This window comes from Aegilops tauschii, chromosome 3 (assembly GCF_002575655.3).
Source record: "Aegilops tauschii subsp. strangulata cultivar AL8/78 chromosome 3, Aet v6.0, whole genome shotgun sequence".
Lineage (NCBI taxonomy): Eukaryota > Viridiplantae > Streptophyta > Magnoliopsida > Poales > Poaceae > Aegilops > Aegilops tauschii.
The window spans coordinates 23,554,340-23,698,518 of NC_053037.3; the positions used below are offsets into that span (position 1 = coordinate 23,554,340).

General features: G+C 45.7%; 3 protein-coding genes and 1 long non-coding RNA gene across 6 annotated transcripts; 2 read left to right on the top strand and 2 right to left on the bottom strand.

Annotated features, from left to right (window-relative positions):
• Positions 1–54,008: 54,008 nt before the first annotated feature.
• On the bottom strand, positions 54,009–60,370 carry LOC109782756 (uncharacterized). Of its 2 annotated transcripts, XM_020341375.4 has the most exons (4): positions 57,231–60,370; positions 56,182–56,310; positions 54,915–55,068; positions 54,009–54,237 (listed from the first exon to the last, which is right to left on the bottom strand). In XM_020341375.4, the coding sequence occupies exons 1-4, from the start codon at positions 57,723–57,725 to the stop codon at positions 54,149–54,151; spliced, it is 867 nt and encodes a 288-aa protein (XP_020196964.2). In that variant the 5' UTR covers positions 57,726–60,370; the 3' UTR covers positions 54,009–54,148. The 2 variants fall into 2 exon arrangements, with proteins under 2 accessions (XP_020196964.2, XP_073365975.1); XM_073509874.1 differs by having other exon boundaries at positions 54,915–56,310; positions 57,231–59,353.
• Positions 60,371–80,410: 20,040 nt separating this feature from the next.
• LOC109787333 (AP2/ERF and B3 domain-containing protein Os01g0141000) lies at positions 80,411–82,001 on the top strand. The gene has a single exon (XM_020345544.4). It carries the CDS (start codon positions 80,637–80,639, stop codon positions 81,705–81,707), a length of 1,071 nt encoding a protein of 356 aa, XP_020201133.1. The 5' UTR covers positions 80,411–80,636; the 3' UTR covers positions 81,708–82,001.
• A 6,346-nt stretch (positions 82,002–88,347) lies between these two features.
• LOC123497490 (uncharacterized) lies at positions 88,348–91,397 on the top strand. Its single transcript, XM_073511486.1, has 8 exons — positions 88,348–88,379; positions 88,780–88,849; positions 88,940–89,560; positions 89,647–90,014; positions 90,278–90,515; positions 90,672–90,773; positions 90,849–91,013; positions 91,104–91,397. The coding sequence occupies exons 2-8, from the start codon at positions 88,781–88,783 to the stop codon at positions 91,395–91,397; spliced, it is 1,857 nt and encodes a 618-aa protein (XP_073367587.1). The 5' UTR covers positions 88,348–88,379; position 88,780.
• Positions 91,398–102,300: 10,903 nt separating this feature from the next.
• LOC123497797 (uncharacterized) lies at positions 102,301–114,596 on the bottom strand. 2 transcript variants are annotated; one of them, XR_006671633.2, is made up of 5 exons: positions 114,305–114,596; positions 103,326–103,400; positions 103,109–103,247; positions 102,795–102,922; positions 102,301–102,719 (listed from the first exon to the last, which is right to left on the bottom strand). It is a non-coding gene; the product is annotated as an uncharacterized lncRNA (long non-coding RNA). The 2 variants fall into 2 exon arrangements; XR_006671632.2 differs by having other exon boundaries at positions 114,132–114,596.
• Between the last annotated feature and the right edge of the window lie 29,583 nt (positions 114,597–144,179).

Below are 144,179 nucleotides of genomic sequence, written 5' to 3' on the forward strand. Positions count from 1 at the left end.
ACCCCGACGCCACCCTGCCGCACGACTGGCACTTGAATCCGGAGAGGATCCCAGTGCCGGCGGCCCCGCGGTAGGCCAGGGTGCACGCGGAGGAGGTGCGGCGCCAGCGGGCGCTCCTGACGCCGGAGCAGCGCCGCGGCGCCGCCTACACCTCCGACTCGCCCTACTGGGCGTGCTAGTTCGCCTTCGAGCACGAGGAGGCGAGGCGATGCGGCGTCCGCGAAGTCGACCGCACCGTGCCACCGCCCTCACTCGTCGTCCGCGAGGGGGACCAGGCGACGGAGGCCGCCTACCAGGCTGCCCTTGCGGCAGTCTATCGGGAGAGCGAGGAGGACGAGCGGTGCAGGGTGACGGTGGCCATGGCGCAGGCCATAGCCCTCTCCGCGGCGGGCGACTGCGTCCTGCTGCCGATGGCCACGCCGTCCCCTGTGAAAGCCGAGCCGGAGCCGGAGTTGGAGCCGTCATCCATCGAGCGCTACTCCTGGACGGGAGTAGTGCGCGAGTGGGTCAGCGCGCCGCCGGTCTGGATGGGGGCAACGCCGGCGCAGGAGGCGGCGTACCTCGAGCACTGGCGCCAGATCCGGCTGGCCGAGGAGCGCCGCGACGGCGAGTACCACGAGATGCTCGAGCGCGACGCCGAGGACGAGCAGCACGACGCCTAGGAGGAGGCGTGCCAGGCCACGACGGCCCAGGCGGTGGCACAGCCCTTGGCGGCACTTCCCGCGCGAGCACAACCCGCGCCCGACATGAACGCGCTCTGGAACACGGCGTTCCCCTGGGCCGGCCGGGCGCCGATGCTCATTGACCTCACAGACCCTGAGGACGACGACGACGATGCCTAGGGCAGCGCTCCGCCTCGTAGTTTAGTTTGTTTTTATTTTTCGTAAATGCAAATGTGGACGCGTGGACTCCCACGGCCTTCGTGGTCGGCTTTAGTGTTTAATTAATGTTTTTTTAATATGCTTGCATTCCTTTTTTTTCTAGCACTGTCAAAATGGGTCGCGCCAGCGTTGGACGCACGCGCCGACCCAAACGCAGAAGCGGACGTTCGTGTCCGGCTGGCCGACCCAAACAAACAAAAAACGGACAAAATCGCCGTTTATTTGAGTCGGCCCGTTAAAGTTCCTCTTGGATGCTGCGGACACATCCGCGAACGTATAGGAGCCCCAATAGATGACCGCTGGTGTACATGCTCTAAGACCGAAGTAAACGACAAAAAGAATCGTATAGCGGGAGAGGATAGCATTTCATTGGCTGCTCTGTCCCTGGACCAGATTTTCTCATTGGCCGGGCGTCGCGTCGGTAGGCCCGGCCCAAATATACGTGCTTTAATGTTAGTGCTTCCAATGGCAATGGTGGTGGGCAGACATGCATGCATGCATGCATGCTTCGTCCGAACGTTTCAGCAGCTTTGTCCATGCGAGTAGCACACTTACTGACCAGTGTGGTAAATGCTTTGCTGCAGCTTTGTACGAGCCGAGCGCTCTGGCCGTCGATCAAACGGATTCATCCTTTATCAGGAGCAGCAAATGTTTCTTGTCGTATACTCTGGACTTGAGCGAAGAAAGATGGCTCCGTCTGAACCACCTCTGGCGTTGCACCTGCACATGCTTTTGCCCGGCCCACTGTTGAAATGTCAATGGGTTTTTCCTCTGCAAATACTATAAGTAGTATGCCTGTATGGGCCTGTATCTAGGGTATGATGTGATGCACCAACCAAATTAGTTGGTGTTTTCTCCCGAATACCGAAAGTAGTATGAAAATTGATAGTATGGTCCTACATGGATGATACAGCCAACTATCCTTATCTTTGGCCAGCTAATTTTTTTTTTGCTAGAGTGAATGGAGTTTTATTCCATTTTTGTCGAGTTATAGTCAAGAGGCAAAAGTTCCTCCATACAGGAGGCCCTTGGTGCAACCACACATCTACAGCTATAATTTGCCAGAAAATCGGTTACTCTATTTTGATTTCTACTAAGCTTATGTGAAATAAACTGCTTTGATCTTAGCGGCAAGCTGGCCATAGGCCGAGCGGCCTAAACCACTACCTGACAGGATACATGGAGCCTCTATGGAATCTAACGCACATTGTGGCTAAATTTTTTAAATATACAAATACTGTACATGACAAAAACGTTCTCAATGACTAGCCGCCGTTGATTGGCTGCATGCATGCATCGTAGAAAGTTCCGGAAATAATATAAGCACAAAAAAAGGCTGGCGTTTGGGAACGCCTTGACTTCAACACGAGCGTCACGTAAAGCATGGAATTTTTGACAGGACCGGAAAACAACGAATACTCATGCATGTTAATCCAAGAAAGGGAAGCGCGATGCATGCAGATGCATGCATCTTGTGTAGGAATTTAACTTGCAGCGAGTTGTTAATTGTACTACCTCCGTCCGGGGTTTATTAGGCCCCCTTTATTTTGTGCCAGATTTTGACTATCTATATTATTAAAAAAATATAAATTATATGATACAAAAATTACACCATTGGATTTGTGTTTGAAAGAGCTTTCCAACAATATAATTTTTGTGACATATAATTTACATTTTATTAGTTAAATTTGCAAGTCAAACTTTAGCACAAAATAGAATGGGGCCTAATAAACCCGGACGGAGGGAGTACGTAGCTTCTCATAAAAATCTAAGAGAATGCTTGAGATGGCCATAAATTAAACGTACTTCCTCCGTTCCTAAATATAAATCTTTGTAAACATCCCACTATGAGCCACATACGGATGTATATATATATATATATATATATATATATATATATATATATATATATATATATATATGCATTTTAAGTGTATATTCATTCATTTTGTTTCGTATGTAGTCCATCTACTGGAATCTTTACAAAGACTTGTATTTAAAAACGGAGGGAGTACAATATAGTACTGCACATGCAAAAGAATCTGTGGATACTATTATGTAAGCTTATCGTCCATCTTCCATGCCACGCGAATATATATAAAAACAGAATGCATTCAAGTGAATGAGTCATCGTTCTTTTTCCAGATTTATCGTCCATTTCCACTTGTTATATTATGCATGATTATCCAAGCGTTTTAGCACGTGGTATTAAACTTTTTTAAGCCAGCTAGGATTGGTACGTCACGGAATTGATTCCAAGCAAAAAATTTCAAGTACCATACATGTGTATGTATATATAAATTAACGGAAGAAAATCCTTTTTTTTGCCTTGGAATTTTTTCCGAAGAGTCCATTTAATCCAAAAACTTTGAAATGGTTTTAGATTGAACTCTAAAGTGGCGGCTGATTTCAGCGCGGTTTTCTCTTGGATTTACTTCTATCATGCGATTATAAACTGACATGAAATTGAAGTAATTTCCCCTTCCAAAAATGTAATATGTTTTCAATATTTTGTTGAAACCCCATGAAAGACTGAGCAAGTGTTTTCAAAGTAAGATTCATCATAGGCTGGAGGTACAACAATTCTGCTAGCCACCCAACATATAATAGATTCTAAAAATGTACTCTCATTTAGCACTGAAATATGTTAGATACATCGATTTGAGCGACAAATAATATGGATCGAATGAAGTAGTATTTTCTAATACATTAAACAAGTGTTTCAGGCAATAGAAAAGAGAAAGACAGCCGACACTTTTGTCAGAACGCACAAGTTGCAAGCGGCGCCTACGTCTACGGAAAGAAACTAAAAGGAACTTAATTTCTATTTTAGGCCTCTCACTTGTGCTCCAGCCTCCAGAGGCAGCAACAAACGAAAGGGACAACGCTCGTGTGTGTGTGCTATGAATTCGTCGCCTCGATAAATACGTTGGACCATGTGTAATATATGGTGCACTGTACATGGTTATCTACCGGCGGCGGTCGCCGTGGTTTTCTCCACTTGTTCTTGTCACCTAGCTCGTGCATGGTTATCTCTACCGGCGGCCGGCTGGGTGGTATGTTCGCTAGACTCGATCGTTACCTACGTGTGTGCTGATCTGATCGTCTTGCTCAATGTAGACCCTCTGCATAAGTAATGATTTCTTTAGTTTTGTTTGCATGTGGAAGGAAGACCCCAGTATCTAGAGCATCTACAGAAAGGCATACCAAATCAGACGTCTGCAAACAGTGACCGTTCAATTCTCAAAACGCAGCGGGCCGTGTACGTCATATTAGGTACCCTAAATCTATACTACGCATTTAGCATGAAATAAACTATGTAAATCATCAACGAAACAAACAAACATTTAACAAACGGACATAGAAATTTTTCTGTTGAGCAAAAATGGTGGCAATTTCATTAAGTTTAGTAAGATGTGCAACATCTATTTCAGATTCATAACCATGAAAAGGACTGGATTCTACCAAAGTTAGAAGTTCATGATCAACAAAGAATTCATAATCCTTATCAATAATAAAAATAGGAGAAGTTGCAAATTTAGGATCATATTTCGTCCTTTGGTTCAAAGGCTTTTCTTATAGTCATAAAACCTTCTATGCCATTACGAGTATCATAAGCCATAAGTTCTCTAGTTAACTCCTCGGGAAAAGTATAACTTTTAGGTATACCTTCTAATAGGAGTACAAGGTGTTAGCACGTGATTCATAGTTTTCATCAATTTCAGAATTTTTAGCTTTATTAATACGAGCATCAAGTAATTCATCTAGTGGCACCGTTTCGTCAAGAAAACTAGAAGCATCATCATGAGTATCATCAATAACAGAAGCAGACTCTGTTACACGTGACATATTAGATTGAATAGCAGGTGGTGATTTCACAAGTTGACTTAAAACAATAGGTGAATCAAGTCTAGACCAAGTTGATAGTTCTTTACCTCCCCTCGTCTTAGAGGGTCCGATCTTGGTCTTATAGTCTCTTAGATTCTTCATAGTGAATATAAATTGCAACAGATATTTCACTCCCAAGTGAACTTAATAAATAGAGCTATTCTCCCCGGCAACTGCACCAGAAAATAGTCTTTATGACCCATAAGTATAGGGGATCGCAACAGTCATCGGGGGTAGTATTTCACCCAAATTTATGGGTTCGACACAAAGGGAGCCAAAGATTATTTATACGCCTAGGCAGTTGAGTAGTTAATTAAACCACACGTGAGAAGTTATTGCCTCGCAGCAAAATTTTAGTAGCACAGTAATATGATAGTTTCGATAGCAGTGGTAACAATAGCAATAGTAATAGTAAAGGTAGCAGTACAAGTTTTGTCGTAATTGGAACAATATCAACAGTAATGACTCAAGCAAATACAATGTTGTGAGAAAGCTTAGGCATGGAGTAGCGATGGATATTTGGATAACATTCATGATATAACACTCATAACCTACAGCGATACACAATAGCTCAAATTCTGTATATAGTCATAGTGCTTGCAATAAGAACATGCATGGCATGTTTTCTCCTACCCCCCCACCCCCACCCCCACCCCCCGATGGTAGCGGGGTCCTAATGGAAATCCAAGGGTAATGAAGGTGCTCCTTTTAATAGAGAATTGAAACAAAGCATTAACACATAGTAAATACATGTAATACTCAAATTACAGTTATCCCCGGAGAGTATCCCATTTATTGTCACCTTGGGGTCTACAGTTCAGAACAATAACAGGTGCATATAATTTCCAAATAGGATCAAGAACTAAAATATATTCATGAAAACATAATAGGTTTAGATCTAAAATCATGGCACTCGGGCCCTAGTGACAAGAATTAAGCATGGCAAAGGCATAGCAACATCAACCTCAGAACATTGTGGATACTAGTGATCAAGCCCTAACAAATTGACTCAATTACATGATGAATCTCATCCATCTCCATCTACCTCCAGTCTGCCTACAATGAAATTCCTCACTCCCTGTGGTGAGCATCATGAGGTTGTTGGTGAAGAAGGGTTGTTGATGACGACGATGAATTGCCACCTCCGGAGCACCGAACGGGCTCCCGAACAGGTCTCCTAATGAAGAACAAGGGGTGGTGACAGCTCTGTATCGTAAAACATGATGAAACTTTCTCTCTTATTTTTTCTATCGGGAAGACGGAATATATGGAGTTGGAATTACGTCAGACGAAGGTCGGAGGGCCCCACAAGGCACTTGGGCGTGACCTGGGGGTAGGCGCGCCCCTTCCTTGTGGGAAGGTGATGGCCCCCTCTTGTAGATATTTGCACCAGTATTTTTTATATATTCAATAAAAAATCTCCGCCAAGTTTCGTGCAATTTCGAGAACTGTTATTTCTGCGCAAAGAAACAACAACAAGGTAGTTTTCTAAAGACATTGTTAGTCCGGGTTAGTTCCATTCAAATTATGTAAATAAGAGTCCAAAACAAGAGCAAAAGTGTTTGGAAAAGTGGATATGTTGGAGACGTACCAAATATCTAGACTACATGACCACTTTACAATTGAGAAGGAGATACAACCACTTGCGAAGGAACTTCGGCATTTCAAATTGCGTGTTACCAAAAAAATCATTGCTGTAGGCATCATTGCTAAGCTTCCTCCTTCATGGAAGAACTTCTTCACTTCTCTGGGACACAAGAGACAGGAGTTTTCAGTTATCAATAACATTAGCACTCTTGAAGTGGAAGCGAAGGCAAGGGAGAAAGACACACATGTTTGTCTCCATTAGGGGAATTCTCGTGCCAACTAGGTGCACAAGAAGAATTTCTAGTCCCACAAATTAAAGAACAAGAACAACTCTAAGGGCAAAGGGAAGTTTGAAGGCCAGAACAAGGGCTCACAGTTTGTCTACTTCAGAGACAAGCAAAAGGAGACATTTAAGAAGAAAGAAAAAATGTCATGTATGTGGTAAAGAAGGTGACTCCTAATTGTGTGGGCCACTTTGACAGATGTCACAAGGCAACAAACACCCAAGTATCACATAAGATGAATTATGATCATGTAGAGCAGCTCATATGAACTTTGTGTTGAGGAAAAGGGAGATAGATTGCCATCTAGATATTCTTATAGACACATAGTCCATTGAGGAATACTCACACATGGTCATGATAGCAAAAAGGGTGAAGAAGACTCAGGCAGAGTATTAGAACATGTCTCTATATTGGATTTTTGTGTAACGGGAAGTGGTGGCGGCAAAAAATATTTGATAACGTTTTTCAGGGTTTCGGGGCAATATAAAAATAGGGGGCACTCAGAGGCGGTAGAAGTGACCGCCATGGGGCCCATGAGGCTAGGCCGTGTGGTGGTTGTGCCCACATGGCTTATCTATGTTCTCTCTGGCTTGATCCTGATAAGAAAGTTCGTGAAATATTTTTTCTTATCCCCAAAAGTGGTGATTTCTATAAGGTCCAAAAACTAAAAAATAGAAAGTGACACTAGGCACCAGATTAATATGTTAGTCAAATAAATTGAGAAAAATTGATGCAGAATCTATGCAATTATGATATGAATGTAGCATGAAACAAGCAAAAATTACCAATATGTTTGAGACTATCAAACACCTAGTTCCGGAGTCCTACCTCTCGTGTATATAGTGCAGAACACCATTTGGAATAGGGTTTGGGGCACACACCTCAAAATGGACCATGGTCCCCTTACGAAAGTTCTTCAATTTGTCCCACATGTCCATAGCCTCCAGGTAAGAGCGCCAGTATGAGACCATGCACTTATACTAGTACTCAGCTACGCATATGGAGTGGTTGCTAATGACCAACTTTATATGGAAATGGTCCTCTCATGATGTATATCTTGATTATGTTCTCACTTCCACTAGTGGCAAGTTTAAGTAAGAATCAAAGAAACTTCACGAGAATACCAAGTTCAAACATAGGGAAATATGAGTGTAAAACCCGTTCATCACAGTCCAAATCTTGCCCACCATATGATTAGCACCTGGTTCATGCGAGCGATAACCATCACATTTTGCAATGTAACAATGAAAACCCACTACCATATTGGCCCTATTGAGCAAGCTACTAGCCATGGAGGTCGTTTTCCTCCCTTTAATCTCGGCCTTGTCGCCTCCCGGGCGAAAAGCTCCTTCAGTGAAACCACTGGGTGACAAACAAAGAGGTATGCATGGCTTTGTGATGGAGGACCATCATGAATGTAACTCGTCATCATCACTTTCAGAGAAATAGATCTTATAACCTCCACAAACTGTGGTGAACCCCTTGCGATATGCCTACACGGAGAGCAAGGGGGGCAGATATATTGAGCTACGCCAATGTGATTTATCATTGAACAAAGATAAACTTAGGTGCCTGATACGTCTCTAACGTATCTATATTTTTTTCTTGTTTCATGCTATTATATTATCAATCTTCGATACTATATACGCCTTTTTTGATAATTTATATCAGTTTTTGGGACTAAGCTATTAACCCAATGCCTAGTGCCAGTTGTTGTTTTATTCTTGTTTTTGGTTTTCTAGAAAATCAGTACCAAACGGAGTCCAAACTCTATGAAACTTTTTGATGATTTTTTCCTAGACAAGAGAGACCCTAGAAGCTGAGGAGGAGACCAGACGGCAACCGAGGAGATGGCATGGCAAAAGGGCGTGCCCTGGGGGTGTCATGTTGCCTTGTGGGCCCCTTGAGGCTCCGTCTAACCTAATTTCACTTCTATAATTTTTCAAATATTGGGAAACCCACCAGAGAGCCACCTGAAATACTTTTTCCGTTGACACAAGTTTATGTTTTTCCGCGATCCCATTTGGAGGCCTTGTCCAGTTCCTTGCTAGAGGGAATTGACCACGGAGGGTTTCTACATCAGCCTTGCTTCCTTCCCATGATGCTTGAGTAGTTCACCACGGACCTATGGGTCCATAGCTAGTATCTAGATGGCTACTTCTCTCTCTTTGGTCTTCAACACAATGTTCTCCTCGATGTTCATGGAATTCTATTCGATGTAATCTTCTTTTGTAGTGTGTTGTTGGGTCCGATGAATTGTGGGTTTATGATCTGAATATTTATCATAAGTAATGAAGTCTTTTCTGAACTTTATTATGCATGATTTTTATAGCTTTGTATTTCTCTCCGATCTATCCATTTGGTTTGACGAACTATATTGATTTATTTTTAGTGAGAGAGGTGCTTTGTAATGGGATCAATCTTGCGGTGCTCTATATCGTAGTTATTAAGGGTAAAAAGACACGGTTTATTCATATTGATTGGGTTTACTTTGTCTACCTCATGTCATCTTGCATAAACTATTACTCCGTTTTTCATGAACTTAATACCATGATGCATGCTGGATAGCGGTCGATTGATGGAGTAATAGTTGTAGATGCAGGCAGGAGTCGGTCTACTTGTCTCGGACGTGATGCCTATACATGAAAATGGCCTTGAATATCGTCATAACTATGCGCTTTTCTATCAATTGCCGAATAGTAATTTGTTCACCCACCGTATGTTATGTGCTCGAGAGAGAAGCTTCTAGTGAAAACTATGGCCCCGGGTCTACTTTAATCATATATATAATCAAAAATACCATGCTGCAATTTTATTTATTTTATTTAGTTTTGCAAAGTTTTCTATCTACCACTATTAGAATTAATCCTTGCAAGTAACGAGTTCAAGGGGATTGACAACTCTCTTGCCCGCGTTGGGTGTAAGTATTAGCTTTTGTGTGTGTAGGTGTTGTTCACGAGGCTTTGTGTGATTCTCCTACTGGATTGATACCTTGGTTCTCACTGAGGGAAATACTTATCTCTACTACGATGCATCTCCTCTCCTCTTCTTGGAAAATCCCAACGCAGCTAACAAGTAGTAGTGCCCGAGCTGCCACACGATGATCATAGATCTTCTGAAAGTGAGAAACGAGAATGGGAGGAGACAAAGTGATTGAAACACTAGCCAAGGAGATAGTGTGTAAGTGCATCTAGTGCCAACCCTAGTTGGTTTTGGAGTATTGACGACAAAACTGGTTGAGGGACTAATGTGTTTGTGAGAATTGCAGGATAACACAGGAAGTAGTCCCTCATTGATTCGGTTTACCTATCGGAGATGATCCCTAAAAATGTATGAAGACATTGAAGATAATGGTGGTATGTGAAGATATTCACATTGAAGACTATGACATGAGAAGACATCGCGTGAAGAATATGGAGCGCGAAGACTTAGTTGTTTCGTTGTTTCCTTTTCTTCTTTGTTGAGTCATAGGAACCACCGTACTGTTAAGTGGGGTCCCAGTGAACAAAGTCAGAGTGACTGAAGTGATGCTCAACCAGATCCTATGTCTTCGAGCGAAGACAATGAGAGAAAATCTTATCCAGAGCTGGATGAGTCAGCTTTACTTGTAGCCCAAGTCAAGTTGTCGCGTGTGTTTGAAATCTGAACGTTGGAACACGTGTTAGTTCCTTAGTGACCCAGGGTCATTTTGGACGAATCAGGTCGGGTTGCCTAGTGGCTATAAATAGCCCACCCCCTACACCATAAATTGGTGTCTGCTCAGAGTTAGTGCACGGCTTTTGTCGTTTGAGAGCAACCCACCTCCGAAGCTTTTCAGAGAGAGAAATCCTTGCGAGGACAAAGACCAAACACCCAGAGCCAAAGAGTGTTAGGCATCACTGGAGTCTTTCTGTCCGCGTGACCTGAAGACTTGTTACACTTGAGGACAGTGAATCCTCCAGCCGGTTAGGCGTCGCGTTCTGAGCATCCAAGAGTCATTGTGGATCGCCGTCGAACGAAGTCTGTGAAGGTTTGGAAGTCTACCTTGAAGACTTACTAGAGTGATTGGGCGAGGACTGGGTGTCCTTAGCTCAAGGGGAATAAGGTGAAGACGTGGTCTTCTGAGTTGAATCTCAGCCTGCCTAACCAGACGTACAGTTTTCACAGCAACTGGAACTGGTCCAACAAATCCTGTGTCCTCACCAAGTGACTGGTTCTATCCTCTCCCTCTCTTTACTTACAGTTTGTCTTCGTGAAGTCATTGCCTGCTTGCACTACCTGTTTGACTTCAGTGTGTGACTACTATCATTGTTTGGCTTCATACTATCTTCCATCCTGATCTTTACTACCTAGCTACTATTAGTCTTCGTGCTTTCACTTCATTGCATAATTGACTATGGCTTGCTTAGTGTAGTCTACCTTCCGCTGCATATCAATAGGTTCATTTCTATTGTTTGTCTTTGAAACTCTCATGTTTTGAAGACTTTCATAAAAATCGCCTATTCACCCCCTCTAGTCGATAACTAGCACTTTCAATTGGTATCAGAGCAAGGTACTCCCTTGTTCTGTTTGATTAGGTTTAACCACCTGGAGTTTTAGCTATATCGACTGTAGGGATATTCAAAGTCTCCGCTGCTTGCCCCGTCTTCGATGGAACTGAATATCCCTACTGGAAGAATAAGATGCGCATGCATCTTGAAGCCATTGATGTCGACCTCTGGTATGTCGTCAAGAATGGTGTTCCCAAGACTGGTGAAGGTGTCACCCCTGCTGATGTCAAGAAGTTCATTCAACTGGATTCTACTGCCAAGAACATCATCTGTGGTCATCTGACCAAAGGACAGTATGGCCGTGTGAGTGCTATGGAAAGGTCGAAGCTAGTCTGGGACTGGCTCTCCAAGGTCAACAAAGGCGTCTCAACCCAGAGAGATCAAAGGATCAGTGTTCTTCGCAACCTCTTCAACCGCTTCAAGAGAAACGACAATGAGAATGTCCAGCTCACGTTTGATCGCCTCACTGACATCACAAATGAGCTTCGTGCTCTCGGCGCCACTGAGATCACCAAGCATGAAATCATCAAGACACTGCTGAGATCACTTGACAGCTCGTTCGACACCCTTGCCCTGATGATACAAGAACGCCCTGACTTCAAGACACTCGATCCGTCTGACATACTTGAGAGGCTCAACACACATGAGTTCCAGCTATCTGAGAAAAGAGATATCTATGGTCCCAACTATGGCCGAACTCGCGCTTTGAAGGCAAAAGTTGTTTCCTCATCTGAAGAAGAATCTAACTGCAGTTCTGGAGATCCTGAAGACATTGGAAAGGAGCTTGCTATGATTGTGAAGAAGTTCCAGAAATTCACTAAGAAGAAGGGCTTCAGAAAGTCTTCACGATCCAGCTCAAGAAATGATGAAGCTTCCACTCATGATTACAAGAAGAGAACATGTCACAAGTGCAAGAAGCCTGGACACTACATCTCTGAGTGTCCACAGTGGGACAATGAGAACAACAAGAAGAAGAAGAGCAAGGAATATGATTCTGATGACAACAAGAAGAAGAAATCCTCAAAGTCTTCTTCCAAGTCTTTGTCCAAGTCTTCATCACATAAGAAGAGCTCATCTGGCAAGGCTCATGCTTTTGTTGGCAAGGAGATGGATTTAGAGGAGGAGTCTACTTCTGAGGAGGCGGAGGGGGAGTCTGAGGAGGAGTCTGACCCTGGCGTTGCAAGTCTGGCTCTAGCTACAACCTACGTTGCCAAGTCTATCTTCAACACTGAAGACAATGGCCCCGTCTCCAACGCTGATGCTAATGACAAGGACGACTCTGCTCCCACCTACTGCTTCATGGCACGTGCCAAGGTAAAATCACGCGATGCTTACTTTCAAACATCAAGTGAAGATGACTCTGATTGTGAATCCAAACCCAGCTACAAAACACTTGCTAAAATTGCAACTGAACAACATAAAGCTATGGAACATACTCAAAAACTGTTAGACAAAAGCGATGACATGTTGGACGCGGAAATGACCCGATCTCAATCCTTAATTGAAGACATAAAAAAAATTCATGTTAAGTACCAGGAACTTGAAAGTCGTCATGAAACGCTCTCAACCACTCATGAAAAGCTTTCCTATGATTATCTTCAAAGGAAGCAAGAGCTTGAGAAATTGAGAGCGGCTCATGAAGATCTTCAAAAAGAGAATGAGTCACTTCGCGCTCAACAGATCAGTCCCGCTCAGGAAGGATTTGAACCACCATGTCTGAAATGCCTTGAGCGTGATAACGCTACTTCTGTTGCTGAATGTTCTACTGCTGCTACTGTTGCAATATCTTCAACTGTTGATGTGGTAACTAACCCCTCTGCTGAGGATGCCACCACTATTGCTGATGAAAATGCTAGGTTGAAGACATTGTTTGAAACAAGGATGTACAAAAGTCTCAAAGGGCATCAGACATTGTGCGATGTCCTCAAAAAGCAGATTCTGAACCGAAACCCTAGGAAAGAGGGTGTTGGGTTCGAGAGGAAAATGAATGTTTATGGCTCCTACTGGAAGCCTGAGCAGTATCCCAAAACCACATGGGTTGCTGCAAAGGGACCTTCAGTGGATCCATCCACCTTATCTAGCTTCACTTGTGCTAACCCTATTATCATTGATGAATCCTTTGATGCAAACTATAAACTGTTCAAGAATCAGAATGGTGAAGTGTTTGCTAGGTATATTGGTACTAACTACAGGAATGGGCCACCTATGAAGAAGATCTGGTTCCCAAAAGTTGTCTTTAGAATCTTCCTGTGAATGTCATCATGACACCGCCTCGGAAGAAGACAAATCTCAGACCAAAGGCTTCATACAGACAGAGGACTCACCTGAGTCACCCTAACGACAATGTTTTGCAGGGAAATCATACTCAGACTTATGAATATGAGCGTGTTTCGTCAAACCGCTATGTTCATAAAAGTAAGAACTTTTATCCTTATTCCTATGAGTACTATTCACCTCCTGCAAGGCTATTTGCTAGGGCTTCAAAGCCGAAGTTCTCAGATGCTGCACTTAGACTCATTGCTTCTAAGCCACCCCTGAAGATGTGGGTGGTTAAGAAGAATTAACTTTCTTTTGCAGGGAAAGGTCTCCAGCCGAAAATCAAAGGCGTCTGATGCTAATGCTGGGGACCTAAAACATCTTGTAGGGCTCAAGATCAAATGCCCAAATGGTCTTACTATGTATTTTGTTCCTGAATCGCTTGCCAATCATCCTATCAGTCCTAATCTTGATCTGAGCTTCGATAATCCTCTTGTCCGTCAAAAGTTTATGCTTCACAATACTCTTGGTGAAGCCTATCCCCCTAACTGTACTGTAGGGTATGACACCTCATGCTTCAGAATGGATTATGGACAGCGGATGTACTAATCATATGACCGATGATCGAAGTCTTCTCATGGACTCAACCTTACGTCCATCTGACAAGAGTCACATCACATTTGCTGACACTGGTAAAAGCAAGGTATTGAGTCTAGGTAGAGTTGCAATCTCAAAGGATCAACACATGGATAAAGTGATGCTTGTTGAATCCCTTGTGGTTTCAACTTAATGTCTGTCCCAATGCTTTGCGACTTGAACATGATTGTGATATTTGGAAAATATCGTTGCCTTGTACTAATGGAATCTGACAAATCTCTAGTCTTTGAAGGGTACCGGAAAGATGATCTGTACATGGTAGATTTCTCAGCAGGACCACAGGTTGCCGTATGTCTTCTAGCAAAAGCTTCAGAGTGCTGGCTTTGGCATCGAAGCCTAGGGCATGCTGGCATGAGGAACTTGCACACTCTCGCAAAGAAGAAGCATGTCATAGGCATTGAGGGCGTCAAGTTCAAGAAGGATCACTTGTGCGGTGCCTGCTAAGCTGGAAAGATGACAAGGGGCAAGCATCCCTAGAAGACAATCATGACGACATCTCAACCCTTCGAGCTGCTACACATGGACTTATTTGGCCCTACTCAGTACTCTACTCTCACTACTACTGCTTGTCTCTATGGCTTCGTCATTGTTGATGATTATTCAAGATATACGTGGGTGCACATAATTCTCTACAAGACTGAAGTGCAGGATGTCTTCAGACGCTTTGCCAACCGTGCCATGAACAACTATGGTGTCAAGATCAAGCATATCAGAAGTGACAACGGCACAGAGTTCAAGAACACCGGCCTCAACCTTTACCTGGATACATTAGGCATCACTCATGAGTTCTCAGCTCTGTACACACCTCAGTAGAATGGCATCGTGGAGCGCAAGAACAGAACACTCATTGAGATGGCTCGGACAATGCTTGATGAATACAAGACTCCAAGAAAGTTCTGGCCTGAAGCTATTGATACTGCATGCCATGTCATCAACCGTGTTTATGTTCACAAGCTTCTGAAGAAAACATCCTATAACTCCTCACTGGTAAGAAGCCAAATGTCAGTTACTTCAGAGTATTTGGTGCTAGGTGCTGGATCAAGGATCCACATCATACTTCAAAATTTGCACCGAAAGCACATGAAGGTTTTATGCTTGGATACGGAAAGGATTCACACTCCTACAGAGTCTTCAACCTCTTTCACTATAAAGTGGTTCAAACTGTGGATGTGCGGTTCGATGAGACTAACGGCTCGCAAAGAGATCACCTGCGAAATGTGCTAGATGAAGTTCCACCTAGTGAATCCATCAACTCATGGGAACTGGAGAAATCATACCAAATGAAGCACAATGTGAAGAGGAACTTATCATTTCTGCACCTAATCAACCTGAAGACAGTGCTCAGCCCGAAGACAATCCTCCTATCAATGACAATGATCAGCAAGAGCAAAATCTTCGTCCGGTTCATCCTCGTGTTGCAAATGAAGTACAGATTGAGAAGATAATTGATAGCATCAATGCGCCTGGTCCACTCACTCGTTCAAGAGCAACACAGCTAGCAAATTTCTGTGGGCACTTTGCATTTGTCTCAATATCTGAACCCAAGAAAGTTGTTGAAGCCTTCATGGAACCTGAATGGATTCAAGCTATGCAAGAAGAGCTTCAACAGTTCAAGCTGAACAGTGTCTGGGAACTTGTCAAGTGTCCTGACCCCTCCAAGCACAACATAATAGGCACAAAATGTATATATCGCAACAAGCAAGATGAGCATGGTCAAGTTGTCAGAAACAAGGCGCGTCTTGTTGCTCAAGGATACACTCAAGTTGAAGGGATTGACTTCGATGAAACCTTTGCTCCTGTGGCTAGGCTTGAAGCTATTCGCATATAGCTAGCCTATGCAAACCATCACAACATCCTACTGTATCAAATGGATGTGAAGAGTGCATTTCTCAACGGCAAGATTGAAGAAGAAGTGTATGTTGCACAACCTCCTAGCTTTGAAGATCCAAAACATCCTAATATGGTGTACAAGCTAAACAAGGCACTGTATGGCCTCAAACAAGCCCCTCGCGCTTGGTATGACACACTCAAAGACTTCCTGAAGAGTAAAGGCTTCAAACCTGGTTCCCTGGATCCCACACTCTTCACAAAGACATACGATGGTGAACTGTTTGTGTGCCAAATCTATGTGGATGACATTATCTTCGGCTGCACTGACAAGAGATACAGTGATGAGTTTGGACACACAATGCAAGAGCAATATCAGATGTCCATGATGGGTAGCTGAAGTTCTTTCTTGGTCTTCAAATTCGTCAGCAAAGCAATGGCATCTTCATACCTCAAGAGAAATATCTCAAAGATTGCCTAAAGAAGTTTGGAATGCAAGACTGCAAAGGTTATACGACGCCAATGCCAACCAAGAGTCATCTGGGTCCTGACGCCAATAGTAAAGAGTTCGATCAAAAGGTATGCCGCTCCATGATTGGTTCTTTACATTATTTATGTGCATCTAGGCCAGATATCATGCTTAGTGTTTGCATGTGTGCTCGATTTCAAGCGGCACCAAAGGAATCGCATCACTTAGCTGTGAAGCGAATTCTTCGATATTTGGCTTACACCCCAACACTAAGATTATGCTATCCAAAGGGCTCAGAGTTTGATCTAGTTGGATTCTCGGATGCTGATTATGCTGGTGACAAGGTGGATCGCAAGTCTACATCAGGCACATGTCACTTTCTGGGACGATCACTTGTCTTTTGGTCTTCAAAGAAGCAGAACTGTGTATCACTCTCCACTGCTGAATCTGAATACATTGCTGCTGGATCTTGCTGCACTCAGGTTCTATGGATGAAGCAAACACTCAAGGACTATGGCATCCATCTGAAACAAGTTCCACTCTACTGTGACAATGAAAGCGCCATCAAGATTGCCAACAACCCAGTTCAGCACTCGAAGACAAAGCACATTGAAATTCGTCATCACTTTCTCACAGATCATGTCATGAAGAAAGATATTGATATCATACACGTCAACACTGAAGAGCAATTGGCAGATATGTTCACAAAGCCCTTGGATGAGAAAAGGTTTTGCAAGTTGCGGTGTGAGCTAAATATCTTGGAATCCTTGAATGTCCTATGATCAGGCACACATCCTAACACTTATGCATGTTGATGACTTAGATGTGCAACACACGAAGTAATGTATGTCTTCAATCAATGAAGACTTACACTCTGAGTGTGAATACATTAATGCGGAATTCGACTTCGGAGCGCCACGATAATTGTGCGCCGTGTCTGGGTCTAATACTTCCTATACGGTGTGTCGGGGATATACCCCGTGGCGTAACCCGGCCGGAAGTATAAACCGGCCAGACTTGGCGATTCACCGGCGACCCGCACAGACCAGACGGTTTACAAGCAACCGGACTGAACATTATGATTCACTGGTAACCCGGCGGGCGGGATAGACGGTGACAAGGCCCAAGGCCTAGAAGGCCGGCTCATGTTATGGTGGGCCGGTTTAAGAGGAAAGGCGTGAGGAATATTTGTCTTACAAGGAGTTAAGACCTGGACTTGTATCCGGTTTGTATTAGAGATAGACTAGTCTTAATCCTAATAGGAATCCACATGTAACCCGCCCCTTCAACATATATAAGGAGGGGCAGAGCTCCCCAAAGAGGGGGAAGGCAAGAAGAAACAATCTCTAGGGCTAGACACAAAGAGCCGGTTTACCAGCGACTCCCTCATGATGATAATGAGACCTAGCCACAAACAGCATGTAGGGTTATTACCGGATGATGTTTTCCGGACCCCGAAGCTGTCTAAATCCTTGTCTTGTGTTGCGTCTCTCGATTCCGCTCAACCCCTCTCAAGCTACTACATAGATGCGTTGGCCTCACGACTAAGCCTGACACTAAGGACATCTGCCGTGACAAAACCACGACACGGTGGGTAACGCCACCACCAAACCTTATTTGAAGTGTTTCCCCTGGCGTTACATTTGCTAATTCTTCGCATTTGGTTTGTCTTCAATATTAACATGCCTTCATGTTTATCTTCACTATGTTGATTTGGTTTTATTCTGATATATAAATATATTAGTGTTCTGTCCTCTACAGCATTCACATATAGCTATGTCTTCTCGTTTGAATCTTTTGAACTAAGTGAATGTATCGGACCCTAACCTCTCTATGCTTCCTATCTCAAACTCTATCTATCCAAATCATATGCATTATGTTGAAACTGTCGAATGTCTTCTCTGCGTCCTTATCAGCAGAAGATACAGAGACGAACATTAAATCTGTTTTAAATGCTCAATTCTTATTGCCTGGAACCCGGAGAAGCCGGAACGACCACCCGACAGTCTAGGCGTGCGTGGGGACATGGGACAACTCCCAATGTGTTGCATGTTCGCCACGTGTCCCTCAGATGTGAACCGCCAGGGGCACCTGCGTAATTGCGCTGTGTCGTCCCTTTCCCTATAAATGCACATCCAATCGCGGTCAAAATATTTCTTCCACCTCTCCACCTCAACAAACCCTAGCGCCACCACTAGCTCTCGACGACGCCGGCGACGAAGCGCTTAGCTGCCGCAACCTCTCCGACGCCGTCTTCATGCCGACCGCGGACATCGTCTTCTCCGCCGCCTCCATAGGTGTCCTCCGTCGCCAAGTTAGGGCACAGAAGATTGAACTACTCGGCCTCATCTTCTACTCCGTCTAGCAGTTCATCATGTGGTAAATTAAAACTCTCTTTTTACCGTATTTTTTATCCGAAAGATTCATCCTTTCTACCAAAAGTAGTTTCTGCCTCCACAAATTTGGATCTATCCTGCTCTGCATCTCATATGAAGCCTAGTATATTCACTTATGGTTCACACGTAGTTAGATTCCTCACTTGTACCTATTCTTGGATTCATACAAATCTGGAACCAACTCTCAACATATAAGTGAATGTCTTCGCGCTATGAGGTCAATGTCTTCTAAACTGATTTATCTTCAAAATCTTCTGAGAATGCATATGACCTCTTCCCCTTCCCTTGCATCTCTAATGCTGTCACAGGTACATGTCCATGGGAGAATCCATTGGTTCTCATAGTCTGCATTCATTTGCAGAATTCTTACAGCATCATATCAACTCTCCTGAAGCAAGTTCCTGTCTGTCCAGCAGACGGAAGCCTTTGACAGTTTTCAAGCCATTCAGTCTGAACTTCATGGAAACAGATAAGTCAGCAAGGGAGGGTGGCAGACAACACCGTGGGGATACATCGAAGGATTTGCCACCAGAGCTCTATGAGCTGTACAAGACAGATCCAGAGGAGGACTACAATCAGCGCAAGACATGAATCCAATGGATTCGAAGATATTGGGCAGAACAATGGTACAAGTACAGGTTCGTGACCCAGGAATATGCTGAAAAGAATGACATCAAGCGGCCCTGGGGAGACATCTTGTACAAAAATCTTCCACCCAGGTCCAGAGCTGAAGCCATTGAGCAAGGCTTCTACCCTTGCATGGTCCGTGGACCACAGCCTGCTGATGCCGACCCATCTTCATTGTTATGGTGTCGTGACGACAATCTGTTCAAGCGCAACTTTTAGTTTGCCAAGAACTTGGCCAAAGAGAACAAGAAGTCACGGGGATTAGACTTCAACCCCGGTCCCTCTGCTCCAATTGCCGATGGCACACGCGAAGCTGAACCCAATCTTGTTGGGCCCTTCTACAACCTAGAAGGTCTCATCACTCATATTATGGTTCAAGGGATAGTCGTGGATCAACCTGCAGATGACGCTGATTCTGACGAAGCGCCTGCACCATCGAATCCAAAGAAGCTGAAGAAACCCAAGGCTTCGAAGCCTTCCACTTCACCAAGAGCTTCGCGAGCGAAGCCTCTGGCCACTGCTCCTCCTGCACCGAGTGTGCAGTCTGAAGATCTCTCACGCATCTCCAAGTCTGAGAAGAAGAAGAAGAAGAAGAAGAAGCCCGTGCACACCACTGGTCAAGCACTAACTCCTGCTGCTATTCTAAGAAATGAGAACGACGCCATTGATATGTCGAGTGACGACGATCTTCCTGATGATGCTCTAGAACTACTAATAAAGAGCAAGCAGGAGGCGGAAATCTTTAATGATTTACCTCTCTTTGATGTGCAAGTGCTGAACAATTTCATCGATGAGTGGTTTGACACCCCCAATCTCAGCTTTGATGATCTGCAACTCCCCGTAGGCCTCAACGTCTCCTTCCATGTTGCCATTGCTCCTGAGCTGGCTCTTGCTCAGAAAATCGTTGAACTGAAGCACAAGATCGACTATGAAAAGGCTCAGTTCAAGAAGCATGTGGCCAAGCTCAGCGTGACAGACGTCCAAAACTTCAAGACAATGATGCATGAGCTCAAGGAAGCATTTCACAAGAAACGTGATGAAGCCAAAGGTTCTCGAGAGCGAATGAAGCTTCTGGCTGCAAAGTGTGTTCAAGCTTACAATGAAGCTGAGAAGCGCAAGGCACTTGGGCGCCCTGGCATCGACCCCAAGATGGCTGCCAAGCAGAAGAAGCCAACTGTGGACCAAGATGAACCATCCAGGCTGGAAGAACCTCGCATTGTCTTCCCCGCTAGTATGACACGCGTGAAGCCTAAGGTCCCCACAGTGGCTTCAGAGCTTCAGAAAACCAGGGCAGCTGAAGCCAAAGCCAGAAAGCGCAAGACCAAGAACACCACTGACGATGCTCCACCCACCAAGAAGCGCAAGACCAAGAAGAAAGATCGGGCTGCTCCCATAGAGCCCCTTGTCGTCAAGCCAATTTCTGTTGCTCGTCCTGCATCTGCACAACAAGAGCGCCGTTTGATAGTTCATGAACCTGCTTCCCCAGAGGCTCCTGAAGCTGAAGACATTCCAGCTGTTGACCCCACCGCAGCTGAAGACATTGGTCATCAAGACAATGTTGAAGATGATGAAGTCCTTCCTCAGATCGAGCACAATATGGTATCATCGCCTGTTCTCACGAACAACGAACTCATCAGCATTGGTCGTACTTTGACGCCAATTGCTCAGGATGACTCATGGGCTGATCACCCTCAAGAATCCCCCCGTGAAGAAGAAACACCAGTTACTCCCCCAACTCAAGTCACCACTCTGGTACTTGAAGATGAAGACTTTGTGGCCCAACCTACTCCATCTCCACAAGCGTCGCCAGCTTTCTGCGGGCTTCGTAAAGGACCAAGGCCACAAGTCACTCTTTCGAGTGTTCCAGAAGGAGAAGAGCGCCAATCAGTATCAGGCCAAATATTTCCTGAAGCCTTTCCTTCTGCGAACGTCCCCGAGTCTGAAGCCAAGGCGGCTAAAGATATTCCGGCTGCATCAGCCGATGACCAAAAAGAACCAAGAGTTGAAGAAGAACATGTTGCTACACCCCCAACCAACCCTGAAGTTGTTCTCGAGGAGAACGTGTCCGACCCTCCAGCTACTCGAGTGGAGGTTAACGACATTGAGGCGACCACCAACACCAACACTGAAGCCAATAACATTGTCATGGCTGACGCTAATGTCGCTCCTGAAGTTAATGTGGTGCCTGAAGTGATTGCTCCTGAAGCCAATGCTGCACCTGATGCAAATCTGCAGCCTGAAGTCAATGCCACTGCTCCTGTACCGCCTCCAAGGCCACACACAATCGAGCAAGCATATGATCATGGTCAGCTGGTCACTGTTAGATGGCCCATTCTGGTTCCTCCGCCTGCTGCTGGTCGTCAATTTGACTACCATGTCGAGCACAGGCCTCATGTCCAGAAGCCTAAGCCAAGCTTGCCCAGGTATCCATGTACTGCCACTTCACCAGGGTCCTTCAATGCAAATGGCTTCATTGTGCACAACACTTTCTTTGATAGCGCTAAGAACCCCTACTCCCAGCCAAGAATATCATCTGATCGGTTCTGGAGCTATCAGCAGCGCAGTTACTATTCCTGTGTTCTCTATGATCAAGGTCGCATCTTCCCTCATATGCGTCTTGACTGTGAAGCCATTGCTGGATTGCCATGCCTTGAAGAAGCCCTTGACTGCTTCCGTGATGCTGGATTGCTGAACTTTGTGACTGATAAGGAGCATTGGAATGAAAAGCTTCTACTGCAATTCTATGCCACCCTCCACATTCGTGGCTACAACAGGGATTCGAAGACATGGGTCCTTGAGTGGATGACAGGAAACGTACTCCATGAAGCTAAAGCTCTTGACATTATTGAGCTCACTGGTCTGCCCACTCCAGGTGAACTATATGAACCTGGTTGTTAGCTTCACCGTAATGCATTGGAGAGCATCTTTCAGAAGCCAGAGCTCAACACGAGCCAAATGCTGAGCATGATGAAGCCTCTGCCACGCGATGCTGAATACCCAAGAGAGTTCTTTGTTGAAGACCTAGAGTATCTGCCCCGCGCTATCTATCATATCATCAGGCGAACTCTATGGTCTGTCAAAGGACATTCTTCTGCAGCGAAGCTTGAAGGAGCAATGAAGACATTGGTCTTTTATATCTTCAATGGCATCAGCTTCAATACTCAAGACTTCTTTATCAGGCAATTGGCTGCATCAGGCTCTGATCTCTTTGCACTGAAATTCTACGCTCCATGGGTTATGCGCCTTATCAAGCTTCATTCTGCTGTCAACTATCAGCCTTCTGCTCACAACCATCTGATATTTTTCCCAGAGGTTGATATGTCAGTTGAAGCCATATACCCAGAGCCTGCCAAGGAGCCTGTTTGTCTTCACAATGCTGATCACCAAAGCTTTACACAGCCCATTGAAGGAGTCCAGACCGTCACTCGTGTTTATCCTTTGGCTGGCAATACACGCTTACCTCACCGTGCTCAAACTGAAGCCACTGAGAGCACTATTGCTCAAAGGCCTCGGAAGCGATCTCGTGTTCTCAATGACCGAGAGCTTCTCGTTGCCCTGCATTAGAAACAGGATAAGCATCACTACTGGCTGAAGCGGCAGATGCAAAGCCTCTTGGTGGACGTCAATCGGATTCGCAATCTTGCCACCAAGAATGCCTTTGTCACTCATGAAACCTGTCGGAGGTCATGGAAGAGTTTGACATTGCTGAGTGCTGAAGCTGATCTTCAAGATGATGGCTTCACTAAAAGATTCAAGTTTGACTCCACTCCTCCAAGGAATGTTGTCTTGCGTCGAACTCCCTCTCTTGAAGACTCTGATTATTCCTCCTCAGCTGCAACGGTGAATGCCAGAGTCATAGATGACCAAGATGATGCTACCTCACCACCTCCTACTTCGGCGCGTATCGACACTGCACCAAGTTCTTCTGCACCGCCAAACCCCGACGCCGACCCTGCATCTTCTCCTACTCCTTCTGGGAACGAGTAGAGGCTCTATGTCTTCAAACCTTTTTGGTCCTTACTGACAAAAGCGGGAGAAGCATATGAGTTGATAGTCTTCAAGCGGGTCCATATGGGCGGTTGCTTTATATTTTGCCTAGTGTTTACAACTCTCGCTTTTGTTACATTTGGTTTTTTGAGTTGTAACACTTAAACTTGATGGTCGTCTTCTATGTTTTCTACTATTCTGTGATGCGAAGATAAATTCCACATGTGCGATTATAAATCCCGCACTTAGTCATATTGCAGACGTCCATTTCTCATTATGCATGTCATTATCTTTGATATATCAAATCATGCATGATGAATTGTCTTCATGAGTTGAAGAGGATCTCCATAAGTACAACCTGCCATGTGCATTTGCATTCCAAAAGCAAATTACTTATATGCACATCTTCGGGGGGAGCCTTTTGCTACTTATGAAGACAATACCTTAATCCTTTACAATTTCACATACTTTCATCCCCGTTGAAAACTTCACCAGTTTGTCATCAATCACCAAAAAGGGGGAGATTGTAAGTGCATCTAGTGCCACCCCTAGTTGGTTTTGGAGTATTGACGACAAACCTGGTTGAGGGACTAATGTGTTTGTGAGAATTGCACGATAACACATGAAGTAGTTCCTCATTGATTCGGTTTACCTATCGGAGATGACCCCTAAAAATGTATGAAGACATTGAAGATAATGGTGGTATGTAAATATATTCACATTGAAGACTATGACATGAGAAGACATCGCGTGAAGACTATGGAGCGCGAAGACTTGGTTGTTTCGTTGTTTCCTTTTCTTCTTTGTTGAGTCATAGGAACCATCGTACTGTTAAGTGGGGTCCCGGTGCACAAAGTTAGAGTGACTGAAGTGATGCTCAACCAGATCCTATGTCTTCGAGCGAAGACAATGAGAGCAAATCTTATCCAGAGCTGGATGAGTCAGCTTCACTTGTAGCCCAAGTCAAGTTGCTGCGTGTGTTTGAAATCTGACCGTTGGAACACGTGTCAGTTCCTTAGTGACCTAGGGTCATTTCGGACAAATCAAGTCGGGTTGCCTAGTGGCTATAAATAGCCCACCCCCTACACCATAAATTGGTGGCTGCTCAGAGTTAGTGCACGGCTTTTGTCGTTTGAGAGCAACCCACCTCCGAAGCTTTTGAGAGAGAGAAATCCTTGCGAGGACAAAGCCCAAACACCCAGAGCGAAAGAGTGTTAGGCATCACTGAAGTCTTTCTGTCCGTGTGACCTGAAGACTTGTTACACTTGAGGACTGTGAATCCTCCAGCCGGTTAGGCGTCGCGTTCTGAGCATCCAAGAGTCATTGTGGATCGCCGGTGAACGAAGTCTATGAAGGTTTGGAAGTCTACCTTGAAGACTTACCAGAGTGATTGGGCGAGGACTGGGTGTCCTTAGCTCAAGGGGAATAAGGTGAAGACATGGTCTTCTGAGTTGAATCTCAGCCTCCCTAACCAGACGTACAGTTGTCACAGCAACTGGAACTGGTCCAACAAATCGTGTGTCCTCACCAAGTGACTGGTTCTATCCTCTCCCTCTCTTTACTTACAGTTTGTCTTCGTGAAGTCATTGCCTGCTTGCACTACCTGTTTGACTTCACTGTCTGACTACTATCATTGTTTGGCTTCATACTATCTTCCATCCCGATCTTTACTACCTAGCTACTATTAGTCTTCGTGCTTTCACTTCATTGCATACTTGACTATGTCTTGCTTAGTGTAGTCTACCTTCCACTGCATATCAATAGGTTCATTTCTATTGTTTGTCTTCAAAACCATGTTTTGAAGACATTCATAAAAATCGCCTATTCACCCCCACCCTCTAGTGGATAACTAGCACTTTCATAGTGGGATTGAGCTTCCATGTGGGAAGGCTTGCTCCTCCTTAAGGTTGCATCAATTGTGTGCTAGATGGGTCAATGGGTTCGCCTAGCCCAACAATTGAAATAAATGTGTCCCCGTGCCCATGACGCCATGTGCTACTCAACTAAGTACAGATTACCAACCACCATGAGAGTTGTGGTGGAAATAGCTCTCTAGGACCAAGCACACAACGCTGCATTGAAGGAGAGCGGCTTTGGTGCACAATATCAGCAAACCGCTGGAACACATGACACTTTATTGCATAATAGCACAAGGGAGAACACCTAATCATCGAGGGCAACATCCTCCCTATTGGGGATAGGTTGATTTTCCGCTTCTATTCCTTCGCTATCATGTGACACCACACGACGGGTCTCATGAAGGAGGAAGACACTAGGGCGCCACTGCAGGTTGAAGGAAGACTAGTAGGAAACCACCTAATGACTATGGCAAGGAGGGGGGCGAAGGATCGGTGTAGGAATGGGACCAATAATGATGCAACCCATTCCTAGGGCAGCCTTGAAATGTGTAGAGCCTTTGATACACCATTATTAGTTAAAATTTAATTTTATCTTTAATTTTTATTTCTTACAAAACGTTCACCTTCCCCACTTTTCATTTTCTCCCAGTGGATTCGAGCCAACACCTTTACATTTGCTTTAATTGCTTGCTGATGTCATTACTAGAAGTTCGTGGAGAACCATATACATGCTACAACTTATTAAGCATGGACAACAAAAATCATTTTTTCGAAGGGGGCTTAAAAGCTCCGAAAGGTGGTCTTAAATCAAGATAAGTGTTACAACACTACAAGAAGGACCTAAAAGGAAAGAGAAAATACATCCCATCTTACAAACAACACTCCAAAGATTAAGCATAAAAGGCAATAAGGTCATATAGCAGAGGATAACCTTGTGGAGATGCTCATGCCATCGTATCTTACCATGATAAGAGGGCCTACCCGTGGAGGTTGAAAGTAGCTAACCGGAAATAACTAGTTTGTTGGACTACAACTAGGACGATGAAGGCCGATGAAGTGGAAGAAGACAAACTTTGCATCTCCAATCCAGCTTCTTCACCCCAAGAACAACATATTTGGGAAGGCCAAGAATGAATTCCCTTCCCTCTCTGCCGCCTACACCACCAATGTCTAAGAAAGAGGGGAAACAAACTCTCTGAGCCATATCCAGTGACCCATCGAGCATATTTTACAAACAATGTCGAATCTACCTCCATCATCATCCATCATAGAAAAAGGACATAAGGGAAGACCATCAACTCTCTAGCGCCGGTCATGAGTATGAGAGGAATCTCCATCTCGACATAATTCCATACGCCCTAGCTGCACACACAACTATATGCCTAATCCTATTGTATGTCCATGCCACCCGTGCTCTTCTCCCAATTCTGCTCGGTCTAGTGACGCCAGTGGAGAGGAAGAGGGCGTGTCGGACCTTCGATGGTTTTGACTCTCAATGGGGGAGAAGGAGATAAGAGGGGAAGGGGAAAGACATACTTTGTAGTTTAATGTATTGATACTCCACATGAAAATAATTTTAAAAATCAAGACACATATTGTACATGGATCTAAGAGAATCTACAGGTGGGCACCTCAAATGCCTCCTATGTGTTCAGGTGGACAGCTCAGTGAGTGACTGCTAACAAAACCACGACCCACTCGGGCTCCTCAAACCGGCCCTATCTGTCCGGGCTAAACGACATGAGGAGGCCCAGACGTGTTGGCCATGTCAGATTGACGGGTGGGACCCATGCGGACACACATTAAAACCCATCGGTTTGGTGAGGATGCATACATGTCACCACGCCGACATTGCCGCCTGAGGGCTAAATATGGCTATTTATGCCAGACGATGAGGCTCAACCATAGCCAGTCCAATTTCCGCCCTCTCCCTCATGTTTGCACCACCATGCCCAGTCCGCTCAGAGCTCTCTGTCCGTCGGTAGCGGTCCTCCAGTAGATCACCTCCTACAAGATGCTTACTTCACAAAGCTGAGCGGAGATGGAGGCATGGTGCGCTGCTCACATCATAGTTGTCTTGCCTCTAGACTCGTTGGAGCAGGATGAGGCAGAGTAGAAGGCATCAGAGCACGAGGAGGTGGAGCAAGAGGCACGAGATCTCGAGCGCTAGACGCGGAGTAGGAGGAGGAGGAGGAAGGCCGAGGCGGATCAAGTGCCTCCTACTACCAGATTATCCATGGACGACGTGCTGGCTGAGTTTGAGGTTGCCCAAGCAGAGGAGGTGGAGGAGCAACAACCCATCCAGATAAAGCTTGACGAAATTTTCACGGACGTGGAGTCCAACGAGGAGCTAGTCCTGCAGGCCATGGCAAACGTCTAGGGGGCTGGTTTGTCCGGCACTTTCGGCATGCAGGTCGTCAACATCTCTCGCAATTAGTAGAACTATGGTAGTTTCTTCAATGTATGGTAGTATGTATCTTAATTTTACGTCACATTGCATGGTGTAGTACGGAAATAGGATATCTGATTTGAGGTGTTTGGTCGATGTGACGAATAAATGAGGGGCGAGCGGGCCCAATCAACAGACACATTCAGACACGTCCACAGACATATGAGGATCACTTTTGAGGTATGCAAATGTAAATGCTCTAAGGAATCTCCAACACGGACCACTAAATGGAAACATTATCCGTCCCCGGATAGTGATACGGGAGCATGCCATACAACGCTGGCCTTAAACCTCCTCCCATAATTCAAACCAACACAGACATAATTCATGCTAACACGGCAGATTTCATTCAAATGGACATATGTTCCGACATAAATTACATAAACCAAACGATATTTTGTTCCGTTTAACTAAAACTAGAAAAAAACCAATTTGCTCCAGGCGGTGACCTCGTATGCCTGGTCGGGGTGCCCGGCGGCACCTCTATTGTCGTTGTTGAAGTGATCCTTCCAGCGGCGGAAGGGCGTGGAGGCATGGCAGCCCTGCCCAGCCGCAGTCTGTCGCTCATGGAAGAGCCACTTCGCTTCCTCCTGCATCGTGCGGAGGGCCGCTGCAGGCAACATCGACGCCCGCCGCGGAACCTGTCCCTTCCCACTGCCACCAGCGAGCGACCACTCCTTGCCAATCTTCGAAGCTGATAACCCACAAGTATAGGGGATCGCAACAGTTTTCGAGGGTAGAGTATTCAACCCAAATTTATAAATTCGACAAGGGGAGCCAAAGAATATTTGAAGGTATTAGCAGCTGAGTTGTCAATTCAACCACACCTGGAGATTAATTATCTGCAGCAAAATGATCAGTAGCAAAGTAGTTTGATAGTTTTGATAGTAGTGACAGTAGCAACGATAACAGTAACAGTGATAGCAGTAATTTGTAGCAAGTGTAGCAGTGATGATAGCAATAGTAACGCAGCAAGATCAATATAAATAAATTCGTAGGCATTGGATCAGTGACTTGTTGGATGATATTCATCATGTGACAGTTATAACCTAGGGCGATACGGCACTAGCTCCAGTTCATCGATATAATGTAGGCATGTATTCTCTATATAGTCATACATGCTTTATTCAAAGAACTTGCATGACATCTTTTGTCCTACCCTCCCGTGGCAGCGGGGTCCATATTGGAAACTAAAGGATATTAAGGCCTCCTTTTAATAGAGAACCGGAACAAAGCATTGACACATAGTGAATACATGAACTCCTCAAACTACGATCATCACCGAGAGTGGGTCCGGTTGTTGTCACTCCGGGGTTGTCGGATCATAACACGTAGTAGGTAACTATAACTTGCAAGATTGGATCTAAAACATGGATATAATGATGAATTCGTAAACGGTTCAGATCTGAGTTCACGGCACCCGGGCCCAAACTGACAAGCATTAAGCATAGCAAAGTCATTGCAACATCAATCTAAGAACATAGTGGATACTAGGGATCGGGCCCTAACAAAACTAATTCGATTACATGATGAATCTCATCTAACTCCTCACCGACCAGCGAGCCTACGAAGGAATTACTCACTCCTGGTGGGGAGCATCATGGAATTGGTGATGGAGATGGGTTGGTGATGACGAAGAACGAAGACCCCCCTCTCCGGAGCCCCAGACGGACTCCAGATCTGCCCTCCTGAGGAAGAACAGGGCTTGGCGGCGACTCCGTCTCGTGGATCGTGATAATTTGTTCTCCTTGATTTTTTTTCTGGAATAATGTGATTTTATAGTATCAGGGGGTCGTCAGCGGGGCCACTAGGTGGGTACAACCCACCTGGGCGCGCCCTGGTGGGTTGTATCCACCCAGGGACCCCTCCCTGGTGGGTCTTGGCTCCAAAAATTCTTATATTGATATAAAAAATCCTCGCAAAGTTTCGTTCCATTCCAATAACTTTTATTTCTGCACAAAAACAACAACATGGTAGTTGTGCTGAAAACAACGTCAGTCCGGGGTTAGTTTCATCCAAATCATGCAAATTAGAGTCCAAAACAAGACGAAAAGCGTGAGAAAAAGTAGATACGTTGGAGACGTATCAACTCCCCCAAGCTTAAACCTTTGCTTGTCCTCAAGCAATTCAGTTGATAAACTGATAGTGAGAAAGAAAAACTTTTACGAACACTTTTGCTCTTGTTTGCATAAATAACCTTAAACAACACCCAGGTTTTCAGCCATCATTATAAGGAACCATGTCAACAATAACTCTTAAAGATTATAATGATTCATATCAATGACATAATCAGCTAGTGTTGGGGATATTACCACTGGGCGTAAACCGGCCAGGAGAGGCCGATTTAACCCCATCAGTAGTTCATTATATCTGAAGCCCATGAAGACAGACGGTGACGCTTTATGAAGGCCCAGGGCCCAAAACCGGTTTAAGGCCTGTAGACATAAACCGGTATTGATATGTAAACTTGTGATGTAAGATAGAAAGAGCGGAGACCGAGCCGGACACATTTATGAGCCGGCCTCGGGATTCTGTAAACCGACGGGCGTCAACCCATGTATATAAGGGGACGACCCGGCGGCGGTTCAAGGACAACAGACAACAACTCGAGACTCAGGCAAAGCGTATTCGCTCCCTAGTCATCGAAACCCAAGCAATCCCACAACAACTGGATCATAGGCTTTTACCTTCACCGTAAGGGGCCGAACTAGTATAAACTCTCTTGCATCCCTTGTCCGCTTTAACCCCTTTAAGTTAACCCGTAGCGATGGCTCCACGACTAAGTCCTTTCTCTAGGACATCTGTCGTGACAAAACCACGACAGTTGGCACCCACCGTGGGGCTATCGCACGATGGTTTCGAATTCTTAGAGGGCAGCTTCGAAGGACCCAAGGGTTACGCTGTGGGCCGGATGACCAAGAGTCATCGCGGCAAGCTCTACATCGACGATGCAGGCTGGGGCCCCGAGGCCGGCTCGATCGAAATGGGTACCGGGTCCCCTTTGGTGGCATACATGTTTTCATTGGCAAGATCGGCGAACCGGGCCCTGAGCCGGACATCTGCACCGACCTCGTCGAGACGGCTCAGCTGCGAGATCTGCCCGGGTCAAGCCAGTCATGAAGCATGCCTTTGTGGGAGTCATCCACGGAGGGGAATCTGAGGATAGATCGGTATCTGGTGGCGAAACCGTCATTTATTCCAGCGACGAGTCATCGACCGGAGAGACCGAGTCGTTATATCAGTTGCAAGATGGCCGGATTGGGGGCTGCTCCAACGGCGACAGTATTCCGGACCCCTTTGATCTGCCAAACCGGGTTGCGATCTTCATGGCTGGTACGCAGCCAGCGCTCCACTCTTCGACCGCAGCGGCGATGATTTCCGGATCGGCAGCAGCGACAGCGGCCGGGGCAGGAGGCCCCGTGCGACCGCCAGCTCAGGTTCTATCTGATTTGTTTGACGCGTTGGCAACGCTAATGGCGGAGGTTAACCCGGCGGATCAGGATGCACACAATGCGGAAATCGCGAAGGTGAAAGATCAGATCACCCAGGCAAAAGCCGACTTGGCAGCTGAGGGTACCAGGATGGCCGCGGAGCGGGCCGCTTTGGATGCACAGGCTTACCGGATTATGCTGCATCAGAGTGCGTTGAACGAAGTCCTGAAGAGGAGGTACCGATCTCGCCTGCCGCCGGTTTATGACGCTAGAAACCTCTTTAACACCCCAGGAGCAGGGACCAGTAATCCGCCAGTGGTAAACCGGGCGGAGGCACCTGGAGCGGGGGCGCCGGTTCAGCCACGTTTGGTGGATCCGCCTCGTCAGAACAACATTGTAACACCGCATGTCCCAACGCCGCCGGGTCATTACTCTAACCCGATGGGCAACATTGTCGCTGCCGCTTCACGGCTAGCGGCCATCCCGATCAAAGGCGAGTCTCTGGCGGCGGTTGAGACGCGTCGAGTTAGGGAACTTCTTCAGACAGCTTTGGTTCAGCAGGAGGCTTATTCATATAGTCGCGATCGGATCCATTCCACTCCCCGCCCAAGCCGGAGTTACAGCAGGCGTATGGATGAGCCGGCAGTGTCAAGCAACACGCGGAACCGTGATCCGCCCCGTGGCAATAACCCGGCAGGTGGTGCTGGTGATGCCCAGGAGGTGGTGGACCGGGCTCGGGCACGTAGAGAGGCCGAGTTAGCGGCGCAGCATGAAGCCCGTCAGCTTACTCCGGTTCGTCCAACCACATCGGTGGAACCAAGAGTTACTTCTCGTTCTTTGGGAGTACCGTGTCTCGTCCCAGCGTTGCGCAATGTGCGCCTGCCCAAGGATTTCAAAGGCCCGCGCAAGGTGCCAAATTACACCGCCGATTTATCCCTTGAGACATGGGTCGAAAGCTATGAGATGGCCATGGAGATGGTGGATGTGGATGATGCGGCGTGTGCGAAATAATTCACCATGATGCTAGAGGGGACGACCCGCACTTGGCTGAAGAGCTTACCGGCTAATTCTATCAGGTCATGGGCCGAGTTGAGAGCCCGGTTTATCCAGAATTTCAAGGATACATGCAAGCAGCCCATGTCAATTGTGGACCTAGCTGCCTGTGTCCAGGAGGAAGGAGAGTCAACAACCCGTTGGGTGCGCCGGGTTTCAGAGATTTTGCATTCATCGGACCGCATCAACACTGATACCTCAATTTTAACATTGGAAGGCAATTGCCGGTTTGAACCCCTGAAGTTGAAGTTGGGATGCCTCAAACGTCATTGTAATGACATGGGAACTCTCATGGCCGCTCTGGTGAAGTACGCCGACTCTGTTAGTACCAAGGATCCCGAGTCTGACGAGGATAAGATAGGGAAGGGAAAAAGGAGCGGCAACGCCAAGGGGCAGCACCACAACCCGGTGGGTCATGGAAACGGCGGCAAGCGCAAGGCGGACCACAGTTTAGACTTTGTGGCTAATACCAATACAGATGACAAAGGCCAGCGGCATAAGGGTAAACCGCCCCAGCGCGGCGGAGGGCCAAGTCCTAACCCGGATCGCCTGTCTTATCTGTTGAACCAGCCTTGCCCGAAGCACGGGACAAAGGAGAACCCGTCCACACATCTCTGGAAGGATTGTTACATCATGCAAGAGTTCAAAAATTCTAATTCTTTCCGGTATGAACATGGACCGGGTGGCGGTTCAGGCCCCGGATCTCATGGGCCGGGTTATGGCGGAGCAAATTCCGGTTCAGGCTTCCACGGTAATCAGGGTGGACATAACAATCAAAGAAATCAGGGCAACCAAGGTGGTTATAACAATCAGGGGAATCAGCCACAGCAGCAGCAGCAGTCGGGTTACCAGAGCAACCCGAAGCAGTTGAATAGCGGGCAGTATCATGTCTTCACCACTAGCCTGGACAAGCGCGATCAGAAGCTTCATAAAAGGGCAGTGAATTCCGTTGAACCGGCGGTCCCCCGATACTTACGCTGGTCTGAACAGCCTATTGTGTGGAGTCGAGAGGATCATCCGCCCCGGGTTGATAATCCGAGTCATCTGGCGTTGGTGGTGGCACCTCAGGTGGGAGGTTATAAGTTCACCAAGGTACTCATGGACGGAGGGAGTAGTATCAATATCCTTTATTATGAAACTTTCCATCGCATGGGGTTAACCGATAAAAATCTTAAACCGTCCAATACGGTGTTCCATGGCGTGGTGCCTGGTAAATCGGCATAACCTGTTGGTAAAATAGCTCTGGAGGTGGCTTTTGGAGATGAGCATAATTCGAGATCAGAAACTTTGACCTTTGAAGTGGTGAAAATCAAGCCCGTATCATGCCCTGTTTGGACGGCCAGCTTATGCTAAGTTTATGGCACGGCCTTGTTATGTCTATCTGCAGCTCAAGATGCCGGGTCACAAGGGAACTATAACAGTGCATGGGAGCCGCAATATCGCTCTGGAGTGTGAAGAAGGTGATGCGGCTTATGCTGAGTCGGTTTCTGCAACCGAAGAGTTGAAGTTTTACAAAGACAATGTTGATCCGGCAGATTTACCAGAGGATGAAAGTTTGGCCAGGCAGATAATCCGGCGGCTCTTCATGTTATCCCGGATTGGACGGTTCCATATCTGGCGTATATGAACCGGGGCGAGTTACCAGAGGATGAAACTTTGGCCAGGCAGATAATCCGGCGTTCCAAGTCCATGACTATTATCAATGGAGAGTTACATCATTGCAGTGTGACAGGGGCGTTTCAACGCTGTGTGTCTCCTGAAGAAGGCCGTGAAATTTTGCGTGAGTTCCACGAAGGAGATTGTGGTCACCACGCCGGTTCAAAGTCTTTGGTGGCTAAGGCGTTTCGTCACGGTTTCTATTGGTTGACAGCTCATGCTGATGCCGAGGACTTGGTCAAAAGATGTGATGGCTGCCAGAAATTCTCAAGGTGCGCTCGTGTACCGGCTCAAGAATTGAGGATGATTCCAATCACCTGGTCGTTTGCAACTTGGGGCTGGATATGGTTGGGCCTTTCAAGAGATCCAAGGACAAGAAGACCCACCTCTTGGTGGCGGTTGATAAGTTCACGAAGTGGGTGGAGGCAGAGCCAGTTAGTAAGTGTGATGCAGCTACGACGGTTCAATTCATCAAAAAGGTGATCTTCCGGTTTGGCTTTCCACACAGCATTATAACAGACAATGGTACCAATCTGTCAAAGGGTGCCATGAAGGAGTTCTGTCAACGTGAGCACATCCGGCTTGACGTGTCATCTGTGGCTCACCCCCAGTCCAATGGTCAAGCGGAGAGGGCCAATCAAGAGAAGTTGAGAGGCATCAAACCCCGGCTTATGGTTCCTTTGCAACGGACGCCGGGTTGTTAGGTTGAGGAGTTACCTTCTGTGTTATGGTGCATCAATACCACACCCAACAGATCGACAAGATACACACCGTTCTTCATGGTTTATGGAGCAGAAGCGGTTCTTCCTAGAAACATACGTCATGACTCACCTCGTGTAGCGGCATATGGTGAAGCTGACAACGAGAAGGCATGGCAGGAAGCTCTTGACCTGTTAGATGAGGAGCGTGACATGGCGGCAGCCGGTTCGGCGATTTATCAGCAAGATTTACGTCATTATCATAGCCGCCGGGTTAGAACCAGAACCTTTCAAGAAGGAGATTTGGTGCTTCGACTCATCCAGGATCAGACGGATATGCACAAGTTATCCCCTCCTTGGGAAGGACCCTTTGTGGTCAGCAAGAATCTACGCAACGGGTCATACTACCTCATAGATGTTCGAGAGCGCAAAGACTCGCGTAAATCGGAGGAGGAGACCCACCGGCCGTGGAATATCGCTCATCTTCGGCCCTACTATACTTGAGCCATAGGCTCTGCTTATGTACATATTATGACAATGCATATATTATGATCAATATAATAAACTGGAACCTCAGCTAAAGCGGGGTATCTGTTGTTTTTCTTACATCATGTGTGGTTACATGGAGCTTCTGTTTATAAAGCGGCATCTGGTTTACCCCTTGATTTAACTTCTCAAAGCTTTATATTACATCACTTGGGGGCTTGGTCGTATCCGAACCATAGCTACACCTCTTGATCGGCGCAATGCCACAACATCACTTGGGGGCTTGGTCGTATCCGAACCATAGTCACACCTCTTGATTGGCTCAAAGCCAAATCAATCCGGGGCCAAAGAGAGTGTTGTAAAACAACAAGTCAAGCATAGGCACCCACTGAGCACAGCTCAAAATGTTACTTGGGGATTCTTTGCTGTCGAAATGAACTAAGAATGTACACTTGTAATAGGCTATCAAGCCATGGCTTGGAAGCCTGGTGTATACACCTAAAACCCCGGGTTAACCTGCCTATTTAAGTAAGTCACTCCACCCAGGTAAACCTGGTATGACCCTTCGAACTTTGACAAGTTACTCTAAAATAAAGACCCTGAACTTGTCAAGTTAAAACGATGATTGGTTAAGGATTAAGGACCATCTTAAAAGGCTTTGCAAAAATGGTTTAACTCAGTGGCCTGGCAGCCCATGAAAAGCCTCGAATTTGGGGCCTGACAGCCCATGAAAAGCCTCGACTACAATGGTTTTTATTTGCCTTTTGCTAACTTTTTCTTTGTTTTGATAAGATTTGTGGTGTTTTCAAACCGGGGTTTATCAACCCGGTTAGGCTATCAACTACAAGTTGTCAGTACACGATCAAATTATAATCCGGAGACTATCAGTCCGGTCTGGTTTTGACTCAAAGTCACCAGTATGGAATAAACTGGTGTTTATCACAACCCGGAACGGTTTTATTATAAACCGGCATCATATAACATGAGTTACTTATCCTCCAGAGTAGGGTTATGACCCTCGCTACAAAGTTGGTCAGCCAACATTATGCATAAAGGTCACAGGTATTATATATATTTGGGTATCATGACCCGCCCGGTGGTAAACTGCCAGGGCGCTTTAAGCTTCTTATCGGCAGGAACAACTTGAATAAATGGCTATGGATTATGAACATCATATCTTAAGCATGTCGGATTAAGCAAGCATCAGTCGCAGATAAATATGCACGAAGGCATACCAGACCAAGTATTTTAACTAGCCTATTACAAGGCGTTTCAGTGCCCAAAAGGATAATTGTTTTCTCAAATACATGTTGCAGCATGTAGAAGACTAAAAGCCTCCGGTTCATGATTGGTCACCAGCTTGGCCTGACGGCTGCAGATTATCTCGCACCGGTTCAACTCCCTCCTCTCTACCAGTGGCTGGAAGTCAACAGTTGCCCAGTCGATCCCAGTTAGGGCTTGGAATACAGCTTCATCGCTTATAAGCATGGACAGTTCAATGTCAGGGGCATAAGTGTGCTTACGGATTGGTGGGATAAGATTTTGCGCTTCTGGAATTGGTGCAGCAACCCGTCTGTTCTTATCATCATAACTCACCTGATAGTACGAGAGATCCGCTTCTTCAACCAGTTGACAAGCCAATGGGCGTACTTCCCGGTTTATGATTTGGAGATCATCATTGCCAAATTCTGTTCCGTCTTCCTTCAAACTGGGATAGCCTTGGGCCGCTTCCACTGGATCAAAGTCAGGTACCCATGCTTTTGCCCGGGTTAGTGCGGTCAAAGCGCCCGTTCTTGCGGCAGACTTTTTTAGCTCGTCTACCCGGGCAGGAAGCATAGATAACCTTTCTAAGGTATCCTTGATCAAAGTGGGAGGAGGATTATTGTGTGAAGCAGTATAAATGATCCACTGCGCGCCGGTGTACAACTGTTCTATTAGAGCGTACGCAGCCTTTAGTTTCTTCAGTACATCAGAACCCAGGTGGCTAATACGAGTTCCTGCACCATTGTCCACATCAGTAAACCGACAACACATGAGAAGATATGTTGAAAGTATTAAGGAAAAGATGTTTACCGAACACAACAGCAGTCATGGCATGAATCTGCCGCTTTACACCGGTCAGTTCATCGACAACCGGTTTAAGAGCTGCTTCTGTGTTCTCGGCTCTTTTTATCAAAGCGGATTTTTCAGTCTCCCAATCCGCCCGCTCCTTGTTGAAGCCCTCTTTCAGTTTTTCCATAGCGCCAAGAGCATTGGTCAACTCCTCCCTGGCTTTGGAGGTTTCGGCTTGCTGGGATTTGAGGTTCTCTTGCAGATCAGCGGTTTGGCTTTCTTTCTTGCTCAGTTCAGCCTATAAAGAGACAGATATATAATGAGTTGACAGTACATATTTGAAGTAGCAAGCACATAACAAGTTATGCCCTTGGTACTTGGGGGCTAATGCATATTTGCTTCTTATCAGAAATTTCTACAAGTCCCAAGCACAATACAAGTATTAAACTTGGCACTTGGGGGCTAATGTGTGTTTGCTCATAATTGCTAATCTGGGAATTCTTCTACGAAGTCCCGGTTCATCTTTATAAAGTTAAACCGGCCCTTGGGGGCTACATCAGTGAAGTTAAAATGCATTGTTGCAAATATGAATTTGTTACTAAGTCCCGGTTTAGATTGGTATCTTAAACCGTCACGTGGGGGCTACTGGAGTTGATAAGCTACAATTGAATGTACGAGACAAACACTTATGTAGTTACCTCATATCGCTCCTTCATCAAATTTACCAAACCGGCTTCATAGTCACGGCTGGTGTACAAACAGTTCAAGAAGCCGGAGTGAAGGTCTTGAGCATTCAGATGGGCATAATTTGACAAATCGGCGTTCCATTTGCCTTCGCCAATTGCAGAGAGCTCGTCTTTGGCAGTATGCTTGGACAAAGCGATAGGATTGCTAGGAGTGGTATGGCCAGTGCCAGTAATCATAATCTCATCATCTTTGTCATCAGCAGTCGTTACTGGGGTTGGCGGTTTGTCAGTATTTTTAACTGGACTTGCCGGTTTGTCATCAGTTCGGACAGGGCTGGCAGGCTGGTCAGCATGGCTTGTGGTGTCAACTTCTACCTGCTCAGCAACAAAGTCATGTTCTTGAGGCGGTGGGTCATTCAATATGGCATCAACGTTAGTCTCTTCGGGATCTGGAGTATTTTCCGTTTCAACATCCGCGTTATCATCAGTCGGTTTATTCAACCGAGCCTTCTTGCTGGGTTTGGGCTTGGCACTGAGGAAAATAAACATGAGGATCAGTACAGTATATAAAAATAACAGATCAAGGATAAAAACAAGTATATAGCTCACCCAAGAACTGTTTTGAGGGGTGGAAGTTTTTTGGCCGACGACTCGCCAGAAGATGAGTGATAAGTGCCCTGATAATTTGAATCAGACGGGTTAAGAGGCTGGCGAAACAACCTGTTTGGGGCATGAAGTGTCAAGGGGATAAGAGATCTTTGATCGACGTTTCCGAATCGGGCTGTTCGGTAAACCGGCGGAGGTAACTACCTGGCCGCTGTGCCGGGTTGTGCGGCGAGCCTCGTGCTGCTGTGTCTTCAAAAGAAAGTTTGGGTCCAAGTAAGCAAGGGGTGAGAAAATTTTACTTTCCGGTTTGCTCGACGGATTTTTGATGTTGGCAGAGGATCTGAATCGGAGGAAAGAATGGTTACCTCTACATCATCAGCATGACTGCCTTCAGCGTCGTCCTGATAATAATCATTGTCAATGAGGTGTACGAAAAATGAACCAAGAGAGTCAAGTTCTACCTCTGATTCCGGGTTACCCACATCGTCATCAGCTGGTAGCTCGGAGGATGCAGTGGTCCTTTTCTTGCCAGGTTTCTTAACAACCTTGGTCTTTGGGTGAAGTGGCTTGGTCGTTTGTCTTGCGGTTTTGCCGGTTTTTCTTGTGGTTTCTTGTTCTAGAACGGATTATTAACCTGTCAGAAGATAATCACAATTTCAAAAAATATTTGGGCAGAAGCAACTTCAGATAAAAAGATTATATGATTCTTACAGTTGGCGGTTTGTGGAAGGTGCAGAAAGGGAGCAGTCCGGTTTGGGCACAGACAGCCTCCGGTTCATTCAGCATCTTCTTTACAATCTCAGTAACTTCCGCATCTGTAAGCTGAATGTCAATGTGTCGTTGAGCATCCTTCAAACTCCCCGTGTACTCACACATCAAACCGGAGCGCCGGCTTAAGGGCAGAATACTCCAGCTTATCCAACAACGAGCACGATCAACTCCTGTCAAACCGTTCGCCATGAAGGCTCTAAGCTTTGATAGTTGAGGAGCATAGTTGGCCCTTACTTTTGCAGTCAACCTCTGAGGAAAAGGATGTGTATTGCTAAGGCGTTCAGGGCGGTAACCCGGTAGGGGGTTTTCATCAGGTGGAGATGTATCTTTTCAAATAACCAGGTCTGGTTCCACTCTTTGGGGTGACTGTGGAGCTTAGGATGAGGGAAGGTGACTTCCTTCCTTTTATGAACCGCCATTCCGCCCAATTCAGTATTGGGTCCATCCGTGAATTCTATGCGACGGTTTAAGTGAAAGAAATCCCTAAACAGTTTGACTGTAGGTTCTTCTTGTAGGTAAGCCTCATAGAAGACTTGCAAGTGGCAGATGTTGGTCACAGAATTTGGACCGATGTCTTGAGGGCGCAGTTGAAAACTCGCCAATACATCCCGGAAATTTTTTGAACCGGGAGGGCTAAAACCTCGATTCAGGTGATCAGCAAACACAACTAACTCTCCTTTCTTGGCTAAAGCGCCCGTTTTAACACAATTGTTTAATTGATGTTCGGTTACTCGAGAAGGAGCCCAATTGCATTTATAGACTTGCTTGGCCATGGTAATGAAGATCTGAAACATGATTATTGCCGGTTTAAGATTTATAGTGGACAACTATACAGCGGTATAAGGATGCAAGCATCTTGTTAAACCGGATTTGGTTATTCGTAAACCGGAGTCTGACAATGGAAACAGTACAATGATGAATGCATTGGCGGTTCAACAGGGGACTAATGGTATCTACTGGGTCATCATTTTTTCTGTGAAGTTAAACCGCCTAATCTGGTATTAAAGGTATAAGTATAAATATGTATAAGTGAAGGAAAAAACAAGTTTCACAATTTGGTATGGGAATTTCAGATCTGCCGTGCGTTGGATAATCAAAATATATTCTGGTCTAATATCAAGCGCTCAAAAAGTTCAGTAAGTTCAGATGAGTTGGATATCAAGCAGATGCCTTAACAAGAAGAAAGGAGTTTAAACTACAAAAGGCGCTGAAAACAGTCAGATCTAACCGGCCATTGGTATTACCGAAGGAAGAACAGCTTCAAGCTATGAAGAACACCGAACGCTAATGGCGGATCTAGGGCAAGGAGAAGAGGAACTTACTGGTGCAGGAGGAAGCAGCGGAGGATCACTGGTTTTCTCTGATACGATCAGGTTGATGCAGCGGCCTTTGTCGAAGCAGAGGCGAAGGACGACGGCAGAGGCAGAGCTCGAGGGTCGGCGCGAGGAAGACGACGACGCGAAGAGGCACGAGGGGGAAAAGTGAAAGTGACCCCTCGGCCCTATTTATAAGATGAATGGATAAAAGGCAGGCGCGAGAATCGAGGAGCCCGAAAAATGGGGTGTGTGACAGCTCTGTTGCCTCGATCCTCGGAGGCCCATTAGTGAAGATGGGTTATACACAGTTTTAAATAACAGATGACATCATAGCGGTTTACCATGGTCCTGGAAGGTGACATCACGGCGGTTTACAAGATTATGTGAAGATGTTGAAGAAGAAATTTTCTTAAGTATTGAGGATTGACATGAATCAGTTCAAATCAATCTGGGGCCTAATGTTGGGGATATTACCACTGGGCGTAAACCGGCCAGGAGAGGCCGGGTTAACCCCATCAGTAGTTCATTATATCCGAAGCCCATGAAGACAGACGGTGACGCTTTATGAAGGCCCAGGGCACAAAACCAGTTTAAGGCATGTAGACATAAACCGGTATTGATATGTAAACTTGTGCTGTAAGATAGAAAGAGAGGAGACCGAGCCGGACACGTTTATGAGTCGGCCTCGGGATTCTGTAAACCGACGGGCGTCAACCCATGTATATAAGGGGACGACCCGGCGGCGGTTCAAGGACAACGGACAACAACTCGAGACTCAGGCAAAGCGTATTCGCTCCCTGGTCATCGAAACCCAAGCAATCCCACAACAACTGGATCGTAGGCTTTTACCTTCACCGTAAGGGGCCGAACCAGTATAAACTCTCTTGCGTCCCTTGTCCGCTTTAACCCCTTTAAGTTAACCCGTAGCGATGGCTCCACGACTAAGTCCTTTCTCTAGGACACCTGCCGTGACAAAACCACGACAGCTAGCGAGCAATAATAAGATATCTCAAACAGCAACATGTTGTCAAAACAACCATGATATAATATGACAATAGTGGTATCTCGCTAGCCCTTTCTGAGACCGCAAAACATAAATGCAGAGCACCTCCAAAGTTCAAGCAACGACTAAACATTGTAGTTCATACTAGAAAAGATCCAGTCATGATGCACCCAACATTAGCTATACACAATGCATAAATCATGACAGATGTGCTCTACTCAGTATCTGGCGCTTGTTTTTAGAAGGTGGTGACACAACATAAGAGGGAAGCAGTGATTTGAAGAGGTGCCAGAGCTTAGTTTTTAAAACAGAGATAAATGATAATTTTGAGACATGCCCCCTTCTCATTCACTTCACAACCATCAGTTATCAACATCTTCCATGCTAAGCGCGCTAGTGGCGGTTCCCAAGCGAAAAGTAAAGGTTTTGACTCCATTGGGAGTTTTTGTTTGATTATTCAAGAGATGAACTCTTTTTTCATGTTTGCAGTTTGGGACTGGGCATCCCTATTACCGCCCATTTCCTCGTGCGATGGTGAGTGAATAAACACTCGACCTGAGGATAACCCGCTTAGCACGGAAGATATCAACTACCTCCTGTCGTTCCATGAATGATCCAGGCACAGAAAACGGATAATTTTTTAGAAGTTTTTAGACGTGGCACATGCAAATTTACTTAGGACGGAATGGTAATACCGCATATAGTGGTGGACTCATCTGGAATAACTTTGGGTTCAAGATTTTTGATGTACAAGCAGAATTCCCACTTAGTACAGGCGAAGGCTAGCAATTAAGATTGGGAAGCGGCCAGCTAGAGAGCAACAATGATCATGACCAAGCATTATGCATAAGTAACATTGGACAGTAGCATGAGTAGGATATGAACACCATGAACATAAACATTATAGAGGCTATGTTGGTTTTGATTCAACTACATGCATGAACTTGTACCAAGTCAAGCCACTCGAACATTCAGAGGAGGATACCATATCATCATACGACATCATAATCATTTTAACGCTATGTTGATATCCAAGATAAATCATTATTAACTCGTAGATACTTATGCAAGGAATGAGAAACTATAATCTCTAATTGTCATTGCAAACATGTTTAATCATAATGGGATGAAGCCTGGATACTAGGTTAAACATATTTACACAAACAGAGCAAGTCGAGTTCATACCAGTTTCTTTTTGAAACGGCCAGCTCATCGAATATCGTCATTATTGCCTTTTACTTGCACGACCGAACGATATGAAAATAATAATAATAGTGCAAGAGTGCCATGGACTAAGCTGGAATCTGCAAAACATTTTATTCAACAAGAGGAGACAAGGTAAAATGGGCTCTTTATTAGTTCAACAATTATTCATATGAGAGCCACTCAACATTTTCATCGTGGTCTTCTCCTCGTAAGACTCGAATAAAAGGAAAAGAAATTCAGAGAAACACACTGAAATATTTTTGGAGTTTTCGATTTTCTTCAACAGGCAAATAAAAAGCAAAAACAAGAAAAACTATTTACACGGGAAAGCTCCCAATAAGCAAAAGAAGAACAAGGAATTTTTTTGGATTTTCTTTTTAGTTCTACTACTAAGCATGCATAGAAGGTAAATTACTACAACTAATTTTTTGGTTTTTCTAAAGTTTTTCGAACACACAAGAAGAAAGCAAGAAAATAAATCTAAGCATGGATGATACAATGAAAAAGTGTGAGCACCGACAAATAGAATGATATGCGAACATGAATATAATATCGGTGAGAACACGTACTCCCCCAAGCTTAGACTTTTTGCCTAAGTTGGTAATCGATCAGTAGCCTGGAGGGTAGTAGGAATCCTAAGGAGCGGGCATCCACTCATCCCACTACGGAGGTGCCTGTGCAGCCTCAGCAGTGGCCTGAGCGTTCCAGTAGGCGATGATGTCTGCAGGCATAATCCTATATCCGCCCCTGGCAATAGAATCAAACAAAGCAGGTGCAGGCAGAGGGATAACATCACGAGTTTCAACGCTATAGACCAGGTTATAAGGAATGGTAACATCATGGCAATCATGAGCAATAAAGTGATGGTGATCCATGGCTGCACAGTCTAGGTAAACCGTAGTCAGAGGGTAATCATGAGGGCGTATCTCAACCTCGAAGTGAGCCGCCAAACGAGTAGCAAAAATCCCACCATGTATTTTCCCTTGAGATCTATTAAGATGGAGGTGACGAGCCACAATAGCTCCCAAGCTATAAGTGTTGTCGCCCTCTATTGCACGACGTAAAACAACAAGGTCTGGTGAACTAAGTACACCCACCTTCTCCCTAGCAATGAAGAGTGCAAAGTAATGAACAACAGGAAAATGTAAGCCACCGACAGTGATGGCTGACACTCTTCTCTCATCACCCACTGTCAAAGTGCGACAAAAATCCTCAAACTCGGCTGGCCTAGGCTCAGCCAAGCTCCCATCAGATGGGATCATACATATGTCACAAAATTCAGTAAGCGGTATCTGATGGTTTTCAGCATATATATAAATCAATGCTCACTTCAGGAGGATTATTTCTAGGCAAGAAAGTAAAGCTTTGAACAAAGATGTTCGTGAGAATTTGGTGCTGTTCACACTCATCTGCGATGAAGTCGGTGAGGCCGGCATTAGCAATAAATTGCATGAACTCCTCATGAATTCCAGCCTGCTGCAGGAACGGGATGTGTGGGCATTCGCACGGCCGTACCTCCGCCAACCTCCGAGGGTGAAGATCATTGTCAGAAGACTCCCCAATAACACCCTTGGAGTTCTTCTTTGAGCGAAACTTCCTGAAGATATTCATGTCCGCGTACAATTTTTCCTATGAACAAAAATCTGAATTTTTAGTTCACAATTTTTTTTCCAACAAAACTTCACAAAACTAATAGCAACTACTCATAGGGATACATAGAGGCCATAGCAAGCATTCAAACTACTTACAACACTAAGAATTGAATATGCAAGCACATCTACAACAGCACCAAGAGTAGATATTTATTCAAAGTATAAACCGCTAAAACAGAAAACTAATTGGACAAATGATGGAGTCACATACCAAGCAACAATCCCCCGAAACAGTTTCGGAAATGGAGCTTCGAGCAAAGAGATCGAAATCCGTGGGTTTGAGCTCAAGAATACGGGAGAGAGAGCAAGAGTGATTTTTTTTCTGGAGGTAGGTGACAATGTGGGACGAAGAGATAAGTGAGGGGCCACATGGGGACCACAACCCACCAGGGCGCGCCTGGGGTCCTGGCGCGCCCAGGTGGGTTGTGCCCACCTGGTGCACCTCCCTCTGGTAATTTTTGAACCAAAAATTCTTCAATATTCAGGAAAAAATAATATAAAATTTTCACGGCATTCTGAGAAATTTTATTTTTCGGTCATTTTTTATTACACCGGAAATTCAAAAAGCAGACAAAACATGGCATTTTATTTTATTTAACTAATAAAACAGAGAATAAAAAGCAGGGACAGAAGGTAGTGCTTACTCAATTCATCAACTTCATACCGTTCAAAAATGATTCATTAATAAGGTTGATCAAGTCTTATTAACAACCACTTTCGGTTAGCATGAAACCGAAGAACTTTCGTAAATCACTAAGTTACCTCAATGGGGATATAAGTTTCCCCAACAATAAGCATTTCATATTTCTTTTTGACAGTAGATAGAGGTATTGGAAAACTTCCAATAGTGATTGTCGGAGATTTTTCAATAACATTAATACCATTCACTTGGAATTGTTTCTTCGGAAAGTGCACCGTATGCTCATTACCATTGATATGAAAAGTGACCTTGCTTTTATTGCAATCAATAACAGCCCCTGCAGTGTTCAAGAAGGGCCTACCAAGGATAATCGACATGTTGTGGTCCTCGGGCATCTCAAGTATAACAAAGTCAGTCAAAATAGTAACATTAGCAGAAACAATAACGGGCACATCCTCACAAATACCGATAGGTATGGCAGTTGATTTGTCAGCCATTTGCAAAGATATTTCAGTAGGTGTGAGTTTATTCAAGTCAAGTGTTTTATATAAAGAGAAAGGCATAACACTAACACCAGCTCCTAAATCACACAAAGCAGTTTTCACATAATTCTTTTTGATAGAGCAAGGTATAGTTGGTATTCCCGGATATCCAAGTTTTTTAGGTACTCCATCTTTGAAAGTATAATTAGCAAGCATAGTGGTGATTTCATCTTCCGGTATTTTTCTCTTATTTGTGATGATGTCTTTCATATACTTTGCATAAGGAGGCATTTTCAGGATATCAGTCAAGCGAGTACGCAAAAAGACTGGCCTCAGCATTTCAGCAAAGCGTTCAAATTCTTCATCATCATTCTTTTTAGTTGACTTGGGTGGAAAAGACATAGGTTTTTGAACCCATGGTTCTCTTTCTTTATCGTGTTTCCTAGCCACAAAATCTCTTTTATCATACCTTTTATTTTTAGGTTGTGGGTTATCAAGATCAGCAAGTGGTTCTATCTCAACATCATTATCTAGTTCTTTATCATTTGGTTGAGTGTCTTCATGAACCTCATGATTATATTTTTCTTTATCACTAGGTGAGTGTTCATTACCAGACTGAGTTTCATCATCGGAGATAGAAGTTTCTTTTTCATTATCAGGAGGTTTCTCTATTTCAGGTTCACTAGAAGTGAGCAAAGTCCTATCATTTTTCTTTGTCTTTGTCTTTCTAGACGGACTAGGTGCACTAGTGTTAGCTCTTTGTGAATCGTGTTCAATTCTTTTTGGGTGTCCCTCAGGATAATGTGGTTCCTGAGTCATTTTACCTCCTCTAGTTGCAACTCTAACAGCAAAGTCATGCATATTATGATTCATTTCATCAAGTAATTCTCTTTGTGATTTAGCAACTTGTTCTAACTGGGTTTGAACAATAGAAGCATGTTTTCCAACACCTCTAACATCATTTGAGATTCTAAATAATAGGTCACTCAAGCGAGCAATCATATCAGAATTGTATTTCAATTGTTTCATAACATTTGCATTGAAGTGATCTTGTTTTCTAATATAGTTTTCAAACTCATAAAGGCATTGACTAGGATGCATATTGTGAGGATTATCATTCTCATTGAACTTCATAAGAGAATTTACCTCTACCACCTTGGGCAGTGGTGGTGTATTAAGCCAATGTATTTCTTCAATAGGAGGTAAATTTTTAACATCCTCAGCTTGAATACCTTTTTCCTTCATAGATTTCTTTGCCTCTTGCATATCTTCAGGACAGAGATATAATATACCCCTCTTCTTCGGAGTGGGTTTAGGGGGTGGTTCAGGAATAGTCCAATCATCGTAATTTTTCAATATGTTATTCAATAATTCTTCAGCTTGTCCAACAGTTCGTTCCCTGAAAACACAACCAGCACAACTATCTAGGAAGTCCCTAGAAGCATCGGTTAGTCCATTATTGAAGATATCAAGTATATCATTTTTCTTAAGAGGATGATCAGGCAAAGGCTCCCCCAAGCTTGTGGGAGACTATCTTCTTTAGTTTGCACAAAGTTAAATATTTCCTGTAAGGCAGCTTGTTTCATATGAGCAGGAAAATATTTTTGAGAGAAGTAATAAATCATATCCTAGGGACTACGCACACAACTAGGAGCAAGAGTAGTGTACCAAGATTTAGCATCACCCTTTAATGATAAAGGAAATAATTTGAGAATAAAGTAATAGCGAGTTTTCTCATCATGAGTAAAAAGGATGGCTATATCATTTAACTTAGTAAGATATGGCACAACAGATTCAGTTTCATAACCATGGAAAGGATCAGATTCAACCAAAGTAATTAACTCTGGGTCGACAGAGAATTCATAATCCTTATCAGCAATACAGATAGGTGAAGTATCAATCTTAGGATCACATTTCATTCTAGCATTCAGAGATTTTTCTTTATACTTGCATAATAATTTCTCTAGATCATCTCTATCATTGCAAGCAAGAATATCTCTAGTTGCTTCTTCACTCATAACATAACCTTCCAGTACCTTAGGCAATTCATATCTAGGAAGGCTAGTTCTAGTAGGTGTTTCAGGAGATTCAGTTTCAAGCTCATCATCAGATTCAACAACATCATGTTGTATAACTCTAGCAATTTGTTTATCAAGAAAATCACCAAGTGGCACATCATCATTATCAAGCAAGGTACCAGCATCATCATAAGCATCATTCATAGTAGAAGTAGCATCATCAATAACTTGCGACATATTAGAATTCATAGCATGTGGTGGTGTTGCAAGTTTACTCATAACAGAAGGTGAATCTAAAGCAGAACTGGATGGCAGTTTCTTACCTCCCCTCGTAAACGGTTCAGATCTGAGTTCATGGCACCCGGGCCCGAAGTGACAAGCATTAAGCATAGCAAAGTCATAGCAACATCAATCTAAGAACATAGTGGATACTAGGGATCGGGCCCTAACAAAACTAACTCGATTACATGATGAATCTCATCCAACTCCTCACCGACCAGCGGGCCTACGAAGGAATTACTCACTCCCGGTGGGGAGCATCATGGAATTGGCGATGGAGATGGGTTGGTGATGACGAAGAACGAAGATCCCCCTCTCCGGAGCCCCAAACAGACTCCAGATCTGCCCTCCCGAGGAAGAACAGGGCTTGGCGGCGGCTCCGTCTCGTGGATCGCGATAATTCTTTCTCCCTGATTTTTTCTGGAATAATGTGATTTTATAGTATCAGGGGGGGTCGTTAGCGGGGCCACCGGGTGGGTACAACCCACTTGGGCGTGCCAGGAGAGGGGGCGCGTCCTGGTGGGTTGTGCCCGCCCAGGGGCCCCTCTCTGGTGGGTCTTGGCTCCAAAAATTCTTATTATTGATATAAAAAATCCTCGCAAAGTTTCGTTCCATTCCGAGAACTTTCATTTCTGCACAAAAACAACACCATGGTAGTTCTGCTGAAAACAGCGTCAGTCCGGGGTTAGTTTCATCCAAATCATCCAAATTAGAGTCCAAAACAAGAGGAAAAACGTGAGAAAAAGTAGATACGTTGGAGACGTATCAGGGACCTCCCATCGAGGCAGCGCAGTCACCGCCCAGACTCCTCTGCGATGTTCAGCGACCGGTCGCGGGGCCAGGCCTCCCTAAGGTCACAATCTATGAGGACCCTGGCCGACGTCACATCAGACTTTGTGAATGGCGAGCGCCTCACCGCAGTTTGCCGCCCCGCCGTGTCATCCTCTCCTCGGCTTCCACAATGAGTAGCCATCGCCTTCGCGGCCACCGAGGTAGTGGAGGAGGCACCAACGTGCCTTTGCTATCACAAATGGCTCCTCCACTTTCACGGTCTTACCGCACCAGACGTGGCACGCCAGCTATGCGCCGCCGAAGCCAACCCCTTCACATGGTGTCCAATTTGGATGTCGCGGTTGTGCGAGGTGGACGCCAAAACTGCCTTGTGTCAGGGAAACGACACCTATGGGATCACTGGAATCCCTTCTATGGTTGGCGGGCGCGGGGTTGTGAGAAGAGCAGGTCTAACAGGAAGCACACGGATCGTTTACCCAGGTTCGGGCCGCGAGGATGCGTAATACCCTAGTCCTGCTTTGGTGGATGTATTGAGTGTTCTTGTGTTCTTGAGCTACGGGGTGTAGCTTGCACAAAAGAGCCGAATCCCTCTCCTGGTCGCCTCGGGCCTCCTTTTATAGGCAAAAGGGGTCGCCACAGTTTCACACAGGAGGTGGAAAGGTGTACAGCGCGCGAGCTTATCGCCCAGTGTTACAGGACAAAGCGCATTAAATGCGCTACTTAGGTGTCCATTAGCTTTATCGGGGACGGGAACAAGGCCCGTCCCGTCTGTCGCCGCTCCGCCTCGCTTCGACACGCGCCCAGGCCAGCGATGCGTGCGGTGCCATGTAGGCAGGCAGGCTGCTGAGGTGGCGCGGTGGTGGAGCCTTCACGAAGATCTGCATGCCACCACGCAGGTGCTTGCTGAGTAGGTGTAGAGGCCGCCCGTCGCCACGCAGGTGCCTGCCCAGCTGGTTGAGCTAGCAGCTGCTTGGGGACGGCAGTGGAGTCTTGGCTAGTGCGGGCCTGGAAGTGGCCCCGCTGATGCCCTCGGCAAGGGTCTCGCCGGGGGCCCGGCAAGAATCTTGCCATGGCGTCGCAGTCGTCCCGGCAAGGCGCTTGCCGGGGGACTTGTGGATCTCCTCGGCTAGGATCCCGCTGAGGGTCGCCGTCTTCTGGTCCTCATCTGATCTTGTGTGTTCATGATGTTGACGAAGATCTGCATGCCACCACAGAGGCGCCTCCCGAGCCCTGGTTCCAATGTAGTTGGTTGGCTGGTGTTGGAACCCACAGGCTTAAGGGTGGCCTGCGCTGCTGGCATCGGGCAAGTTGCCCCGGCAAGGCTCTTGCCGGGGCTGCGGAGGCCGCCCCGGCAAGTGTCTTGCCGGGGGAGTCCACCTCGCCCTTTTGCTCTCATGTGTTTCTAGTCTTGGCGTTGCCTTGACCGTCTTGTGCTCTGGCTTCTTTCCGGCCTCCCTCTTCTGCCCTGCTAGGTGTGGCCACGGCGCGCGGCTCTGACTGCCCGTGCACAAGTAAAGGGGTCAAAAGAAGAGCCCCTATTTTGTACACCGATAGGAGCCCCCGGGCCTAGGCCACACATAAGTGCGACACGTTGTTGGGCCAGGCCCAGAACGGTACGCGGGCAGGTGGGGCGGATTTCACCGCAGTAACTGTTTTGTCCGCTGCGCTTCCCCACGACCCACGTTGAACGCGCGACATGGAGGGTCGTGCGTGACGTGGGGGTCATGCGTGGGGCGGTTCCCGCACGCATGCGTCACATCGCAGTTAATGGGAAAAGAAGCGGCCCGCGCCTTCCCCGTAAAAAGGAATAACTGCGGGCGCGCTGCTCATTTACCCCCTGCATCTTCTTCAATCTCGGAACCGCCGTCCCCTTCTCCTTCCTTCCCAAGCTTTCGCCTTTGCTCGCCGCCGCTGTGCCTTCGCTGTCTTCTGTCCCTTGCCCCCTGCAGCCGCCATGGCACCCAAGACCAGCAGAGGCAAGGGAGTGGCCAAGGACGTCGGGACGAGCGAGCCGGCGGAGAGCAAGTTGGCGGCGTGGCAGACGCAGCTCGCCTACTTCCCCTCGATGGTCGACGTGTTCGTGCTCCGGGACTGCTTCAATCCCCTATGGGGGTGCAAGACTGGGGGGGAGACGACGGGGCATCCAGCCACGCGTGTCATCCCATCCAATTGCGCCGAGGCCGCCCCGAATCGGTACCCGTTCTTCATCAATTACTTTTCTTTCGGCCTTTGCCCCGCTTTCTCCTATTTCTTCAATGATATCTTGCACACATTTGGCTTCCACCTTCTGGATCTTACTCCAAACACTGTGGCATGCATGGCTCTGTTTGCTCACCTCTGTGAGGGCTTCGCCGGAGTTCTTCCCAACACGGCGCTCTTCCGCCATTATTTTTACCCCCGCATCCAGAAGGGAGGCGCCATTTCTGGCTACGTCACCTGGATCCCAAGGTCCCAAGGGACGTACCCGAAGGGTGCCCAGAAGGAGAGGTGGGAAGAATGGCGGGGCCGGTGGTGCTGGATTGAGGAGGATGATCCACAAGAGTTCTGCCGGGTCCGCCAGGCGCCGCCGGTCCGCAGAAACGACTGGGGCGACGTCGATGCCCAGGACGACAAGCTCGAGATCGCCACCACCAGGATCCACCGCGTCACCATTGCCGGGCTTGCCCTGGAGATGATTGGGGCGGATTTCCTCCGTCGCCGAATCGCTCCTCTGCACAACAAGGGGAGGCCGGCCTGGCTTTTCCAGAACGCGGCTGATATCATGAGGCTTCGCCCCGGCCTCAATCACAACTTCATGGTGATGGGGCATGCCCACTTCTGCCAGCGGATCTTTCAGCTCGACGTGAACCGCGAAGGCTGGGCCGAGAGGTCCGGCAAGGCAGCGAAGGCCGGCAAGGTCGCCAAGGGGCCGCTATTTGGGTTGCCGGCGGGGGTGGTCCCGCTCAGCAACAACTCGCGCCAGACCGACATCATCGCCATGATGCCAGACTGCAACGCGCATGGTCCCGTCCAAGATTGGGCCCCGCCGCCGGAGGAGGAGGAGGTGAAGGAATTCTTTGACGGCTTGGCAGAGATATACGTCCGCAACGAGCCGAAGCTCATCCAGGACACCACTCAGGCAGACCTGGACTATATCGCCGCCAGGGCAGTGGAGGCGGAGCTTGCCAGGCAGGCCGGCAGTGCTGGCGGTGTAGAGGACGAGGCTGCGGTGGCCGCGGAGGAGAAGGAGCTTGCCTAGTGGGCGGAGGCCGCTGGGGAGGCCAGCAGCACCGGCACCGGGGCCCATCTTGTCGAAGATGTGGTCGATGAGTCATCGGAGGAGGAGGCCGAGGTTGTCGACCCTCCGGCCACGGGGAGAGGGCGAGTCCTACGGCGGGCCACCTCTGGCGAGCCGGTTCGGCCCAGCAGGGTCGTGTAACCTTGGCAAGCTCAGGAGGCGTCCGCACGCCAAACGAGGGTCGTGGCTGCGAAGAAATCGGTGAAGGCCGCGGTGGAGAAGGAGAAAGCATCTGCCTCCTCTTCATCCAAGCTCGTCCAGACTCTGCCCCCCTCCCCTCCTCTGGCAGACATCGATGCGACATCGATGCGGAGGTCACCTTTGACTTTGGGTCCCTCAGCCCAAGGAGGAAGAGGAAAGCAGCAGAGGAGGAGGTGGAGGACGATTAAGTATCTTGTCCCTTTCTGTCATCTCCATCTCCTCGGACCATGCCACTTGTCTTGATTCGTCTTCATCTTTGCAGGGATGAGGAGACACTGGCCGAGAGGGTGAAGAGGGCCAGGGCTTCGGCAAGCGGCCAGCCCCCGGCAGGGATTTCTGGTACACCGCTGGTGGTGTTAAGCAGCCCGGACAACAGCCCCCGGCACAGCCCCCAGCGTAAGTTCACCACTCACCCCTCGTCGACGTGTGTTAGGGCACGATCTCCTGGTGCTGACCTTGCCGTGGTTGCAGGAGGAGGACAGCAGCAGGAGGAGCCACAGAGCGCTACCCACAACACGCCGCCCCGAGGGGCGTCCCCGGCAAGGGCGCCAAGCACCGAGCCTATGCACACGGGGAGGAGGAGAACCCCGACACTGGTGGCTTCGCCTCGGTGCCAAATGTTGGCGTGGAGGGGACCTCTGCTTCCCAGCCCGACACGGGTAAGTTACTCGCCTTCCGTCCCTGTTCTTTTTCTGTTCTTTCTGAATCTTGGTCTTGGCTTCACCTCATCCCCCTTCTTGGTATCCAGATCCCCCGTCGCCGGACCAGGAGGACATAGACACCGTCATCGAGGATGTCGCCAAGGCCGCCGAGGCGAAGGCCGGGAAGATCGCCGCCGAGGAGGCCGCTAAGGGCGCTGCTGAGGACGCCGCCAAGGGGCCTGCCGGGGAGCCCGGCAAGGCTACTACCGAGGAGGCCGGCAAGGGGCCTGCCGGGGAGCCCGGCAAGGCCGCTGCCAAGGAGGAGGTGGTTGACGACCAGCCTTCCTCCTCCGCTGCCTCTGGCTCCGGCAAGTATCTGAGGGTGACCGACGACCTTTTCGTCCACCTCCCAGGGTCGTCGAGCTCCAGGGCGCCCATCGAGGGAGAGGTGTTCGACGAAGAGGTGCTTGCCGCCGCCGGGCTCGAGGTTGTTGACGAACCGAGCACCGGTGGCGACGGTTCTTAGGAGGAGCGGCTTCTCCAGGCCATGGCGCCAATTTCTGGAAGCTCCAGGCGCTTCACCGCGCCCGCCTGGACAAGGCCAAGTCCAGGATGGCAACGGTGGACAAGGCAGAGGCGGACCTCAAGGTGCGCGTCGCCGAGACGCAGACTTGGTTCCGCCAGGCTTGCGAGGAGCTGAAGGTCGCCCAGGGTGAGCTGGCCAAACGCGACGTGGAGCTCACCATGAAGCGGGCCGACATCAAGAAGGCCCAGGAGACGGCGGAGAACTTGGCCGCCGAAGCCGAGGCCGCTCGAACCCAGCACCAGGCACTACAAGAAATATGTCAACTTGTGACTCTCACTATTGGCCGCTGAAAGGTCATAGTTTTTCATTTGCGACCTTTTTGTGACCAAAAACAGAAGGTCAAAAGCTGGCGGTCGTAAATTGAAATTAACGACCTTCTGTAAAAGGTCGTTGGTTCTTCGACCAAAATTTTGGTCACTAGCAGCCTCCCCAGACCACGTAGGATCCAGCGTGGCAAGCTGACATGGATAAGAATCAGCCCGGTCCAATTCGGTCTTTTACATGGGCCGAGCCCATTAATTCAGCCTTTTTACTGTATATTTTTTCTATGAATTTTCTCTAGCTACATGGGCCTGGCCCAACAATTTGGCCTTTTTTTATTTTGGGCCATGGCCTTTTTAGTTTTTCAGTCTATATTTTTCAATCTGGTCCCACAAGTCAGATGGGTCCCACTTGTCATAATCTCCTATATTGGTCCCACATGTCAAAAATGTGAGCATTGTTTAGATTATTTTCACAAATGGGCCCACTAATCAGGTTTCCATTTCACACGTCTTCAAATCACACAAATAATCAATATTTTAAATAGAACAGAAAAAATGTAGAATTTCTTAGGCCTGGAGCTTCTGTACATAGTCTATTACAATCTGTGCATAGTCTATTACAACCCAGATATGCCTACTATTACAGTACTATAATATTTACAGTTTATTATAGTCAAACAGAACAAATCTTTGCTGCGTAGGGCTACAGGCCGCTTCGAACTTGAAATTTCCTAGGCCTGGAGCTCCTGTAAAAGGGTGAACACAAATGCATTAGAGTACCATTTTCATTCCTGGAGTAGATATTCAAACCTCCAGGTTTAGTGTATAGACAATCTAGAAAATATATATTTAACAAAATTTCACATAAATGCAGATTTATGGATCGAATGTATGATAAAGCAACAGATTCAAACAACTTCAAATTAATGACTAGATGTTTTAGAGACCAATTATATCAGAACACTAGATGTTTCCAATGCATATTCGCAGAACCTTGGCATACTCACAAAATCTTAAAGCAATCCTAAATCAATGTTGCCTACAAGAAACACTCATCAATCTCATGTTTTGAAAAGCAACGTGGGTGAAACCAAGTCAAAATAAGGAGCATAACAAATTCATGTCAACAAAAATTAGCTTGTGATCCATAACACATTATTTATTCTTTACAAAGTAGAATTTCCATAGATATCATTACCAGACACCAAATAGAAAGTAACATGTAGAGAATGTCACAGCATTTAGTTCACTTTATTGTACAAGTTGGGTCTAGTTTACTCGGTTGGACAAGATGCATTTGTTAACTACGAAGAGAATGACACCATTATGCGAGATAATTGTTGTGTCGCTAACAATCACCATGTAAGAATGTTTTGCTGTAGTAATACATGAACATTAAGTGAGAGTGGTGTTTTGTTCTTACCACAACGGAACAATTGAGACAATGCCCGATTTGCCTTGCTTCTCCACAAGACTCGACTAGCAGCATGCATCCTTGAAGGAACCAGTGGCGCTGTTTGCTCCCTTGGCCCAGCTCCTTGCTGCGGAGGATAGCTAGGACTTGGATGCGGAGCCCGCTGCACACGGCATATTGTGTCACTACTTGCAGCAACAGAAGGAACTCACATATCATAGAACTTGAAGCAAGTTAAAAATGTAATAGGACCGATATATGTCTATGAAGCAATAGGTCAACTAGAGATTCATGTCTACAATTTGCTAGAGAAGAAAATAACAAGTCAGGATACATAATATATCTGCCAAAAGAAGGACTGATATCAATCAGACCCTTTAATTTTAAAGAACATGGTTTCAATTTGTTCTTTGCATATTACATGAGACTTAGAAGCACATTCACTTTAGCGACTCATCTTTTCAAGCATTCAATCAAATGGCCTTATAATACCAGACAAAGAGGAGTTGTAGTGGTATGCACTTATCACATATACAGGAACCATGCTTAAAATCCACACATATATATACATATCCCAATAGAACAGAGCTAGTAAGCAAACTAGCAGCCGTGCACTTGATGTCTTGTACTAGTAGTTAAGAACACATAAAACTGAACTGGAACAAGAAGAATTGCATAAGACAAGCTTATGTATGAGCTGTGACATAAGTGTGGCTATTAAAGCGAAACATATTTCATATATGGCTATATGCCAAATAATCACTATTTACCATTAACAAAAAAGGCACAGCATACAGGGTTTTGATTTTCCACCATAATTGCATATAAATGTGACTGGTCTGTCCACTCATAAAGAAAAAACTAAAATTGTAATTCACTTAAAGAGAGTAATCATATGCCTAAATATGTTATCAGATGGCAGGTGAACAATTCTAGCAAACGCAAAAATAGTATGATCAGTTGGGATCACTTCTGATTTTGCTTGCTCACACACCAACCACAAACGTGATCACAGCCAAGTATTTAACCAGTTTGCCGCAATAGAGCAATGCCCAATCCTTACACATGTATAATGGCGTGAATATGCAAGTTAGACCTAGATGTTACTAACAAGTGTTCTTTGTAGAATTAATGAATAAGTGTAGTATTTCTGACTAGCCAGAATTAATCTTTGTGCATACATCCTGCCATGTTGTTCCTTGCCAAATAAGCTCCCAAAAGCAGTATTAATAAAATTGAAACAGAATAACACTTAGAGGACTACAGGAACCACAACAAGAAATTTTCTGTTGCGAGTAAGCTGCTTGTCGTTGTCCATTTGCTCCCACCAAGTCAACCTATTATACATCCCCTGATCATCAGCAAATGGAGTTCCCTTCTTCCAGTGGAAGAAGTGGTATGTAATCTGAAATGAAGATTCAATTAGGAAAGTAATGACAATAGAGAAATAATTTCATGTTATAATCTTATGAGAAAAATAGCAATAATTTGTACTTCCAGAATTGAGGTTGGGCCAACTAGAACTGCAGTATTTACTGCCAGAATGATTTCATGAATTTTGCCACTACATTATTATATTTAAAGTAGCAAAAGAATGATTAAATGCAGGCTATTTATTTGGCTATTATGAAAAAGTAAACCTTCAAACTAGAATACACTTTATTATTTGGCAGGATTGGCGAATGCGTCGTAGCAATTTGTAGCTAGGGGAGACGAAGGGTGGGCAGATGCGAACGTAATCGGCGCCACCAACGACGAAGATGGAGTTGCACAAGCCATCTATGACTATGCCTTCTAACAGACACTGACACCAAGGCGCACTGGGACAGGATTGTCGTCCCACAGTGTTGTTCCCAAATAACAAGTTTTGTTCAAACATCTATCAGCAAGATTATTCAGTATTGCGGTCACATCACTCGCCAAGAGTTTTAAACACTTGAAGCATTAGGCAGATCTATTTTTTGGCCAAGCTATTTTGTACTCCACTTGTTATGTTCACAAATAATAACCAGGATAATCAAAGATCATGTACAGTACCATGGTTGAGAATATAGATCTACGGAGAATTTTGCTAATCAGCCATTGCAGTAAAAAAATGTTTGGTATACAACCGGTCTCTCTATTTACACACCGAATCAATCAATGCCTTCCTGAACAACATGAGAGAAGCAAAAGCCTCTTAGAACATTTGACAGGCTAACTTCTGACCGCACGAAGCAAGCAATCGAGGTAAACAAACATGAATTGAGGTAAACAAACACGATCCACAGGAGTCGAGGACGTGTAAGGGAGGGAGAGAGGGGGGGGAGGGGGAGAGGCGGGTACCGCGAAGTGGCCGAGGTTGACGAGCGTCCAGGCCATGCTGGGGGTGCAGCCGAAGATGGAGAGGATGAGGAGCCAGGAGACGAAGAGGATGAAGATGTGGGTGGTCCAGACCCCCAGGTACATGAACCACTCGGTGTTCTTGTTCAGATCCAGCGGGGGCACAGCCTGCATGTACAGCTTCGCCATCGATCCCCTCGCCCTACCAGTGCGCGTGCTGCGGGGCGGTGGCTCCTCCCGTCCGGCTCGGCGTCCCGGGAGCTGCGGGGTAGGGCGACACAGAGGATTCAAGGGGCGGAGGAAGGTGACGATTTGGGGCCCCTCTCGATCTGGATCCGGAAGCTGCTGCTCGCTTCGATTTGGGGCCGCCCTCCCTCCCTCGTGTGCGGTATGGAGATAGGGCGAGGGGAGAGGGGCGGCGGCGGCGAGGTCGCCGGTGACGGAGCACGGCGGCGGCTGTGGGTAGGGTTTGGGGTGGGCAGAGAGAGTTGTGGGCATGGCGGATCTGACGGCGGCGGGGGGTGGGTGGGTGGGTGCGGCGGATGTGGAGGAGAGGAGAGGAGGGAAGGAGGGCGCCGCTGCTGGCGACGGGGAGCTAGGGTTGGAGAGGGGTGGCGGCGTCGATCTGGATCGGGGAGAGACAGAGAGGGAGGCGGCGGGCGGAAGGAAGGGAGGAGAGGTGACTGAGGTGATCCGCGGTGGGTTTCTTCAAATGGATGGATGGATGGTGAGATTGCTAGCAATGGATGGTAGGATGTCTGCCATGTCATCGATCCGTGTGACAGATGGTTCCACCAATCAGAGTCTAGCTTATGTAATTGTGTTTTTCTCTTTTGTTTCTTTTATATGTTTTACCCTCTTATTTCGGCTAAACACTTGACATATTAGCCTCATGTTGTATGTTTAAATGACTCAATATTGTGTTCATATGTGTATCTTCGGACGACAAACAAAGTTAATTTGAGGGGTTTTTATTTTCTTTACACAAAAAATCATTTTTCAATTTTTGGAGTGCCATCGGGTTTTTTGTGAAGGACATACCATATATTTGTTGCAAAATTGGACAAAATTATTTTTCTAAAATACTAAGCCATATTTAATGAACAATTGACCAAATAGTTGGGTGTCAAAAGATTCGAGCCACCTCTCTTGAAAAAGACAAATTTCCGGCGATTCAGCAGGAAGCGGGTTGAATTTGAACTGCAGCCCCCTCATAATTTGCTCTTTATTTTTTCCAAAAATCATTTCTAGGTACATAAGTATTTATTTAATCAGAGAAACATCAAAAAAATTCCAAGATTCAACCACTAGCTAGGAACGGTCAAGCCCGCTGTTTTGACCGCATTTTGAAACGGGGATAAAAAATTCAAAACATAAAAAAATTGGAAAACCTTCGCATTGTGTCATCATATGTGACAAAGTTTCCAGGGAAAATAATAAACTTGTAATACGGGAATTATTTTAAAAAAGTGTTCTCAGAAATGAGCTATCATGTGTGAAGATTCATGGCTTTCAAGCCAAATGATCAATCTTATGGCCACATTCATAGCATAGTCTGTTCAAATGATCTCATATTTTGCACAAGGGTGCATCTTGGAATTCCAAACAATGTTGCCTAAGGGAGTTTTCATTTTCTTTGCAGGGAAAATTCATTTTCCATTTTTTGAGTACCCGAAATGAGTTTTTTTTGTGAAGTACCTACCATATATTTGTTGCAAAATTGGACCAAATCAATTTTCTAAAATACTAGGACATATTTAATGCACAATTGACAAAATGGTTGGGTGTCAAAAGCTTTGATCCATCTATGATGAAAAAGACAAATTTCCGCCGATTCAGTAGGAAGCGGGTTGAATTTAAACTACCGCTGCCTCATAGTTTGCTCTTTATTTTTTCCAAAAATCATTTCTAGGTACATAAGTATCTATATAATCATGGAAACATCAAAAGTTTTCCAAGATTCAACCACTGGCTAGGAACGGTCAAGCCCGCCGTTTTGACCGCATTTTGAAACGGGCATAAAAAACTCAAAAAAAATCAAAAAATTGGAAAACCTTCGCATTGTGCCATCATATGTGACAAAGTTTCCAGGAAAAATAATAAACTTGTAATACCAGAATTATTTTTAGAAAGTGTTCTCAGAAATGAGCCATCATGCGTGAAGATTCATGGCTTTCGAGCCAAATGATCAATCTTATGGCCACATTCATGGCATAGTTTGTTCAGATGATCTCATATTGTGCACAAGGGTGCATCTTGGAATTCCAAACAATGTTTCCTAAGGGAGTTTTCATTTTCTTTGCACGGAAAATTCATTTTCCATTTTCCGAATGCCCGAAATGAGTTTTTTTTGTGAAAGACCTACCATATATTTGTTGCAAAATTGGACCAAATCAATTTTCTAAAATACTAGGACATATTTAATGCACAACTGACAAAATGGTTGGGTATCAGAAGCTTTGATCCATCTCTGATGAAAAAGACAAATTTCCGCCGATTTAGGAGGAAGCGGGTTGAATTTAAACTACGGCTGCCTCATAGTTTGCTCTTTATTTTTTCCAAAAATCATTTCTAGGTACATAAGTATCTATTTAATCATAGAAACATCAAAAGTTTTCCAAGATTCAACCACTAGCGAGTAACGGTCAAGCCCGCCGTTTTGACCGCATTTTGAAACGGGCATAAAAAATTCAAAAAAATCAAAAAATTGGAAAACCTTCGCATTGTGTCATCATATGTGACAAAGTTTCCAGGAAAAATAATAAAATTGTAATACCGGAACTATTTTTAAAAAGTGTTCTCAGAAATGAGCTATCATGCGTGAAGATTCATGGCTTTCAAGCCAAATGATCAATCATATGGCCACATTCATGGCATAGTTTGTTCAAATGATCTCATATTGTGCACAAGGGTGCATCTTGGAATTCCAAACAATGTTGCTTAAGGGACTTTTCATTTTCTTTGCACGGAAAATTCATTTTCCATTTTCCAAATGCCCGAAATGAGTTTTTTTTGTGAAGGACCTACCATATATTTGTTGCAAAATTGGACCAAATCAATTTTCTAAAATATTAGGACATATTTAATGCACAATTGACAAAATGGTTGGGTGTCAAAAGCTTTGATCCATCTCTAGTGAAAAAGACAAATTTCCACCGATTTAGTTGGAAGCGGGTCAAATTTGAACTGCGGTTGCCGCATAGTTTGCTATTTATTTTTTCCAAAAATCATTTCTAGGTACATAAGTATCTATTTAATCAGATAAACATGAAAAGTTTTCCAAGATTCAACCACTAGCTAGGAACGGTCATTCCCGTCGTTTTGACCGCATTTTGAAACGGGCATAAAAAATTCAAAAAAAACAAAAATTTGGGAAACCTTCGCATTGTGTCATTATATGTGGCCAAGTTCCCAGGAAAAAAAACAAACTTGTAATAAGGCAATTATTTTAAAAAAGTGTTCTCAGAAACGAGCTATCACGTGTGGAGATCAATGGCTTTCAAGCCAAATGATCAAACTTATGGTCACATCATGGCATAGTTTGTTCAAAAGATCTCATATTGTGCACAAGCGTGCATATTGGAATGGAAAACAATGTTGCCTAAGGAAGTTTTCATTTTCTTTGGACGAAAAAACCATTTTCCATTTTTCGAGTGCCCAAAAGGAGGTTTTTTTGTGAAGGACCTCCCAAATAATTGTTGCAAAATTGGACCGAATCAATTTTCTAAAATACTAGGAAATATTTAATGCACAATTGACAAAATGGTTGGGTGTCAAAAGATTTGATCCACCTCTCGTGAAAAAGACAAATTTCCGCCGATTCAGCTGGAAGTGGGTCAAATTTGAACTGCGGCTGCCTCATAGTTTGTTATTTGTTTTTTCCAAAAATCATTTCTAGTTACATAAGTACCTATTTAACCATAAATACATGGTTTGGTGGCGATATGTCGAGGTTTGGGCGGTGGCCGAGGGCCCCAACTCTAGAGCGCGTAAACTCGCATGCCCGCCGCGTGGTCACCGCGTGACCGTGGCGTTGCCATGTGTTCTGGGCGGCCTAGGCATGTCTAGAGGGTTGGGCACTCCCCAGGTAGGTGCTAGGAAGAAAATTACAACAAAAGATTCTCACGAGGAGACCGATCGATGCTCAAACATGAATAAGCAGCCAAGTGTTTGATTAGCGGTACGGGAAATGTACATGGCTAATGGGTGTGAGTTTTGGCTGAGGATGATCGGTTACTAAGAAGTCCGTCTTCACAAATTTTCAGCTCAAAAGGAGGAGCCTAGGTGGTACTTGCTTTGCAAAGTACCACACAGGACATAAATACGAATGTTGAAGCTGGGCTCAAAATAATGAATGGATTGAGCTGGCATTTGGTGGAGGATGGTTATTTGGGCATAGGAAAGCACTGTAGAAAATGGATACTATTTGGACATGCCAAAGTGGTACTTCCTTCACAAAGTGTTGTTCTGAACAGAATAGGAAAATGAATATTGTTGAATTATTTTTGATCTAGGCAAGGAAGCTTTTTTATATATTTGACGAAGATATGACCCAAAGAATTTATGAGATTTTTTTGGGAATTTTGGGAATGACATAAATATAGGTTGCTTCACAACCTGGAGCAAAAAATGCCACATGGACATGACACATAGGCAAAACTGATGAGGTGGCGCCTAGTCATAGCAACCCACCACAATTTACAAGGTTATGACCATCCATATTGGTCATGATCAGCTAGAAATAAGGCAGCGGACCAGTGCTATCTGCTTTATAACCATTTCGTATAAGGAAATTACGACCTTTCTGACCAAAATGGTCGTTATAGTTTAGGGTTTGGAGCCCCCCGAACAGCTTTTGACCAATTGGTCTGAAATGGTCATAGATCTATGACCAATTCTTCCAGGGTCACTGACAGAAGGTCACTAGTTGACGTATTTCTTGTAGTGAGGCCACGCTGAACTCCCAGGAGGAGGATCTTGCCGCACGTGAGGAGAAGCTTGCCGCAACGCTCCGTGGGAAGGATGAGGAGGTGGAGAAGCTCATCGTGGAGCGGACCCAGGAGCTGGAGCAGAGGCACAAGGAGGCACTCGATGCCCAGGCTCTGGCTCACGCCGACAGGGTGAAGGAGCTGGAGGTGGAGCGGGACGGGCTGAAGGACCAGACCCAGAAGATGACCAAGGAGAAGGACACGCTCAACGGTGCCCTGGCGGAGGCGCAGGGCGCAGTCCTCAGCAAGGCTGAGCAGCTTTCCAAGGCCAAGACTCCATCAAAGACCTGAAGCTGAAGCTGGAGGGCCTTGAGGAGATGCTCTCAAAGGCCAAGGCTCGGGAGGAGACCCTGGCCAAGGATCTGGAGGCCGAGAAGCTGCAGCGGAAGAACGAAGCCGCCAACCACAAGGATGTTGTGGAGGGCGAGAATCGCTGGATCAGCCGCCTCGAGGACGTCGCCGGCAGGATCACCATGCAGCTGGCCACCATGGGTATGCCAAACGTGAGGTACGCCCAGGATCGCAGCACGACCTCCAACGCCAGGCTGACCCTATTCTTCGAGGGTGTTCTTGGAGCCCTGGAACATTTTCGCTCCACCAGGGCGACTTTCCTGGCCAATGAGGCACGGAGGCTTTGCCGGGGTGCCATGACCATGGTTCTCACCAAAGTGGCATACTGGAATCCCAACCTCGACTTCGATGCTGCGCTGGAGAGCTTGCCGGAGGGTGTGGACCTCGCGCCGCTCAAGGAGCATATCGAGCCCATCATCAGCGGCATCGATAGAATCCAGAGGGTAGAGGGCCAGCGCCGGGACTAGGCACCCCGCTTCTTTTCATTGCTGCAGGTTCTGAACCAAGACAATTTTTATCTTTAGTTAGAACTGCGGCAACAAGTGATGTAATATAACTCTGCAGTACTCTTGAATCAGTGCATGTTATTTTCCTGTTCAATTTCTCCTTTGTATGTTCACCCTACGTTAATCAGGTAGGCTTGCCGGCGCGTAAACCCAGGGCGGCGCTTCGGGGACGGATCCCCAATGGCCTGTCGGGTGTGCTTCCTGCCAGGCAAACCACCTTACCGCTCTCAATGCGGCCGCTCGAACTGTCGAGCTTGACTCGAGTCAGAATCGAGAGCTTTGCCAATTACGGAAGGCTACCGTGCCGTTCTCGACGTGGCCGCTTAAGCTGTTGAGCGGACTCGAAACAGAGTAAGGGCGTTGCCAATAGCGGAATTGCCCCATTGCGTGCAGGTTTTCCATACAAAGGACGAGATCTCCGAGGGGAATAACCTTATATAAAAAGGAATGTTTAAAATTCGGCATGACTTAGCTTTCCTGTCGCCGCGCTGGCGCCCTTCGTGCTTGCAGGCGGCGCCATTCTCTTGGCCGTCTTCTTCTTTAGAAACCATGGCCACGAGGAACTGCTAAGCTGGTTGCTAAACCAGATTCTCACAACTGCGCCCCCTACCTGGCGCGCCAAAGATGTCGGGGAAACGACACCTATGGGATCACTGGAATCCCTTCTACGGTTGGCGGGCGCGGGGTTGTCAGAAGAGTAGGTCTAACAGGAAGCACACAGATCGTTTACCCAGGTTTGGGCCGCGATGATGCGTAATACCCTAGTACTACTTTGGTGGATGTATTGAGTGTTCTTGTGTTCTTGAGCTACGGGGTGTAACTTGCCCAAAAGAGCCGAATCCCTCTCCTGGTCGCCTCAGGCCTCCTTTTATAGGCAAAAGGGGTCGCCACAGTGGCACACAGGAGGTGGAAAGGTGTACAGCGCGCGAGCTTATCGCCCAGCGTTATAGGACAAAGCGCATTAAATGCGCTACTTAGGTGTCCATTAGCTTTATCGGGGACGGGAACGAGGCCCGTCCCGTCCGTCGCCGCTCCGCCTCGCTTCGACACGTGCCCGGCCAGCGATGCGTGCGGTGCCATGTAGGCAGGCAGGCTGCTGAGGTGGCGCAGTGGTGGAGCCTTCACGAAGATCTGCATGCCACCACGCAGGTGCTTGCTGAGTTGGTGTAGAGGCCGCCCGTCGCTGATACGTCTCCGTCGTATCTACTTTTCCAAACACTTTTGCCCTTGTTTTGGACTCTAACTTGCATGATTTGAATAGAACTAACCCGGACTGACGCTGTTTTCAGCAGAATTGCCATGGTGTTATTTATGTGCAGAAACAAAAGTTCTCGGAATGACCTGAAACTCCACGGAACTTATTTTTGGAAAATAATAAAAATACTGGAAGAAGAATCCACGTCAGGGGGGCCTCCACCTGTCCAAAAGGGTGGGGCGCGCCTGCCCCCCTAGGTGCGCCCCCTGCTTCGTGGGCCCCCTGACGCTCCACCGACCTCAACTCCAACTCCATATATTCGTGTTCGGGGAGAAAAAAATCAGAGAGAAGGATTCATCGTGTTTTACGATACGGAGCCGCCGCCAAGCCCTAAAACCTCTCGGGGGGGCTGATCTGGAGTCCGTTCGGGGCTCTGGAGAGGGGAATCCGTTGCCGTCGTCATCATCAACCATCCTCCATCACCAATTTCATGATGCTCACCGCCGTGCATGAGTAATTCCATCATAGGCTTGCTGGACGGTGATGGGTTGGATGAGATTTATCATGTAATCGAGTTAGTTTTGTTAGGGTTTGATCCCTAGTATCCACTATGTTCTGAGATTGATGTTGCTATGACTTTGCTATGCTTAATGCTTGTCACTAGGGCCCGAGTGCCATGATTTCAGATCTGAACCTATTATGTTTTCATGAATATATGTGAGTTCTTTATCCTATCTTGCAAGTCTATAGTCACCTACTATGTGTTATGATCCGGCAACCCCGAAGTGACAATAATCGGGACCAGTCCCGGTGATGACCGTAGTTTGAGGAGTTCATGTATTCACTATGTGTTAATGCTTTGTTCTGGTACTCTATTAAAAGGAGGCCTTAATATCCCTTAGTTTCCATTAGGACCCCGCTGCCACGGGAGGGTAGGACAAAAGATGTCATGCAAGTTCTTTTCCATAAGCACGTATGACTATACTCGGAATACATGCCTACATTACATTGATGAATTGGAGCTAGTTATGTGTCACCCTATGTTATGACTGTTATATGATGAACCGCATCCGGCATAATTCTCCATCACCGATCCAATGCCTACGAGCTTTTCACATATTGTTCTTCGCTTATTTAATTTTCCGTTGCTACTGTTACAATCACTACAAAACCCAAAAATATTACTTTTTGCTATCGTTACCGTTACTTCCATACTACTTTGCTACTAAATTCTTTGCTGCAGATATTAAGTTATCCAGGTGTAGTTGAATTGACAACTCAATTGCTAATACTTGAGAATATTCTTTGGCTCCCCTTGTGTCGAATCATTAAATTTGGGTTGAATACTCTACCCTCGAAAACTGTTGCGATCCCCTATACTTGTGGGTTATCAAGACTATTTTCTGGCGCCGTTGCCGGGGAGCATAGCTCTATTCTTTGAGTCACTTGGGATTTATATCTGCTGGTCACTATGAGGAACTTGAAAGACGAGAAAACAAAAATTTATCCCTCAACTACGAGGGGAGGTAAGGAACTGCCATCTAGCTCTGCACTTGATTCACCTTCTGTTTTGAGTAAGCTTGCGACACCTAAACCTGCTTCTGCTATTAAGTTTGATATGTCGCATGTTATTGATGATGCCACTTCTGCTATGCAAGATACTTATGATGAAACTACTTCTATGCTTGATACTACTGTGCCACTTGGTGAATTTCTTGATGAACAACTTGCTAGGGCTAGAGAGAATGAAATTACTGAAACTGATAATATTGAAGATAGTGATGATGAAGACTCTCCCCCTAATAAATATGAATTTCCTGTTGTGCCTGAGGGTTATGTTCTGGATGAAGAATCTGCTAGAGCTATTCTTGCTTGCAATGATAGAAGTGATCTTAAGAAGTTATTAGCTAAATGGAAGCGGCAATCTCTTAATGCTAGAATGAAACCTGACCCTGCTTTTGCTACTTCACCTATCTTTGTTACTGATAAGGATAATTCTCTGTTGATCCTGATATAGTTACTTTGGTTGAGTCTGATCCTTTTTATGGCTATGAATCTGAAACTGTTGTGGCACATCTTGCTAAATTAAATGATATAGCCACCCTGTTCACTAATGATGAGAGAACCCGCTACCTTTATATCCTTAAAATATTTCCGTTCTCATTAAAGGGTGATGCTAAGATATGGTTTAATTCTCTTGATCCTGGTTGTGTGCGTAGTCCCCAGGATATGATTTATTAGTTCTCTGCTAAATATTTCCCTGCTCATAAGAAACAAGCTGCTTTAAGGGATATATATAATTTTGTGCAAATTGAAGAAGAGAGTCTCCCACAAGCTTGGGGGAGGCTTCTCCAATTACTTAATGCTTTGCCTGATCATCCTCTCAAGAAAAATGAAATACTTGATATCTTTTATAATGGACTAACCGATGCTTCCAGAGATTACCTGGATAGTTGTGCTGGTTCTGTTTTCAGGGAAAGAACACCGGATGAAGCTGAAATTTTATTGAATAATATGTTGACAAATGAAAATAATTGGACACTTCCTGAGCCAATTCCTAAGCCTATTCCTAAACCAACTCCGAAGAAGAGGGGTGTTCTATTTCTCAGTCCTGAAGATATGCAAGAGGCAAAGAAATCTATGAAAGAAAAGGGTATTAAAGCTCAAGATGTTAAGAATTTACCTCCTATTGAAGAAATACATGGTCTTAATTTACCGCCTGTTGAAGAAACACATGGTCTTGATAACCCGACACAGGTAGTAAAGGTAAATTCTCTCCATAGATATGATAAAGTTGAAATCCCTCCTACTAAGTTTGCTAGCCAATGTTTAGATGAGTTTGATAACTTTATGGTTAAGCAAGAAGATAATGCTTATTTTGGTAGACAATTAAAACAAAATGCTTATATAACACTTGGGTGATTATATGCCTAGAGTTAAAGGTGAACTTAAACTCATTACCAAACATGCTTCTATGGTTACCACTCAAGTAGAACAAGTACTTAAAGCTCAAATGATTTGCTCAATGAATTGAATAGTAAGAATAATGACTATGCTATTAGAGTGGCTACTAGAACTGGTAAAATGACTCAGGAACCTTTGTATCCTGAAGGCCATCCTAAGAGAATTGAGCAAGATTCTCAGAGAAATAATATTGATGCACCTAGTCCTTCTAAAAGGAAGAAAAAGAAAAATGATAGGACTTTGCATGCTTCTAGTGAACCTATTGCTAAACCACCTGAGAATCCAAATGATATTTCTATTTCTGATGCTGAAACACAATCTGGTAATGAACATGAACCAAGTGAAAATACTAATGCAGATGTTCATGATGATGGTCAACCTAGCAATGATAATGATGTAGAAATTGAACCTACTGTTGATCTTGATAACCCACAATCGAAGAATCAACGTTATGATAAGAGAGACTTTGTTGCTAGGAAGCACGGTAAAGAAAGAGAACCATGGGTTCAGAAACCCATGCCTTTTCCTCCCAACCCATCCAAGAAAAAGGATGATGAGGATTTTGAGCGCTTTGCTGAAATGATTAGACCTATCTTTTTGCGTATGCGTTTAACTGATATGCTCAAAATGAATCCTTATGCTAAGTACATAAAAGGAATTGTCACTAATAAAAGAAAGATACCGGAAGCTGAAATTTCCACCATGCTTGCTAATTACACTTTTAAGGGTGGAATACCAAAGAAACTAGGAGATCCAGGAGTACCAACTATACCATGCTCCATTAAAAGAAACTATGTTAAAACTGCTTTATGTGATCTTGGAGCCGGTGTTAGTGTTATGCCTCTCTCTTTATATCGTAGACTTGATTTGACTAAGTTGACACCTACTGAAATATCTTTGCAAATGGCTGATAAATCAACTGCTATACATGTCGGTATTTGTGAGGATGTGCCTGTCGTGGTTGCAAACGTTACTATTTTAACGGACTTTGTTATTCTTGATATTCCCGAGGACGATAGTATGTCCATTATTCTTGGAAGACCCTTTTTGAACACTGCAGGGGCTGTTATTGATTGCAACAAAGGCAATGTCACTTTTCATGTTAATGGCAACGAGCATACGGTACACTTTCCGAGGAAACAACCTCAAGTCCACAGTATCAATTCTATTGGAAAAATTCCATCAATTATTTTTGGAGGTTTTGAATTTCCTCTTCCTACTGTCAAAAAGAAATATGATATTCTTATTATTGGGGATGTGCATATCCCCGTTGAGGTAACATAGTGTTATTCGAAATTTCTCCGGTTCCATGTTAGTCGGAATGAGTTTGTTAATAAGACTTGATCAACCTTGTTAATGGATTCCTTTTGATGAGCATGAGATAGATGAAATTAGAAAGCACAACCTTCTGTACCCTCCTTTTACTTTCTGTTATTTAGTTGAAATAAAGCAAAAAATAGTATTTTCCTGTCTGTTTTTTGAATTATCCGTGCAATATAAAAATACCCTGAAAATAAAAGTTCTCCAAATGCCCTGAAAATGGAATATGATTTTTTCTGAAATATTTGAGAATATCTAGCACTGAGAACACAGCAGGGGAGCAAGCACCTGGCCACGAGGGTCCAGGGCGCGCCCACCCCTACAGGGCGTGCCCCCTTGCCTCATGGGCCCATGGTGGCTCCCCTCCACTTATTCCTGCACCCACACACTTCTTCTTCCTCCCAAAAAAAATCATGATACAGCTCAAGCACGAGTTCTAGCTCATTTTGCTGCGATTTTCGATCTCCTTGCTCAAAGCACCTCTCACAAAACTGCTTTGGGAGATTGTTCCTTGGTATGTGACTCCTCCATTGGTCCAATTAGCTTTTGTTCTAGTGCTTTATTTTGCAAATTTGTGCTGCCTAGGTGACCATGTTCTTGAGCTTGCATGTCAAATTTATATGGTTCCAAGTAGTTCTAATGCATGATATAGGCTCTAGGCACTTGTAGGAGTAGTTGCTATCAATTTTGTTGAGCTTGGTTCACTTTTATTTGAAGTTACTAAAAATTTTAGAATTTTTCAGAAAATACTGAAGAGATTTTTGAGGGGCTCATCGAGCCGAAGCTCGAAGGAAAAGCAAAGTGAAGAAGCGGAGAGGCCCAAATATAATTTGCCTCGCACCGCGGAGGTCCGGCCGTGTGAATGGCCTTCCAATGATTTCTTGAGAGCAGCCGGGATTTATGATGATTTTTATGAATTGGCTGAGAATGCAGGCCTCACTGACTTCCTCCGCGACCAACGCGGATAGTTTCTCTTACTCACCAATACTTTTGTGCAAAACTTCTACTATTATCCTAAGGAATCACCTCCTTCAGTAGAGCTTCATTTATATGATGTGGTTAAGAAGATGTCACTAGATGAATTTTGCAAGGTTTGCAAAATACCTTTCGAGGGTAGCTTAGAAGAACCACATCGTAAAGATGTGGACGGGTTTATTGACACTATTACTGTAGGGGAAACTAGGAAGGTTTCCGATGCAAGAATCACTAGCATACATTTTCCTGTTTTACGCTACTTTGCCATATTTGCTAGTCGTTGCTTAATTGGTCGCGGAAACTGTGGAAACCTTAGTGTTCCTGATATTATTATTTTGTTCCATGGTTTATTCTGTGATAATACTGTTAGTATGGGCGGTATTATTGCCAAACGGTTAAGTATGAACCGTACAAAGGGTCCCATCTTTGGAGGTATCTATGCTTCACGCCTAGCTGCACATCTTAACATACCCATTAGGCACTATGAAAAAGAAGAAAAATTGCTGCCCACTGTTTATTTAGATTATAAGAGTATGGTAGCACATGGCTCTATTGTTAAGAATAGGGAAGGGGCGCTTAAATACAAATTGTTCTTTGATAAACATCACCCTGAGACTATTACCTTGCCTGCTCCTTCCTTGTTTGATTTATCTGCAGGTCTGTATCTCGTTCCGCTGGCGGCCATTCATGCCTACCGGAACCCTACAACAGCCACAGAGCCGGAGCCGGAACCACAATTTGAACCTCCACGACAGTCTAATTACCAATGGGATCCGGAGATGATTGCCAACCAGTGGCAATCAGAGTCTTCTTCATCTCAGTACGACCCCAACTACAACTATGGATATCCACCAGGCCATCCGTGGCAATAAACCAACTTAGGCCAAAAGCCTAAGCTTGGGGGAGTACGTATTTCCCACCGACATTACATTCATGTTCACACACTCATTGCTAGTTGTCGGTGCTCATACTTTTTCACTGTAATATCCATGCTAGGTTATTTTCTTTTTCTTGCTTTCTTCTTGTGTGTTTAATAAACCTTAAGAAAAACCAAAAAAATTAGTGTAGCTTTTAGTTAGTTCACTTTTCTTGCTGTAGTAGTAATAATTGAAAGAAAACCCAAAAAGATTTCCCGTTCTTCTTTTGCTTGTTGGGAGCTTTCCCGTGTAAATAGTTTTATTTCTTTTCTTTGGGGGTCGATAGGAGAAGACCATGATTAAATTGTTGAGGTGGCTCTTATATGCATTATTGTTGATTTAACCAAAAGCCCATATTGCCTTGTCTTCTCCTGTTTATTGAATGCTCGCAGATTCCAGCTTAGTCCAATGCACGTGCACTCTTATTATTTTCACATCGTTCGGTCGTGCAAGACTGATTGAGATGAGAGAAGCTGGTATGAACTCGACCTCTCTTGTTTTCGTAAATATGATTAGTTCATCGTTCCTGATTCAGCCTATTATGAATAAACATGTTTGCAATGACAATTAGAGATTATAGTTGCTCGTGCCATGCTTGATTAGCTATGAGTTATAATGGTTTACCTTGCATGCCAACATGCTATTAAAATGGTTGTGATGTGGTATAGTGGGGTGGTATCCTCCTTTGAATGATTTAAGTGACTCGACTTGGCACATGTTCATACATGTAGTTGAAACAAATCAACATAGCCTTCATGATATTTATGTTCATGGTGGATTATATCCTACTCATGCTTGTACTCAATGTTTATTAATTTTAATGCATGTTCATGACTGTTGTCGCTCTCTAGGTGGTCGCTTCCCAGTCTTTTGCTAGCCTTCACTTGTACTAAGCGGGAATATTGTTTGTGCATCCAATTCCTTAAACCCCAAATTTATGCCATATGAGTCCACTATACCTTCCTATAAGCGGTATCTACCTGCCGTTCCAAGTAAATTTGTATGTGCCAAACTCTAAACCTTCAGATGAAATTCTGTTTTGTATTCTTGAATAGCTCATGTATCAACTAGGGTTGTCCTTATCTTCCATGTTAGGCGGGTTATTCTCAAGAGGAGTGGACTCCGCTCCTCACTCACGAGAAAATGGCTGGTCACCGGGATGCCCAGTCCCATGCTTTATGCAAACTAAATCAAAATAATTGCAAACAAAACTCCCCCTGGGACTGTTGCTAGTTGGAGGCACTCGTTGTTTCGAGCAAGCCATGGATTGATGCTTGTTGGTGGAGGGGGGGTATAAACTTTACCTTTCTGTTTGGGAACCGCCTATAATGTGTGTAGCATGGAAGATATCGCCATCTCTTGGTTGTTATGTTGAGAATGAAAGTATGCCGCTCAAAATATTATTTATCTCTGCTTTAAAATCGAGCTTTGGCATCTCTACAAATCCCTGCTTCCCTCTGCGAAGGGCCTATCTATTTACTTTTATGTCGAGTCATCACCCTCTTATTAAAAAGCACCAGCTGGAGAGCACTGTTGTCATTTGCATCCATTATTATTAATTTATATTGGGTATGATTATGACTGGATCTCTTTTACCATGAATTACAATGTCTAGTCAGTCCTTGATCTTTAAAGGTGCTCTGCATTTATGTTTTGCGGTCTCAGAAAGGGCTAGCGAGATACCATCCTGTTATATCATATTATAATTGTTTTGAGAAAGTGTTGTCATCCGAGATTTATTATTATTGCTCGCTAGTTGATTATGCCATTGATATGAGTAAACATGAGACCTAAGAGTTATTGTGAATGTGGTTAGTCATAATCTTTGCTGAAAACTTGAATGCTGGCTTTACATATTTACAACAACAAGAGCAAACAGAGTTTGTAAAAGTTTTTCTTTATCACTTTCAGTTTGTCAACTGAATTGCTTGAGGACAAGCAAAGGTTTAAGCTTGGGGGAGTTGATATGTCTCCGTCGTATCTACTTTTCCAAACACTTTTGCCCTTGTTTTGGACTCTAACTTGCATGATTTGAATAGAACTAACCCGAACTGACGCTGTTTTCAGTAGAATTGCCATGGTGTTATTTATGTGCAGAAACAAAAGTTCTCGGAATGACCTGAAACTCCACGGAACTTATTTTTGGAAAATAATAAAAATACTGGAAGAAGAATCCACGTCAGGGGGGCCTCCACCTGTCCACGAGGGTGGGGGGCGCGCCTGCTCCCCCTGGGCGCGCCCCCCTGCCTCGTGGGCCCCCTGACGCTCCACCGACCTCAACTCCAACTCCATATATTCGTGTTCGAGGAGATAAAAATCAGAGAGATGGATTCATCGCGTTTTACAATACGGAGCCGCCGCCAAGCCCTAAAACCTCTCGGGAGGGTTGATCTGGAGTCCGTTCGGGGATCCGGAGATGGGAATCCGTCGTCGTCGTCATCATCAACCATCCTCCATCACCAATTTCATGATGCTCACCGCCGTGCGTGAGTAATTCCATCATAGGCTTGCTGGACGGTGATGGGTTGGATGAGATTTATCATGTAATCGAGTTAGTTTTGTTAGGGTTTGATCCCTAGTATCCACTATGTTCTGAGATTGATGTTGCTATGACTTTGCTATGCTTAATGCTTGTCACTAGGGCCCGAGTGCCATGATTTCATATCTGAACCTATTATGTTTTCATGAATATATGTGAGTTCTTTATCCTATCTTGCAAGTCTATAGTCACCTACTATGTGTTATGATCCGGCAACCCCGAAGTGACAATAATCGGGACCACTCCCAGTGATGACCGTAGTTTGAGGAGTTCATGTATTCACTATGTGTAAATGCTTTGTTCCGGTACTCTATTAAAAGGAGGCCTTAATATCCCTTAGTTTCCATTAGGACCCCGCTGCCACGGGAGGGTAGGACAAAAGATGTCATGCAAGTTCTTTTCCATAAGCACGTATGACTATACTCGGAATACATGCCTACATTACATTGATGAATTGGAGCTAGTTCTGTGTCACCGTATGTTATGACTGTTACATGATGAACCGCATCCGGCATAATTCTCCATCACCGATCCAATGCCTACGAGCTTTTCACATATTGTTCTTCGCTTATTTACTTTTCCGTTGCTACTGTTACAATCACTACAAAACCCAAAAATATTACTTTTTGCTATCGTTACCGTTACTTCCATACTACTTTGCTACTAAATACTTTGCTGCAGATATTAAGTTATCCAGGTGTGGTTGAATTGACAACTCAACTGCTAATACTTGACAATATTCTTTGGCTCCCCTTGTGTCGAATCAATAAATTTGGGTTGAATACTCTACCCTCGAAAACTGTTGCGATCCCCTATACTTGTGGGTTATCAGTCGCCACGCAGGTGCCTACCCAGCTGGTTGAGCTAGCAGCTGCTTGGGGACGGCGGTGGAGTCTTGGCTGGTGCGGGCCTGGCAGTGGCCTCGCTGATGCCCTCGGCAAGGGTCTCGCCGGGGGCCCGGCAAGGATCTTGCCGTGGCGTCGCAGTCGTCCCGGCAAGGCACTTGCCGGGGGTCTTGTGGATCTCCTCGGCTAGGATCCCGCTGAGGGTTGCCGTCTACTGGTCCTCATCTGATCTTGTGTGTTCATGATGTTGACGAAGATCTGCATGCCACCATAGAGGCTCCTCCCGAGCCCTGGTTCCAATGTAGTTGGTTGGCTGGTGTTGGAACCCACGGGCTCAAGGGTGGCCTGCTCTGCTGGCATCGGGCAAGTTGCCCCGGCAAGGCTCTTGCCGGGTCCGCGGAGGCCGCCCCGGCAAGGGTCTTGCCGAGGGAGTCCACCTCGCCCTTTTGCTCTCCTGTGTTTCTGGTCTTGGCGTTGCCTTGACCGTCTTGTGCTCTGGCTTCTTTCTGGCCTCCCTCTTCTGCCCTGCTAGGTGTGGCCACGGCGCGCGGCTCTGACTGCCCGTGCACAAGTAAAGGGGTCAAAAGAAGAGCCCCTTCTTTTGTACACCGACACCTTGATGCGGTTGAGAGGCGGCAAATAGCGGCTCCTCCCTGACGCGTGCTGTCGGCAAAGATGGCGGCTTCTGATCGCATTACCAGAGCGACTTCATCACCTCCATCTGGACCTGGTACTAATCGTTAGTGACTACCGCCTCCGAGAGGAAGCGCAGTTGTTGCTGCGGATCCTGCTTGTCTGGATCGCTCGAGGAGATTAAGATCCCCTCCTTCTCGTCGGATCCGACCATCGTGGATGTCAAATGACGAGGTTTGGAAAGCGGTGACGCCAAGACCAGGATCTGGAAGGAGATCCAGAGCTGCCGCTTGCTAGCATGAAGGACTGTGACTGTGAGCGGAGAGGAGTGGACACCACAGGAACGGAGAGGATCAGAGAGGCTATGAGCGAAGAGGAGTTATGTGGTGCAGTGTGGACGGCACCTAAGCCGTGCTTAAACACACGCGGGTAGGCGAACTGCCGGGAAGCGGCATCGGAGAAGGCTTCTCAGTTGCCGTGTCGGCATTGAAGCGGCGTCGCCCGCTCGTCTGGTCTTGTCGCTTTGGCCGGCATCAGTGTTGTGTGAAGTTGCTTTCGCTCTGAAGCAGCCTAACCGGCATGAATGCGCGGTGACCGCTTCACGTGGAGAGGTTTATTTGGGCGGAGTGGGATTTGGGATGGTACATGGCGGTCAGATGCGTACATGACGATGCTCCGCACTCCCGCAAAGTTCCTGCTGGTTTACGTCCGGTTTACAAGATTTCGGGCAATCAAAAGCATCCAGAGACAGATGAGGTACCGTATTGGATGACCAACTGGGTTCGGACCACCCTTTTGAGGGTCCACGTTGAAGGTGCACTAAGTTTCCTCGCACATACCACAGTTTTGCCCCAAAGTTTGGCCCGCTTCTTTTGTCCCAAAGATCGAATTCATTAATAAAGGAGCACTCCTTGCAAAGGTCACTCCCATCACTTCAGGTTGTGATAAGTGGCGCACTGCATGTGCGTCACTTTGTCGCAACCTGAGAATTTTCTCTTTTTATGTAGATCCGCTTATTCAAAACGTTTTATCTCTTAAACCATGCGTCCAGATCTTGAACCATTTTCACTGTTGGATTCCTCGCGTCAAGATCTTCAAAACTAGATTCCATGTTGATAGGTTTTGATGAACTTTTTGTCACGAAAAAATTGCACCGGGAGCACTTTTTTTCCTTTCCGAAAGAGGCACGATTGTGCCTCTCACGGAAGCAAATCCGTACCTCCACGAGAAGTAAACCCGTGCATCTCGCGAAAGGAAAAACAAAAGAAAACACGTCTTTTTTTGTTTCCGATAAGCACGACCGTGCCTCTCATGAAAGCAAATTCGTGCCTCTTGCGGAAGCAAAACCGTGCCTCTCGCGAAAGGAAAAAAGAAAAAGAAAACACGTTCTTTTTTTCGTTTTCGAGAGGCACGGCCATGCCTCTCGCGAAAGCAAAACCGGGCCTCTTCTAAAAGAAAAAAAACGCATTTTTTTTTTCATTTCCGTCCCTCTGGCGGAAGCAAATCCATGTCTCTTGTGAAAGAAAAAAACGCGTTATTTTTGTTTCCGAGAGGCATGGCATGTCTCTCGCGGAAGGGGAAAAAAGAAAACATAATTTTTTTCGAAAAACATGCCTCTCGCGGAAGCAAAACCGCGCTACCGCGAAAGAAAAAAAACAAATGTTTTTTATAAAAAAATGTATCCAAAAGCTATGAAAAAATCGGAAAATAACCATCTAAAAAGCTGAGAACACTATGATAAAATAAAATCCGGAAAAAACATTTAATGTAACGGCGGCTAAGAGTACATCAAGTGACGCGCTCTTAGCTCACACTAAATAATGCTTGAAAAGGCTCCCGAACTAGCGCTTCTCAATTAGTAGTTGCTCTCGTCAAAGATACAACCTGCCCCCGGAAGCTCATTAATTTAGAGCATTGGTTGGACGGAAGGTTCCAGCCACGAATTGGAAGCTTAGCTTAGCGCTGGAGGTAATTAACTCGTGGTCGGCATCGATCAGCAGGCTGGTGGTTGTGTGTGGGCACTTGATATCTTGGTACACGACACAGACACATGCATGAAGGCGACGGGACGCAGGGAGGCGATAAGCATCAAAAAATAGCAGCAACAGGAAAAGTCGACGGGAGACGACAAAAGGAGAGATGTATGGTATGGGCCCGGATGCTTTACTGCAGGGGAGGGGAGTGCAATGGACTTGGCTGGGATCTAGTTGAGCTCTCCGGCCTGTCACCTCAGCCCACTTGCCCACCACCTTGCTTGCTGCTCCGGCTCGGCCATCAAATGTTAGGCGCACACGCACACTTGCTTGGACAAAACTCCTAGACGCCGCCGGAAATTCAAGTCTCCAACCCCTAGAAAATGCGGGGGCATTCTTGTCCATCCATATTTTCTGAAAATCACATATACTTGATTTAAAATCATACGAGTATTTCATATTACCTGTAAGCTCTTTTTTTTGGCGGGGTATATTACCTGTAAGCTCACTCTGGTGTGAAATACATGCATAGATATTTCAACAAATCAGACTCTCCATGTAGACATCGTCATACGACCCGTGCAGCACCGGCATTCAACTGAAAAATACTCGTACTGCTCAATAGCTCCAGCGTGTAGACATCGTTGTAGGACTTGCGCAGCACCGGCATTCAACTAACAAATACTCAGACTATTCAATACTTCCAAAGAGTACATAATACTGCCAATCTGACTTGAGAACTCTTGGTATGCGCAAGTCGCAATATTCTTTCGGTGGAAACCGACGTTTTCATCGATGACAAGCCATGTTACCTATGATGACTTCGTCAATCTAAAAGCTCTGTGATTCTAATCTTACGTAGATGTTGAGTTAACAAGTGCAATGTGCTTCGATTGGCGGGGTTTTTTTTTTTGAGCAAAAGAGAGGCCTCTAATTTCATATATAGAGTATGGTCTTAGACAATCTACTCAGACTTCTACTACAACTACGCCAGCCAAACTCAAAAACAGCAAGCTCATCGTCCTCCAAATCTTTACATCAATGAAGATCCACACTGTAGCAACCAGGATCATGCAAGATCCACCAAAGACCAGACCACAGCTGGAAATTCCGGTGGTGGTGTGCGTTTATGCTTAACTCGGTGTTTCTCAAAAAGAAAAGAGTGCCAATCTCACTTGATTCCAATCTTTATATCGATCGGTGAAACTTGTGCATATACAACCAGAGAATTTAGTAGACAGCGTCGTAAGATTTGTGCAGCACCGGCACTCGACTAACAAATACTCATGCTATTCAATAGCTCCAGAGAGTGCATAATATTGCCAATCGGACTTGAGAATCTAGGTTTGCACAAGGCGGAATATAATTTCAATGGGAATTGATGTTTCATTGCAGGTTTGTGGATGTTAGGTTAGCTAGTGTGTGATTCTAAAGTTAACTCGGTGTTTCTTAAACAAATAACAGTGTCAGTCTGAATTGATTCCAATCTTTCTAACGGCTAGTCAATGTGTACGTGCAATGCACGTTAATTTGGAAGTATATTAAGTGCATGCGGGTATTAAGTAGGATATTTTTTACATGTTATTATGTGATTAGCACTATATTTGGCATGAAATTAACTGCACGTTAAATGTGTTGAACGTTTGACATTGAAGCAGTCTAGGTCGTTGGATTGACATGATATGGTGGCCGAGATTAATTAGATCTGCCTCTTTGGGTCCTTTTATATTGCTATAGATAACTATTTATATCAAACTTTTTTTTTCTGCGGACATATCTATATCAAACTAGATTAGTAAAGGCCGTGCACAGGGACGTAAGGTCACCTGGTCATGTACTCATGCATATACAGCCAGAGAATTTAGTAGACTTTCGGGCGCACCAACCATCTATCTTTCTAAGAACCTTCTTCTCTCTGAGTCACCTAATAATTAGTTAATTTAGTTAGTTGACCTATCTCCACTTTATTAACTCGCCAAATCATTATTGACCACGTGGAAATAAGGCTTCCCTCTTCTTCTTTTTTGAGAAATTAAATAAGCGTCTCTCTTACATACTGTTAATGATAGTAACATTTGGCTAACATTTCACAAGTTTTTGGGTCCACCTGATTATTATACTTGCTGTACCGCGAGCAGACATTTTCGCAACTTAGTCCATCACTTTTCTGTGAAATTGCCAACAATGAGTTGCCTATAAAAAGCTGACAATCAAACTCAAGAAAAAGTGTGACGTTACATGCATACATATTCTTCAATGACGACACACGGCCTTGACTTTCTTCATACACGTGCGCATCAGATGGGATATCATATATCGCCCTGTGTTTTATCTTTGTAATGACGGTTACCATCTGATTATTATGCAGACATAACCTACGTGAGGAAAACAAACAACTATCAAATAAAATGATTAGTAAGGCTGCTAGTCTTGTTTAGGCGTGTGTGATACCCATTTAAGCACCAAATAAACCACGTGTCCTGACTCTGAATGGCACACATTAAAGTAAAAATATCCATCCGTTTAACAAGAGTTTTGGCATTTACGGCGACTGATTTAGTTTATGATTAGAACTCCATCCAAGATTCAGACTCTTTCCAACCATAAATATTGTTCTGAACTGAATTGGGCTCAATTGATCCTGGTGTACTGGTGGATACTCCCTAACCATCCGAAGGGTTTTGTGTCTAACATGGGCACATACACAACAAGGGCTGAATCAGTCAACCAGATAATTGAATTATAGTTCGTATCTTAACCATGCAAAAATAAATTTACATGCAACAAAAGCTGAGTCACGTTGTTGAAATATTATATAAATTATATTTAATTCAAATTTCTTTTCTTCTTTAGAAAGATTTTCTTTTCAAAAAAAATAAAGTGTTGGATTGTAAGGGAAAATGTAGTTTTAGTTCCTTATGTTCATCTTTTTGGTGCGCAAGTCCTAATATTTTTTTCCAAACTATAAAAGAGGAGATAATCTGACACATGCCCAAAAATAAAATTTTATAGTAAACTCAAGCAAGTAATAATTTATCTATCTATTTAGTAATTTCAAAATGAGATAATATTATAATAGTAACAATATTGCAATAACTAAATTAGCTCGCCGAGAGCATGTATTGAAAATGGTTAGATTTAAGACAAATCAATATTTTTATTCATCGATAGTGTGAAGGTGTGAAAGCATGTTCATTCTAGACCAGGAAGATCCAAGGAAGGTCCTAGCAAGAAAGAACAAAGTGCATGACTAATAAGAAGGAAGGAAAAAATGGAGAAAACTACTCAGTGTTTACTAAAATGTATGATATATATGTTTTTCACATTCTCGGATGCATGACTATGACCAATCATATTTGTATGAATTGTCACATAAATAATTACAAAATAATTTTAAAACTATTATTTTAGATTGGCAAACATTTTCTTTTGGCTTTCTAAGAACTATTATTGTAGGAAATCTATGGTACAATTTATGTCTAAGAAAATCCAAATAGTTTTTCAGGGAATCGCGATCAACACATACAGAATTTCGACGAGACGTTATTATTGTAACAGAGCTGCTGTATTAATTGTGCATTACGTATGAGAATTTAAACAAACCAGCACATTATATAAATGTACCAAAATTATATTCTTAATGCACAATTTACTCATTCCTGTGGGTTATAGACAGACATCATGTTGTACTACATGCATCAAGTACATTGAATCGTAAACCAATACATCAACATCCAAGTTGCTAAAATAAAATAATATCTAGCTCCCACTTACAACACGCTAGAAAACCACATGTAATATGGACCTTTTGGAGGGTGCAAACATGAAAATCTCCACCATCACTTCAAATTAACCATCACAAACTAAATATGCCGCCAGCATATCACTCCACTTCCACAAAATACGTGTACACATGTAAATGCATCCATCCAAAATAGAAACACCACATTATCTATATATACACCGCCAACACATGTGTACACACCCCACATCAACCACCTCATCATATTGTCTCCAACCCTAGCTAGAACAGCATCTCATCGATCTTAACCTGTAAACACCCACAACACAAGAAAAACAGCACATCATTATTTCCATATGTACCTGGCTTGGATTAGCTAGCAGCAAAGCCCACACAAGCACACAGACACACACACCAGAGAACACCAGGCCAAGAAACCAGCCACAGAAAAGCAACCAGCCATGGGGGTGGAGATCCTGAGCTCCACGGGGGAACACTCCTCCCAGTACTCTTCCGGGGCCGTGTCCACAGCCACGACGGAGTCAGGCGTCGGCGGACGGCCGCCGACTGCGCCGAGCCTACCTGTCGCCATCGCCGACGAGTCGGTGACCTCGCGGTCGGCATCGGCGCAGTCGGCGTCGTCGCGGTTCAAGGGGGTTGTGCCGCAGCCCAACGGGCGGTGGGGCGCCCAGATCTACGAGCGCCACGCTCGCGTCTGGCTCGGCACGTTCCCGGACGAGGACTCTGCGGCGCGCGCCTACGACGTGGCAGCGCTCCGGTACCGGGGCCGCGAGGCCGCCACCAACTTCCCCTCCGCGGCCGCAGAGGCGGAGCTCGCCTTCCTGGCGGCGCACTCCAAGGCCGAGATCGTCGACATGCTCCGGAAGCACACCTACGCCGACGAGCTCCGCCAGGGCTTGCGGCGCGGCCGCGGCATGGGGGCCCGCCCGCAGCCGACGCCGTCGTGGGCACGGGAGCCCCTCTTCGAGAAGGCCGTGACCCCGAGCGACGTCGGCAAGCTCAACCGCCTCGTGGTGCCGAAGCAGCACGCCGAGAAGCACTTCCCCCTGAAGCGCACGCCGGAGACGACGACCACCACCGGCAAGGGGGTGCTGCTCAACTTCGAGGACGGCGAGGGGAAAGTGTGGAGGTTCCGGTACTCGTACTGGAACAGCAGCCAGAGCTACGTCCTCACCAAGGGTTGGAGCCGCTTCGTCCGGGAGAAGGGCCTCGGTGCCGGCGACTCCATCGTGTTCTCGTGCTCGGCATACGGTCAGGAGAAGCAGTTCTTCATCGACTGCAAGAAGAACAAGACGATGGCGAGCTGCCCCGCTGACGGCGGCGCCGCAACGGCGTCGCCGCCTGTGGCAGAGGCAGCTAATGGAGAACAAGTCCGTGTCGTGAGGCTGTTTGGCGTCGACATCGCCGGAGAGAAGAGGGGGCGAGCAGCGCCAGCGGAGCAGGAGTTGTTCAAGAGGCAATGCGTGGCACACAGCCAGCACTCTCCTGCCCTAGGTGCCATCGTCTTATAGCATCTGCACATACAGCTCTATATTCCTCTCCGGTTCTCCTCCCTCTTTCTTCTCGTTGTTACATGCATGATATATGTTGATCTGTTTGTGAATTAGAATAATTTTATTCCTGAATTTTGCGTAGAACTCGTTCTTAAGTCCAATTGCAGAATGAGTTGTATGTAATTATGTGTGTGTACACCACTAGGAATTCTAGCTAGACAGATCATAATAATCCTACGATGTTGTTGCATATATATATCTATATATGTACTATCACCTTGACACATCAATAAATTCCATTCTGCCATCTAATTAAGAGATGTGTTTCCTGTATGTTTCAATGAAGATTTGTTCACTACTCCAATTGATATCCTTCAGCAAGTACATAAGCAAGCAATAAGAAACCATTGCTAAATCAGTATTTTCCATACATGCGTGGAAAATTATGGGCATTGAGAGCTTACACATGACAAATAATTGAATTGCTTGCTGCAGGTCATGGATTGTGTTACACTCACATGGCTAAATTTGTCAGTTTTATCTTCATTTGCATTCATTTTTGGCATATGTTGCTATATCTTGCTTCAGTGGATCTTGGATATGATTGAACATCTCACTCACCCTATTGTTTAAGATCTTGCTAGCTTAATTTATAGTCTCAATTTGTTTGTTGAAATTATAATATTACATCAATCTACTGCACTTCTTTAAAATGATCAGAAGCTTTACCAAACTATGAATATACTACTAAGGGACACTTAGGTTTATATGAATCCCTACTTTGTTTCTGAGCTTTGAGTTATGTAACAATCTGACCACATTGTTATTGAGCAGATTTGTTTTAGTGTAAACAGCATATATACGACTGCGGAGAAGTATATTGATGACTACCTAAAACTGAGCCATAAGAGATTTATTCGAAGAAAAAAAGATTGAATACCATCTGTGTTTGCATGCATACAAGTAAGAAGTAATATATTTGATTTTAATTGTTGTTGGTCTTGGATTGTGTTATAGTTGACTTGATTAGTTCGCTCACATAGCTAAATTTCTCCATTGCTTTCTCATGTTTTGTAAGAAGTAATATATACCTGGTATCCAAGAGGTATGTATATGATTTTTTGCGGGAAAGGCATGTATGTGCTTTAAAACATGATATGTGAAGTACTGTTTTTCTATAAATGATTTTCATGCAAATAACCTTATCTAACAGAGACTAGAACAATGGGTAGTAAGTAGGAACCTAGCTAGGTCAGTTATTCGTATCTACTTATTTCATAAGAACCTCACTTAAATTTCTGATCAAGGTATTTCACATCAATATATGAAAGCTTCTATCTCTGCTTTAAATTTAGCATTCTTGGCCTAAGTAACACACCGTGCTGATTAAATGTCATTTTCTTATTTTAATAGATGCATGAACAAAGTTTAATTTACACACACTATAAATTTAGAATAATGTACTGAAGTCATGGATGTACTCATGTTATAATATGTTCACATGCAAAAAATGAACAAACCATAATCAAGTACATTGGACAAAAGCAACAAGGTTTGTTGTAGTTGCAGCCGGTTAATTTTCTGTATTGTGCATGCACAGTTGGTCATATTTCTGTGCTTTCTTTTACGGTTGCACATGGTCAATCATGTTTTGCAGACAAATATGGCTTTTGAGGATCTTTTGATACACAAATGTGTCCGAAACGATCACACAAGTATTTTTCTTTGTATCTATACTTAGATAGGCTCCATTATGTTGTTTCAGATAGATGTCACATCTCTGCTTTATTCCAATATATGTGTCAATTATGTGATCTGAAGATATGTTAACATCCAGGAGTCATAAATATCTCAACAAACAGTCTGAGTTATATTGGAGACAATATGGTAGAGATCGTACCCATTGCTAAATGGACATGTCATGATTGCTGACTATCAAAAAAAATTTAAATACCAATCCACAAGTGGTATATATATTTTTTAAGGAAAGGATGGGGACCAATTCATAGTAATATTGTACGCCCACTTTAATTTGCTATTTAGCTAGGCAACTTGCAGATCGATATGCAATAACAGCAGCCAACTTGCATGAGCAGGAACTACTAGGTAGGTTCATTGTACTCACTCAACATTGCATTCAGTTAAGCTTAAGTCTACACAGATATTGCTGGGATGTTGTATGCAGGACCCGCAATGCAGCATCAATAATAGGGCCACAGTTATAGACAAGCTAGACACCACTTGGACCCTTGATCTATGACACACAGAAGCTACAAATGGCACAAAATAAAAAGGCATATACGTACAATGAAACATCCCAGCTTCAACTGGTGAAATATCTTGGCATCCTTTCACTTCCAACACCCATAGAGATTAAGACATGAAAAAACCCCTGAAAAGACCTCATTTTTTCTGCTTCAACATCCATATAGATATTTAACTTCATGAAAAGACACATTTACATCTATTATATAGGCTTAGATTATGAGAAAAATCGTGAAAATACCTCATGTTTTCTGCTTCAACATCCATATAGTTATTTAACTTCATGAAAAGGCACATTTACATCTATTATATAGGCCTAGATTATGAGAAAAACGATGAAAAGTCCTCATTTTTTCGGCTTCAACGGCCATATATTTCTTAATTAAGGATGTTTGTGGTGAAACAATTATTGTTTTTGTTATGGTCTCTTATATCTGCAGTTATCTTGTTAGTTAGTGGTGTTCTAACAAAGCGGTACATGTTCCTCTCACAAAGATGGGAGAATTCTGCAACTCATGTGGTCTCAATCATTTTATTGCATCGAAATATTAATAGGGATTCATATTAGCTTCCACTATAGTTAGCATAAAAGGTTGGACCTCACCGTGATAACCGGGATTTAAATTATTGCGTAGACGTTGTACACGCGATTTTCGTCAGATCATTTCAATTTGTTGGAAAAGAATGTTTCACTTTGTAGGTTCCATAGTTTAGAACCCGCTTCGATCATAGGCTAAGTGTTCTTTTTGCTCCTTATCTCTTCTCCTCTAGGGTTCCCCGTTGAGAGTCACTTATGTACAGTGGTCGACCCAATTCCCTATCTGCTCTGCTTGCCGGCGAAGAGAAGGAAAAGGAGCACGGGTAAGATGTGTACATATCAGGTCTAGCCAGAGTCTTGCATTTAGGGCATATATTGTCATGTTGGAGTGGGAGCATGCCATCGTCGTATTTGAGCTGTGCGCGGTGACTATCAGTGGCCTTCCTACTGTGTGCAACCTGAGGAAGCAAAACCGGTGTTTCCCTAAATAAGCTCGCTAGGTCAGGGCCTTCCTGGGAGGTGGAACTCGAGATCCTGGCGACTGGAGAGTAACTCACCTACATCGGCGATTGCAGAGGAACTAAAACACTTGTTGTGGTCTTCGGCAAGTGGCAATCGAAAGTCGGTCTTCAATGCATCTCTAGTGTATCTTCTGGCCAAAGGGTGGCCTATTGGATCATCGATGCCCGCAGCTCATCGGCGCCCGCTCATCTTCTTTCTCCAAATATGGAGCCTTTATAGGAGGCAGAGCTGTTTAGGCATGGAGTCCACCAAACCCTTTTTTTGGCTCCAATTTGCTATGGCGTGGCGGCGATCTTGCCATCCCAAGTGGTGTCGGTGATGTCAAGGGTGTATATGAGCAGAGGATGCAATTTGGACCCGATTTTGAACTCAATTTAGGGTACGTTCTAAAAGAAATAGGGACATGTTTGTATTTTCCTTTCTTTCGAGTCTTGTTGAAAGCAGCACACTGTTACCACTTTATGATTGATACAAGCTCTGGTACCCGTCTATGGTTCAAAGAAAAAAATATTTCAGATAAAAGACATTCAAACAAACTGTGCATAAACACATATGTAGTTGAACCAACTGCGTCAATGTGTTTTTACTACTTCTCCTATCCAAATTAGTTGGCGCAGCCTCTATACATTGTCTTGCTCACATTGTATAGATGTTGTACTACTAATTAATATGGGATCAGAGGGAGTAGCATTTACCATTTCTCTTTTCTTTTTTTCGCCGTCGTTTACTGCTACTCAATTGAGCATATACTCCCTTCATTTCATAATGTAGTGCGCCCGCATTTCCTGAGATTCAAGTTTGACCATAAATTTAACTACCGAGACCGACTGCGGCCGGAACAAAAAATATACCATTGAATTCGTATTTTCAATATGAATTCGGTGATATAATTTTTGCTTCCGCCGCAGTCGGTCTCGTTGGTTAAATTTACGGTCAAACTTTGATTCCGAGAGCGCGGGGGCACTACATTGTGGAATGGAGGGAGTATAAGAGAAAAAAAGAAGCACACTGCTCTCTCCTCCCACAGGATGACATGAATCTCAGCAGCTACCGGTACGTTATGTAAGTGTCTCGCAGGACTGACCGCTGGAGTAATGGGACGGTGTACACGTAGCAATTAGTGTGGGTCAGGCTTGTCCTTTTCTGATAAGTACCAGACGGGCGTATACGACAAGGGCTCAGACTCACTGTAGCTACAGCGGCGGACAGAAAAATTCAAGAGGATGTACCGCGGTCACAGTCACTGCGTCGATCTACTAGCAGTACAGTTGTACTACCTATCCATATGTATAGGTGGTGGCGTCTTCCGTGCGTACGGTCACAGGCCATGCCATGCTGCTTTTGGTACTACACTGAGACATATTTTACTCTCATCTATCTAGGTTTGGCCAATATAGGCCATCTCCACTTTTGGAGCAGTACTAGGCCAATACGACAACCTACTTGCCCTTCTCACTTTCATCCATGCTCCGTGTTCACCAATGCGGCCTGCTAATAATGTACACGAGCAGTACTACACTCCTGCGTGCATAAGAGCAAGAGAGAGAGACACTTCACCTTGCCTTGCGCCCACAGTCGGGGCAGTGCACGAGGAGAACCGTTGGGGAACGGAATGACGCGTTTCCTTTATACTCCCTCCGTCCGAAAAAGCTGAGGTTTCTCGGACGAAGGCAGTATAAAAAACGGCACGAAAGACTATTTCTGTAATAGGGGTGACCCCCATGCCATGAAGAGCTGGCGACGGCGAGCCACGGGCGAGGCGAGTGAGGCAAGGGGCGACTGCGATGAAGGGATTTTGGGATTCTGGGGAGTGAGGATTGAGGAGTGAGGCGAGGGCCGGGACGGCAGGACGAGACACGCGGGCCACGACTATGTTATTTGCAAAAAAGACAACAGTGATGTAGTATTGGCAAAAGTGCATGAGACGATTAGTGAATATGCGCCCTTCTGGTTGATGGCTCGTTTTTTTCGAATGGGTCAGCGGGATCAGGGATGGTGCTCGTACAGTCCGATGGAAGCATAATTTTCGCTGCTTATAGATGCCTCTTTTTTTGCAATGTGGCTCTCGAAGCGGAGTTACATGCAATAAGAGAGGGGCTCACGCTTACCTTGGAGCGACCAGATCTTCCGGTGGTTATGCAGTCCGACTCTTCGATGGCGCTTTCGCTGTCCTCCGATATTCTTGATCGATCGGCATATAGTAGTTCAGTTTTGGAGATTAAGTTTCTCTTAGTTGGTAGAGAGTTTATTCCTATGAAAATTACAAGAGACCAAAACAGAGTAGTAGATCGTCTGGCAAATTTCGGGAGAGTAGAGTGTAGCACATCGTGCTGGCTACATAATTGCCCACCTTGTATCGCTGAGCTTTTGCCAGCTGGTAACGCTGCACCTATGGAATAAAACTATTTCACCCTCGCAAAAGAACAATATGAGCTTCTTTTTCTGAGGCTAGCAATGCCAGACTTAGCCACATAATGTTGTTAAACTTGTCTAAAGTAAAGTTCTTTAGAATGAGAGCAACAAGTTGGCAAGCCTACGGGAATTTTGCCACACTTTTTAAGTGTATGTGATGTGCGACCCTAGTGTGGCTTGCCTAAAGTGATGCTTGAACCAAACACCCATCTAAGTTGGTCAAATTTGTCTAATCTTAAATGTGACAACAGTTGACAAACTTAGTCTCAAATCAAATAACCCCTTAAGTCTTGCTTTCGGAGAAAAGAGGAAAACGTTTACTCACCTCTGTTAGTACATCCTATTCTAGGCAAATGCTAGGCCAATACTCTCATGCATGCATCGTCATGTCTGGGCTCTGGCCACCTCACCAATGCTTGCTCAGAACATTTATGCACTACCGGTGCATATTCACCAATGCGGCCAGGCAATCCATGCCCAAAACGTACAGGCAGCTAGTATTACTACTACTCCTGTGTGCATGTCAAGGCAAATTTGACAATTTTGACATCGGAACGAAATCAATTCACAGAATGAACTGACCGTGAAACTATTTCACTCCCCTGACCTTTTTGTGCAGCGCCCGCCACGCCGGCGCCACACCCAACGGTGCAGCGCCTAGCTCGGGGGCGTTGCACTCAAGTCCACCGTGGCATCCCTGGGCCCCGGACCCAGCAGTGCAGCGCCTACGAGGTAGGCGCCACACATGTAATGTGCAGCGCCTAGCCCGTAGGCGCTGCACTGTGACTTAGATGGCAGCCGCCCGCTCCCCCTCCCCCCACCCCACCCATTCGTTCCAGGAGTTACAGAACAGCGCGGGCGGCTTCCTCCTCTCCCCCTCTCAATCCCCTCTCCCAAATCCTTAAGATCGGACGATTTGATCCGTGCATTTCTTCACCAATCCATCCTAGAAGGTACTCTCCTCCGATCCCCTTCTTTCTATCCATACAAAAATATGGTATTTCGAAGATTTGGGGAATCCTTGTTTGATTTGATTAGATATGAATCTTGCATGTATTAGAAATTTGCATGTATTACAACCCTTGTTTGTTTGATTTGTGGAACCCTAGTGTATTTTATTTTATTGAAAAGATATGGTTGGATATATAGATTGACATGTTATTTCTATGGAAAAGTTATTTGTATGAAGTAGGCCTAGTTTAGTTTTGGATACATATGCTTTGAATTATACTCCTATTGAGAAAAATGCTTTGGATACATATGCTTTGAATCTTGCATGTAGTAGGCCTACTTTAGTTTTTTTGAATTGAAAAGATAATCGTGTTGACAAGAATGCTTTGTTGAAATTGTTAGGATGGTTTGGCTTCTCGATGATCATTGGGACAAACAACACCGGTCGTACGCTATGTCGGTGGAGCAGCGGGTAATACTGAAAGTGGCCGGTGTTATGAATTTCGTATTTTTTTCAAACACAAATGCCCCATATGTAATGTTATGATTTGTTTGTTTGTAGGAGCTTGCACCTCTGAAGCTTCGGTCTCACGGGATCACCCTTGGATGGATGCGCTATGATGAGCGGTACACACCGTATGTAAGGGAGGCAGGACTTCTCCCTTTCATTCAGTTGGTCCGCCGGTCGACGCCACCCAACAATGCTGCAGCACTCACCGCGCTTATTGATCATTGGAGGCCGGAGACACACACTTTCCATCTTCGGACCGGGGAGATGACCGTGACGCTGCAGGATATTGCTATGATCACCGGTCTTCCTATCGATGGCAATCCTTTATGTATGAACACCGATTCTGATGGGTGGCGCGCGCAGATGCATGCCCTTATCGGTATGGTTCCTCCGGAGCCTCGGGAACCAGAAGCAGAAGATAAGAAGAAGGAAAGAGTCGCAGCGGGCGCTACTTTCACGTGGATATCATCAAACTTCAGTACTTTCCCTGAGGATGCTAATGAGGACATGGTGAAGACATATGCTCGTGTCTACATGTGGTACGTGATATCCAGGACTATGTTTGCTGATGGCACATGCAAGAATGCTCCATGGATGTGGCTGAAGGCGTTGACCGTCTTCGATAGCAAATGGAGTTGGGGTTCGGCGACACTGGCTTACTTGTATCGACAGGTATGAAGTTGTTTCCTTTTCACTTCATTGATACATTATCAATGCACTCTTGCGGCAAATTTGACCATGTTCTCTTTTATGTGCAGTTGGACGAAGCCTGTTGTAGGCACACTGGAGGTATTGGTGGTTGTCTGCTCGCACTTTCCATATGGAGCTGGGAGCGTTTGCCGGTTGGACGACCGAAGACCGTGAAGTACGAGGATTGGGACGACAAAGACGACCCACTACGGCTCCCCACTTGGGCTTACAAGTGGGATGTGTTAAATGAGATGACAGATGATCCCTCGGTAATGTACAAGTTGTACAAGAGCGAGCTGGACGCGATCACGCCTGAGCAGGTGAACCGACATTGCATAAGTGATTATCATGCTTGTATCGTAACTCGATATCAATTTTGCATTCAATCCCATTTTGCAGGTGGAATGGGAGCCGTATGGAAAAGGAGAGAGCTTTGGTAACCCTATAGAGTTCGGGCTGAATCCGATGTGCACTAGGGATAGGGATCTCTGGCATATGCGGTGCCCACTGATATGCAACTGGGCGGTTGAGCTTCACCTGCCACATCGAGTGTTCCGCCAGTTTGGTTTGTTCCAGCCACACCCGCCGGAGTGGGAGGACACGGACAAGTTGCTACACGCGTAAGATATAATTAACCTTGAGCACTTAGCAGCTTCTCAACGGTTTCGATGATGCTAATATTCTGTTTCTAACTTGCAGGTTGGATAGAAAAAAGCAGCGGAAGATCAAGGATTGGGCCAAGCATCACAGGAAGTATGTCGTGCAGTTCGCTCTTAGTGTGGAGCAAGCAAGGGCTGAAAAACGAGCCCAGCTTCGTGAGCACTGCCCGATCGCGTTCAACAACTATCTCACATGGTTTCTTGCAAGTACCCGCGTGGAGGTATGCAAGCCGGCGTATGCTGAGGAGATTCTGGAAGAACCCACCGTTTTTGATGAGGTAGCCCAGCACCAGTACAACGCATTAGTCAGGAAAGGCAACTCAGTGATCCCTTCAACTCCAATGATGAACTTTGTGGTTAGCCCTTTTTGCTTTTCCATTCGCACTATTCACATCTTAGCTTGCCTAACACTTTGATACCGTTTCTGTTCATAGCGTGCCCAGATCAAGAAAGCAGCTGATGAGACCGTGACTATTCTGGAAACAATCCCGGCTGGCAAAAGCGATGGGGAAGGTGCACTTCGAGCATTCATTAAGGTTCACATCTCCTTCAAACTAGCACTTAACATTTGTTGCTACGTTCCATGTCTCATTCACTTGTACATGTTGCAGCGCCAGGGCCAAAATTTAAGGCGGCTATCAAACCTTTTCGGTTGTTGTGACCCCGATTATGTATCACCAGAACGGTCTAGGTCGGCGACACCATTAGATCCCGCTTTGGGGCAGGGCCATGGTGAACCTTTCGAGGATGAGGACGTGGGTGTGGTCACCCAAGAGGTATGTCATGACGATATATATCCATTTGTTGATGCATTGCTAACTATATCCTCACACACGGTCTTTCCATATCTTTCTGTTGATGCATAGGTTGCTGATGATATGACCGTGGGGACGTACCAGGCTCGGTCTGCATACGAGTTGAAGCCTAGGACGGGAATCAACAAGTACACACCTGAAGACTTCACCCAAAGAGGCCAAAGAGGCAAAAGGACGGTCGGCACCTCGCGGATGGCGGCTTTGGATGACTATTTGGATGACTATGTAGATGACATGGACGAACCGGAGCCGAAGCCGGAGCCGGAGCGGGTTCCTCTTCCTAGGAAGGTGAAGAAGATAAGCGTCAAGAGGGGGGGAGGAGCCAGCAAGCGCGGAAAGCACTAGTCATCGTCTTTTTTTTATAATGTTGAACTTAGAGTGGAATTTGTTATGTCGTTGAACTTGGAGTGGTCGTAGCTATTAGTAATGTGGAATTTGTTATGTCGTTGAACTTGGAGTGGTGGTAGCTCTATGTTAAACTTGAACTTATTGTGATGGTCCTTTCTAAGAAATGATGTCTGTGGTGTACCCTTTTTGAACCTTAATGTTTATTATACGAATTGTTGAACTGTGGCTGAAAATGACCCAGTAGAGTGTGGCGCCTCCAGTTTGAGGCAAAAAAATTCGCTAAGTGTTTGTGCAGCGCCTAGCCTGGAGGCGCCACACTATACTGTGCAACGCCTAGATGCCAGGCGCTGCACTGTAGAGTGTGGCGCCTCCAGGCTAGGCGCTGCACAGGTCTGTAACTTGCCATACCTTCTGTTGCTGTCTGGATAGCTACAGACCTGTGCAGCGCCTAGCCTGGAGGCGCCACACTCTACTGTGCAACGCCTAGCTGTCGGGCGCTGCACTGTAGAGTGTGGCGCCTCCAGGCTAGGCGCTGCACAGGTCTGTAGCTATCCAGAGAGCCACAGAAGGTAGGCCTCCAGTTTGAGGCAAAAAATTCACTAAGTGTTTGTGCAGCGCCTAGCTCGGGGGCGCCACACTATACTGTGCAACGCCTAGCTGCCAGGCGCTGCACTGTAGAGTGTGGTGCCTCCAGGCTAGGCGCTGCACAGGTCTGTAACTTGCCATACCTTCTGTTGCTGTCTGGATAGCTACAGACCTGTGCAGCGCCTAGCCTGGAGGCGCCACACTCTACTGTGCAACGCCTAGCTGCCGGGCGCTGCACTGTAGAGTGTGGCGCCTCCAGGCTAGGCGCTGCACAGGTCTGTAGCTATCCAGAGATCCACAGAAGGTAGGCCTCCAGTTTGAGGCAAAAAATTCGCTAAGTGTTTGTGCAGCACCTAGCTCGGGGGCGCCACACTATACTGTGCAACGCCTAGCTGCCAGGCGCTGCACTGTAGAGTGTGGCGCCTCCAGGCTAGGCGCTGCACAGGTCTGTAACTTGCCATACCTTCTGTTGCTGTCTGGATAGCTACAGACCTGTGCAGCGCCTAGCCTGGAGGCGCCACACTCTACTGTGCAACGCCTAGCTGCCAGGCGCTGCACTGTAGAGTGTGGCGCCTCCAGGCTAGGCGCTGCACAGGTCTGTAACTTGCCATACCTTTTGTTGCTGTCTGGATAGCTACAGACCTGTGCAGCGCCTAGCAGCTAGGCGCCACACGGTAGATTGCAGCGCCCAGATGCTAGGCGTTGCACTTGGACTTAGTGAATTTTTTAGCATATGCAAACATAGTAAGTAACAACTGTAGATTGCAGCGCCCAGATGTGAAGTAGGATTGATACGTAGCAAGCAAACAAATGTGAAAAGAACATATGCACGAAGTACTTCACGACACATAGTAGTTCATAACACATAGTACTTCACGACACATAGTAGTTCTTACAACCAAATCGAGGAGGAGACATAGTAGTTCACGGCACATAGTAGTTCTTACAACAAAATCGAGGAGGAGACATAGTAGTTCACGGCACATAGTAGTTCACAACCAAATCGAAGAGGAGACATAGTAGTTCACAACCAAATCGAAGAGGATGACATAGCTCTATTGCGTAGAGCAAGGCCCCTTTCCCTTCTTCTTCTTCCTCTCTTCTTCCTCTTCCTCCTCCCTTTTTCTTATAAGGTGAGCCTCCTTAACCACCCTCTCCATGAATATCTGATTGTCCCTCTCTTCTTTTTCAGCTGCAATTGCCCAAAGCTTCATGGTTCTTTCTTCAAAATCCTGTTGACGCTTCTTCTGTGCCTCCTCAACTTTCCTCATCAACGCTTGCTCCCTAGCGCGCATCGCATTTGCCGCAGTCTGTTTTCGCTTCCTCTCCTTCTCAAGCTCCTCTTCCTTCTTCTTCTTTAGCTTGGCTGCATCCTCCTCTCTAAGCTTCTTCGCAGCCTTCTCCCACCATCCCGCCATCTCATCTTCGCCATCCTCCTTCATCGTTGGTTTGTTGGGTTGGGAAGCCGCCATACCTACAATGAGTGAAACATAATGGTTAGTAAGGACAATAAGAACAAATGGAAGCACATATGAAAAAGAAGAACATATGAAAAAACAAGAACATATGATACATTATAGTTAGTGAGGAACATACGGAAACGGTCCATCTAGGTATCCAAACATTCCTCTATAACGAACTTTCCCTTGTCCATCACCACGGCCAAGTCCACCACCAAGGCCAAGACCATCACCAAGGCCGAGACCATCACCACGGCCATTACCACCACCACGGCCTAGACCACCACCACGAGCTCTACCACCACCATGGCCTCTTGTAAGTCCAAGTTGCCGACCTCTTTGTTGCCTAGATCCTCTTTGGCTAACACTTGGTTGGCTAGGCACTTGTTGGCTACCACTTGGTTGCCTTGGCACTTGTTGGCTACCACTAGGTTGGCTACCACTTGGTTGGCTTGGCACTTGTTGGCTACCACTAGGTTGGCTACCACTAGGTTGGCTACCACTTGGTTGGCTCCCTTGTGTAGCTCCTTGTTGGCTTGTGCTTGCATAATTTTTCTTGGACCTTTTCCTTGGTTTCGTACATTTTCTTTTGTTGTGGCCATGACCTTTGCACTCCCCACAACGGGAGCTCTCACGAGGCTCTTGGAATTGGTCGTTGCCCGCTTCGCGGCGCCCACCATGGCCCCATCCGTCCATGTCGCCTCTAAGACGCTTTGTCTTACGTCTACCCTGTTTAACAACCTTCAACTCCGGATCCGGCCATAGTTGAACTCCATGATACTCCGGCCATTGTGATTGGTCAAAGTATGGGTGAAAGCGGGGAGCCCATGTTTTCTTGACCGTCATGATTGAGAACTCCGACTCCCTCACGGTGCGTGGGTGATTTATGTCCACATTCCTAACGCGACCGGCGGTATACAAGTGTGAGCATGGGAGATGAAGCAACAATGGCCTCCCGCAAGTGCAATCACATTGTGTTAACGACACCTTGAAAGCCCGACCTCCATGTTGCCGGCCATCGTTTGTGGTTCCTCCTGGCTCTTTCACTTCGTACTTCCACTCTTCGTTGTCATATAATATAGCTTCTTCTGAGTCCGCCTTCCGTGATTGAAATACCAACCATTCATCAACTTTGGGTGGGAACTTGTACTTGTACTTCCGTGGGTTCTCACCCGCTATCTGTGCATCGGTTTCCATCGAGTACTTTACAAAGTACGCATTCATCTTATCAAATGTGTATTGAACTATTGCCGTCACGGGTAATCCACGTGCACCTTTGAGCACCCTATTGAAGCATTCGGCCATATTGCTTGTCATTTGACCGTATCTCCGGCCATCTTCATCAAAAGCACGTGCCCACTTGTTCCGGTATTGAATGTGCCTATTGAGAAAGTCTTGACCCCCGGGATCAAGTTTTTTGTGTGCGAGCAATTTGTTGTACAAAGTGGCGAAGCGCTTATCGGAGAAAGCGAGACAACAATCTTGAAGATCATCGGCCAACTCCTTAAGGCCACATGCCCTATAGAAGTTCGAACAAAAGTGCCTCATGCACCATCGATGGTGCAACGGAGCATGCCCGGGAATGTCAATCTCCACCGCGTTAAGAATTCCTTGATTCCGATCCGATATGACACAAATTTCCCTTTGAGCGGGTAACACCTTCGTCCTCAGAAGATGCAGAAACCACTCCCAGTTGTCATTGTTTTCCACCTCAACCAAAGCAAATGCCAATGGCAACACCCGGTTATTGGCATCACTTGCTATCGCAACCAACAAGGTGCCCTTGTATTGTCCGGTCAAGAACGTGCCATCAATTGCGATGACCGGCCTACAATGTTCGAAAGCCCTCACACATTGCTCGAACGCCCAAAAAGCACGGCCAAATACTCTGACTTTCCTTCCTTCATGAACCGTTGTTTGGTGCCCATGAGGCTCGACCACATGAACCATGCCCGGGTTTGTCGCGGCCATGGCTAACAACAACCTAGGGATTCGGTTGTATGCTTCCTCCCATGTACCATACAACATCTTAAATGCGGCTTGCTTCGCCTTCCATGCCTTGCCGTATTTCACCTTGTAATGAAAGATGGCTTTCACAAGATCAATGACATGTTGGACGCTCATCGTTGGAAGTGTGGATATTGAGTTGGAGAGCCTGTAAGCGATGAACTCAGATGTGAGTTGTTTGTGGTCTTTGGACACAATCTTGCCATCCACCCTTTTGCCTTGGCACAAGTGAGTTGGCACACAACTCACTACATGCCAAGTTGGACCTCCTTTCCATGGTCTTGCACGCACAATCCACGGACATATTTCATCTTCACATGCACATGCAACCGTGTAGCGCACATTGACATCCGATTTCACCACCTTGTGTGGACGATAATGCGTAACCGAGTAGTTGTCGAGCCACATCTTTAATTCCAACAAGCTGTCGAACTTAGAACCTTTAGCAATCCGGTTCTAGTCGTCTACCAAATCACGGTGAGAGCTTGGCCTAACCCCAAGAGGTACACATTGGCCACCATCTACCACGGCTTCATCCGCGAGACTAACATCCTTGAACAATGTAGTCTGATGATCCCGACCAAATACCTTCTCGAAAGCTTCGGCCTCCTTCACCGTGAACCCCTCCGCATCAACTTGTTCATCGGGACCATCGTCATCCGAATCCGATGCATATGCACGGGAAAAAGGGATGGAATGGTCTATTGTCTCTTGCAAATGATATTTGTCGAGATCACCCACATTGTTGTCATGGAGATCAACTTCATTGTCATCGTCCGCATACTCATCATTTTCCTCTTGCAAAGATTCATCTTGGTTGTTTGTATACGGGCTCAATGTTGGCCTCACTTCTTGGGTCAAAAGAGGTTCAACAATTTCATCTCGCTTCAAGGGTGGGGGGCTACTAGCAACCAAAGGGGAGGGGTTCCGGTTCAAGTCCAAATGCAAACTTGAATCAACCTTCTTCGTTGCAAATAACTCAAGAGCCTTGTCTAGTGATTCGGCCACCATCTCCTTGTATGCAACCCAACGTTGCTCCGAGTTGACACGCATTTTCTTCCAACGGATGTGCATTCCAAAACCAACATTATGCCTTCCCTCCAACTCAATGATATCACTAGGGTCCATCCAATTCAAATCTTTCCTAACTTGTTGCAAGAGCTCCGCATAGCTAGGACTACTATCAAACACCATGTCAAGTTCATCCGGGTCCGGTTCTATATTGCCTTTCAAAAAGGCGTCTTTGTCCCCATGATGAACAAACACACATGTTCTTCCCATCCCTATAAGCATTCAAAGAACACAAGGTAACATTGCTTCCATTAGTACTAATCCAAGGATTAACACGGGATACAAACCCTAATATATATATGAAACAACAACCCAACCCTAACCATAACCCTAACCCTAACCATAACCATAACCCTAACCATAACCCTAGCCCTAAACCTAACCCTAGCACCAACATAAGAACACCCATAAGAATAACCCTAGCATACTAACAAAGCCTAATCATAGAAATTGGCAAACAAACATCTCACATCTCCATGCAAATCTCTAGATCCAAACAAAACTAGGGTTTCCCCAAACTAGCAACAAATGAGCAATGGGAGAACTTTACTTGGATCAAAACAAGGGGATCGGAGAATATTACCTTGAGGGAGGGTTTGACTTCGAAATCCACGGACATATTCTTCAAATTTGCAAGATTTGAAAGAAGATTTGAGAGGGGGAGAGAGTGGGAGAGGGGGCAAAGCTCGGGGAGAGAGTGAGAGAGTGTGTGGTGTGGGGGGGTGGGGGAGGGGGGCCCAGCCAAGTGGCTGGATAAGTCACAGTGCAGCGCCTAGCCGCTAGGCGCTGCACATTACATGTGTGGCGCCTAGCCCGGAGGCGCTGCACTGCTGGGTGCGGGCCCAGGGGCTGCCACGGTGGACAGGAGTGCAACGCCGCCGCGCTAGGCGCTGCACAGTAGGGTGTGGCGCCGGCGTGGCGGGCGCTACACAAAAAGGTCAGGGGAGTGAAATAGTTTCGCACCCAGTTCATTCTGTGAAATGATTTCGTCCCGAGGTGAAAATTGTCAAATTTGCTGCATGTCAAGCGTGTGTGCTGAGAGAGAGGGGGGCTCTCTCCTGTTGCCTACCTTGTCGTCTCTTGTGTGCTGGCCAATGAAAACCCGTGCACGGTCGCACGACAAGGCCATGAATGCTTCACGTGCAGTCAGGCGTCTCAAAATCTTTCTTGGCGATCAATGGTCGCGGTCGCCGGTCAATGGTTCCACCGGCCGCGTGCGTATGTGCATAGTCTTGCCAATCATGTCATGCGTCTCTTTAGCAATGCAATGTGTGTGTGTGTGTGTGTGTGCATGCATATTTTACATGAGACTATCTACCCAACTTTCAATACTACTACTACTAGATGAGAGGACCCTGCTCCTGCTGGAAACAAAAATTAGATTAGAACACTGCCTCGGTCCTCTGCATCCGAAAATGAGCAGGAAAGCAACAAAGTGCTCATCCATTCCCGCCAAACCATACATAAAGAAGATTCCTAACCCTTTTCTGAAAAGGGGGCTGGAACACCCAGCTTTCGTGTAATCGTAACGCACACGGCCATATTTCATTTAAGTTGATGAAGCCGAAATTATCTACAAGTACATAACATAAGCAACTACGATCGAACCATGTAGTGGGACCCCCCCTCCCTCCTCGATCATTGTTAGGAAAAAAAAACAGAACGATGCCAGCAGCAAACTCTTCCTACCAACCTGTGGTTGGATGGTTAGAGGGACAGTGATATCCCCAGCCAAGCAGGATTCAAGTCCTGGTGCTCGCATTATTTCTGGATTTTCGGCGATGCGCTTTCAGTGGGAGGAGACGTTCCCGTCAACGACGAGGCGCCTACGGTGACTTCGTAAATCTCAAGATGATATGCCGGCTCAGTCTCTCGAAGGTGCTCATACATGTAGGATGTGCGTATGTGCGTTCATAGGGATGAGTGTATGCACGTATGTATGAGCGCTTGCGTCTGTATTGTGTTAAAAAAAACAGCAATATCTTCCTACCGCCATGCCCATGCACCGGTTACCATACAACGCACTCGAGGAACAAATTAGCTTCGCCTCTTCTCCTTTTTCATGTCTATTTTGCATGTTTTCCTGCAAAGTTGGTAACTACTTGTATTGTTTTGCACTTCATTGATTTTTTTCAATAACAAGTGAGATAACATTCTTTAGGGCTAGCCAAATCTGATTGTACGGTCAGTGTGTTGAGTAATACAAGAGTTTACCCGCAATTTTTTATAGCATTTGCCAACAGTCTTCAGTAACTAACCCTCCTTTGCATCAAATGTGGTCGAAAAAATCAAGAAGGAAAGAACATGTCTGTCTGCACTAGCAAAATATAGTGTGTATAGATTTCCTTTTTCAAAAGTCAAGTTTCATAAGATGTTTGACCAAGTTTTTTATAGAAATTATGTACATATATAATACAAAATAAATATCATTAGATACGTCGTGAAATATATTTTTATGTTATATTTATTTTGTATTATGTTCATATTTTTATCTAAAATCTTGGTCAAACTTTGTGAAGTTTAATTTTTGGAAAAATAAATACACGCGCTATATTTTGGAAGGAAGGAGCTGATCGACTGGCTTTCTTTCCCCTTAGGTTTCACTCTAGGTCCTTGATGTTTTCTTATATCATTGGTACTGTTATTATTATCATCAGTATTATCATCAGTATTATCATCATCATCATCATCATCATCATCATCATCATCATCATCATCATCATCATCATCATCATCATTATTATTATTATTATTATACTATCTAATATAATCACATAGTTAAGGCTTTTTTAGAGAATACATATTTATTGCAAGGTATACAATTACATTGAAAATCAATTTTGAGAAATACATGGACCAACTTTTTTGTTTCCGATGGGAACTACACACGCATATATGCTTCAACATTTGATTCTTATATGTTCTATTTTATTTTCTAATCAGGTCATTAGTTATACACGATGTAGCTTGAAACTTAGTAGTTCCCCTTTTAAGGCAAGTGTAGCTAGCTGGCCTGATGATAAATTCATATTATCCATACATAAAGCCCAAATGATGAGAATACTGTAAAGAACATGGGTGCTTATGCCTGCACCTTCATAAAAGAATGGGCATCCGCATAACTCGAAATAATTTTACAGTGCACATTGTACAAAAGTATGGCCACTACCAAAATTTTGCCAACAAGATGTAAACAGATTCATGATTTTACCAAAAAAAAAACATGTACACACATCTACAAATAGTTGGTATATTTTGTCCAACAATATATAATTTTGCGTACATCACAAACATGTCTACCTTTTGCGCATTGCAAGTAGCCATTCTTTTTGTGAGAGCAAGTACTAGCATTCTAATACACAACAAACATGATTCCTGTTTTAAATATGAAATGTGCAAGTGCAAATAGTTGCTAATGAGTGAATTTTACAATGTGTCTACTTAAAAGTCCGTACTTAAGGAACGACACCTCATTTTTGCGACAAAGACATATATACGTATTGACTAAAAATCAGGCACCCCATCTACGACCGGTTTCTCTGGTTAATCGCCGAGCACGGTCTGGCCACTATTCGGAGCATATCCTAGGCTAGGATGTGACAGTGGAAGAAATTTGAATCGGACTAGGTGTGGATTCATGCATGGATTTATGTCTCTAGACCCATTCAAGCCAAGGGGAAAAGCATGATCACCACAGAACGCTTTGTAAGGTCCAATTTTTGTTAGAATGGAGAGCCACTTGTGGGTTTCCAAGGGAAAACCTTTTCCATGGTTTCGGACCAGCAGCACACAGTATCAGACACAACAAGTTGCTGGCTCAAGTTTCCATCTCCATCCAGCCTCCCTCAATTCCACCTCTTGCAACTTGCATCCTGTTCAGATCAAAGGACAACCAACTTGTCCCTTAGCTGGCCATAGCGATTCGATCACCTTTATGATCGATCGATGTGTATGGTTCAAAGAATGGAGCTTATTGCCACTTGCACCTACAATACTATAGTAGGTTTCTGGTGACCATATGTGGAGCATACGCAGATTCAAAGAACCTCTGCTCCATATAGAACTAGGCAGCAGGCAAATTCTGTGGATGGCGTCACAGATGCATGCATGGACAGATAAGAATTGTAAAATGCACACCCTTTTTCATTTTAATATCACCTTGATGATGATATCCCCTGCTGCAAGTTGCATATATTCTGCAGCTGGTGATCGTCCATTGGTTTTGGTCCATGCATGCAAGAACGCATGCTAGCTGCGGACGCAGTGTTGGTTTGGTCAAGTTCATGGAATCCACTCGGAGCGTATGTGGAGAGTAGACTTTGACAGGAAAATTTTCCAGGTCTAGGGAGTTTGGAGTTAACTTGTGGCAACGTCCTAGCTGCTTCGCATTGCGCACATGCACAGTTCATGCATTTCATGGGCGTCTTATTATTTTAGCAACACTAATACTCACTCAGCTTTCGCGAACAGATGGCTTCCTGGAAAACGTGCAATCAAAACTTTTAATAACAAAAGGTAGCAATCAACTGTACATATTAGAGTTGTTAAAAAAAACTGTACATATTAGAGAGTGTTTCAATGTATAAAGGTTAACACGTAAAACAAGGGCTATCTGCAAGTGCGTCTCAGTATTAGCTTCTAAAGGCTGGGCCACACTTCAAATTCACGGTTTTGACGAAACACTCATGCACTAGAAATCACAACTCCAACTTTAGAGAACAATGACAAAAGAAAATTGTAGGTATACTAATTTGTAGGATGATGCGTTGAACCCGCATTTTTTTATGTGTGGGAAATTTCACAAAATGGGATAACAACGGTTATTCGCATGAGATAGGTGTACTTAATTTGTAAAACTGTATGTATGAAGTAAAATGCACAAAATAACTGTGATATTGATGGTAATTCCCAATGAAGGAAATTAGTATCATCACCAAGTAAATTTTGTCTGCACTGATCAGTTTCTCAACGTCTTATTGATTAATGAACTCGGATAGGTACCGCAATTTGTTTGGTGTCATTTGCAGCTGGAATATCTTGACACGTCATCAAAGTGGCAGCACCTGAGAGAAAAACAAGGAGCTGTTAGCTACTAGCTAGCCGTGGTTTTCTTTTCCTACCATGGGAGACTGTCCACTTGGCAGGTTTTGAAACCTGCCAAAGCTATGGGAAGGTGCTCCAAGTTGGAATTGCCAAGTGGATTTAGATTATTGGTGAGAAGGACATACCCCGTTTACATGCATGCATGAACCTTTGTGTCTTGTGCTTTGTAGTTATATTGTTTATATAAACACAATTGGACACGTTGGTCCATTTGCTAGTGGTTTGGTTCTTCTGAAATGCGCATCTAAAGGAAGAGGAGTCGACGAAAACATGCGCTAGGCGAGAGTTGTGAGGGCACGACTCCACTGTCGTCAAGCACATGTTAGAGGACTCTTGGTTGTGTCGTGGATGCGTTCATCTTCTTTGTAATCGAAAGAAATGGTAGAAGAATATACCTCCGTGGGGCTAGCATATATGTGTACTTGCCAGCATTGATCTTATTATTAGTTGTTGAAATTTACGGCAATTAAGACCTTCTAGAAAATCAAGTTGTGTGCTTTCTTGAGCAGTCCAATGAAAGCTCCAGCAGCCCGTCAGGGAGCGTACGACATGTAGTAATGATGCTGCAACTGTTGCAAGTCTCGTACCAACTAAATATAGATGCAGTTAGTAACTAGCGTCCGCGCCTGAGGCTGAGCCCCACAAGGTACCAATTCATAAAAGTTGACAGGAGGTACCACTGAATCCACAGGACAACGTATAATTCAGCTGTCAAGTGGAGCTTACATGATTCAGGTCTCGTTGCAGGTAGCCCGGCACAAAACTGACGTTAACACACGCCGTCGAAAAGAGTAAAAAGTAGTTTTAGATGCCAAACTAATTATGACCTAAGGGCACAACAAAAGTTACACAAAGGAAAATCAGAGAAACTGAAAACAACTACTATCAAGCTACACCACAAGGACTCCCCACCTTAAGAATCGTTCTCTTTAATACACTTATTGAGTTCAGAGAGTACTTGCAGCGAATCAACCCTCCTTGCTGAACTGTCACCTGAACTTCTCGTGTACCTCCAGGTCTGTCTTGCCAACGGCCGGCCTCTGCCAGCGAGGACTTTCTTGACATCAGTCACTGGGATCAGGGGTGAAAGAATCTGCAACCCAGCAATACACCATACCTATTCAATTTCACAGACCTTTCGGAGGAAATATCACCTATAGTATCTTACCTGTGATGCGATCAGGCGCCTTTGGATGCAAGCTCCTGGATCGTAGTCTGGACAGTGCCACCATCAGTCTAAAAGAAGAACATTACATCCTGTGTCTTGCGCGAGGGCTCAAACAACACATCTTTCACCTGTTAACAAATAGCAAAAGAATCAGACACCTGTCACATTGTACAGACACGGCAAAGGATTGCGCGAAAACTACATGTGATGTTACACCGACAACAATGTCGGAACCAGAAAATCCATCTGTCTGATGACCCAAGACCTCAAAATCACTTTCTGATAAGCCTTGTGGTTCATCCCCAAAGATGTACCTGAATGGATTGCAAAGGATCATGACAACCTTTCTGAACAGAACTTCTTTATGACGGAACCAGAAAATCCATCTGTCCGACAACCCAAGACCTCAAAGTCACTTTCCGATCAGCTGTGTGCTGTATCCACTAGATGGACCTGAATCGATTGCGAAGGATCATGACAACCTTTCTAAACAGAACTTTTATGTAGTGCACACAGATATTTCTTCAGTACCTTAAACCTATGCTGCATTGCTTGCGAGTCAGGTAAAGGAATGTGGATACGCTTGTCAAACTGTCGCTGCACAGCCTGAAATGATAAATATATGTCAATTGCCAAACTGCTCAAGAGATATCAAGAGAATCTTTATAAACCTAAATGGCACAAGTGTATTTGACGAGTGTTCAGAAACCTGGTCCAGAGCATATGGCGTACTCGTAGCAGCAAGAACAAGAACTTTATAATTACTATGGCCAACACCCTGGACAGTTACCGAAAGACAAGCAAAATTCCTAACCTGTTTGGGTGAGGAATCTATAGTACTGTGTTTGGTACCAGATATCCAGTGTTATAACTAATAGCCAGTGACCTGTCCAGTATTAGCCAACACTGTTTTGCTAAGGAATCTGTGGGGACAACGGCTTGACCAAAATCAAATGGAAATATGCTCATTTTTTCTCTTAACATGCAACAGTACTGGTGAAGTAGAAAAAGCTAAACTCCATAATCTGTACACGGAATGCGTCTGGCTATCACTTCTCCATTTCTGAACTATTGGAGTACAAAATTCCAACTAAGCATGTCCAGTCGCCATGTTCTGCAGCAGAAGGCACATTCAGAAACAATTCACAACATTATAGACTGCAAACACATCTGTACAAGATGCGGTCTTGATTCTCCTAGAAGCTTCACTTTTGTTGCTTTCTCCATGTGTACCACATAAAGAATCAATTTCATCAGCGAAGATAACTGAAGGAGCATTTTGTAAGCCATTTGGGAAAGATTAGCAACTAATTTCTCGCTCTGTCCCATCCATATCAAAACAACGTCTGATGAAGATATAATGCAGGTAAATTGAATGCATTAATATGAATAACGTTAAGGGTATTATATTAGCAGTAGAGAGAAATGGAAACTGGTAGGAAATAAACATTACGAACACACATGAAAACGTCAAGTCCATAAAAAAGAAAATAGCAAATTTGTTTAGATATATTTACGTATTATTGAAAACCTGCAATGCGCTGTGGCATGAGCAGCCCACACAAATTTGCATGGTACAGTACCCACTACACATGTTTGCCAAATGTTGTATGCTATGGCTTCATAAACGCTAGTTCTTACTTATAATTTTAACATACCAAAAAGATGTGCAGCAACAGTTCACCATACTCTTCCCCGACCCCCGCGTCACCTTCCCAAGGCGGCTCGGTCGGTTGCCCCAGATCCGCCGCCCCAGTCCCCTCCTCCTCCAAGCCTCCTCGCTGCTGCCGGAGGAGGCTGCTGGGCGAAGCCGGGATGGCGGACGGTGGCGGCGGGGCTCCCTTTTTTCTCTTGCATGGTGACTCCTTCGGGGGGGGGGGGGGGGGGGGGGGGGGGGAGGGCCAGCTGATGGCGAAGCGCGGCAAGGCTTGGCTCCGGCGACTTTGGATCCTGCACAAGGAGCGGCACGACCAGCGTCTCCGGGCGGCGGGTAGCTTTTGCTCCTGTGCGCGTTGAGACGGCGGCGCCGGAAAGCGGTGCAGGCTTTGGCCGGCGGTCTTTCCTCCGGCATGTTGGGGTGGGTGGCGGCCTCCCCTCCAAGTTTTGGTGGCGAACGGCGGCATCTTGAAGATCTGCATCTTGGCTGGATGTGGTCGCCAGATCTGGTTCATCGGTGTTGGTTGACGATGAGGTAGGCGGTGGCCTCGGTCTGGTGATGGTGCGGTCGCCGCGTTGGGGATGGTGGTCCAGAAGGCTTCGAGCAAAAGTTTCCCGGCTCTTGCCGGCCAGCGGCGTCGGCGCCTATGGGCGTCGCTCTCCTCCTTGGAGGCGTCGCCATGGAGTCTTCTTCGACCTTTCCCATCCTTGAAGCAAGCTTTTTGGGGGAAATCCTAGACCAGTCCGGTCAAGCAACGACCGTTGTTCTCACGTCGTCTTCCTCCTTTGGGGCGTCGCCTTGAAAATCTTTCTCCCATCCACATTTATTGGTGGGCTGGACGCACGCGGCGTCACGGTTTGCAGGTGGCCACCTACAAACTGGTGATGCATGGATCGCGCGCGATGCCTTGCGCGGCAACGATGGCGATGAAGAGTGATGGTTTGGTCGCGGCAAGAACTTGGTAGTCAGTGCTTGTTCTAGCGTGTCCAACGGGTCTTCGCGTTGGTCTTTTGCTGCTGGAAATCAGAGTTGTCGTGTATTGTGTAGGAACGTTGACCTGCGCTGGGCAGTCCTGTTGTGAAGATCTTCATCGACGCGAGTTTTGCATATATCTTCTTCAAATCTCGTCATCAGAATCAGAGCTGCCAGTCCTCTACGCGATGAGTCAACTGTTTGGCATGGGCCGGCGCGGGCTTTGCAAAGCCGCTGTGGCGAGGCTTTCTTCGGTGGTTGTTCTTCAGTAAAGTTTGAGTCACTGGCTCGAGGAGTGATGACGATGACCCCGGTGGACAACTTTGACAACGGCTCTCTCTTTGGGGGCGCATGCGGCTTGTTTTGGTAGCCAGGTTGGCTGGGCGTTCCCTCAAGGCTGTCGTGTTCCGTGATGGCCGACAAGGGTGCTTGTGCCGGTTTTCCGTTAATTAACCGGACAATTCTCTTCTTTATTAATGAGATGAGGCAAAGCTTTTGCCTCCATTTCGAAGAAAAAAAGATGTGCAACAAAGAACTTTCCTAGTTTTGATTTTTTTTAAATAAGCTATCTTGCCTGCATCAGAAGGACATGACTGATGCAATGGTGAAGTACTAGCAACTCGTGCCAAGAGGTCCTGATCCTTCCTCGGACCAAAGGCCACCCCCCCCCCACCCACCCACGAAAGGAACTACTAGGTCCCAAGTACGGAGACAACCTAGCTTCCACCGACCCGGCAAAGAGGACCCAGGACGGTGAGGTCCAAGATGTAAAGCCACCCGAGTAGCCGACCTCGGACCCATCCCGCGTCTAGATATGTAACCCTAACCCCGTTGGTATATAAGGTGGAGGGGGGAGATCTAGCACCCCCCCCCCCAAAGGAGAAGAACATCCTGTAATTGAGAGATAAGACAGCTCACTGATGAATGAGCCGAAGGTCAATAGATCAACCACCAAGAGGAGTAGAGTATTACCTTCTAGGGAGGGCCCGAACTTGGGTAAATCTTCTCTCTGTGTCTTCTACCATTCTGGTCTTCCCCACATGCGCCCCTCTGAACAATCTAGTTGTCCTTCAGACAACACTGCCGGAATGAAAACTCCAACAGTTGGCGCGCTAGGTAGGGGCAATGCGTGGAGATCGATCCCAGCAAATTGAAATGGCACCATCCGTGCGAGCTGGCTTCGCACCAAGCCGGGGTCTCTTCCTCGACCCCCTCCGCCTCGTCCCCGACATGGCCGAAGATCTGATCCGCATGATCCTCTACTCCAAAGGGCAGATCTTACGCTTTGGTGCCCTCGGATTCAAGGCTGACGGCTCCCGGATGCCTCCACCCCTTGGAAGAGCCCTACGACGACGCCTGAAGCTTCAAGCAACCAAACTCCCTGGAGCCAAGACAGGTCGGTGCCAAGTGGGACAAGAAGAAATGGGATAACCATCATGTCTAGGGATTGGAAGAACTTAAGCCCCAAGATACCTAACCTACCCGTGGTGGAGATGTGCCCCCTTCATGGACAATGTTCACGGCACCAAGCGGTGGAGTGCCGCATCATACGTCGGCATGCCGCAAAAGAAACCACCATTATGTTGGTCAAGCAAGGGAGCACCAGAAGACTCGCGCCTACAAAAGCAGCGTGGAAACACCCTCAGGCTGCTCCCGACAGCCCTGGCCACGCTCAGGCAAGTCACAAAAGCGAAGGCGTGCCCAAGAGCCTCGGAAGCAGAACCTTGGCAGAGCAGCTCGTCGAGCAGTGGGCGGAACATGCAAGCTCCATGGCACAAGACCGAGGAGTATCATCTCCTTCACCAGCACGCAAGGAGGAGCGAGCCAGAGCTTTCACCTTAAACAGCGACGAACAAGACCCCCTACCTCCCGTGGACGGATTCACCGGAGGCAACAAGGCCATTAGTAAGGACTGAAGCACAACGAGAGGCAAGCATGGCGGTGGCCTCCTAAGCCCCAAGTTTCCAGTGCCCAGGCCCACTCCGGCCCAATTCTCAAGGTGGCCAAGGTGTCTGACCCCAAACGAAGCGATCGGACTCACAAGGGTCATGCCACCTCTTGTCGTTTTCCCATTGGTACCTAAGCCCCTCATCTTCGGGGCTACAATCCGGAAGGTGCTAATGGATTGAAGGGAGCGTCGTAAACATCATCCATGCCAGAGTGTTGGATAGCTTATAAGTCTCCTGCTCCAGCGTTGAGCTGGTCCGCTCTCCCATCCACGAGGTTGTCTGCGTGCATTGCTCCCAAGCCTTGGGGAGGGTTAACCTCTGAGTCATCCTCAGCTCACCGTGCAACCCATGGACCAACGGGTTGCGTTTTGAAGTACACGCTGTACTCCACTGTTTTTGGACGTCCCAACTTCGTGCTCTTCAAGGCCACCCCTTGCTACGCACGTCTTCAGCTCTAGCTGACGGGCCCCAGGGGAGTTATCGTCACACAAGGACACAACCCCTGATCTCCCGGATAAGGAGCGCCATTAGGTAGGTCAACTTGTGTCCGACCCATCATCGGCGGTCAACTCTGTACGCCCAAACTTGCCTACCGTTCCAACGCTGGCCCAGAGCCCGACCGTGACCGGATGCTCGCCAGGGTCAAAAGGGGAAGGTGGATGCAGGGATCCCCCGAGACCAACATTCTGAGTATCCAAATCGTTGAACAGGGGGCTGATGGGGTTCGACTTGAGAAGTTGTTTCTTCGACTTTTGGTGAGGAGTGGTGAGGTAAAACACGTGAAGTTGTATCTTTGACTTCGGGCGAGGAGTGGTGAGGTAAAACACGTGAAGTACATGCTAGCCAATGATTGGGAGCACCGAGTCCTGAGACGAAGAAGCCGTCAAGTGTGCCCCAGTTTCGACAACGGTAAAGGGATTGACCACCCGAGCGACGTCCGAAGAAAGGGAGACCAAGTCTCCACAATGACGGGAGTAGCATCCATCATTGGATCGTCCAGGAAAGCCTCGAAGGCAAGCAGGACTCATGTACCCTCCCATGAGCTGCTCATAACCGCAAAGTGGGTTGGAACGCTCCCATGCCAGAGCTGAGCGCCGAGACCCCGAGTCCTTCAGCTGGGGGACATCAAGTTAAAGTCGTTGGAGATCATCAACAAGGTCAGGACTTCCGCTCACGGATCATGGCGCGTTCCGGGCTGACCAAGCTTAAGTAACAGCATTACAACACCTCGGTCGAACGCCCACCGGCCTACTACTTTGAGAAAGACCAGGCAATTTCCCTCGGCGTCGACCTAGCCAAGGACACTTGCAGGCAAAAGAAAGCTCCAACAAATGCGAATTGTCCTGCCCGGTTGGCGTCAAGGATGTTGCACAAAGAATCCCTGCAGCCGAGCTCGAGCGCCCTCCGAGACAAAACACCTGGATGGGCTTAACTCGGGGGCTTGGGGACTACCCCCTTCCTGAGTTTGATCGATCAGGGAGGCTAATCTGGAGGCCTTTTGACCAGTGTTGCCGGAATGGAGAAGGGAACAGACGAAGGAAGGAAACAACATGGGGAGACCTAGCTTTTCAGCCCCGAGCTTTTCAGCTCTTTCAAGGTACCAACAACTGACCCCAGGGTCCTAAACTTTGCTAGCACACCCGAGTGAAGGGCGATCATGGCGTGCCTCGTGGGTCGAAAGTTGAACCCCTTCCATGAGGGGCATCAGGCATCATGGTTAGGGAGACAGTACCTAAAAGCAAGAGGTGAGGGCATTTCCAATGGGAGGTAGACTTTGTCGGCCTATCAACCGCCACTAGGTACTCCGAAGGAATTCACGATACGCCCCCAGAGCAGGCCACTAGCCAGATTCCCCAACTCGGAGCAAACTGGAGATCGCCACTGTTAAGCTTCATGCACTAGCCAACGCAACCAAAAGTCCGAACTCATGGAAAGGGTTAGGCAATCCACATATACACTTCAACACACCCTCTCACGTGTGACGCGGAAAGTCATCACTTGGATAGACTCAATGGTATGGCTCAAGAGGCCTATACGTGGACACAAAGGGGGGAACAACAATTTTTAGATAAATTGCGAAAGCCAGGTTTTGAACTGAAGACCTTAGCTCTGATACCATGTTAAGCTTCATGCATTAGCCAACGCAACCAAAAGTCTGAACTCATGGAAAGGGCTAGGCAATACATATATACACTTCAACAACCATATCCTACCCGTTAATAACTATTGGCCACGGCGTCCCCGCCTAGCAGGGTGGACGTCCCTAGGCGACCCATTCCCTTCCAGCCTTTTTGCCTGACTACACCCAACTCACAATGCTCCCTCTCTACGCATGTAGTCACCAGATGGCGGAATAAAGAGCAAATGGGAACAAAAGGACAAGAGATTCAGTAATGCAAGAGCGATCGGTTACAAGCCAAATTCTCCCAACTATTACACATCCAATAACCCCCGTTCCCCTTCTCTTCTCTTCTACTGAAGCCGCGGGGGAGGGTTGCGAGGGCGAGGAATCCGCCTCATCACCCTTGACCGTCTCTTCCTTCGGTAAAAGCGACGACGCACACTCGCCTCATCCTCTGGAGCACAACCTCCACCACGAGTGCCCCTCAACCCTTCCCCGATGGAGGCAAAGACATCCCTTACGAGCTGAACGCTCTCGAGCGCCTCGAACGACGGGGTGGCACCCGGAGCAACTTTGACCTCCAAGTCAACATGTCATTCCACAAAGGTGACGAACGCTCGGACCGCTGACATACGAGCAGTGCCCACCACACTAAAGATGGCGCGGCGAAACTCTTCCTCGAAAAACTCGATCCAACGAAGCCCGCGGCGACGTCTTTCCACCTCGGTCGCCCGATGGCCCGCCTCAACACACGCAAGGCACTTTTGATTCCTTCCTGCTAGAGCATAATAGAAGATCCCCCAAGCTTCCTCCACGTTCATGGAGGGATGGCCGAGGGACATGGCAATGGCCGAACGGGGGCCCCTGTTGTCCATGACGTTGTCCATGTTTTGCGCAAATGACGACGCCTATGGAAGGAAGCCCGAGCCGCTAGCACCAGGCCACCCGAGGAAGGAAGGCGAGGAACCGCCTCCCCCGCATCAGAATACGCCGAGGCACCGGCATCGGACCCCTGGTGGGGTCTCCTCTCCCAAGGAAGACAAAGCTATCACGAGTCCATAAGGATTGGGGATAATGGAGGACAAGTGCAAGACTCCATGCTTCCCCCAACCCAAGCTTTATAAGGGCATCAGAATCAATCGCTAGTCCCGAAGCGACGCCATGGTGAAGTATCCGATGCAACGCTTCATAGATGCGGCATTGCATTAATTTGCCACGACCACGCCATCCGGCTGACGATTCACCTACCCGGAGCCAAAACTACTGTCATCCCAAGATCAACATGAATTCTCGAAGCATAGGGATGGGGACCCACGCCCTCACCCCAATGGGCACGATGCGTGTACCAAGAGGCGAAGTGAAGAGCGGTTCAGGGGAAACCGAGTCCCAGGCACGCCGAGCTGGAACGAGCCCGAGCTGGGAAGATTCCTAGATAGACATCCCATGTTATGAAGGTCGGGAGGGTCGAGTTTTCATAGACTTCCGTCCCAAATTCCTGTAATCTCCCAAACGTTGTGGCACAATACCGAGCTTGTTTGGTGGTGTACAACCCCCTTGTGGGGAAACTAACCCTGGGTGACCCTCCAAAGGAATGTGGGGTGCGGCCAGCAAGCTGGCTAAAATCCCACACACCTTGGAGAGATCCACCCAAGAGGCCCGCGGGGTGAAAAAACATGAACTTGACATCCATGGCCCGAAGAGTTTCGGCCTCAGGCCAGGAGGATAGCCGACCTCAGTGCCCGAAACGGGCTCCTTCCCCGAGGTTAGGCAAGCTTGGAACCGGGATAAAGGGATGCCCTGCTTGCGGGCCAGAGTACAGCAAGAGATCCTCGGAGTACGTCACGCTACGAAAATCGGGTTAGAGACGTTCTTCCCCTGTTGAACCCTCAAGCACCCATGACCCCTCCGGGAGGCTCGAGAACTCGACCTCCGGACCGTCCATTCCCATCTTTCTTTCTCCTCCATCCTTCTCTGTTCTCAACTCCAGTCCTCGCCTCCCAACTCCCCTCTTCTCCTTCATTGGTTTGTCTGGTTGGAGAGGAAGGGGAGAGGGGCTCGGCCTCATCAGTTCCCTTGTATATCCACTTTGGTTTTTGGCCTACATAGCTTGTTTTGGGTGCAGTTCGTCCATTTGGAGGCTCCGACGAGCTCTGTTCGTGGTCGTTCTTGGTGCTACTACAGCCCTTGCCTCTCTCGGCTTCAGCACCGCCATAGATCGGTCCGGTACCACCCTCTCCACTAACCTCCCTAGTTTTATGCTTCCTGGATCCAGTCTTTCCTCTTCCCCTTTGGCCATCAAATGGGGACTGAAGGTTGGACCTATGCCGAAAGTTCGTGGTCGTCCTTTGAGTCCAATAAATCCTTGCTTTCCCCTTTTGATCTCGCTAGATGTTGTCAACAAAATCCTTTATTTCCGGTGAGCCTATTCTATTGGTCTCATCTCTAATTTCCTTATATCTAAGCGGGTCGGTGTACAAACGCTGCAGGCTATTATTTCCTTCTCATGGCAGCGGTTCCCTTCTCCACTGGTGATGTTTTTCTCTCTAGACTTATGCAACAAGGGGAAACCTTCCTTTTGTCAAGTCTGAGATTAATTGGATTCTAGCATCTCTCTCTAACCTCCATTGCAAAGGCCCACTAAGCGGGTTCTGGGAAGCAACTCTATTTGATTCTAGAGGCGATGGTGCATGGTCTGAGTTTGGAGATACTTGCACAGTTCACGGGTAGTCTCCTACTGCTGGTGAAGTTAGAGCATATTCAAAATTATTGGCTTCTCCAGTCGCTTCAACCTCCAAGCCTCATCTAGGAAGATCGACTGGAGGCCCCAATCCCGATACTCCCCTTCGCTCGCTGGTGCTGGACAAAGATGTGGTCCGTTCGCAGAGATTTCTTTGGTCGGTGGCGAGGCGGCTTGCCAGGCGCGTGTGCAACCAAGATGGTTGTGTGTCATCCCCTGCTGGTGCTCACTACCACGTGGCAATCCCCTGTAGGTAACTATGTCACATCTTAGTTAAGGGTGGTTTCTTTTTTATGTATGTTTGCCCCTATGTAATTGTGTGGGATGTAAGCTTCAGTGAGGCAAGTTTGGTCCACTCATCTTTAATGAAAGCAGGTGTCCGATTTACCAAGGAAAAAAGGAGGCTCGGGAAGTGCGTGAAGGAGTTCCAAAAAGTCGGGTGATCGAAGAAGTCACCCGTTACTCAGGGGCTACTGACGGATCATGGTAAGAAGATTATAAGCCTGGCTCCGAAAGCCACGCATGGCCCTCGGGAAGGAAGTACTAGGCCCTAGGATACGAAGATAGCCCAACTTCCACCAACACGGGAAAGTGGAGCCAAGACGAAGAAGTCCAAGATGTGAAGGCACCCGTGTAGATTGAGAGACAAGATGACTCGCCGTCGAGTGAGCCCAAGGCCAATAGATCAACCAATAAGAGCAAAAGTAGGTTATTGCCTCCTCCAGGGAGGGCCCAAACCTGGGTAAATCTTCTTTGTGTGTCTTCCACCATTCCGATCTTCCCAGCACACGCCCCTCCAAATAATCTAGTTGTCCTCTCGAACAGATCCGCTTCGCCGCCTGACCTCACCTCCAACCACCTCCCTCAAGTGTGCACGTGAAGAAAAAAAATGAGCTCTCCTTCAATTTTTAAAGCAGAGGTGTGTATGTGGTGATGGATCACATGGCTTCACCACGGCACCAAACAGAAAGGAAGGGGAAGAGCAGGGGGCCAGCCGTGCTTCTCCATGCCCTCGGAAGTAGAAGCCAGGCAGGTGGCATGGAATTGGTGAGGAGTGAGAGCAAGGAGCGAGGTGAAAAGGATAGTCGAAGGGAGTGGGGAGTGCAGTGTCGCATCCCAAAGTTTTGATGTGCCATCGAAAGAGCAGCCAGGCGGCCTGGTTGTAGTTGTGCGCTGACCGCATCCGCATCAAGGGGCTTTGTCGTTCCTGCGGTGGTGCCAGAACATGAACTTCATGGCAGCCGTAGGAGTTTTTTTTCAAGAGGAACTAGCTAACTAGCTACTTGATTATGATACAGATGTGAAGCTCCTTGTTGAATTCTGTTGTTGTGCTTCTTGCACAGATAAACATAGGCTTTCGATATTTTTTCTTTTGTCATTATTAAGACTCATAACTTGGTTTTGTACAGATGGAACTGAATGATTGTAGCCATTTCAACTTAAATGGTAGCTATAGGAGATTATTCAAATATTAAAGAGAGAATATAGAAGATGAAATTCAGAATATATGTTGGAGATGAAAGAGATATAGAGGACCCTTTACAGATTGTATGGTCTATATGAAGATATGGAGGATCAAATTAGACTATCTACCAGAGATGGGGGAAGGACATAGGAAAGAGGGATTCTTGCAAAATGGATCTGTTTATCATAAAGAGATTCGTTGTTCCTGTCTTCCTGACCCTACTTCACCTTAATTATTATTTGAACAAAAATATCACAATAAACTTTTGGTAAAAGTTCTATCTTGGTCGGGCTTAAGGTCAATTGAAGCTTAAGCAACATCCAGTATTCTGTGAGCATGTCTACATCTAGGAACTATATCAGCACAAGGCACAAAGTATTATATCACACAGGCGAACTAGCACATTGACGGGTATAGAAATTTGGTCCTAATTACCGGTTGGGCGGCCCGGAATGGAGCTGAGACCGAACACCACTCATCGGAGTAGCAAGGTGGAGGAACCCCGGCAGGCAAGGGGAGCCATGAAGCTAGGGTTCGTCCCGAGCTCACCGTGCGCCAGATCGGAGGGCAGACATACTGGAAGACGCGATTGAGTGTCCCATTCTCACCACTAATTATTCCGGCGAATAGGTGGCCACCGTAAGGGCAAGGCGGCGGCGGCGGCGGGGGTGGCTCCACTGGGCGGTGGCTTTAGGAGCTGTTGGGTGGCCGGCAAGGTCGAGTAGAAAGGTGAAGGCGGTGGAGCAGGCGAGCGTCGAGGGGCGGTGGCGCTAATGGAGGACACGGGCGGCGGCGCTGAGGAAGGTGCACGCTGGGAGGCGGCGACGGCGGCGGCGTTAGGCAGAGGTAAAGCTAGGGTGGGCAGTTGGGCACTGTGGCGCCAGCGGGTAATGGATGAGTTGGGCTTGTGGGTAGGTCTAGCCCATTAGGACGAGGGTTGCGGCGCAAAGACTTATCGGTTTCTCCACTATTGTAGCACGGTTTTTCTAGGGTTTTCGTCAGGTTTTCTTGTTCTTTCGGTTTTCAATTTTACTTCTTTTTCCTTTTTATTTCTTTGTTTTTCTTTGTTCTTTTGTCAGTTTTTTTCTTTCCGGTTTTTCATCGAATTTTTTCATTAATTTTTCTACTTTATCTGTTTTTTCATTTTTCATTTTTCAGCACGTGTCTACATTTTTCCCGCACAACGTACATTTTTTTACACATCAGAGGCATTTTTTATACACATTGAAATTTTTTAAATACACCAATAACACTTTTTAATATATGTTTTAATGTCTATTTTTTCATACACCTTGTACATTTTTCACACAATAGAAACATTTCCTTGTGGTGGAACCAACCCACCAAGACATAGCATTGGTGGCTACATTTTCTGAATTTATTTCAGGCCTTTCGGCTATGTGTCTTCAATGAGAGTAGACTTTTTCGTTGACTACAAAGGCGTTTATGGCGACTTCCTCAATCTTAAGATGATGTGTCGGCTCAGTCTCACGGAGAGGCTCATAGGGGTAGGGTGTGTGTGCGTGCGTTCATAGGGGTCAAATTACATACGTATGCATGAGCGTCTGCGTCTGTACTGTGTTAAAAAGAAGGAAACATTTTTATACATTTTTTACATTTCTAAAATACATTATAAACATTTTTCTTCAAATATATTTTTGATTTCTATTCTTCTCAAGCATTTTTTAAATTTTTCGTATACATCAGTATAAAGTTAATACCTGTATAAAAAATTAAATACATGATTATTATTATTTTTCCAATATATGTTTTAGTGGCTACTTTTTTATACATGTTGTACATTTTTGTGTACTTCAAGGACAATTTTATATGTGTTTAACATTTTTTAAAATACATGATTAACATTTTTTCTATAATGTCACTTACATTTTCTTGAAACACATGAGCATTTTTGGTTACAAACATTTTTTAATAGTACCACTTTTTTCAAACTACCGTTCACTGCTTTAATTTTTTTCAAAATCCCAGGTTTTGTAAAATAATAAATTTAAGTTTCAAGTTATATGTATTAAAAAGGCTCACATATTTTAAATGTAATCAGTAACATTTAAATTTTCAAAATATAAAATAGGGAAAAATGTGCATGACGTCAACCTGACGGTAGGTACTGGGTCAGCCCATTAACTGGCTCCCTGAGACGAGGCCAGGTACTGTCTGGTGCGCGGACGGGACATTGCCGCGGCAGGGGCAAACATTATAGAGAAAAAACAGCTTGCAAAAAATTAGAGAGAAACCTCTAAGAAGAATATGAGAGAGAATTCCTTATTTGACAACATATTACATTATCAATAGAGCACATGTCAACGGTTGTGTGGCATGCACCAATATGATGGCGGCCAACCGCTTTATGGCCATTCTTCGACGATCTACTAGTTCATAGGCTGCTTTTGCTGGCGGTGAGGGTTAAAAGGGAGTTCCCGGTGAAGGGGCCACCCACCCCGAAGCAGTCCGGCATTGTCGTACATGTGCTCATGAAAGGCGATGCGGTTTCCTTGGTTGTGCTGTCAGGTAAGGTCTTCGTTCGGTCGAGGTTATGGTCGTTGCACTTCTCCCTTGAATTGATTCGGTTGACGATGGATTGTTATCCGGAAATCTCACCGAGGAGGGGGCTATAGAGAATGTGTATGAAAGGGAAGAGCTCGGTAAGACCCGGAGATATATTGTCATGCAAATTTCATCATTATTAACCACTGTTTAAAAAATCGTCCGATTCAGCGATTTATCGCTACTCGGGTGGTGACCAATAAAATTATGCCTTATCTTCACCATTTATAATTTGGGCCGATTTATTGCTCTAAAAGCGATTTATCGTAATCTACCGATAAATCGGGCACGTTTCTAGCACTATGTTTGCAAAAACTATGCTTATTTGTGTTTTGTGGATCATGTTATGCAATATGTACTATTGTCCTATTTTGTTTGTCATTATAGGAGGATTAAAAGGTAAGGAATCAAGGTAACACTTCTGTCCAATATTTTGTTGTTATTGAATGTAGCATATTTTAGTGTTGGAACCTAGGATTTGAAAAAAGTGGCCGATTAATAGTTGATTGATAAAATCGATTAATCAACGGATTTTTGATTAATCTCTAATCCCCAGCTGACCAAAATGCTAACGATAAGCGATATCCCCAACATTGATTTTACATTACATGACTAGAGAAGTTGTTCTTCATTTTCATGTTGATTTTCACAATAGTAGTCGTGGGGCTATGCACACTGTTCGGACCCCCAATCGCTCAGTTTCCTGAAGCCATGTGCTGGAGTGGGTTGGAGATTTTAGAGAGGGGGAGGGGGGGCAACATGCCCGTTCTACCGCAGTCGTGTATGATAGTGTCCGCACTCACTCATGATGACTTTTTGTGAAATATGTGTGATTGAAAGAATATCTGTGGGGCTATTTGACAGAAAATCGTTTGCTATCATTTTGTTCGACGCACACGAGTTCTTTCTTCCTTATCATGTGTGATCGCTACATTATACCTGTCATGTCTTTTGAAGAGAGCATGTGTGGTAATCAGACCATCGCATACACTTTCTCTTCCTCAATTGTTTGTATGGTCTCGAGGTATCGGACGGATTTAGCTCCGACGTGGTGCGAGGTGCACTAGTAGAAAACAGGGCTTTGGTCCAGGCCAGGCCATCCCACTCGAGGTATCGAATGATTTTAAGGTCCCTTTGTTTCAGTGCAAATGGGTTAATCTGTCAGGAGGCGGGGTACAGGTAGACCCACAGTACGGAATGACAACAGTGGATCTGAACAATCTTGGGTACACATACGAACCATTCGTCTTAGCCAATGATGTGGCGCAGGTTTTCTATGTGAAGGAAATGTCTATCAAACCGAGAAAAAGAAAAGATAAGGAAGCGAATACATCATACGATGAGCCAAAGCACCACATAGTTCTTTCAGGAAAAAGAGACATCGTGGGATTGGAGGGCAAGACAGACATGTCTGAAGATTATGAAAAGTTTCATGAAATTCCTCCCTTGAAAGTCAAGGCTGACCCAAGCACCCTGTTAAACGATGAAGATTATCCATGGTTACGACACGGTAAGCAAAGGACGTAAGCGAAGAAAAAGTGAAGACTTTCTCTCCACAACTATTATGATGATGCCTTGGATCTAGAATATCACTATGGTTACATGTCAAGAAATGAAATGCCTTTTGTAACAGATGAGTTTCCGTATGAAACCCTGATACTTCGAAAGAGATTGTCCGTTTTGTACACGAAGTGCATCCAGTTTTTGCCGTAACGCTCTCAACCTTTTAGCACATGCTATGTGGGTGAAATGGTGATACCCTGCCAATTTTCAACCTTTTCAGAGTTCATTTGTAGTGCTTTTTAATTCAGTGTTATTTAGCTTTAAAAAATCAGTAAATGCATGAAAAATACCAGATGAAGTCAGAAAGGGTTAAAAATTGATGATGTGGCTTTGAATGGTTCATTTTGAACACACAAAAAGTCTGGAGTTCAAATAAGTTCAAAAAAATGAAATCCCTTTGTGACAGATGAGTTTTCGTCCAAAACCCTGATACTTCGAAAGAGATTGTCCATTTTGTACACGAAGTGCATCCAGTTTTTGCCGAAACCCTGTCAACTTTTTAGCACATGCTATGTGGGTGAAATGATGATACCATGCCAACTTTCAACCTTTTCAGAGTTCTTTTGTAGTGCTTTTCAATTTCAGGGTCATTTAGCTCAAAGAATGAACTAATAGCAAAAAGAATGAACTAATAGCAAAAAGAATGAACTAAAAGTAATCAATTAAAATATTCTGTTATGATCAACTAAAACAAAACTATAATATTCTTCAATAGCAAAAATAATCAACTAAAAAGCTTTTATAAAACTCTAATAGCAAAAGGAATCAACTAAAAAGCTTTTATAAAACTCTAATAGCAAAAGGAATCAACTAAAAAGCTTTTATAAACTTCTAGTATTTTTGAAACTAAAATTATATAAAATTTATGCAACTAAAATTATCAAAGTATTTTCTATTCAAAACATGAAAAGCAAAAAGAATTTTCATAAAGAATTTTTTTTAGAAACTTTAATAGCAAAAAGAATTATCATAAAGAATTTTTTTTGTTAGAAACTAAAATAACAAAATCTGCTTCTGAATATAATGATAAAACTCAGTAATATTAAATAGCAGGAAAAAGAATCACTCCAAAATCTATTTTATAGTAAAGTTAATCTAGTGATTCACACAAATTTCAAAAAATTCAAATTTAAACTATTCAAATTTGAAAACTAATGTCACTAACAGAAAGTTTATAATTTTTGTGACCTAAAAGCAAAAAGAATTAAAAAAATAAAGCAAAAAAGAAAGAAAATAAATAATGCAAAAAACAAAACAAAAAACTGGAAAAAATAAAAATGCCACCTACTGGGCCACCACGGCGTGAATACGACTAGAAACCCCATTGGGCCAGGATTCAAGCCCGCAGAAGGCCCAATAGGCCCACAGGTAGTGGAGTGTGAGATTAGGCCCGTAAGCCTATATTTGAGAGGAGCTCGAGAGGGCAGCGGCAGTGGGGCTAAGTCCTTTAGTCCCGGTTCCAGCCACGAGCCGGGACCAAAAAAATAAAGGAGAAAGGCATAGAGTAGCGCATTTTACAAGCCCGCGCTATTGCTACATTCCTTAGATAAAAGGAGAAAGAAAAGGAAAATAAATAATTGCTTCCTATAGCAGTAGCGTGTTTTGCTAGAACCCGCTATAGATAACTGAGCTATAGCGCATTTTTCTACAAGCGCTACTGCTAGTTTGACTTAACCACCCGCGGGCTCAAAATTTCGCTAAGTCCTTTCCCCCCTCTCCCCCCTGTTCCCCAACTCCTCTATCGTGGTCGTCGGCCGCGCACGCCCTCGAGCTCACCGCCGCCGCCCGAGGCCGCCCTCAACCTCACCGCCGCCGCCCAGGACCGCCGCCGCCCGAGCCCAAGCCCGCCCTCGCTACCCCTGTCTCCGTCGCCGAGCACCTCGCCGCCACCGTCTCTCCCCTCTCTGTAAGAAAAAAAAGAGGAGAAGAAGGAAAAAATCGAATAATATTTATTCTATTTTTTCTTCTTCTCCTCTATTCCTTATTCTTCTCCTCTTTTTTTATTCTATTTTTCTTCTTCTCCCCTATTTCTTCTTCTTCTCCTCTTTTTTTGTTCTTCTATTTTTCGTTCTTCTCCTCTATTCCTTCTTCTTCTCCTCTTTTTTTTTCTTCTTCTTCCTCTTCTTATTTTTTATCGGGAACGAGGGTGTCGAGGATCGCCGAGCGGTCGAGGGTCGGAACTAGGGTAGAGGGTCGAGGATCGCCGAGGGGTTGAGGGTCGAGGGTCGTCGAGGGGTCGAGGGTCGAGGATCGCCAAGGGGTCGAGAGGGGGACGTCGATCAACCCCCTCTCGCTCGACCTACTCTCGAGGACACCCAAATCCTAGAAAAAAACATTGTCGATCTCCTACCCCCTCCCGCCCCTACCCGACAAATTCTCTCGAGATTTATAAAAGATTTATCAAGAATGCCCCCATTATGGATGTGCATAATTAAGTTGATCCATATTTTTCCTGATCTCATCTATGCTTTTATATGTGCATGTTCTCTTGTGTCAAAGTATTGAAGAAATCCATGGTTTCATAATTAGCCAGAAGTAAAAGGGGCATGATGGTACGAAGCTCCCCAAAATTATTTTGGAACGGAGTCCTGATAGGATAATTCACTTTTTGGTATGAAGTTCAGCAATGGCCTTCCAAATAGCGATATTTGAAAGGCTCTTGCTGAACTTTGTACCAAAAAGCGAATTATCCTATCAAGACTCCGTTCCAAAATAACTTTGGAGAGCTTCATACCATCATGCGCTTGTTACTTCCGGCTAATGATGAAGCCATGGTTTTCTTGAATCCTTTGACACTAGACAACGTGACATGTAGAAGGGTAGATGAGATCAGGAAAAATAGGGACCATTTTCTGCACATCCAGAATGGCGCCATTTTGTTAAATCACTTGTTGGTCCGGACATTGGACATTCATGAGAGAGGCGGTCCGGCCCAAACCCTAGAAGCGATGTCGGAGACATCATGCACGAATTAGATAAGAGTTGCATGTGCGATACGTGGCATACAGTTGATCCATCCGAGCTGTTTGTGATGGAATAAGCCGTGTGTGTTGCGGGCAAACGCTTGCTGGTATATAACCTTAAATTTAACCAAAAAAGTGTTAATGCATGTTACAAAAATTGTATAGCTGAAAACTATGTTCTAATACGACTCCAACGATATAATCTTTGGCGACATGCATTCGTATTTTATTAGTTAAATCCTACTTATAAACCAGGATGGGGGTATAGGAGGTAATTAAATCGCAAACTTTTTTTTGTATTAACCGTATGTGTACGTGTCCTTTCGTCCTCCTCTCGCACGTCTTTCACCCTGCCGCCGCAGATGGCTTACAGCGCAAGCTTGCGCAGCGCGCGGGGGCGTTCTTTTGGCCAAACGGCGACGCCAATGAATCGTCGGTGAGCCCGTTCCCACGCAACCTCGCAGGTTCCCACGCAAGCTTCCCGCCCGACTCGGTGAAATCCCCCAAAATCCCAATGCTTAACGGCCTGCTATAAAAACCCTCACGGCCGGCGAGTCCTGCATTGCATTTTCCCCTCCCTCCCTGTAGCTTATCTCGTCTGCTTCTCCCACAATCGCCAATGGCACCAGTCCGTCGTCGTCGCTCAGCCACTCCGCCGTCATCAGAGGACAGCTCCAGCTGGGAGGCTACGCCGCGGCGGCGGTGCAGTCCCCGGTGTAGTGTAGTGCGCGTGGCGTCCCTGTTGGGTGTGCGCGGAACACCCACCACACGCTCCGCTGCCGCTGCCCGTCGGCAGCTGTTGCTGGCCGCCGTTGCCGCCACACCGCCGTCGAAAGCCAGGGCCATCTCCTGCTCCGCCGTCGCGGCCCGAAGGAAGGAGGTGGCCGTCGTGGCCGCCACCCCACTTCCGGCCACCGTGGCCATCACCCGCTCCGCTACCACGACCCAAAGGCGGGAGGTGGTGGTCGTGGCCGCCACCCCATCATCGGCCGCTGTGGCCGCCAGCCCACCGTCGACCGTCGGGATCATCACCCGCTCCGCCACCGCCGCTTGAAGGAGGGAGGCGTAGGTGGAGGCCCGCACGTGCGTCAGCGACCTTGCGCGCTACATCGAGTTCCCGCGGGAGGAGGAGGAGCGCCTCGTCGAGCACGCAAAGAGCCTTACCATAGTCGTGGCCGCAGCACACGCTGACACACAGGCGAGGAATCAGGAGATCTACGAGTAGTCCGGCCGCTTCGAGAGGGATCGTCTGGAGCGGCAGTGGGCGTTCGAGCTGGCGAGCGTCGCTGAATCTGCAGCAGCGGCAGACACCGTATTGCATTTCTCCAGCTCGTCGGTAGGCTCCTCCTCCTCCTCTGCCTCTTATTGAGCGCGCTCGGCAGAGGAGAGGCTGCCGGAAGTAGCACAAAGCCCCTCCATGGTAGTAGTAATATTTAGGGGCTATTTTGTTCAGTTCATCTGACTATAGATGTGTGGTCGAACTATACAATGTACTTAAAATTAGCTAGTATATATAGTTGAACTAGCTATTTTAGTACGTGGTTGGCAACAATTGGGGAAAAGTTTGGTCAGTTCAGCTGTCGAGTTGAACTGTTTGTATAAATTAAGAACGACTGCTTAATCTATGAATGAAACCTATGCTTATTTACTGAATTTTAGTTGCAAAAATTAGATAATGCTAGTGATTTCTAGCTGCATATTTTGACAAATCGTAGTGTTACAAGGATTGACAAATGGCAACATTACTAGATCAACAAATATAAATCTTTCTAGTTTGACAAATGGCAACATACCCAATATGACAGATGCAAATCTTACCAAATTGTTTGTACGTGGTTGCACATGGGTCATCCAAAACAACCGTTTGCGTTGAAGGGATGCACAAATCCCGCGCTGCGGATTTTCCCTCGACTGAAGGGGGAAGACCATAGCTCTCACTTTGCATACGGGTGTTCTATCTAAAATGTTTGCGATTAAGAGCTGCACAAATCCTGCTCGGCACATTTTCCCTTGGCTTCCTGGGGAAGCTGTCGGTTTGCATACGGGTGTTCTAACTAAAACGTTTGCGATGGGTGTTTTATATTTAAAAACGAATTAACTGCGGCTTGGGCGCTGATACGTCTCCAACGTATCTATAATTTTTGATTGTTCCATGCTATTATATTATCTGTTTTGGATGTTTAATGGGCTTTACTAAGCACTTTTATATTATTTTTGCGACTAACCTACTAACCAAAGGCCCAGTGCAAATTGCTGTTTTTTTGCCTATTTCAGTGTTTCGCAGAAAAGGAATATCAAACGGAATCCAAACGTAATGAAACCTCCGGGAGAGTTATTTTTGGAACAAACGTGATCCAGAGGACTTGGAGTGGACGTCAAGAAAGAAGCGAGGAGGCCACGAGGCAGGGAGGCACGCCTGCCCCCTGGGCGCACCCCCACCCTCGTGGGCCCCTCGCAGCTCCACCGACCTACTTCTTCTCCTATATATATATCCATATACCCCGAAAACATTCAAGAGCACCATGAAACCCTATTTGCACCGCCGCAACCTTCTGTACCCGTGAGATCCCATCTTGGGGCCTTTTTCGGCGCTCTGCCGGAGGGGGAATCGATCATGGAGGGCTTCTACATAACCACCATGGCCTCTCCGATGATGTGTGAGTAGTTTACCACAGACCTTCGGGTCCATAGTTATTAGCTAGATGGCTTCTTCTCTCTCTTCGGATCTCAATACAAAGTTCTCCTCGATCTTCTTGGAGATCTATTCGATGTAATTCTTTTTGTGGTGTGTCTGTCGAGATCCGATGAATTGTGGGTTTATGATCAAGATTATCTATGAACAATATTTGAATCTCCTCTGAATTCTTTTATGTATGATTTAATATCTTTGCAAGTCTCTTCGAATTATCAGTTTGGTTTGGCCTACTAGATTGATCTTTCTTGTAATGGGAGAAGTGCTTAGCTTTGGGTTCAATCTTGCGTTGCTCGATCCCAATGACAGAAGGGGAAACAACACGCATTGTATTGTTGCCATCGAGGATAAAAAGATGGGTTTATATCATATTGCTTGAGTTTATCCCTCTACATCATGTCATCTTGCCTAATGCGTTACTCTGTTCTTATGAACTTAATACTCTAGATGCATGCTGCATAGCGGTCGATGTGTGGAGTATAGTAGTAGATGCAGAATCGTTTCGATCTACTTGTCGCGGATGTGATGCCTATATACATAATCATGCCTAGATATTCTCATAACTATGCACTTTTCACTACTAGGAAAAGGGCTATAGATGGAATGGCCACTAATGGCGCACCAGACATGTGGTGCGCCATTAGTGTGAAAGACACTAATGGCGCACCAGACACACGGTGCGCCATTAGTAACAATTTTTTTATTTTTCCAAACATACTAATGGCGCACTAGGGCACAGTGCGCCATTACTAGTTCTAACTAGTAATGGCGCACCAGCCACATCGTGCGCCACTACTATTTTTTTTTGCAAAACTACTAATGGCGCACCGGAGAATAGTGCGCCATTACTAGTTTAAACTAGTAATGGCGCACTGTTCCCTGGTGCACCATTAGTGTATTTTTTTTGCAAAACTACTAATGGCGCACCACCAGCAGGTGCGCCATTAGTAACCAGGGTTACTAATGGCGCATTAGGTGGTGGTGCGCCATTAGTAACCTGGGACGAGCTAGATATTTTGGACAGCCACACCTACCCACTCACTTTCCCCACTTCATTCTCTCCACCTCCTCCTCCAAGCTTGTCTCGGCTGCCTCCTCCTCCTCACCTCATTTGCACCATAAATTCATCCAAATTAAGTGGTTAAATTACCTTTTTTTGATAGGTAAGTAAGGGGGAAGCTATCTTTATGTTGTTCTCCCTCTCGAACAACGTGCACATGCACTTTTTATGGCCTAGCTAGATTTATGTATGTTAGTGGTGTTGCATATATGTTTGTGTTTGCAGGTACCGGTATTTGAAATGCGATAGTTGCCAATATTTTGCCGGAATGTTGATTCATTTCCGTTTCGGCGAGAATTTTGGCACTATGCATTCTTTTTGGTCCTATTTTTAGGGAAAGTCATGCCAAATTTTTTCTTGGTTCTAAAATATCGTTTTGCTCTACCCCGCAGGCGACCATGGTCCGCACGATGACCGAAGGCATCGTGAATAGGTTTTTGAGCTCCGCGAAGGCCGAGATGCTTGAAAAGAACAAGACGGAGATAAGATGTCCGTGTCGAAGATGCAAGCTGAAGAGCCTTGTTGCGGACCCGGATTCCGGGCAGGTGCGGGACCACCTGCTCTTGCGTGGTTTCATGGATGGCTATCGGTGGCAAGGTGATGAAGATGACTATGAAGTCGTCCATGGGGGTCGGGCAAGAAATGAGGATGGGCAGCAAGACAACCACCGCGGCTCGGGCGGGCGAGAAGACGAAGAATCTCCAGGACATGATCACGACGGTGATGCTGTACACAGTCATCATGTAGAAGATGCCGGACATGAGGATGAGGAAGATGCGGGAGCAGAAGAAGGGCATGATCATGAAGATGAAGATGCCGGCGGAGCAGACGACGATGGACCATCGATGGGCTGGGTGCAGGACCCTCATATTCAAGAGCTGCTTCTCAAGCAGACGGATAACGCAAGAGCTGCCGCCCGAGAGAAAGCCAAGCTGGATCAACTGGAGATAGACGCGGTTACTCCATTGTATGAAGGATGCAGGCCCAAGGATACCCGCCTGAAAGTAACGCTCATGGCTCTGGAGATGAAGGTAAAACACAAAATGACTGACGCATGCTTCGATGAGGACATGTCATTCTGGCACAAACGTCTTCCCAAGGGGAACAAGTGCCCGACCAGTTTCGAGGAGGCGAAGAAAATCGTGTGTCCTCTGGATTTACCGCACGTGAAATACCATGTGTGCATGAACAATTGCATCATTTATCGGGACGAGCACGCGGAGTCTACCATATGTCCGGTGTGCGGCGTCACTCGATACGAGAAGAGGAAGAAAGCTCCTCGAAAAGTGGTGTGGTACTTTCCGATCACTCCTCGTCTGCAGCGGTATTTCACGGACCCTAAGGTAGCAAAGCTCCTGCGTTGGCATGCAGATAGGGAGGAGAAGAAGCAAGAAGATGACGCAAATGATCTGGAGATAAATAAAAAAGACAAGATGCTGAGTCACCCTAAGGATGGGAGCCAGTGGCAAGCGTTGAACTTCGAACACCCAGAATTTGGGAATGATCCAAGGAACATCGTGCTGGGCGCGAGCACCGATGGAGTCAATCCGTTTGGCAGCCAGAGAAGCACACATAGCACCTGGCCTGTGTTTGTGTGGATGTACAACCTTCCCTCCTGGTTGTGCATGAAGAGGAAGTACATTCACATGAGTATGCTAATTGAAGGGTCGAAACAACCAGGGAACGACATCAATCTGTATCTAGGGCTGCTGAAAGAGGAGCTAGACACGCTGTGGAAAGCGCCAGCCAATACGTGGGACGCCGCAGAGAAAGAATATTTCCCTATGAGAGCTGCACTGCTCACGACGGTGCACGACTATCTCGGTTTCGGATATCTCGCGGGGCAGGTGGTCCACGGATTTTCTGGATGCGTCAGGTGCATGGATGACACAACGTATCGCCAGCTACATAGAGATCCCGGGTCTTCGAAAACCGTGTTCATGGGACATCGAAGGTGGCTTCATGACGATGACCCGTGGAGGAAACGCAAGGATCTGTTCGATGGTGAAACCGAACCCCGAAGACACCGCGTACGAGGAGCGGTGAGGAAATAGACGAGCTGTTGAAAAATTGGAAAGATTGCCCACTACCGGGAAAGAAGCAAAAGGCGCCAGAGCCGGGAAAGAAGCGAAAGGCGCAAGAACCACTGCTGAAGGTATGGAAAACGAGGTCTGTTTTCTAGGACTTGCCGTACTGGAAGATCCACCGTGTGCCTCACAGCCTTGATGTCATGCATATCACGAAGAACGTGTGCGAGAGTCTGCTTGGTACCCTGCTCAACATGCCAGAGAGGACCAAAGATGGGCCGAAAGCAAGGGCAGACTTGAAATCAATGGGCATCAAGGAGGAGCTTCACGCTAATGATGATGATGATGATGAGGCGAAGCAGGACATGGAAAGTCGTCACAAAGGCAAAAAGGCCAAGAACACCGGAAATGACTTCCCTCCCGCGTGCTTCACTCTAAGTCAGGAGGAGATCGATCAGTTTTTCACCTGCCTCGTAGGAGTAAAACTTCCTTACGGTTACGCGGGGAAGATAAGCAGATACCTAGACTCAGCGAAGCAGAAGTTCAGCTGGATGAAGTCTCACGACTGTCACGTGCTGATGACGCAGATACTTCCAGTTGCAATCCGTGGGATCATGGAAGCGCACGTCCGTGAAATGCTATTTGGCCTATGCAACTTTTTCGACGTCATCTCTCGGAAGTCGGTTGGCGTGAGGCAACTCAGAAGGGTACAGGAAGAGATCGTGGTGATACTATGCGAGCTTGAGATGTACTTCCCTCCCGCATTCTTCGACATTATGGTGCATCTGATGGTCCATATCGTGGAGGATATCATCCAACTCGGGCCGACGTTCCTGCACAGCATGATACCGTCTGGTGTCATCAAAGGATACGTTCGCAACATGTCACGTCCAGAGGGAAGCATAGCCAGGGGCTTTCTGACCGAAGAGTGCATCTCCTACTGCACGAATTATCTAGGCATCGAGAACCCCGTTGGTCTGCCCGTCAACAGGCACCTCGGCAGGCTCGCTGGATGGGGTCACCGTGAGGGTCGCCGCGAAATGCATGTCGACTTCGATGGTCGACTCGCCGACTTTGAAAGAGCAAACCTAGTCACGCTACAACACATAGACGTGGTCGATCCTTGGATGGTAGAGCACAAAACGTTTATTGAGAGGACGTACAATGACCGAGGCCAACAGAGGACAGACGGAGATATAATCAAAGAGCACAACTCATGTTTCACGCGTTGGTTCAAGCAGAAGCTTCTGTCGTACCCTTTACATGAGGATTCTTCCGCGGAAGGACAACTCATATTCGCCTTGTCATAGGGCGCCGAGCACAACCTGATGACGTATGAGGCGTACGATATCAACGGCTACACATTCTACACCGAGGACAAGGACATGAAAAGCGATGGTTATCAGAACTCCGGGGTAACGATGGAATCCTACACCGGTAACGACAAGGACAGATACTACGGAAGGATCGAGGAGATCTGGGAGCTGAGCTACGCTGGAGAGAAGGTCCCGATGTTCCATGTCAGATGGGCCAAGAGCGTCATAAAAGAAGACCGGTATTTCACCACCATGGTTATACCCGAAGCCAGATCCAAGACCGCAGGCGCGAACGTCACCGCGAAAAATGAGCCATGGGTACTGGCTTCCCAAGTGGACCAATGCTTCTTCATTACCGACCCGTCAAAGCCCAGTCGTGTTGTCGTGAGGAGAGGCAAAAGGAAGATCATCGGAATGGATGGAGTTGCCAATGAGCAAGACTTCGACAAGTACGGCGACCCGAAGATGGAACATGACGACGATGATGAAGTATCAGCATACACCACAAGAAGAAGCAGGACCACCCTACCTAAAGGACGTCCGTTCAAGAGAAGAACTCCATTTACGAAAAATAAGGGCAAGAAGATTGTGAACAGATAGCTAGCTAAGATCGATTGTATTTAAATTGTAGCCTTCATTTCTCGATTGTATTTCATGGGCACTTTTTGAACTCATGAATATTTTTAAATTTCATGGACACTCGATCTCGATCCCCCTCCATCTCGATCGCTATCCCACCTCGCCAGATCCGGTCCCCCTCGCCGCCGAGCACCCCCCGCACCCTCTACCCCGCTCCACCGGCCGCCGTCGCCGACCCCCCGCACCCTCCCCCGCACCCTCCCCGGCCCGCTCCACCGTCACAAATGAATGCAACTAAAATTGCAAAAAAAAAACAAATTTGATTATATTTTCAAATAATAAATTTGATGATTTTTTTCATATTCATAAATATTATTACTGTTTTTATAAAAAATTATTACTGTTTCATATTCATATTCATTTTCTAAAAAATTATTAGATGCAACAAAAAATAATAATAAAAAAATATTACTAATGGCGCACCTCTGGCTGGTGCGCCATTGCTATATAAAAAAGTTTACTAATGGCGCACCGATCGTGGGTGCGCCATTGCTATATAAAAAAACATTCTAATGGCGCACCGCTTCGTGGTGCGCCATTAGTAAGCTTCCCCCCACACTAAAATCAATCACTCTAATCCCTCCCCTGCCTCATCTCACCCGCGCCCGACCACCATCGACCACCACCGCCCCCGTGCTCGCCGTCCCCGGCCGTGCTCGCTGCCCCCGCCGCACCCGACCACCACCGCCCCCAACGCCCCCTCCCCGAGCCGAGCGCTGCCTCCCTCGCCGTCCCCCCTCCGCCCGCGCCCGCGCCCTCGACGTCCTCCCGCCCAACCACCCCCTCCGCCCGCGCTCGCGCCCTCGCCGTCCCCCTCCCCCCGCGGCCCCACCTGCGTCAACCTCGTGCTCGCCGTCCAACACCGCGCGGGCTGCCCAGGAGGACCGCCGCCATCTTCCTCTTCTTCACCCCCCTGGCGTGAGCTCGGCGGCGACAAGGAGTGGCGACCGCAACGACCCCGTCGCCGGCGTGATTCTCCCCCGACGCTGGACTGGTCAGGCCCCGCTCCTCCCCCTCTTCTTCACCCCCCGCTTGTCCTCTTAATTTCTATTCTCTTGGTTCATTAATTTGTAGTACTGTTCTTGGTCTGGTTCTCTGGATAATTTCTAGGGTTCTTGGTTTGGTGCCAAGATTGGTCGTGTTTGTTAATAGTACAACTTAGCTCACATGTCTTCCAGAGAGATCCCTGTTCTAGGATCTGAGCTCTCTCTTCTCTGAATTCAACTAAGGCATGAGGAACAAGGGGGGAGATAGCTACTGTCAAATTTTTTAACACTGCCTTACTTGTTTGTCAAATACAGTTAGCTACTGTCAAAAATTTTAAAACTAGGGTGCCTCGGCATCGATAAACCCTAAATGATGAAAACTTAACTTAGCATTTAGGGTGCCTCGGCGTCGACAAACCCTAAATGATAAAACCTTGGCTTTTAGGGTGCCTCGATGTCGATGAGAACCTAAATGATGTACGCTTAGGCTTTTAGGGTGCCTCGGCGTCGACAAACCCTAAATGATAAAAGCTTAGCTTTTAGGATGCCTCGGTGTCGACAAACCCTAAATGATGAGACCATGATCTTGTTCCTTGACAATAACCAACTTTTTGACCAAACTTTTTTTCCTATTTAGAGCGAAACATGGCCCACAACGATGAGGCCGGCGGTTCGGGCGGCAAGCAATTCTGGGAGCTGTCCCAGGAGATGGAGGAAGAACCTCACCGCTATGAGGACGCCGCCGCGGAAGACACCGATCCTGACTACACAACCCCTAGTGGCGTCGGGGATGACACCACTGATGGTGCCGCCGAGGATGCCACCACTGATGATGGCGGCGCACGCACAGATGGCAGCCAACCGAAGAGGCAACGGAAGGACCGGCGCCCGAACGTGCTCGGCACCGTCAAGGAGGAATTTACTGAAGTGAACTCCGACGGGCATCCAACGGCGCCCAAACATGTAGTCAAGGGGTACTCGGTTCAGCTCGGGTGCATTCTCCGGAGCACCATCTCGATCAACACCGAGAACCTAAGGCATAAGGACCGAGGGAATTTGTGCAGCCTCCTCTTCACGAAGCTGCACGAACGATACAAGTTCCCCGCTGAGTTTGCAAACACACGCCTCTCAGGGAATAAAGTGAACAGTGCCGCCCTCACGAGGATGAGCACGGCCCTGTCTACATGGAGAAGCACGGTGAAGGCAATGATTGAAAAAGGTGATAGTTATGAGAAGATCAAGGCTTAATATCCTTTGATGAGCGAAGATGACTACAAGGAGTTCAAGATCAAGTGCGAGAGCAGCGCAACCTCCGAATCAAGTTAGTGGGGGAAAGAAATGCGGGAGTTGAACTTAGGGGTCCACCAACTCGGTCCCGGCGGTTACAGAGTGGCGGAGCCTATATGGGACATGGAGGACGCGGAGCGTGCCGAGCAAGGCCTACCGCCCCGCTTCGAGAAATTACGTGACAAGCAGACTAGGAACTTTGTCAGGGCCCGGTACAAGGAGGACCCGGTAACAAAGGAGCTTACCACGGATCCGAAGACCAGGGCGCTTGAGCTTGTTCTGTTAAGGAATACACCCCCGCGTAATTAGCTCCATATGGTTGCATTCTAATTAATGAAGCCAAATTTCTAAATGGTTCACATTCCTTCCGCAGGAGGCTGAAAGCAGTAGCGCGGGGTCATCTCAGAGCTCCCCTTTTGACACCCCTTTAAATAGGGCGTTGAACGTAATGAAAAACAAGGATAAGCTCAATAAGCCGTCGTCAGCTGGTCGTGTGGCCGGCAAAGGCTTGTCCACAAAATGGTCGTCATAGTATACCGCTGGTGGGCGAAAGGAGAAAAAGACCAGCTCGGAAAGCCAGTCGCGCGAGGATCAAGAACTCAAGGCACAAGTGGCGCGGATTCCGGTGATTGTCCAAGAGCAAGTGCTACAACAACTGGGAACGACGCTCACCGCCATTGTGCCTACCTTGATTCAGGGGCTGACGACGTGGATTGCGGGCGGCCAACAGGGGCCTCCCCCGGTTCCCAGCTTCACGGCCAGCAACTCGCACAACGCGCAGGTGGCGCCATTGGTGTCTCCGGCGGAGGCGGTATTCGTGTCTCCGGCGCCGGCACGGGCATTGGAGCTTAATGCACCCGGGTGTACGCCGGCCGGCACCTCGCCAGCAAGCGGCCCCTCCGTCAGTTGCACGCGCACGCCCGCCGTTGGCGGTGCCTCGACATTAGGCGAGCTCGACGACATCACGGTAACTAAGCCTCTCGGCCGATGACTTCATCTCCTTGCCTTTGACTGGGCATCCCTGACGCCCTACATGTTTTTGCAGGGCGTCAACGATGTTCCTTGCACTCTCCTGCACTTCGCGGGCGCCGAGTTGGTCGATGTCGCCAAGGGCAGAATCGTTCAACCGGGCAACCGCGTGTTCCACGGTAATCCGATGCCACCCACCTTGTATAGGGTTGAACTGGTTCGGGTGCTGCCAGGCTGCGATGAGTTGTTACCTCCGATTCGGCCCGCTGGGGCCGACGAAGATGATGTGATGACCCTCAGCGCCTGTGTAAGCTAGCCCCTGCTTTGGCCGAAGAGCCAGATTCGTTTGGGGGCGGGGGACACCACCCCACAGACAAGACCGCCAGTCGTGCCAGTGCCAAGCCATGGCAAGAACGCCGCAACGCTACCGGACATGCCGGACATCCCTATGGCACAGGATCCGGACATGCATATGGCACAGGATCCGGACGACGACGACAATGACGGCGGTACATTTTCCAACGTCGATAAGTACTTTGCCGAACATGGGTACGGTGACGAGTTCTGCGGGCCTCCTTCTCAAGAACCCAACCCTGAAAAAGACGACCGCGATCTAGCTGGTACGGCGGAGAAACCCAATTGCAACAGGCGTCGTCTGGCGTTCAGTTCTCAGGAGACGCCTCCAGCTGCCGCCTTCACCGAGCCTCAGATAGCTGAGGTGCCAAATATTATCAGCCCCAACACGCTCAAGAAGGAGGTCTGTGAGCAGAACTCGATCCCATTATAGCAGATCAGGAAGAAGGGACGGAAACGAAAGACTAACAAGGGCGCCAGTGCGAGCCAGCCGGCACCAAGTACGATCCGTGCTCAGGACGGGCCACCTTCACCTAAAGATATCTCGAGGAGGGTGCATGCGGCGGGTAGGCCGATGCTACCGACAAATATGCTCAATGCTGCAACCGGTGCTATGCGGAGTCTCCATGACAGTGTTCTTTCTTTGGAGAAGCGGCGTCTCAGAGAGAATGATGTGGCATATCCAGTTTTCGTGGCCAAGGTGCCAGAGGGCAAGGGCTTTGTGGATAGCGCCGTCAGGGGTATGATCGTCCTGTGGTTTGATGACATCTTTGCTATGCTTAACCTTCATCCTCTACACTACACCTTCGTTCGGCTGTTTTCGCTGAGTATGGAGATGCGGATCATTAGAGACAAGACCCCGGACATTGTGATAGTCGACCCCTTCTACATGCGTGCCAAGATCTTGGGCAGCGCTGGGGACCGGCAAGTCGCGAGTTCACACCTCGAAGGCGTCATTCTGGCAAACCCAGATAAGGATAACTTCCTCGTGCCTTACTTTCCCGAGTAAGTCATCTTCTAACTGCCCCGTAACATATGATTTCTTAGATTTCGATCGTTCTTTTTTTCTCACATTCCGTGTTCTGTGCAGTGACACACATTGCACACTCATCCTCTTAAGCCCGAAATATTCCATGGCCACGTATTTCGACCCAGACCGTGACTCCAAGATAGACTACACAAATATCAAGAAAGTTCTTGATGATGCTCTCCCCGGCTACGCCGCATCTAGAGGCACCTTTAAGAGGCCAGTTCGTAGGTACGGCAGGCACGTGTTCACCCACAATACGACGTTCCCCTGCGTCAAGCAGCCGCCTGGCGGTCAGAAGGATGCCTACTACGCCCTCCATCACATGCGGGCGATCGTGCGGGACCATAATCACCTTCTACTACCAAATAATCTCAAAGATTGGGCCGCAAGCTTGGTGGCAATCCAGGACGCGGACATCCGACAAGAATTCTTTCGCATCCAGTCGGAGTTTGCAGAAATCATCCATCAAGATGTCCTTCGTACCTCGGGGCAGTTCTACCTCAAATTTCAACCATCCAACAGTGAGATAGACACAACGCTACAAATGCAAGCTGACAACGCCCGCGACTTCATGACCATCACGACAGACAGCGGCTTCATCCATGCTCCGGTCCCATGAGTCGAGTCGAAAGTAGTGATGCTATGTGTAGTTCTGAAACATTGATTAGCTCATGTTGTAATTAAACTTTAATGAACTTGTATGTCTCTTTGGTTTGGACAGTCGTTCAACTTAGATGTAATCGATGCTATTTATTAGTAGGACCATGAATCGTGCTATTAATGTCTTGCTTTTCTCTTCCGATCCTTTTGTTGCATACTTATATATTGCTTATGTATTGTCTGTTGTTTGGCTAGTGCATAGAGATGCCGTCATATGTCGTGTACAAGGGTAAGGTTCCCGGAGTCTACGACGACTGGGAGGAGTGTTGGAGACAGGTTCACCGTTTCAGCGGTAACAGTTACAAAGGGTACACCACTAGGGCGGAGGCGAAATCTAGATACGCGCGCTATCTAGCGGGAGAGAGGAGGGAGCGTTGGAGGAACCGGATGAAGACCAGTTTCATCGCGATGATGCTCATCGTGATGACCGCAGCTCTCTTCTATGTGATGGTAGTTTAGATGATCGATATCGACTTGTAATGTGAAGACAAACTCGCTACTCGCGGTCTCGAGACTTGTAATGTTCTATCTTTGTTCGGTCTTTTAAATTCGGAGACTAATATGATGAATTGTATTCGGAGACTAATCTTCTATTGTATTCGATGAATCTGATGTTGCTGTGTGGTGCTGCTTATATTCTGTCCAATAATATATTTTGTAATCTGTGCAAAAATCAGAAAAGAAAAAAAATCCCTAATATACATACTAATGGCGCATCACCCCAACGTGCGCCATTAGTATGCCAAAGGATACTAATGGCGCATCACCCCACAGTGCGCCATTAATATGCCAAAGGATACTAATGGCGCATCACCCCGCGGTGCGCCATTAGTATGGCTAGGCACAGGGGTAAATATGGCCCCCTGGGAGGCATACTAATGGCGCACCGTGGCCTATACTAATGGCGCACTGCCTCGTGCACCATTAGTATGTGCGCCATTAGTATACCAGATACTAATGGCGCACTAGTGGTGCGCCATTAGTAAAAAATACTAGTGGCGTGGTGCTAGTGGCGCACCAGTAGTGCGCCATTAGTAGGCAAAACTGGTGCGCCACTAGTAAGCCTTTTTCTAGTAGTGTTTCTATCAATTGCTCGACAGTAATTTGTTCACCCACCGTAATACTTATGCTATCTTGAGAGGAGCCACTAGTGAAACCTATGGCCCCCAGGTCTATTTTCCATCATATTAATCTCCCGTCAACTAGTTATTTCTGGCGCCGTTTATTTTGCAATCTTTACTTTTCAATCTATACAACAAAAATACCAAAAATATTTATCTTATTATCTCTATCAGATCTCACTTTTGCAAGTGGCCGTGAAGGGATTGACAACCCCTTTATCGCGTTGGTTGCAAGGTTCTTATTTGTTTGTGCAGGTGCGAGGGATTTGCTTGTAGTCTCCTACTGGATTGATACCTTGGTTCTCAAAAACTGAGGGAAATACTTACGCTACTTTGCTGCATCACCCTTTCCTCTTCAAGGGAAAACCAACGCATGCTCAAGAGGTAGCAAGAAGGATTTCTGGCGCCGTTGCCGGGGAGATCTAGGCCAAGTCAAGTCAAGACATAACAAGTACCCATCACAAACTCTTATCCCTCGCATTACATTATTCGCCATTTGCCTCTCGTTTTCCTCTCCCCCACTTCACCCTTGCCATTTTATTCGCCCTCTTTTTCCGTTCGCCTCTTTTTCATTTGTTTGCTTGTGTTACCATATGCCTTCTATTTGCTTGCATCTTTGCTTGCTAAAAATCTATTGATATGGATCCACTTAAAGTGTTCTACTTGGATCATCTTCTATCCTTATGCGCTCGTTCTAAAACCCCAACTAGCCTAGTTGATGGGAAATCTTTAGATGAGCATGCTCATTTTGTGCGTCACCGTTTGTCTGAAAAAGGGAGACTCTTATGGGATGAAATAAACAGATTGCTGTGTTATGCTTGGAATCTTTGTGAAATTTATGATTTTACTTGTTGCTCTAAGAACCCTAAAAAACACCTCCCCTACCTATGTGAGTTTAATGATAATGAAATCTTATCTTCTTATGCAAAGGGTGTTTACAGTTACTACGATATTGAACAAATTGAAGAATTTGTTGCTTTTGAGGGTGCTTATGAAGTTGCTTCTTTGATTGAAAAGTATGATACTACTCTCTACGAATCTGAAATTTTTGACATACTTAAATGTTGCTATGAAAACTATGCTCATAATGTCTATGTCAAAGAATTTATAAAAAGAATGACCGTTGCTTCTGAAGAAAATAATGATATGCATGAATCTATAGATAACTATGATTCCGATGATTTGATTGAAATATCCCATGATGAACATGATGCTTGCTATTCTTGTGGCCATGATGCCAATATTTATGAAGATGAATTTGCTATAGTTCCTTATGTTAAACATGAGATCGTTGCTATTGCACCCATACATGATAGTTCCTTCGATGAAAAGCATGATTGCAATGATGTTACTATAAATTCTCTTGATGTCAATTGTGCTAATAATATGCAAAACCCTAAGCTTGGGGATGCTAGTTTTGCTATGTCTACTACTTGTTGCAATGATCATGATTGGGGTGATTCTTCTTATGATCTTGAAAATCTATTTAAGCCCCATGATGAATATGAGATTGATATTAGTGTTTGCAATAATATTGAAAGTGGGTTTGGAAGAGTGTCAACTTTAGATCCCACATATTTGGAGAATGTTCAATCTTATGAATTTTTTGATAAAAGTGGGTTTGGAGAGGTCATAACTTTAGTTAATGTTAATCCCACTATTTTGGAAGAGTGTCAACTTCGCATGCATGTGGATCGTGTTGAAAATATTTTATGTGATAGCTATTTTGTTGAATTTTTTTATGATCCCACATGTAATTATTATGAGAGAGGAAAATATGGTTGTAGAAATTGTCATGTTACTAAATTATCTCTCGTTATGTTGAGATTGCTATTGTTCCTTTCCGCTTCCTTGCGTATGCTAGTTTTTGCTTGCTATGATAATTCTTTTTTCTATAAGATACCTATGCATAGGAAGTATGTTAGACTTAGATGTGTTTGTCACATGTTTCATGATGCTCTCTTCGCGCTTCAATTCTTGTCTTTCATGTGAGCATCATCGAAATCTCAATGCCTAGCTGGGGGCGTTAAACGATAGCGCTTGTTGGGAGGCAACCCAATTTTATTTTTGTTTCTTGCTTTTTGGTTCTGTTTTGTAATATATATTTGATCTAGCCTCTGGTTAGATGTGGTTTTATGTTTTAATTAGTGTTTGTGCCAAGTAAAACCTATAGGATCTTCTTGGATGATAGTTATTTGATCTTGCTGAAAAAATCAGAAACTTTCTGCTCACGAAAACAATTGTTAAAAATCACCAGAACGTGATAAAATACTGATTCCAATTGCAGTAGATCAATAAAAAAATTATTTAGGTCTTCCTATTTTGGTAGAATTTGTGAGTTACAGAAAGTTTGTGTTTGATCCAGATTACTACAGACTGTTCTGTTTTTGACAGATTCTGTTTTTCGGGTGTTGTTTGCTTATTTTGATGAATCTATGAGTAGTATCGGAGGGTATGAACCATAGAGAAGTTGGAATAAAGTAGGTTTAACACCAATATAAATAAAGAATGAGTTAATTACAGTAATTTATGGTGGTGATTTGTTTTCTTATACTAACGGAGCTCATGAGATTTTCTGTTGAGTTTTGTGTTGTGAAGTTTTCAAGTTTTGGGTAAAGATTTGATGGATTATGGAATAAATAGTGGCAAGAGCCTAAGCTTGGGGATGCCCAAGGCTCCCCAAGGTAAAATTCAAGGACAACCAAAAGCCTAAGCTTGGGGATGCCCCGGAAGGCATCCCCTCTTTCGTCTTCGTCTATCGGTAACTTTACTTGAGGCTATATTTTTATTCACCACACGATATGTGTTTTGCTTGGAGCGTCTTGTATGATTTGAGTCTTTGCTTTTTAGTTTACCACAATCATCCTTGCTGTACACACCTTTTGGGAGATACACACATGAATCGGAATTTATTAGAATACTCTATGTGCTTCACTTATATCTTTTGAGCTAGATAATTTTGCTGTAATGCTTCGCTTATATCTTTTTAGAGCACGGTGGTGGTTTTATTCTATAGAAATTATTGATCTCTCAATGTTCACTTATATTATTTTGAGAGTCTTTTAGAACAGCATGGTAGTTTGCTTTGGCTATAAAATTAGTCCTAATATGATGAACATCCAAGATGGGTATAATAAAAACTAGCATAAAAAGTGCGTTGAATACTATGAGAAGTTTGATACTTGATAATTGTTTTGAGATATGAAGATGGTGATATTAGGGTCATGCTAGTTGAGTAGTTGTGAATTTGAGTAATACTTGTTCTAAAGTTTGTGATTACCGTAGCATGCACGTATGGTAAACCGTTGTGTGATGAAGTCGGAGCATGATTTAGTTATTGATTGTCTTCCTTATGAGTGGCGGTCGGGGACGAGCGATGGTCTTTTCCTACCAATCTATCCCCCTAGGAGCATGCGCGTAGTACTTTGTTTTGATAACTAATAGATCTTTGCAACAAGTATGTGAGTTCTTTATGACGAATGATGAGTCCATGGATTATACGCACTCTCACCCTTCCACCATTGCTAGCCTCTCTAATACCGTGCACCTTTCGCCGGTATCATACATCCACCATATAACTTCCTCAAAACAGCCACCATACCTACCTATTATGGCATTTCCATAGCCATTCCGAGATATATTGCCATGAAACTTACCATCGTTCCGTTTATTATGACACATTCCATCATTGTCATATTGCTTTGCATGATCATGTAGTTGACATCGTATTTGTGGCAAAGCCACCTTTATAATTCTTTTCATACATGTCACTCTTGATTCATTGCATATCCCGGTACACCGCCGGAGGCATTCACATAGAGTCATATTTTGTTCTAAGTATTGAGTTGTAAGTAAATAAAAGTGTGATGATCATCATTATTAGAGCATTGTCCCAAGTGAGGAAAGGATGATGGAGACTATGATTCCCCCACAAGTTGGGATGAGACTTCAGATGAAAAAAAGAAAAAAAAGAGGCCATAAAAAAAGAAAAAGGCCCAAATAAAAAAAATAAAAAAATTAGAGAAAAAGAGAGAAGGGACAATGTTACTATCCTTTTACCACCCTTGTGCTTCAAAGTAGCACCATGATCTTCATGATAGAGAGTCTCCTATGCTATCACTTTCACATACTAGTGGGAATTTTACATTATAGAACTTGGCTTGTATATTCCAATGATGGGCTTCCTCAAAGTGCCCTATGTCTTCGTGAGCAAGCGAGTTGGATGCACACCCACTTAGTTTCTTTTGTTGAGCTTTCATACACTTATAGCTCTAGTGCATCCGTTGCAAGGCAATCCCTACTCACTCACATTGATATCTATTGATGGGCATCTACATAGCCCGTTGATACGCCTAGTTGATGTGAGACTATCTTCTCCTTTTTGTCTTATCCACAACCACCATTCTATTTCACCTATAGTGCTATGTCCATGGCTCACGCTCATGTATTACGTGAAGATTGAAAAAGTTTGAGAACCTCAAAAGTATGAAACAATTGCTTGGCTTGTCATCGAGGTTGTGCATGATTAAATACTTTGTGTGATGAAGATAGAGCATAGACAGACTATACGATTTTGTAGGGATAACTTTCTTTGGCCATGTTATTTTGAGAAGACATGATTGCTTTGTTAGTATGCTTGAAGTATTATTATTTTTATGTCAATATTAAACTTTTGTCTTGAATCTTTCGGATCTGAACATTCATGCCACAATAAAGGAAATTACATTGAGAAATATGCTAGGTAGCATTTCACATCAAAAATTCTGTTTTTTATCATTTACCTACTCGAGGATGAGCAGGAATTAAGCTTGGGGATGCTTGATACGTCTCCAACGTATCTATAATTTTTGACTGTTCCATGCTATTATATTATCTGTTTTGGATGTTTAATGGGCTTTACTAAGCACTTTTATATTATTTTTGGGACTAACCTACTAACCAAAGGCCCAGTGCAAATTGCTGTTTTTTGCCTATTTCAGTGTTTCGCAGGAAAGGAATATCAAACGGAATGAAACCTTCGGGAGAGTTATTTTTGGAACAAACGTGATCCAGAGGACTTGGAGTGGACGTCAAGAAAGAAGCAAGGAGGCCACGAGGCAGGAAGGCGCGCCTGCCCCCCTGGGCGCGCCCCCACCCTCATGGGCCCCTCGCAACTCCACCGACCTACTTCTTCCTCCTATATATATCCATATACCCCGAAAACATCCAAGAGCACCACGAAACCCTATTTCCACCGCCGCGACCTTCTGTACCCGTGAGATCCCATCTTGGGGCCTTTTCCGGCGCTCCGCCGGAGGGGGAATCGATCACGGAGGGCTTCTACATCAACACCATGGCCTCTCCGATGATGTGTGAGTAGTTTACCACAGACCTTCGGGTCCATAGTTATTAGCTAGATGGCTTCTTCTCTCTCTTTGGATCTCAATACAAAGTTCTCCTCGATCTTCTTGGAGATCTATTTGATGTAATTATTTTTGCGGTGTGTTTGTCGAGATCCGATGAATTGTGGGTTTATGATCAAGATTATCTATGAACAATATTTGAATCTCCTCTGAATTCTTTTATGTATGATTTAATATCTTTGCAAGTCTCTTTGAATTATCAATTTGGTTTGGCCTACTAGATTGATCTTTCTTGTAATGGGAGAAGTGCTTAGCTTTGGGTTCAATCTTGCGTTGCTCGATCCCAGTGACAGAAGGGGAAACGACACGTATTGTATTGTTGCCATCGAGGATAAAAAGATGGGGTTTATATCATATTTATTGAGTTTATCCCTCTACATCATGTCATCTTGCCTATTGCGTTACTCTGTTCTTATGAACTTAATACTCTAGATGCATGCTGGATAGCGGTCGATTTGTGGAGTAATAGTAGTAGATGCAGAATCGTTTCGATCTACTTGTCGCAGACGTGATGCCTATATACATGATCGTGCCTAGATATTCTCATAACTATGCACTTTTCTATCAATTGCTGAGAGTAATTTGTTCACCCACCGTAATACTTATGCTATCTTGAGAGGAGCCACTAGTGAAACCTATGGCCCCCGGGTCTATTTTCCATAATATTAATCTCCCGTCAACTAGTTATTTCTGGCGCCGTTTATTTTGCAATCTTTACTTTTCAATCTATACAACAAAAATACCAAAAATATCTTATTATCTCTATCAGATCTCACTTTTGCAAGTGGCTGTGAAGGGATTGACAACCCCTTTATCGCGTTGGTTGCAAGGTTCTTATTTGTTTGTGCAGGTGCGAGGGATTTACGTGTAGTCTCCTACTGGATTGATACCTTGGTTCTCAAAAACTGAGGGAAATACTTACGCTACTTTACTGCATCACCCTTTCCTCTTCAAGGGAAAACCAACGCATGCTCAAGAGGTAGCAGGCGCCATTAATGGAGAGGATGCGAGCAAGGCGGGTAGCCATGGAAGTCAAAGGGCTCGCTTCCCGGTGAGCCTGCGCGGTGTACAGCTCGCACGCTTCCCGTTGAGCCTCCGCATTGGAGTACAGCTCGCACGCCTTCCATTTAGTCAAGCACTCAAGCACATGTCCGCACGGCACTGATACGTATCCAACGTATCTATAATTTATGAAGTATTCATGCTATTATATTATCTGTTTTGGATGTTTATGGGCTTTACTAAACACTTTTATATTATTTTTGGGACTAACCTATTAACCGGAGGCCCAGCCCAAATTGTTGTTTTCTTGCCTATTTCAGTGTTTCGAAGAAAAGGAATATCAAACAGAGTCCAAACGGAATGAAACCTTTGGGAGAGTTATTTTTGGAACGGAAGCAATCGAGGAGACTTGGAGTAGACGTCAGGGAAGCTTCGAGGTGGACACGAGGCAGGGAGGTGCGCCTGCCCCCTGGGCGTGCCCCCCACCCTCATGGGCCCCTCTTGGCTCCACTGAACGACTTCTTTCGCCTATATATATCCATATACCCTAAAAACATCGGGGAACACAATAGATCGGGAGTTCCGCCGCCGCAAGCCTCTGTAGCCACCAAAAACCAATCGGGACCCTGTTCTGGCACCCTGCCGGAGGGGGGATCCCTCACCGGTGGCCATCTTCATCATCCCGGCGCTCTCCATGACGAGGACGGAGTAGTTCACCCTCGGGGCTGAGGGTATGTACCAGTAGCTATGTGTTTGATCTCTCTGTCTCTCGTGTTCTTGATTTGACACGATCTTGATGTACTGCGATCTTTGCTATTATAGTTGGATCTTATGATGTTTCTCCCCCTCTACTCTCTTGTAATGGATTGAGTTTTCCCTTTGAAGTTATCTTATCGGATTGAGTCTTTAAGGATTTGAGAACACTTGATGTATGTCTTGCATGTGCTTATCTGTGGTGACAATGGGATATCACGTGATCTACTTGATGTATGTTTTGCTGATCAACTTGCGGGTTTCATGACCTCGTGAACTTATGCATAGGGGTTGGCACACGTTTTCGTCTTGACTCTTCGGTAGAAACTTTGGGGCACTCTTTGAAGGTTTTTGTGTTGGTTTGAATAGATGAATCTGAGATTGTGTGATGCATATCGTATAATCATACCCATGGATACTTGAGGTGACATTGGAGTATCTAGGTGACATTATGGTTTTGGTTGATTTGTGTCTTAAGGTGTTATTCTAGTATGAACTCTATGATAGATCGAACGGAAAGAATAGCTTCGTGTTATTTTACTACGCACTCTTGAATAGATCGATCAGAAAGAATAACTTTGAGGTGGCTTCGTACCCTACCATAATCTCTTCGTTTGTTCTCCGCTATTAGTGACTTTGGAATGACTCTTTGTTGCATGTTGAGGGATAGTTATATGATCCAATTATGTTATTATTGTTGAGAGAACTTGCACTAGTGAAAGTATGAACCCTAGGCCTTGTTTCCTAGCATTGCAATACCGTTTGTGCTCACTTTTATCATTAGTTACCTTGCTGTTTTTATAATTTCAGATTACGAAAACCTATATCTACCATCCATATTGCACTTGTATCACCATCTCTTCGCCGAACTAGTGCACCTATACAATTTACCATTGTATTGGGTGTGTTGGGGACACAAGAGACTCTTTGTTATTTGGTTGCAGGGTTGCTTGAGAGAGACCATCTTCATCCTACGCCCCCCACGGATTGATAAACCTTAGGTCATCCACTTGAGGGAAATTTTCTACTGTCCTACAAACCTCTGCACTTGGAGGCCCAACAACGTCTACAAGAAGAAGGTTGCGTAGTAGACATCAGGCACCTCCTAGCCATTAAAAGAGTGAGGCGTGGCGTCACGTGAATGGTTAACAGAACGCACACAATTTAAATTATACAAAACGTTTGAGATGTTACAGTGGCAGCTATTTGTTTCAAAATGCCTTTTTGGCTGTTATTCGATTGCGCCTTCTCTCAAAATGGACACAAAAAATACCACAACATGTCGGGTGCCATTCCATTATAGCATGCCAAGTTTCATGAATTTCAGACGAGTTTTGGATTTACTAGAATTTAAAAACAAAGTATCTCAACGTTTTGCCGGCAATCAACAGTGCCCTGGTGTTTGAAATTCATTCCCATTTCTTGCATGGGACCTAAGCATGCCCTGAAGGACACATATTTGATTTTTCAACCAATTTATATGCACTGAAGCTTGTGCATGTAGTTCAAATTTGAATTATGCACATGAAATGCCTGGAAAACCCAGTTATGTATAAAAATGTCCAAACGAACCCCGAAAAATTCCAAAAGTAAACACAACACTCTTGTTGTTCTATGTTGACACTAGAAATTTTTGAAAGCAATAAGAGGCAACGGATATCGTTTCGTCCCCAAAGGTGGCACGTTCCCTACCGAAACCATCACGCTTGTTGTGAGAAGCTTGTACCCAAACCTGCCCCAAATGGGACAAATTTTTTTACCACGGCATGTTGATGTTACTCCATGATAGTATGCCAAGTTTCATGAATTTCAGACGATTTTTGGATTTACTAGAATTTCAAAGCCATGTATCTCAATGTTTGCGGCCGAGTGACGGTGGTAGGGTGTTTGAAATTCATTCCCATTTCTTGCATGGGACCTAAGCATGCAACCGAGGACACATATTTGATTTTGCAACTAGTTATATGCATTGGAGAATGTGCATGTAGTTCAAATTTGAATTATGCACATAAAATGCCTGGAAAACCCAGTTAATGTATAAAAATGTCCAAACGAACCCGAAAAATTCCAAAATTGAACACAACACTCATGTTG

Coding starts and splice junctions, on each gene's coding strand:
- LOC123497490 (XM_073511486.1), top strand. CDS start 88,781: ATGGTTTGGCTTCTCGATGATCATTGGGACAAACAACACCGGTCGTAC. Junction 88,850..88,939: donor CTATGTCGGTGGAGCAGCGG/GTAATACTGAAA, acceptor GTTTGTTTGTAG/GAGCTTGCACCTCTGAAGCT. Junction 90,774..90,848: donor CACTTCGAGCATTCATTAAG/GTTCACATCTCC, acceptor TACATGTTGCAG/CGCCAGGGCCAAAATTTAAG.
- LOC109787333 (XM_020345544.4), top strand. CDS start 80,637: ATGGGGGTGGAGATCCTGAGCTCCACGGGGGAACACTCCTCCCAGTAC.
- LOC109782756 (XM_020341375.4), bottom strand. CDS start 57,725: ATGCCCACAACTCTCTCTGCCCACCCCAAACCCTACCCACAGCCGCCG. Junction 56,311..57,230: donor TCAACCTCGGCCACTTCGCG/GTACCCGCCTCT, acceptor TCTTCATTTCAG/ATTACATACCACTTCTTCCA. Junction 55,069..56,181: donor CTCGCAACAGAAAATTTCTT/GTTGTGGTTCCT, acceptor TGCCGTGTGCAG/CGGGCTCCGCATCCAAGTCC.